The sequence below is a fragment of the Miscanthus floridulus genome, chromosome 2 (assembly GCF_019320115.1).
Source record: "Miscanthus floridulus cultivar M001 chromosome 2, ASM1932011v1, whole genome shotgun sequence".
NCBI classification, from domain to species: Eukaryota; Viridiplantae; Streptophyta; class Magnoliopsida; order Poales; family Poaceae; genus Miscanthus; species Miscanthus floridulus.
Genome location: NC_089581.1, coordinates 9,522,549 through 9,649,618, shown reverse-complemented (window position 1 = coordinate 9,649,618; position 127,070 = coordinate 9,522,549). Strand labels below are relative to the sequence as shown.

Here is a 127,070-nt window from a genome sequence, read left to right as displayed (position 1 = left end):
GTGCTTGTGACGTCGCCATCGATCGGAGCCACCCTGTCTTAACCTACTCAGGCTCGCTCATGTGCCCTCTCCATGACCGCACCGTGCACAGGACCACCGCTACTTCTTTCCTCCTAGCATCAGCGAGCTTCGCCACATAATTCCTTGCTCAAGTGGGTAGCTTAGGAAGTCAGCTAGTCATCTCTTTCCCATCAAGCCCGATAGAGCACTATCAACTGACAATTTGGCATTTTGCTCGCCACCGGTCATGTTCGCCGCTGAGCCGATAGGTCTGGGGGTAAGGCCCATAGGGTTGATAGCAGTTCAATTGCTCATAACCCTAAACTCGCCTTGACTCCCTCTATCCAGGGCTAACGCTATTTTGGCCAGGGGACTCATCGGCGGTGTGGTGATGCGTTGGTGTCCGCCTTAGAGCGTCGCCGCTGGGCTCACGCGTATGTGGCCAGGTCATGTCAACCCTTCTCTGCTTCAACTGTCACCTTAGCATGGACCACGGTGAGCCTCTAAAGCTTCACCGCCGTCTCTACTCTCTGATTAGTGCCCTAGGTCATCAGAACAGTCACGGCGCCGCACGGTTCAGCCCAACATCGAGTATAGACTTCGGTAGTGCATCATCGAATTTCCTTTCGCTTCGCATAGCTTCGCGTTGGCCCATAGGTCCCCATCGGCCGGTTAGATGTGCTGATTAGGCCCTTAGTTGGCCGGCTTAGCCATGCAGTGCCGACCAAAGCCGCGTCGGCGAGCATGGTGGCATCGGGGACCATCCCATTGTGAAGACAGGATAGTTCGGGGGTTAGGTTGCAAAACCGTTGTCAGTAGGAATAGTGCGCATAGTAGTCGTATTAATATCTAAAAGCTCGGGGATTTTTTGCAAAACCGCCGTCGCGCGCAGGCCTCCTGGTTTGGACCATCGTTGGTCCATCGTGCCACGCCCCGCGCTGGGCTGCTGGTCCAGAATGGGTTGCCGCCAGCCCTTTTCCTTTCTATAAGCATTTTCTAATTTAGTTTCTAAAAAAACTTGTAAATTCAATATCAATTTGTGTAGTTGGCCAAAATTTATGAAACTAATTTTGTTAGGTTTTTAAAATCATGATCTAACTATTAATATATCTTGTTCACATAGTTTTATAGTATTTTTAGAAGTGAACTAATTGAATTGAGATGCTTAATATTGTTAAGATATAAATTTGTAGGAATTTTTGTAATAAATTGGTAATATTGTTGGCTCTAAAAATTTCACAGTAAATTCTTAATATTATTAGGTGCTCACTGTAATTTTTGTAGCTACACAATAAGTGGCTTGCTAAGATAGCTAAGGAGCCCTAGTTCGAATATATATATATATATATATTATATTTATATATATATGTATATATATAATCAATGAAATAAAGAGACACCGTGAAAGTCTAAAGCTAAAATACTTGTTGGGAAATAATGCCTTATTCGATAATATGGATATGTGGCCTAGTACATTAGTCATTAGAGCTATCTCGTTAGTGTGAGAGGCGTAAACGTATTTTAAGAGTTACGGCTGCCGTTGATTAATTACATCTCTGTGTTGCATCCACGTATATTATAATAGGAATAGTGATGGATCGTGGAGTCGACTGGAGTAGCAAAAAAGATGGTGCCTTGATGATCATGTCACCACGATGGAGTGCTAACTTTTGGTTATATCTTACTCATATAAGCCCCGGTTCATAACCCTTATTACTCTGCACTTTATTTTATGCTTGTGCATTAAGTTTAAAGGAGTTGAATGAAGTCTATATATATATATATAAGGATCATGTAGATTGCTATGCTATAGGACCTGGTAGAAGCCGAGTGATTACCTGTCACTCACGAGAGATAGGAAAAGATATTATTGTTACTATTATCATACTACCATCACATGGAATATATATATGGACAATAATTTGAAATTGGGCGGGACTGTATGTGGACTTGGTTAGACAACCGAGCGAGGCTCTGGTTGCATTTGTTCTACCTGTATCGGTTAAGGGCCGTCCATTACTGTGGATGGTAGTCAGGTCAAAGACTTATTATCATGAGCACATACTTGCTTATGTGAGCGGAAAGACTCATTGTGCTCTTATCGTGGGTTCCAGCTCTTTCTGGACCGACTGATTGGAGGCGGGGAAAGGTGGAGGTCTAAACACCACACTGAGATCGGGTCTCAAGTGTGGGAGCTTGGAGTCCAAGTTTGGATAGGGACCTAGACTCCTCGATAGGAGTGAAATGGGTTGGTCTTATTTGTGCCTAGGGTACAAGCGAGGTGTGTGTTTCGAGGTACCCAGCTAGGATACATTGATTCGTGAATCTCCGTTTGTGTGATTGGTACCGACTTGGCTATGGCCTAGCACATAGTAAGAACTAAAATATGAGAGATGGTAAAATGGTTCTGATTGCTTACCACATGCTTGAAAGTAGCTTAGGTGCTTACTTAGAATGATTAGCTAATTAACTGAAAATAACTGCTAAAAACTTGGAACATAAGGATGCACCATCAGTAATGCTTCATGCAAATGCAATAAACCAGCAAGCCAAATAAGCCTTGCATATTCTTGGAATCTTTTATTTTCCTCCTGTCGGGTAAGTTTTGCTGAGTACAATCGAGTACTCAGGGTTTTATTCCCCCTATTGAAAGTGATAGGTGGATACTAGAGCTAACTCTTGTGTGTGAAAACCTTCTGGTGGGCTCAGAGAGGATTCCTTTCATGTTGCGATCGTAGTGTTTATTTATAACCCTCACTAAAGGTTTTTATAAGAAAAGATGTAAAATCTGCTAGCATGTCTTGTATAGAAATGTCCACTATGTTAATGCTTCACCATGTCATTAGATTAATCTTTATTTCCACTATAACTCTGATCATATATTTATTTTCCGCTATAAGATAAAACTTGTGAACCTAAATGTATAAACTTGTTGACATGTAAAATGTTTAATTTCCGTAGTTGCATTCAACTTGTTTAAGTACTTTTATGTTGTAATAAAGTGATGTAAGAAATAGCTAGGAATGTTGCAAGCTTTATCCTCTCGTTTATGATCGTGATGAAAATGTGGATTTTTGAGTTCTCCCGTTGGGTGTGCTCGACGGAACAATATGAATTAGTGCGCTCCCTTGGGTTCTTAGTGTCTAATGGTAGATAGGTACTCTTGGGATGACATTAGCTTAGGTAGTTCTACCACAGTCGCTGACTTTAACACAGCGTACCTGAAAGCTCTAGTTTGGTTTTGGTTAATTGATGAAACCCTAAGTGCTAACCTAGTTTATCAAAGTGATCATGAGATAGGTAGCACTACTCCAAGTGATGAAGCAATGACGAAGATCATGACAATGGTGATGGCATGGTTATGATCAAAGGCTTGAACTTGGAAAAGAAGAAAGAGAAAAACAAAAGGCTCAAGGCAAAGGTATAAAATGTAGGAGCCATTTTGTTTTAGTGATCAAGACACTTAATGAGTGTGATCACATTTAGGATAGATAGCCATACTATTAAGAGGAGTGAAACTCGTATCGAAATATGGTTATCAAAGTGCCACTAGATGCTCTAATTCATTGCATATACATTTAGGATCTAGTGGAGTGCTAACACTCTTGGAAATATTTGTGAAAATATGCTAACACATGTGCACAAGGTGATACACTTGGTGGTTGGCACATTTAAGCAAGGGTGAAGGAGATAGAGATGATAGAGGGTCAGTCTTGCTGTTTTACAACTAACCAGACGCTGGTCTCAGGGGGACCGGTGCATCTAGTCAGGCGTGGAAGTGATACCCTAGCATCGGTCATGTGATCAGACGCTGGGCCTCTGACTAACCAGACGCTGAAAGGCAGTGTCCGGTTAGAGCTGACGTAATGTGTTGGCAAGCACGTGAACCTCAGGAGAAAATTGGTTGTCTCTTGTCATTTGTATTCTCCCAGTGATTGGCATAATCTTCATCTTGTGATTGGTTTATTCCTCTATACGGCGGTATAATCACCCTACTCACTCATTTATATTCTTGCAAACTAGTTGAGACAAGCTCTTAAGTGTAATTAGAATTGAGAGCTTGCTTTGTTATTTTAAGTTCATCTAGTGGAGGTCTTTAGAGTAGCAAGTTTGAGAGCTCTTAGTGAGTAGTATCTTTGCGAGTTGGGTGCCTAGTAATTATTGCTACTAGAATTGTTGGATAGGTGGCTTGCAACCCTTGTAGAGCTAGAGCAAGTTTGTATTTCGTCATTTGTCATACTAATCAAATTGCTCTAGTTGATTTGTAGAATTTAAATAGGCTATTCACCCCCTCTAGCCATATTAGGACCTTTCAAGTGATATCAGAGTTGTGGTCATCGTTTGATTGAAGGCTTAACAACCTCGGTGTCAAAGTATGGCTCAAGTTGTGTTCAACCATGTGAGGGGCAAACCACCATTCTTTGATGGCACATGCTATGATTATTTGAAGAGAAAGATGAGGATGTATCTTGGTTCAATCAATGATCAAGTATGGGAGGTGACCGAGAATGACTATGCTATCATCGATCCCAATGATCCCACCAACCAAAATAAGATCAACAAGCAATGCAATACAATGGCTCTCAACACTATATACAATACCATTGATTCTAAGGTGTTTGAGCAAATCAAGGATTGTGAAAGAACAAATGAGATGTGGAAAGGATTGGAAGAAACATATGAGGGCACACCGGTGGTGAAGAGTGCCAAATTGTATATCCTCAAGGACAAGTTGACAAGCTTCAAGATGAAGGATGATGAGAGCATTCCGGAGATGTTCCATTGTTTGCAAGTGATTGTCAATGATTTGAAGGCATTGGGAGAGAAGATCAAGGATGATGATGTCTCTCATCGGTTCTTGATGTACCTACCTCTAAGATTTGAGATGTTGAGATTGCTCATCATAAGAGGAGGATTGAAGGAGATTACCCCCAACCAAGTACTAGGTGATGTCATGACACAAGAGACATACCATGTGGAAAGGGAGAAGGATGACAAGAAGAAAGAAGAGGACAAGAAGAAGAAGAGTATAGCATTCAAGGCTAGCTCATCATCATCCAAGAACAAGGGCAAGTCCAAGAAAGAATCAAGTGATGATGATCTTAGTGACATTGATGATGAAGCCATGGCCCTATTTATGCGCCAGATGGGTAAATTCATGAAGAAGAAAGGCTATGGTGCAAGAAAGAGAAGAGATTACACAAAGAGCAAAGATTATGTGAGAAGATGCTACAATTGCAAGAGCCCTGATCATATTGTAGCAAATTGTCCCTACAATAGTGATAATGATGAAGATGAGAAGAAGAAGCACAAGAAAGATAAAATGAAAAGAAGGAGAAGAGAATGACCTTCTAAAAGAAGAAGAAAGGTGGAGACTATGTAGTCACTTGGGATAGCGATGGTTCCTCAGATGGTGATAGCTCTAGTGATGATGACAAGAAATCTATCAAGAGAGCACTAGCAAGCATCGTCATCAACAAGAAGCTCTCCATCTTCGACACTCCATCGACATGCCTCATGGCAAAGCCTACCAAGGTAAAATATGATGAGAGGGATGATGATGAATGTGAAAGTGACTCTTGTAGGAATGAAAATGATGATGATGATGAAGATGAAGAGTACACCAAGGAGGAGCTCTTGAACATATGTGAGCAAGTGCACACTTGCATTGAGATAAAGAGAAAGGAGTGCAAAGAATTGCGTAAGAAAGTAAAACTTCTTGAGCAGTCCTTTGATGAGCTCAATGCTACTCATGAGAGGCTAATGGAAGCCCATGAGAAGCTTGGCAAAGCTCACTCTAAGCTTGAAAAGGCTCACTCCTCTCTCATTGAGCAAGGCAAAGTGGAGGAAGCCAAGAAGGAGCAAGTGATCATATCATGTGATGTGGGACTAACATGTGATCTTATTAATGAATCTATTTTTGTTGCTCCCACTAACACTTCTTGTAGCACTACCACTTCTACTTCTCCTTTGAGTGATGGTCTCACTTGTGAAACCTCACTAATTGTGGAAAATAAGACCCTCAAGAAGGAGGTAAATGAGCTCACTCGTGCCTTAGGCAATGCCTATGGTGGAGAAGCCCGCTTGCTAAAGTGCTTGGGTAGCCAAAGGTTTTCTCTCAACAAAGAGGGATTAGGCTATACCCCCAAGAAATGCAAGGTGGCCTTTGTCACTCCCAAAGCTAGCTTTGTAAAGGGCAATGGTCAGTTTTACAATAGATGTAAGCAAGTTGGGTATATAGAGCAAAATTACAAAACTAACAAGAAGAAGCTACCTAATGTATCCTCAATCAAATTTGATTCTTGTTACATGCTTTATAAGGGTAGCAACGGTGTGAATGCTAAGTTCATTGGTACACCAATTGTGGGCCTAAAGAAGAAGGTCATTTGGGTACCAAAGACCTTGGTAACTAACCTACAAGGACCCAAGCAAGTTTGGGTACCTAAAAAAAATTAATCTTATTTTATAGGTAAATTATAAAGCTAGAGGAAGGCATTGGATGCTTGATAGTGGGTGCACACAACACATGACTGGTGATCCAAGAATATTCAATTCAATCAATGAAAACAATAGCAATGGGTTTGATAGTATCTCTTTTGGTGACAATGTAAAAGGCAAGGTCAAAGGGCTTGATACACATGGGTCTTCTTTCTTGGTGACAAGAGTGATGTGTTTGTAATATTCAAATCTTTTGTCAAGGGTGTTCACAATGAGTTTGAAATAACAATCAAGAAAGTTAGAAGTGATAATGGAAGTGAGTTTAAGAACATAAGAATTGATGAGTTATGTGATGAATTTGGAATTAGACATCAATTCTCGGCTAAGTATACTCCTTAATCAAATGGGTTAGTTGAAAGAAAGAATATAACCTTAATTGATATGGCAAGATCAATGTTGAGTGAGTACAATGTGAGTCATTCATTTTGGGCTAAAGCAATCAACATGGCTTGCTACTATAGCAACCGACTCTATTGTCACCCCATGATGGAGAAGACACCTTATGAGCTATTGAATGGAAGAAAGCCCAATATAGCATACTTTTGGATATTTGGTTGTAAATGCTATATATTGAAGAAAGGCACTAGATTGAGCAAGTTTGAAAAGAAATGTGATGAAGGTTTCTTGCTTGGTTACTCCACTAATAGCAAGGCTTATAGAGTTTGGAATTTGGCTAGTGGTACTCTTGAGGAGGTTCATGATGTGGAGTTTGATGAAACAAATGGTTTCCAAGAGGAAGATAAAAATCTAGATGATATGAAAGGAACTCAATTGGTCAAGGCAATGAGAAACATGGACATTGGTGAGTTAAGGCCTAGAGAGATGATTGATGTTGAAGATAACAAGAATCAAGTGCTCTCTAACTCAAATGTGCAAACTAGTAGTTCTCATGATCAAATCCAAGCAAGCACTAGTGATGGCAATGTGCAAGATCAACAAGTGGCTAGTTCATCATCTCAACCAAGTGATCAATCAAATGCTAGCAATCAAGTGCAAGTGCTTTAACCAATTAATGTTGCAAGAGATCACCCATTGGAAACTATCATTGGTGATATTTCAAGAGGTGTGCAAATAAGATCAAGATTGGCTTCATTTTGTGAGCATTTATCATTTGTGTCATCCATTGAACCTAAGAAGATAGATGAAGCTTTGAAGAATGTTGATTGGGTCAATGCTATGCATGAAGAGCTAAACAACTTTACAAGAAACCAAGTATGGGAGTTAGTTGAGAGGCCTAAGGATCATAATGTAATTGGAACCAAGTGGGTCTTTCAGAACAAGCAAGATCAGTGGCTCAAGGTTACACTCAAGTTGAAGGTCTTTGACTTTGGAGAAACATATGCCCCAGTTTCAAGATTGGAAGCAATTAGAATCTTGTTAGCCTATGCTTGTGCCCACACCATTAAGTTATACCAAATGGATGTGAAGAGTGCATTTCTCAATGGATACATCAATAAGCTTGTGTATGTTGAGCAACCTCCCAGGTTTGAAGATGAAAAGAAACCCAACCATATTTACAAGTTAAGAAAGGCTTTGTATGGATTAAAACAAGCACCAAGAGCATGGTATGAGAGATTGAGGGATTTTCTATTCTCTAAAGGATTCAAGATGGGAAAGGTTGACACCACTCTCTTCACCAAGAAGCTTGGAAATGACTTGTTTGTAATGCAAATCTATGTTGATGATATTATATTTGGGTCAACAAATCAAGATTTTTGTGAGGAGTTTGGTAAGATGATGGCAAGTGAGTTTGAGATGTCCATGATTGGAGAACTTAGCTACTTCCTTGGTCTTCAAATCAAGCAAATGAAGAATGGCACATTTGTGAATCATGGCAAGTATATCAAGGACATGCTCAAGAAGTTTGGAATGGATGATAGTAAAGCTATTAGTACACCAATGGGGACAAGTGGAAGCTTGGATAGTGATGCAAGTGGCAACATGGTGGATCAAAAGATGTATCGGTCTATGATTGGAAGCCTACTCTATGTGACCGCATCAAGGTCGGATGTGATGTTTAGTGTATGCATGTGTGCTAGATTTCAAGCCTCACCAAAAGAAAGTCATTTGAAGGCAACTAAGAGGATATTGAGATACTTGAAGCATACACAACATGTTGGATTACGGTATCCTAAAGGAGCAAGATTTGAGTTGATTGGATATTCGGACTCCGATTATGCGGGATGCAAAGTTGAGAGAAAGAGCACATCGGGTACATGACAACTATTAAGAAGATCACTTGTATCTTGGTCATCAAAGAAGCAAAATAGTGTAGCACTTTCAACCGCCGAAGCGGAGTACATTTCGGCCGGTAGTTGTTGTGCCCAATTACTTTGGATGAAGGCTACTTTGAGTGATTTTAGAATTAGGATCAAGCAAGTGCCATTGCTATGTGACAATGAGAGTGTCGTCAAACTCACAAACAACCCGGTTCAACACTCAAGAACAAAGCATATAGATGTCCGTCATCACTTCATAAGAGATCACCAACAAAAAGGGGGCATTTGCATAGAGAGTGTGGGCATCGAAGATCAACTTGCCGACATATTCACCAAGCCACTTGATGAGAAGAGGTTTTGTAAGCTAAGGAATGAATTGAACATACTTGACTTCACCAATATGTGTTGATGCACCATCGTTATATGATATGCCTCTCCTTCGAGCAGTACAAGGTATAAATTGATTGGCATGACATTCATCCTTGCCAAGGACATGATTAGTGCATCTAGATATATTTCACATTTGAATAGGCTCATTCATGAAAATCAAATGGATTTTATGCTTGTATGGTACCACTATTGCTTGTATGCTTGAAATGATCTAGTGGTAGCATATGACATGTTTGTGGGCTTGTAAACCTAGTGTTTGATCTATAAAATAAGCTATAAGTGTTTAACTCAACATGGTACAAGATAACCCTTATTTGGAGGTGTGAAGAAGCTTGTCCTTGGATCAAACCGAGTTAAATATCTTTTGCAAGTAATCTAGATTGAACCAAATTGAAAAAGGATCCTCATTTCACATGGTTTCACCCCAACCTATCTATAATTTGAACCTATCTATACTTTAAGCCTTTGTGGTCATTGATGACAAAGGGTGAGAGAAACAAAGATAAGTGATAGGGGGAGAAATAGCGTAGAGAGATAAGATATGACAAAGGAAGGGGATCAATTATAAAATCTTGAGCACACAAGTAGGGGGAGCAAGCTCATGAACGTGTATGGTGCATTTGAATGTGCATCTCATATGTTTGCTTGCCTAGCACAAGTTTTAAATTTCAATATACATGCTTGTGTGGTGTATGCTAGTGTAAGTTTGAATGATGAAATGAAAAACTAGCATACATAGGATATCTAATGATTTCATTTCCAAGTATTTACAAGTGGTATCTAGCTATCAAGTGGTATCTAGCTAAAGTAACTAGACTTATGTTCATCATATGGAAACTAGACCCTTACTTGTAATATTGATCTCATGGGGTGTTCTAGTTTTTATGTATGTCTAAGTTATAAATGGTGCTAAGGATGGTATAATAGTGCACTCCGATTGGTATCACGCTTCAAAGTTCCATCTCTTATACCTTAGCATCATTTGGTAGAAATTGTCTCCTATATTTCCTATCTAAGCATATGTGCAAAGCTACAATCTAAACTCTTAGCACATATGTAGGGGGGGCAATTGCTACCATATGGAGTTCATGAAACTTGTCCATATCCTTTACACATGGTAAATATGCTTGGGCATGCAACATGAATTCAATTGAATCTTATTTCATATCTTTGTGTAAGGGTTGTCATCAATTACCAAAAAGGGAGAGATTAAAAGCTCTAGTTTGGTTTTGGTTAATTGATGAAACCCTAAGTGCTAACCTAGTTTATCAAAGTGATCATGAGATAGGTAGCACTACTCTAAGTGATGAAGCAATGACGAAGATCATGACAATGGTGATGGCATGGTTATGATCAAAGGCTTGAACTTAGAAAAGAAGAAAGAGAAAAACAAAAGGCTCAAGGTAAAGGTATAAAATGTAGGAGCCATTTTGTTTTAAGTGATCAAGACACTTAATGAGTGTGATCACATTTAGGATAGATAGCCATACTATTAAGAGGAGTGAAACTCGTATCGAAATACGGTTATCAAAGTGCCACTAGATGCTCTAATTCATTGCATATGCATTTAGGATCTAGTGGAGTGCTAACACCCTTGGAAATATTTGTGAAAATATGCTAACACATGTGCACAAGGTAATACACTTGGTGGTTGGCACATTTGAGCAAGGGTGAAGGAGATAGAGATGATAGAGGGTTAGTCTTGCTATTTTACAACTGACCGAACGCTGGTCTTAGGGGGACCGACACGTTCCGGTCAGGCATGGAAGTGATACCCTAGCGTCGGTCATGTGACCAGATGCTAGGCCTCTGACTGGCTGGACGCTGAAAGGCAGTGTCCGATCAAAGCTGACATAGCGTGTTGGCAAGCACGTGAACCTCGGGAGAAAATTGGTTGTCTCTTGTCATTTGTATTCTCCCGGTGATTGGCATAACCTTTATCTTGTGATTGGTTCATTTCTCTATACGGCGGTATAATCACCCTACTCACTCATTTATATTCTTGCAAATTAGTTGTGGCAAGCTCTTTAGTGTAGTTAGAATTGAGAGCTTACTTTATTATTTTAAGTTCATCTAGTGGAGCTCTTTAGAGTAGCAAGTTTGAGAGCTCTTAGTGAGTAGTATCTTTGTGAGTTGGGTGCCTAGTAATTATTGCTACTAGAATTGTTGGATAGGTGGCTTGCAACCCTTGTAGAGCTAGAGCAAGTTTACATTTCGCCATTTGTCATACTAATCAAATTGCTCTAGTTGATTTGTAGAATTTAAATAGACTATTCACCCCCATCTAGCCACATTAGGACCTTTCAGTACCACACCATCCTTGGTTGACCTGCTCTTGCCAAGTTCATGGCTGTGCCGCACTATACATACCTAGTGCTGAAGATGCCGACAGAACAGGGGGTCCTCTCCCTACGTGCCAACCTCAACATTGCCTACAACTGTGAGAAGGAAAGCTTCACGCTCGCTGAGGCAACTAACATCTCCATCCATATGTAGGACTGCATCACGACCTTGTAGGTGATCCCTCCGAAGGACCTAGAGATCCCTACCCTAGAGGCTACCCGATGATTCAACCAAGTCTAGGGAGTTCAAGGAAGTGGTCCTCGTCCCCGACTGACCAGTCTAAGACTACTTGGATCGGGGCCAACCTTGATCCTAAATAGGAAGACGCGCTAGTTAGCTTCCTATGGAAGCATGTCGATATGTTCACATGGAAACCTATAGACATGCCTGGTGTGCCAAGGAGCTGATCGAGCACTCCTTAAACGTCTCAGTGACCACTAAGCCCATCAAGCAGAAGCTTCGATGATTCGCGTTGGACAAAAATGAGGCTATTAGGGTAGAGATAACCTGGCTCCTAGCCACTGGTTTCATAAAAGAGGTGTACCATCTGGACTAGCTTGCTAACTTGGTTCTTGTAAGAAAAAAGAATAAAGAATAGAGAATGTGCGTTGATTACACCGATCTCAACAAACACTGCCCTAAAGACCCCTTTGGCTCACCTCGCATCGACGGGGTCCTAGATTCTATAGCCGGTTGTGAGCTCCTGTGCTTTCTAGATTTCTACTTTGGATATCACCAGATCACGCTGAAGGAAGAAGACCAGATCAAGACGTCATTCATTCATGCCCTTCGGTGCCTACTGCTACATGACCATGTCCTTCGAACTCTAAAACGTGGGCGCAATTTATCAAAGAGCCATCCAGCACTGTCTCAAGGACCAAATCGAGAAGAATGTCGAGGCCTATGTTGATGATGTGGTAGTTAAGTTCAGGACTGTCCGACACCCTCATCGCTTGACCTCACTAAAGTTTTTAAAGCATTGAACATGTACCGATGGAAGTTAAATCCCACCAAGTGTATTTTTTGTGTTACGTCTGGTATACTGCTAGGCAACATCATCAATCGCCATGGCATCGAAGCCAACCCATAGAAGATATCGACGATGACCAACATGAAGCCACTAACCTACATCAAAGACATCCAAAAGTTAGTAGGATGCATGGCGGCTTTATGTCATTTCATATCCTGCTTGGGTAAAAAGGGACTCCCCTTCTTCAAGCTACTTAAAGCTCAAGAGAAATTCGTCTAGTCAGAGGACGCTGACAAGGCATTCATCAAGCTTAAGTAGTTCCTCACCACACCTCCGATCATGACCGCCCCCCAAAAGGATGAGACCCTAGTAATCTACATCACATCGACCAACCGGGTAGTCAGCACTGCCATTGTCATCGAGCGCAAAGAGGTCGGCCACGCATACAAAGTCCAGCGCCCAGTCTACTTCATCAGTGAGGTCTTAAATGAGTCTAAGACTCACTACCCACAAGTCCAGAAGCTATTATACGCCATCCATATCACATCCTAGAAGCTTCGCCACTACTTTGATGCCTACCACATAGCGGTAGTCACAGAGTACCTGCTCGGTGACATTCATCGCAATAAGGAAGCCAGCGACCGCATCATCAAATGGGTGGTCGAGTTCGGCACCTATACCATTGATTTTAGGCCTAGCCACATGATCAAGTCACATGTGCTCGCTGATTTCATCGCCGAGTGGATGGACATGTAGACTCATGTCCCAGGTCGACCACCCCAAACACTAGACCATGTACTTCGATGGGTCAGCTCAACCTTGATGGTGCTGGGGCAGGCATATATTTCATTTCGCCATCGAGGGGGATAAGCTTCGCTATGTCCTCCACTTACACTTTTGAGCATCAATAATACCGCTGAATATGAGGTGGCACTTCATGGTCTCCATATAGCTATCGAGCTTAGTGTTAAATTCCTCTAGGTGTACTGGTGACTCCGCACTCATAATCAATTAGCTCAACAAGGATTGGAATTGCACCAACGAGAAGATGGACGCTTACTGCTGATGCGATAAAAAAGTTAGAAGACAAATTCTATGGCATCGAATACCACCACGTGGTCTGAGCCAATAATCAAGTAGCCAATGAGATGTCAAAGATAGGATCAACCTAGGTTGAAGTTCTAGCTAGAAGTGTTCAGTCCAGGACCTTGTGGCCCCTTCCATCAAGCAGGAACAAGAAGGCATTGAAGAAAAACTACCCGCCGAGCAGATAGTCATAGTGGTCCCTAGGCCAAGCAATGATTGGAGGGAACCCTTCATCAAATACCTCACCACCATAGATGTCCTGGCTGACAACATAGAGAGAGAATGCCTTACCCGCTGTAGTAAGTGTTACATCCTAGTCGAAGGGAAGTTGTACAGTAAAAACACAAAAGGGGAGCTACTCCAGAAGTGCGTCTTCATGGAAGAAGGCGAGAAGATACTTAAGGAGATCCATGTAGGCACCTGCGGCAACCACGTGGCCTCTAGAACACTAGTCAAAAAGGCCTTTTGAGCTAGTTTCTATTGGCCCTCAACCGTAGCTAATGCTGAAGCACTTGTTCACCGATGTGAGAACTGCTAGTTTTTCACCAAGCAAATCCACGTCCCAGCTTAGGTGTTGCAAATGATCCCTCCATCTTGGCCCTTTGCATGCTAGGGACTAGATATGATCAGGCCATTCAGGCCAGCGCTGAGAGATTTTCGTTGGGTCTATGTCTGTATTGACAAATTCTCCAACTGGATCGAATACAAACCCCTGGTCCAAGCTACAGCAAAAAAAGCAGCCGAGCTACTCGATGGCATAATCCACTAGTTTGGCCTACCGAATAGCATTATCACCAACCTAGGGTCCACGTCCACTGGTAGTGACTTCTAGGATTTCTGTGATGAAAGATGTATCTCAGTCAAGTATGTCTTTGTCGCACACCCAATGGCCAACGACCAAGTCAAGCGCTCCAACGGCATGATCCTAGACGCATTGAAGAAATGACTCTATGAGAAGGAATAGAAGCACCTGAGAAAATGGCTCAAGGAACTACTGGCTGTGGTATGGGGACTAAAGACCTAGCCTAGTTGTAACACCGATGTCTCCCCGTACTTTATGGTTTTCGACTCTGAGGCCGTACTGCCTACTGACGTCACCTTCCGAGCTCTCTGGGTGGAGAACTACAATGAGGAGATCTCCAACTAGGCTTGGTTCATTGAACTAGACAGCCTAGAAGAGGAATGACTGGTCACCTGTGTTCGGATGACAAAATACCTCGACAGCCTGTGCAGATATTACAACCACAATGTCAACGACCGATTCTTCATGGTCGGAGACTTAGTACTCTGTAGGAAATAGAGGATAGATTGGATGCACAATCTCTCCTCACCTTGGAAGGTCCCTTCATCATCAAGGCAGGTCACCCGACCTGGTTCCTACAGACTATGCAACCTGGATGAGAGAAATGTCCCCAAATTCTTTGGCACATCGACCTGCTTAGACGTTTCTACCCCTAAAGCATTCATTTCAAATATATGTATTCAATAAAGTTTTTTACACTGATGTTTCCACATATTATTTTCTCCACACCTTCCCACTAAGCGGTTCTGATTCTGCACACAATATCTCAAAGATGACACGCCAGCTACGCCTAATACCCGATCAAACATGTTGATGCTCGAACGCCTCCAGAAACAACCCTGTCTCCGACCTCTTCCTGCACGCGCATGAGCGTCCACCCTCTATGTCATGGGTGGTTGGCAGTGGTTCCTTAGTGATGCCCTATTCTTCCCAAACGCACACGGCCCCGATGCCTCGTGTTATGGTTAATAGGCTAGCTAGGGCTAGGGACTCAGCTACACACTACTGATCAGATGGTTTATATCAAATATAAACCTAAAATAACTACAAGTGTTTAGAAAAAATTGCCAAGTACCCAACATGAGTTTTTCCTAATTTATGGAGCACTACTCTCCCCCTTAGCAAATAGCTCGACATCTTTGGCCAACCTCTTTGCTGGTTCCTCTGCATCATCTTCTAGTCTGGTAATCTTCTCTGGGTTCATGCCCTGTGCGTATCTGATCGCCACCCATTGGAGATCCACCAAAGGGTAGTGTGACCTTAGCTGCTCAAGCACATCCATGATGGCCCCATGAGCTGTGCTGTGCATGAACTCCTTGAAGTCTATCCACGCTGTCTGGCAACGATCCATGACCCATCGGTACTAGCCTGTCACCGGGCAGTCCGTCCCCCCTCAGGTTGCTCTAGACTGACTGTTGTCCTAGCATGGGATGGATTCCCACGATCATCATCTCTAGCTTATCATCTTGATTCTTTACCTACTCCATGAGCACATGGAATTGCGCTTGAGACTAATGTCGATACTCTACAAATGACACAACTATATGTTAAACGCATTGCCTAAGGCTACACAAGTTAAAGCTACATGAAAAAACACTCATGGTAAAAGTCTTCAATGGCTTTCTTAGCCCTGTCCTCCGCTTTCTCCCTCAGCCTCCAGAAGCTGGTTGACTGGCTTCCTAGGATAGGCTAGGCTCCATCTCCAATGCTATGCACAACTAGATAGACATGTCACAACACTAAATAACTGGCAAAGCAAAATTCTAAGTGTCAGTGTTTCGAGTAAACACTAATGAGTAAATTTATGTTATTGCACGTCTGGCCCGGATGGTGTGCTAAAAAGATACAAGGTTTATACTGGTTCAGGCAGAATGTCCCAATGTCCATTTTGTGGTTGCTGCTCATGTTATTAGCTCTGAAAAGTTTGTAGTAGGGGTTACAAATGGGTGAGAGAGGGATAGATCCCAAGTCTCTAATGCAAAGGTCAAATCGAGGCTAAGAGCTTAGTTGCTGCTCAGCTATATGTTCAAGGTTTGATGCTAGTGGTTCTACTATGATGTGGTGAAATCGATGCCCTTAGTTGGGTGCCCTGTTTTCCCGTTTATAGGCCAAGAGAGAGTAGGGATTACAGATGGGAGAAAAAAGTAAAATGAGAGGCAAAGGAAGTCTTTCAAGGACGCCGAGTCTTCCTTTTCCTCTATGTGGGTCCCACTGACATGGCAGGCAGTGACAGGGATAGCCCCACATCAGGCACATGCTCGTTGATCCTAACAGGGCCATGTTGGGCGTCTATCCACTGACAATGCCATGTCCTAGCATTGTCAGTGGGTTGTCACGTCCCATCCCGCCTCGGCGGGCGATGCGGCGGACCAGGGAATTGATCAACGACCATACAGGGAGAGGGCAGCATAGTGACTGCACATTCATTAATGTGGGTGATGCGAGTTTCTTTCTAGACCATAGTGGTTGTCGTGAGCTTTTGTAAGGACCCATGCCTGAGGGCAAATGACGGTGCCCACAACACTGTAAGGCAAATATCGGCGCCTACAACACTGTTCGTGCTCTGACATGCATGGAAGGTTGTGAAGCACCCTTCTAGCGTGGCCTGGTAGTACTATTTTGTAGGTGTGTAGGGTATGGTCCTTGGTATTGCATTTGACTTGAGCATCTCGCCTTATTTGCTCCACCTGATTCCTATGTCTGTACTATGGTAATGTCATCATAGACGTCAGGCAAGGTGGAGCCAGCTCTCAGACATTGGGCAACGTGGAGCCACCCCTCATGGGTCAAGTGAGGCAGAGATAGCCCTTAGACGTTGGGCAAGGTGGAGCCAACCCACGGGGGTCGGGTGAGGGCCGAGGCAGAGCTAGCCCTCAGACATCGGGCGAGGTGGAGCTAGCCTTCAGACGTCGGGCAAGGTGAAGCCAAACCTCGGGGGTCGAGCGAGGCAGAGCCAGCTCTCAGGCATTGGGCAAGGTGGAGCCATCCCTTAGGACTTTGGGAGTCAGCCTGAGGTGTTCCCAACCCTACGAGGTCGGACGATCAGATGAAACAGAGCCTGTGGCCTTAGTGGTTTGGACGAGGCAGGGCCCACTGAGAAATGTAGTCATGTTCTTGATCGCTCTAATGAATTGGTGTTGATGGGTATCAACTCCTTCTATTCAGATACCCTAGTATTGGCCCCCAATAATAGCCCTCGTGCCCTAGGTGATTCGAGTAGAATTGTCTAGGGGATCTTTCAACTTGCCAGTGGGTGCGTGCGAGCGCACCCGGTGGGTGTAGCCGCCAAGCCTACGGAGGAGTAGAATACTCCTTCGGAGGGATTTTCGACTTGCCAGTGAGTGCACGTGAGCGTACTCGGTGGGTGTAGCCCTCGAGACTGCGGAGGAGTAGAATACTCCTTCAGAGGTTTTTTTTGAAAGGGAGGACTCTATGGGCCCTGGCTTTCTCTTATTGGCCATGGCATGCCCTGGGGATGGTGATTCCTTTTTTGCCGAGGATGGACCCTTTGCGGTTGTGGTCATGTGTTTTGATGGTTTGTTAGCTGGATAGTTCGATTGGGGTCCTGGTATCCCGTTCGTAGGGATCTAGCCAGGGTCTGCCTGGCTAAGACTCGATCGAGGGCCAAGATTCCTGTGACGCTCGTGCGCCTAAGTACTGGTGGCTTACAGGCCCATCCCTTATCATAAGAGTGCCTTGGGATGCCATCGAACCTGTTGACGGGCTAGCCCTCGAACTCCTAGGCCTAGGCGGGCCATAGAGGCGCTTTTTTGATCTGTATTCCTCTTACTCGCAATGAGTCCTGATACACCCTAGGAGGCAAAACATCCGGTGAGTCTTTCGAAAAAAGGATAGGGATTGCGTGCACATATCCCGCTGGTGTGACATTGTGGTAGATCATGGCAGGAGTGGAGATCTAGGCAGATAGTTTGTTTCTTCGCATCCATCGCCCCTTTAAAACCAAAGGGTTCACCCCTAGGGTTTTATACTTTGCCTCCTTGCCTTCACATCTACAACCTCCGCCGCCAATTGCCTAAGCTCCCCATATCCTACATCTCAGCCTTCATCGAGTTTGCATCCACCCACCCTCATCTTCTAATGGAGCTATGGTGCTACATTGATATCACCCTCCAGCACATGGAGGGCCTTGTCCACCATGGTCTTCTCTGCATGTGGACCACCACCGAGGAGTGGTGGCTGCCCGATGAGGAGGACGTGTTGTCACCGCTCGATGGCTATGTCGTCTATTCATGCACTTCATGAGCAGGGGTTTGCTACCCCTGCTCACAAATTTCTCTGGGGGTTGCTGCACTACTATCAAATCAAGTTGCAAGCACCTCAATACCAATGGAATCCAGCACATGGCGGCGTTCGTCGCCCTATGTGAAAGATTCTATGGTATTAGTCCTGACTTTGATCTATGGTGGTACTTCTTTGTCCGTCACCCTTCAGAAGAAGCGGGAGAAGAAGCAAGAGCTAAGCACGTCGATGGGATGTGCCGGCATCCAACTCTGAAACAACTGGGTCACCGAATACCCACCAATGCATTTGTCAACCTCCAACAAGGTGTGGCATTCGCATTGGTTCTATCTCAAGAACGACATAGCCACCCTCCTACCAGAGTTCATCGGGCATTGAGTCAAAGAGGTCCCTAGACTCATGGAGGACATGGGGTGTCCCTAGAGAAGGACAAGAAGAAGATCTAGGACCACCTCATCGTCATCCAAATCCTAAAGGAGAGGGGCCTAAAGGGGTCGGGCATCATCGGCGCCTACTATGCGAGGAGGGTGGCACCACTGATGAGGCGCGCGCTTCCCTTGTACACGATGGCACCCGGGACATCATTCAATGGGATAGCGCTTGCCGAGGGGGTGCTCTCCCCCTCCAAAGTGGCGCAACACTTCAAGGACAGCGCGTGCGCCCCCCTTGATTTTATGTACCAGATGCCGGGGCATCCCCCGATGCGCTCGGAACCAGGATACATTGTCCTGGTAAGTTTTCCCTTCCTTATGCCTTCTCTTCAATTGAACTCCTAACCCCTTGATACTGACAATGAGATTGAGGGACCTTATCCTCAGGGATCACCTAGCTCTGTTATTGAGGGATCCGTCCATGAGGGCGGTGAACCGTGTCGAGGCCGAGCGGTAGAGGAAGGCAAAGGAGGATGAGAGGAAGAAGAGGCAGTGAAAATTGCTAGCATGGGAGCGAGGGGAGGAAACTGATAGTGATGACAACAGCAACAAGGAAGATGATGATTAGGTAATCGACGACACTGAGCATGATGACCTAGATAGCGAGGATATGCTGATAGGTACCCGCTTATCCTTGTAGAAGTCAAGACCCTTCCTGTTTCATGGAGGGGCAAGCGCATCCGCAAGACCGGCATGAGACAGGTCGGATCATCGACCTGCCCTAAAAACTAGCAGGGGCGGGAGGATCTACCGCTGCGCCCAAGGTGCTAGCGGAGGAGGGTGGCTCTACCATCAGGCCCCAAGAGCCAGCTAGGGTGGGCGGATCTACCGCTGCGCCCGAGGTGCCGATGGAGGAGGGTGGCTCCACTACCACACCCTAAGAGCTAGCTAGGGTAGACGGATCTGCCACTGCACCTAAGGTGCCAATGGAGGAGGGTGGCTCCGCCATCGTGCCCCCAAATGCAAGGGAAGCGAGCCCCTCTGCCTAGGAGTAGGAGGCGGGCTCAAAATGGCCCTGCCCCAATGAGGCGGAGCATGGGTCTAGGGGTTTGCCCCCACACACGTCTGTCATCCAACAGCACCGATGTAAGTCACTGGCTCCTCTGTTTCTCTTTTTTCCTCTATTTTTAGCGTGACTTATGCCTTTTATTTCTTGTAGTGTCTTGAGGCGGCGCAACCTTTTGGCACTAGCACCCAAGAAGAGCATCGCCCTTATGGTGAGACGGCAGCCGTCGGTCGATGTGGCACCTATTTCGAGCAGGAGCGGTGCCGGTGTTACTGCCTCATCGGTCGATCTAGCGCTGCCCATGGTGGCTCCAATGCCCTCGGTGGGACAAACGGGCGCTAGGGCTAAAGGAACACCCTTGGAGGTAGCTGAACAACCGGCGACAGAGGTGAGTCCACTGCCGACGTCGAGGCGGATGGAGCTGCCTCTCGCGCTTGTGGCGCCGACCGCTACGGGCATGACACCGCCAGTTGGGGCCCCATCGACATAGGAGGAGGTGGCAGTGGCTGTGATAGGCGAGACACAGTCGGATGCCACTACGAGGCAGCGGCATGATCCGCGCCACTAGCGGTCCAAGTGACAGCACTCGACATGGGTCAGACAGAGGGGGGCCCAGCCGAGGGGTCCCCGAACATCATGGCAGCGGTAGAGAAAACCGGTAGGGAATCATCCCTGGCCCTGACATCGGTAGGCAGCCATTTGCCCCCTGGGATGAGCCCCGGCTCTGATGGACGGATTCACAAGACCCGACGTCGATACTCTTCGCTCTCGACGATGCCACAGAGAGCATGGAGTAGGAGAGTCTCGACGAGGGGATCAGTGGCCACGCTAAAAGCCTTGGAGCACGCTAGGGGCACCCTGCGCGAAGTCAGTCATTCCCACTGGATGAGTATTCGCTTGACCTTGCCTCTTGCCCTCCTCTTTCTTTCATGTATTTTTGCAGTTCTGACCATCATTTTTTTCTAGTTCCCTCATCGCTCGTAGCCGGGATAAATCCTAGTTCCTTCATGAGTAGAAGGAGAACTAGGATTGCCTCGTCGAAGAGGCCCTAGCTGTGTATCACCTCTTATGTTATGATCTTGCTTAGTACTAAGATTTAGACCTAAGAGGATTTACCGAAATGATTTTTTTGGATTTGAAAATTTAACTTATGTTTGAAAGTGTCATTTGGTGAATTATATTGAACAATGGGTTAATTAGTTCCTAGATGTTTTGTTTCTCTGAGTTAGTATGACGTATGGACTAGTGTATGGAATGCGCAGTGGTTGGAATTAATTAGGTTTAGGCATATTAAAAAAATTGCGGCAAAAGCGCTAAAGGTTGTTAGTTCTGGCCAAGTTATTATTATTTAAGTTGGAAACAATATAGTAGACAATGCCGATTTGACATTCGATTTCCAACAAAAATGGTTAAGCACTGCAGCTATATTCTTGCATGATCGGTTATAGTTAGGAGTATACTAGGACATGGTGCGGGGCATGGTTACGTTAGCGTTACGATGCTCACACAAAAATTGGTCGAGCTTCGCTAGAACGCATTGAACCGTGTCAGTTGGTGCTCTGTTCGTGAACCGGCACCTATAGCGAGTGATCCTAGCCGCTCACCTCAACTACCTCGCCTACTCTGCTTGGTGCTAGTTGCTGCACTGAACGAGTGCATAGTAGGCACCATGTGTGAATGCTCTCTCGTGTTCTTGTTCGAGAGCGTTTTAATGAATGATTTGTTGAGCTGTCTGCCTTCGCATTCCGCTAAGTTTGAGTCTATGCGCTGGTGTGTTCCCCCTATTGTGAATCAATCATTTGAATTATGGCATCATGTTGCGTTGCTCCTGCCAGCCATGACATGCCAGGCCACCTGCCCCTGCCCCACGCCGCATTTATGAGGTTGGTGATGAACTGCATGGCTCCTCGCTCTCTCTTGTGCGCCTGGTTTTCCTTGCCTGCCGCGGCTATCTGCCTCTATGCTGAGCAGGCCGAGTCACCTCTAAGCTGCTGCTGCTGCTCCCACTCTACACCACTGCCCCTCCTTTTTCTTTCCACGGCACCAACCGAGCCATCCAGCGGCACAGGTACCTTCTCCCTCGCCTACTACTACCGCACTCGGTGCCCAAGCATCCGTGCCCCTTGCCTCTGCGTGCCACACCATCACTCTGCTCCCCCACCCTCTATTTTTTCTACTACTATGGTGGATGAGCCCCAGCTCTGCTCGTCCTTGTTCTCCCTCCCCGACTAAGACCTATAGCTCCTCGGCATGCCTGAGCCGCTGCACTCCACTATGCTGCTCTCCCTCCCTGCTGGCCTCATCGGTCGCCATGCCTCGCGGCCACCCCGAGGCACCCATGGTCACGCCACCATTGCTGGCCCCTTTCCCCCCACTCACGATGCATGTGTGTGCCCTCGGCCATGTGCCTAGGCCCATGTTGCCGCACCCTCCTCCACATGTGCCCGTAACACCTTGTTGTCTCTCCCGTGCCATTGCTGTAGCCCCTGTAGCATTGGACCACGATGCTAGATCCGCCCCATGCTAAAGGGGCCTACTCATCACCAGCCATCATGCGTAGGTGTGCCCAGATCCCACGCTGCGTCCCCGCTCTAGACCATTGCTAGGTCACCCTACTACTGGCACCTGCGTTGCCTTGGCCTACTTCCCACGCCCTAGCCATGCCATGCGCCCTAGGCTTGCGCTAGCCTCACGTCGAGCTCCGCACCGCCTCACCTTCATGCCATGTCGCTTGCTGCTAAGGAGCCACTTTGCCTGCGCCACCACAGCCGACTCGCCGACACCATGGCTCGTGTGGGTAGGCTGCTGGGGACCGGCTCAGATCTCGCTGTGGGTAGCCCAAGGCCTTGCGGGTTCCTATGCAACTCCTCGATGGGTGTCCCACCACTGCCATGCCTTCCTCGGCTAAGATTGGTCGCCGACCGGTGCTCCTTTGCCCTGTGCTCTGTTTTTGGAGAGAAAGAGAAGGTGAGGATGTGTAAATAGCAGCTTTTCGGGGGTTCTAGGTGCATTAACGTTACTCACATGAACAATGTAGGTTGGACTGCGGATTAGTTTAAGGTAAACATAGGGTCATTTTTGAAAAATCACCAACACACCCTGGGCTTGCCTAGTTGGGCTGGCTGGTTGGGCCACGCTCGCTGCCCGCTTGGGCCGCTGGCATCCTCTGTGGGCCATGCGCGCCGCGCGCCCTGTCTAGGCCGACCATGTGCCACTAGGCCACGCGTGGTCGGTAGGCCGTGCGCGCGCCTTTGGGCCACATTGGGCCATGCGCATGCCTACGGACCTGTTGGGCCAATCTGGCCACTGACCCTTTTAGTTTCTAAAGCAATTGTTAATTTAGTTTCATAAATGAACTTATAAAATTCATAGTAAATCATAGAAAAATCATAAAAATGCCAACTCAATTTTCTTAGGTTCCTAAAATCATGATCTATCTAATAGTATATTTTGTTTGCATAGGTTCGGTATGTTTTAGGGTTGCTCCAATTATTCTAACATGCTTAATATTGTTAAAAGGTGAACTTGTAGGAATTTCTGTGATAAATCGGTGACTAGTGTTGACTCTGAAAAATTTTACAGTAAATTACTAATATTATTAGCTACTCACTATAATTTTTGTAGCTCCTGAATAATTAGTATGCTAGATAGATAATGATGCCCTATTTCGAATAAGATTAAATTGATAGAATGGAATAACGAAACAACGGGGATTGCATAACTAAAATACTATTTGGGAAATGATGCTTTCTCGACTGATGTTGATACATAGATAAGTACGGTCGTCGTTAGAACTAGCTCATTAACTTTAGAGGCAGTAAATCATATTTTACGAATCACGGTTGCAGTCGATTAATTATGTCTTTGCATTGCATCGCATTGCATATCATAATAGGGACGTCGATGGATCGTGGAAGTCATCAGGAGTTGCTGGAGAAATGGTGCTTCTGGGAGAACATGTCGCCATGATAGAATGCTAACTTCTAATTATATTTTACTCAGGCAAGCCCCGGTGCATAACCCCTACTTTTCTGTACTTTAAATTATATTTGTGTATTAAGTTTTAAGGAGTTGAATGAAACCCACTTGCATATATCTATCTTTATCCTATGAGTCTTACTAGTGTGATAGGATCTTGTAGATTGCTATGCTATAGGACTCCGATAGAAGTCGAGTGATTGCCTATCACTTGTGATATTTAGGAAATATATTACTGTATTATTATCACTTGGAAAATATAAATGGTGGAAGTGATAAATGGTGACTAGGGTTGGGATATGGTTTAAGTATTGGTGGGTGTAAGAGGTTATGTCATGTAGGCCAATAGGACATAGCTTGGTTACACTATTTTTCCCTGTCTGTGTCGGTTAAGGATCGGCCATTACATAAGACGCTAGGCAAGTCATCGACTTATTATCCTAAGCACATACTTGGGTATGGGTGCTTGGAAGACTTGTTACTCTCTTATTCATGGGTTCTGGCTCTATCTGGGCCGACTGTCATGGTGGTTTTTTGGGTTAGGAGGTCCTTGCACCGCACTAAGTCCGGGACTTAGGGGCGGGGGCTTGGAGTCTCAGTTTGGACAGGGGACCTGGACCCCTGTGATAGGAGGGTAGCGGGTTGGTCCTGCTTGTGCCTGGGGTACAAGCGGTGCAGTGTGTTTTTGGGGTGCCCAGCTAGGGGCATTGATTCGTGAATCAGTCGGTGTTCTGGTATGACTTGTCTTAACTCTAGCACCGTAGTAAGAACTAAAAGATGAAGGATGGAAAAAAATCTGATTGCTTACCACCTGCTTTAAAGTAGTACATGTGCTTACATAGAATGGTTAGTTAATGAACTAATGCACTGCTAATAAAAAATCGAATATAAGGCACACCCTTAGTAATGCTTCCTATAGATGCAATAAACCCACAAGCCAGATAGCCTTGCATATACTTGGAGTCTTTTATTTCCTCCTATCGGGTAAGTCTTGCTGAGTACAATTGAGTACTCAGGGTTTTATTTCCTCCTATTGCAGGTGATAGGTGGATGCTAGAGCTGACCCTTGTGTGTGAATTCCTCCTGGTGGGCTCAGAGAGGACTTTCTTTATGCTGTGATCGTAGTTTTTATTTATAACTCTTACTAAATGTTTTTATAAATGAAAGTTTTATAATATGTCGTCCTAGTTTATTTATCAATGCTTCATCATGCCATGAATAGATGTTTATTTCCTGCTGTGACTCTGTTCACATGTTTATATTTTGCTATTCAATTAAATTGTTCATAACTCTGATAATATGATTACATTCCACTGTTATAATAATAAATATTAAACTTTGATGTTGTATTAAAAGTGATGTAAGAAGTGGTTAAGAATGATGTAAGCTTTATTCTCTCATTTGTGATCCTTATGGAAAAATATGGATTTTTGGGTTCTCCCTTGGGGTGTGCCTAACTGGAACTGTATAATTTAGTATTCTCCCCTGAGTGCTTAGTGTCTAATAGGAAGACAAGCACTCCTAGGAGGCATTAGATTAGGCGATTCTACCATAGGCCTGCATGGGGATGTGACCAGCCCAGCTTGCTGCCACCCAATAGAGGGTGCCTGAGCTGACTCCCCTAGCCAAGGAGGCGGACAATCTCCTGACTGCGGGAGGCCGAGGCCCATCGTGCATGAGGAGGAGACCGAGAGGGCGTTCGAGGCCCTATCAGTGAGGGTGCGGCAAGATAAGGAGGAGGCCACCAGAGTCAAGAGGGAGCAGGACCAGCTACTCTAGAGGGACACTAAGACCCGCCAGCGGATCCTCGACCTCCTAGCCAAGGTGAAGAAGGAGCGAGAGCTGAAGCAAGTAGCAGAGGAGAAGCTCACAACCCTAGAGCGGACAACAAGTTAGGATGCCGAGGCAGTCACACAGCTGCGCAAGGAGTGAGATGAGCTGCTCCAAACCACTAGGAGGCTCCACTCAGAGTGTGGCATGGCCCATGAGGAGCGTGACCAGGCCGTATGTGACCGCAATGAGGCACAATAGAGGATCGGCTCCCTCTAGGCCAAGCTCAAAACCGCTACAACCCGGAGGCTAGAGGCTGAGGGCATCTCTGTTGGGCTAGCCATGGAGCTCACTGAGGTGAGAAGGAACCTTTAGGCAGAGAGCGACGAGAATGGTATCCTGAGCACCGTCCTCGGAGTGGTATGTGACGACCTAGAGGTGGTCCGATCAGAGGGGACCAGTTCGCTCATGGCCCATGCCGTCGATATCATGGTGCGGGTGCGCCAACTGAAGAGGGACTCTCTTCGCACTGGGGTCACCCAAGCCTTTGCGATTGCTCGTTTGCATTATGCAGATAGCATCAACTTGGAGATGATGAGCCTCAGTTTCGCACCTGGCTACAAAGCCTCTGAGCTAGACGAGATAGAGACGGCGATGGCTCCTCTTGCGTAGGACCTAGCTAACATAATTAAAGATATAGTTCTCCCCTAGAGGGGGTAGTTTAGTCGAGTAGGTCGGATGATCATTTATTGTAATCAAAGGACAAGTGCCGACCCTTATGTATCATAAAAATAATTTTGTAACTTCATTTTGTTTGATTGAACTTGTTGTCTTCCCTTTTTCTATGCGAAAAAGGGGTTCACGTATTCTGACCCTTCTGTTCGTTATGACCATAGGGCCCGAGGTGTAAGAGGGAAACTTTGATCATGCACGTGACCAAAGAGACCGTAGCCGCTGAGGCGTATGTTTTTTGCAGTCCAACCAGGCAAGCTCAATTATTTGTTTCCCCAAACCTTGCCACTAAACATAACATGAGGAAGAGGTCTGGCACGGCGACTATTTCAAAAAAGGTGTGTATTTATACCCTTATTAGCCCCCAAGTGAGATCTGACCCCTTGCCATTGCTGGGGTCGAATGTCACTGAAGGTCGAGGAGAGGATAGCGAAACTTAGTAGGAGGAAGCATCTCTTGTATTCGCACATACCCCCTCCCTAGGATCTTAGTTATCGTTCTGTGACCGTGCGTTTGGTCCGCTTGCAAGTCCAACCTTCCTCGAGCCCTAGCGCATAGCGGGGATTCGGTCGAGGTTTAGCTCGTTTTTGTGACTGTCACCCCGTCCATGGTTTCCGTAACCGGAGAGGTTGAGTTATTGTCACTTGCCTCGATGGCTCGAGTGACGCGCTTAGTGAGCTCACTAATGGACATGTTCAAACAGAATTGTGTTCCATCGCTTGTGACGGGGTCAGCAAAGCCCTCGCGTGACATTTCGTTGCTCCTTAACCCGCCTTCCAATAGATTCCCCCTCAATGGGGATTCTATGGGCTCAGCTAGAGGTTAGGATCAAACGAGAAGGTTGAGATGACCTTGTCCGCTTCTAGGCGGGATGGGCAAAGGCTTATCTGCATCCCCCCTGGCTTTTGTTCGATGCAACGTGGCCTGGGGCCCTTCGTGAGCCAGCCTTCGAACCTTGGTCTCTCGATCTAGGATCGGGCGGCTCGAGCCCCCGAGCCCCGTGGGGTTCAATAGGGGTCAGCCACATGCATCACCCTATCATCGGTTTCCACAACTAGAGGGGCTAAGCTAACAACACTTGCCTCGATGGCTCGAGTGCCGCACTGGGTGAGCTCGCTAATATGCATGTTCGGGTGGAATCTGGGTCCATCATCCGCTGACAGGGTCGGTAGAGCCCTCATGTGGCATTCCACTACTTCTTAACCTGTCTCCCGACAGATGCCCGAACCATTCAATAGGCTTGGGTGGCCCATTGGCCTCTCCTCGATGGAGATTTTGTGGGCTTGAGTTGAGGTTAGAATTGAATGAGAAACGTCGAGATGCCCCTATCTGCTTCTGAGTGGGGTTAGGCAAGGCCACTGGGGCTCATCTTGTTTTTTCTCCCCTAGCTCTATTTGACACGAGGCGGCCTCAAGACCTTCACGAGCCAACCTTCAAACCTTGGATGATCGCCACTCATATCGAATGAGATGACTACCACTTTCTGATGCGATGCGAAGCATTGTGATGCAGCAATTGTATATGTAATGCTTGGATGTATGAGATGAATGCATGAATGATTGAATGAATGAATGTATGAATGAAAATGGATGAATGAATGATCATATAAAGAAAAAGCAGGGGTCGGTGATGTTACCTCAATGGCACGAGTGACGGTTTCTAAGAGATCTTACCGGATATGTTCGTGCAAGGTCTGCATCCAACGTTCATGATGGGCCTGGTGTAACCTACATAAGCATCCTAGTCTTTCATATCTATCTCTCTATAGCTGCCCAAGTTGTTCGATCAACTTGGGCGACCTGACAGCCTCTCCTCGATTGAAATTCTATAGGTAGGCCCCTCCAAACCCTTCCCAAGAAGGTGGAGGCTATAGCTTGGAGTGTGGAGACAAAGATTCTAATCACGCTGGTGAGCAAAAATGTTGTAGCTGCTGGGGCATAGGGTCCTAGTGGTCCGACTAGGTTTACTCAAAGTTTATGTCCGCTCACTATGACTCTAGTTTTTTAACATAAGGAGGGGATGAGCAAAGAGAATGTCTACTGAATAGACACTCTCGCTATCCCCCAAGCATGTCTAACCCCTTGCCATTGTTGGGGTCGGAGGCTCGGTGGTGAAATTAATGCGTAAAGTAAGGGTGCTTGTCTCTTGGCAATGGTTTTAAGCCGTCCGATTAACCTGGGCATTGGTTTTACCTTGATGGTAAGAGTGATGGGTTGGGGAAGCCTCCATCAGATATGAACGGGATCCTGTCTGCTCCCTACCCATTCCTTGGCCATGGCCAAGCCATCCGGTCGACTTGTGTTACCTACCCAGGCGAGACTTTCTTGTAGAGATAAAGGATGAGGACATCCTGCGCAAGAGTTTAGTTAGGCACATAAGATAGGCAAAAAAAACTTGTAACAAATGGACAAGCTCTTGAATTTTGGTGTAGCAAACGGTCTCTTAGCACTTCTCCCCTTTTTGCATAAAGAGTTAGTGCAGTCCGACCCTTTCTATCGTTATGGTCAAAAAAGCTCAGAGTGCGGTCGAGCCAATTCTGATCACACTGGTGAGCACAAATACCGTAGCCACTGGGGTGTAGGTATCTTGCAGTCCAATTAGTTATGCGCAGAGCTTGTTCCCATAAACCTAGCTCCTATGTCCTAACGTAAAAAGGGGGGTGGGCACTGAAAAGAAAATGTTTACTAGATAGATAAGCTCATATCAGCCCCCGAGTGAGATATGACCCCTTACCATTGCTGGGGTCGGATGTCACTAAAAATCAGGGAGTTTTGGATATCAAAACTAATAAGAGAAAGTGTGCTTTTATTAGGGGTAAAAGCGACATAGCTGCTCGATGTTCCAGGCGTTGGCGAAGACCTCGCCGTCGATGGTCTTCAACTTGTAGGCACTTAGACAGAGCACCTCCACAACTATGTACGGTCATTGCCATGGCGGGGAGAGCTTTGTGGCGGCCTTTTGTTACTCTATATGAGGTGGAGGACTAGGTCTTCGACGTTGAAGGCTCGACCCTACACTCGTTGGCTATGGTACCATCGCAATGCCTGCTGGTACTTGGCCAAGCAGAGGAGGGCAAAGTTGCACGCTTTGTCCAGCTGGTCCATGGTGTCCTCGAGGGATGCCTTGGCTCCCTGTTCATCGTATGCTCTGATCCTTGGCGCTCTATAGTCAAGGTCGGTTGGGAGGATGGCCTCGGAACCGTAGACCATAAAGAAGGGTGTGTAGCCAGTGGCTCAACTGGGGGTTGTCCTCAGGCTCTAGAGTACTAAAGAAAGCTCAACGACCCAGTGTGTGCCAAACTTGTTCAATCGATTGAAGATACTAGGCTTGAGGCCCTATAGGACCATGCCATTTGTGTGCTCGACCTGCCCGCTCATTTAGGGGTCCATGATGGTGACACAATCGACACGAATGTGGTATTCATCGCAGAATCGAAGGAACTTCTTTTTGGTGAATAGCATGCCATTGTCCGTGATGATGGAGTTTGGGACTCCAAAGTGATGGACGATGTCGAGGATGAATAGCACGGCTTGCTCGAACTTGATCGCGAAGATCGGCCGAGCTTCTATCCACTTTGTAAACTTGTCTATGGTGACAAGCAAGTGGGTGTAGCCTCTGGGCGCCCTCTTGAGAGGTATGACCAGTTCAAGCCCCCAAACCATGAATGACCATGTGATAGGGATCATCTAGAGTGCATGGGCTGGTAGGTGAATCCATCGAGCGTAGTACTGACACCCTTCATAGGTGCACATGATCTGCTTGGCGTCGGTTATAGTAGTGGGCTAGTAGAAGCCCTATCGGAACATGTTTCCGACTAGGGTTCTAGGCACTCATGGTGACCATAGACCCCACCGAAGATATCGCTTAGCAAACTCTTCCCCTATTCGATGGGGATGCAGCGCTACAAGATCCCAGTGTGGCTTTGCTTATAGAGTTTGCCCTCCACAATAACAAAGGACTTGGTGCGATGTGTGAGCCATCGAGCCTCCATCGTGTCCGTCGGTACCACATCATAGAGGAGGTAGTCAAGGTAGAGCGTCCTCCAGTCGACTAGAGGGTTAGGCTTTGTCGTTGGGTCCTCTTTGAGCTCCATGACTTTCGGCCTGGATGGAGCCGATGGTTGGTCAGCCCCTAGGCTTGGATTGGATGGACCGTCACTGCCTTGTTCCAACCCATAGTAGCAAATTGAGGGCTTGTGCTAGTCGCTGGCGAAGATTCCCATTGGCACCGACTCTCGGCCGGATGCTGCTTTTGCAAGCGCGTTGGCCGCTCATTGAGGCGCCTCAGGATGTGATTGAGGTTGAGGCCATCGAACTTGTCCTCCAACCAGTGGACTTCATGGCAGTATGTGGCCATCTTGGCATCATGGCAGTTTAACTCCTTCATGACTTGGCCGACGACCAGCTAGGAATCTCCTCGAACATCGAGGCATCGGATGCCCAACTCAATGGCAATGCATAGGCTATTGATGAACGCCTCATATTCAGCAGCATTATTGGAAGAGGGGAAATGGAGATGGACCATGTACCTCATGCGTACCCCAAGGGGCTACACAAAGACCAGCCCTACACTGGCGCCCTTCTTCATTAGCGATCCATCGAAGTACATCATCTAGTACTCTTGATCGACGACCGCTGGTGGCATTTGGACTTCGGTCCATTCTGCGACAAAATCAGCCAACACCTGGGACTTGATGGCCATCTAGGAGGCATACACAATGCCTTGACCCATCAGCTCGAGTGCCCATTTCACGGTTCTTCCCGTGGCATCCTAGTTTTGGACGACCTCATCAAGGGGGAAGGACGTCATGACTGCCACCGGATGTGACTCAAAGTAGTGGCGTAGCTTCCACTTGGTGATGAGGACGGCGTACAAAAGCTTCTGGATTTGGGGGTAGCGGGCCTTAGAGTTGGATAGGACCTCGCTGATGAAGTACATAGGGCATTGTACTTTGAGGGCGTGCCCCTCTTCTTCCTGCTCCACTACCAGGGCGATGCTGACCACTTGCGTGGTGGCTGCAATGTAGAGCAGCAGGGGTTCTCCATCGATAGGAGGAACTAGGATCGGGGCTTTTGTCAGAAGCAGCTTCACCATATCAAGTGCCTCCTAGGCCTCGAATGTCTATTCGAAGTGGTCGGCCTTCTTTAGAAGTCGATAAAGGGGAAGACCACGTTCACCGAGGTGTGAGATGAAGCGACTGAGCATGATGAGGCACCCTGTAACTCGCTGTACTCCCTTCATATTTTGAATCAGACCCATCCTTGTGATGGCTGAGATCTTCTCTGGGTTGGCTTCGATGCCATGCTCGAAGATGATGAAACAAAGCAGCATGCGCCTCAGGACCCCGAAAACACACTTCACATGATTGAGTTTGATGCCGTTTGCTTAGAGTTTTGCAAAGGTCTGCTCAAGATTGGCTACGAGGTGGTTAGCTCATTTAGACTTGACCACAATGTCATCAACGTAGGCCTCAACAGTTTGCCTAATGAGGTCCCCGAAACACTTGAGCATACAATACTGGTATGTAGCCCCAGCGTTCTTCAGACTGAATGGCATGGTGACATAGCAGAATGATCCAAAGGGGTGATAAAAGATGTTGTGAGCTGGTACGACTCTTTCATTTTGATTTGATGGTATCTGGAGTATGCATCAAGGAAGCAGAGGGTTTCACACCCCGAGGTAGAATCAACTATTTAGTCTATGCATGGTAAAGCAAACAGATCCTTTGGGCATGCTTTGTTAAGACTGTGTAGTCAAAACACATCCTCCATTTCCCACTCTTCTTTCATACAAGAATAGGATTGGCTAACCACCATGGGTGGTACACTTCCTTGATGAATCCACCAAAAGCTTTGCAATCTCCTCACCAATGGTCCAGCGTTTCCCCTCGTTGAAGTGATGTAGGTGTTGTTTCACTGGCTTGGAGCCTGGGTGGATTTTCAAGGCATGCTCGGTGACTTCCCTCAGAATGCCTAGCATGTCCAAGGGTTTCCACACAAAGATGTCTCTATTAGCATAGAGGAAGCCGACAAGCGCACTTTCCTATTCGAAGGAAAGCGTGGCGCCAATGCGCACTATTTTGCCCTCGGTGCTCCCAGGGTCTATGTGGACCTCCTTGGAGCCCTCAACTAGCTTGAAAGACCCGATCGACTTCTTGGGGTCAGGTGCTTCTTTGGTGACCTCTTTCTTGACGGTCATGAGCTCTCCGGAGGCAATGATTGTCGCGGTGTGATCGTAGCACTCGACCTTGTACTCGTAGGCGCGCTGGAAGGAGGTGTCGACGGTGGTGACCCCACCGGGCCCCAGCATCTTTAGCTTGCGGTAGGTGTAGTTGGGAACGGCCATGAACTTCGCGTAGAATGGTCGTCCTAGGATGGCATGGTAAGTTCCATGGAACCTAACCACTTCAAAGGTGAGGATCTATGTCCTATAGTTGGATGGACCCCCAAAGGTGATGGGCAGATCGATCTGCTAAAGCGGCATGGCCTGCTTTTTAGGCATGATGCCATGGAAAGGCGCTCCGATTAGTCGGATGCGTGCCTGATCAACGCCCATAGCGTCAAGCGTCTCGACGTACATGATGTTAAGGCTGCTAGCCCCATCCATCAGTACCTTAGTGAGCTGCTTCGTGCCGATGATTGGATCGACCATGAGCGGGTATCTCCCCGACTAAGGGACGCTCTCCAGGTGGTCGGTCCAATCGAAGGTTACAGTTGACTCTGACCACCGAGGAAAGTAGGTGTGGCTAGTTCAGTCGTATAGACCTCACAGCGCGTGACCTTCTGGCGGCGCTTGGAATTGTAGGCTGTCTATCCTTCGAAGATCATGAGGCAGCCATCTAGTGTTGGGAAGCCATCCTCCTTCCCCTCGGTGTCGTCCATGGTAGGGTTGGGGTCCTTCCCGTACTCCCCTTTGTTAGAGCCTCCGAACAAGAACCGATTCATGAGGCCATAGTAGTTGTACAGATGCTTGATGGGGAAGGCATGGTTCGGGCATGGCCCCTCAATTAGGTTTTCAAAGTGGTTCGGAGTGCCCTTCGTGGGCTTCTGACCACCCCTACGGTCAGCGGTGGCCATGAGCGAGCCCTCACGCCATTGCTTTTTCTTCTTCTTGGTGAGACGATTGGAAGCGCCTTCACCGGCATCCTTGTCCCGCCCCACCTTGCCTTTGAGGCGGACAAAGATCGCTCCGACCACTTCTTCGCTTGAGGCGTGGCTGGTAGTGATGTCGAGGAGTTCCTTGGTGGTTCATGGGCCCTTGCGTCCTAGTTTGTGAACCAGGAACTCATAGGTGGTCCTAGATAGAAAGGCTCCTATAACGTTAGCACCAGCGACGCTAGGTAGCTCGTTGCATTGCCGGGAGAAGCATCGGATGTACCCATGGAGGGTTTCTCTAGCCTTCTATCGGTAGTTCTTGAGGTCCCATGGGTTCCTAGGGCGCTTGTATGTGCCCTAGAAGTTTCCCACAAAGATCTCCTTTAGGTCCGCCCAACTTTGGATTCCATTGGACGAAAGGTGTTCCAACCATGCTCGTGCCGAATCGGCGACGAACAATGGCAGGTTGCGGATAATGAAATTATCATTATCCGCACCACTAGCTTGGTAGGCAAGCCAATAATCCTCGAGCCATAGTCTAGGGTTTGTTTCCCAGAGTACTTTGGGATGTTGGTTGGTGGTCGGTACCTTGGCGGGAAGGCAGCATTGAGGATGTGTCAACCGAAGGCCTAAGGCCCTGGTAGGCTAGGGCTTGGGTTTTGGTCCTCACCACTATCGTAGCATCCACCATAGCTTGGGTGATAGCCATGGCTACCTCCCTCTCTTGAGTCATCATGGGTACACCTGTGAGCATCGAGGGTGTCGCGTGCGTCACGGTTGGGGCCAAGACGCTAATGCACCGAGACTATGGTGCATTGCTTGCCGCCTTATGGCGCCTAGTGGACCGACACATCCCTACTGGGGCACTCGGAGAGCATGCGTTGGCTAGCGTCGAGCTTGCATCACCAAGACAACGAGCTCTCGGCCTGCTGCGCCACCGCACGCTCGAGCAGCGTGTGAATCTCGTAGTGGGCCTGATGATCCTTGAGCATCATGACCTCTAGAAGACCATGGAGCAAGGCCACCGTGGCGGTGATGTTTTGGCTCACTCGGACAAAGCGAGGGAGGGTTTCATCATCCACAATGATCCTTTGGTTCACATCGCGGGCCATGGCGCATGCGCGCCCACCGTCTCCATGGCGCTCGATCTCCTGATCGAGCTCCACGCATTCCTGCTTGAGCTGGAGTCATGCTTCCTCGAGCTCTTGGTGTCAGGCTTTCAGCTGCTCCACCCACATGTGTGGTGGGGCTACTGCCTCACCCTCAGCCTCATCATCGAGGTTGTTTGTTGGGGTAGCCTCCTCCTCATGGATGCTTTTGACGTGTCCCTTAGGGGTACGTATCATGAAGCATTTGTGAGTGGGGTGATGACTTTGCCTACTAGAGTTAGAACTAGAGGGTGACTCTGGCTCCTCTATGAGGAGGTCGTGGAAAGATTCCACGATGTGTTCGATCACCCCCATGAATTCATCATTCGTGGGTGGTGGAATCATGCATTGTGCCATAAGGTGGCTAATGGTCTCTGCAGCGTTGCGGAGACCGAATGGGAGCACCATCGAGGTGCTCTGGATGAGGTGTTCTAAAGAGAGGGGTTCCCCTCTGGTGAGCCATGCCATGTCATTGCCATAAGAGAAGGTGAGGTGGTGTAGGTCCTCCTAGGATGGCTAGGGTCCTAGGGAGATGCTGAGCTGGCGCTCAAGCCTCTCGTAGTCGAGGAGCTGGTTGTTTCTGGGGGCATGGGTCCCTCGGTGCATGCAGCTATAGCTCCTCAACCACCTCACCGACTATGTCGAGGCCGATGGAGGGGAGAGGTTGGATGGCAGCGTGAGCCAATGCCAACTCCTCCTCCCACCGTGATGATGAAGTCTAGGTCCCCAAAGCGCACGTGTGCGCCCAGGACCCAGCTGATGTCGTGACTAGCGATCCATGGCCTGATGTTAATGTCGGGACATGCAAAGGCCCCTACCTTACACGCCAATTGTTGGTGTTTCGAGTAAACACCAATGAGTAAATTTGTGTTATTGCGTGTCTGGCCTAGATGGTGTGCTAAAAAGATACAAGGTTTATACTAGTTCAGGTAGAATGTCCCTACATCCAGTTTATGGCTGCTACTCGTGTTATTAGCACTAAAAAGTTGTAGTAGGGGTTACAAATGGGCGAGAGAGGGACATGTCCCAAGTCTCTGATGGAAAGGTCAAATCGGTGCTAAGAGCTTGGTTGCTGCTCAGCTATATGTTCGAGGTTCGATGCTTGTGGTTCTGCTGTGATGTGGTGAAATCAATCCCCTTAATGGGGTGCCCTACTTTTCCTTTTATAGGCCAAGAGAGAGCAGGGATTATAGATGGGAGAAAAAAGTAAAACGAGGGGCAAAGGAAGTCTTTTAAGGACGCTGGGTCTTCCTTTTCCTTTGTGCGGGCCCCGCTGACATGGCAGGCAATGACAGGGCTAGCCCCATGTTAGGCGCATGCCTGTTGATCCTTACAGGGCCATGTTGGGCGTCTGTTCGCTGACAATGCCATGTCCTAGCATTATCAGTGGGTTGTCACGTCCCATCCTGCCCCAGCGGGCAGCACGGTGGACCAACGTACTGACTAGCGACCATACAAGGAGTGTGCAGCATAATGACCGCATGTCCGTTACTGTGGGTGATGCGAGTTTTCTTCTAGACCATAGTGGTTGTCATGAGCTTCCGTAAGAACCCATACCCAAGGGCAAATGACAGCGCCCACAACACTGTAAGGCAAATATCAGCGCCTACAACACTGTTCAGGCTCTAACATGCCTGGATGGTTGCAAAGCACCCTTCTAGCATGGCCTAATAGTACTGTTCTACATGTGCGTAGGGTACGGTCCTCGGTATTACGTTTGACTTGAGCATCTTGCCTTATCTACTCCGCCTGATTCTTGGGTCGATACTATTGTAATATCATCATAGATGTCGGGCGAGGCGGAGCCAGCCCTCAGACGTCAGGCAAGGCGGAGATAGCCCTCAGACATCGGGCGAGGCAGAGCCACCCCTTGGGGGTCAAGCGAGGCGGAGACAACCCTCAGACATCGGGCGAGGTGGAGCCAACCCTTAGGGCTTGGGCGAGGTGGAGCCAACCCTCGAGGGTCAGGCGAGGTAGAGCCAGCTCTCAGACATTGAGCGAGGCGAAGCCATCCCTCAGGAATCAGCCTAAGGCATTCCCAACCCTCAAGGATCGGACAATGGGACAAAACGGAGCCTACGTCCTTGGTTGTTTGGATGAGGTGGGACCCACTGAGAAATGTAGTCGCGTTCTTGATCGCTCTAATGAATTGGCGTTGATGGGTATCAACTCCTCCTCTTTGGGTACCCTAGTATTGGTCCCCGACATCGAGCCAAACCTTTTTCCTGATCGGTGCTACGGCCAAGCCGCTCGGCCATCAACCGACCCTTAGCCTCATCTACTGGCACTCCTTCTCCAACGCCTCAACCTTCACCTCTAGGTCCTCCCTGAGGTGGCGCTCTTAGAGTAGGCGTGCCTAGAGGTCATCCACCGATGCCTGCAACTTCTTGTTCTCCTCCAGCACCAGGGCCATCTCCTCCAGCTGTCACCAGCATTGCTCGGACACCTTCATCATATTCTATAGTGGGCAAACATATTAGTTGATCCCTTCTTTCTAAAAAAATACCTCAAGCTTACTTCGATGCGGGCTAGCATCGAAGTTAGATCGGCCCTCAGCCTTTTTGCCTCTGAGCTCGCCTCCCTCTCCACCCGTACTGCTTGGCACATCCTCGGTAGGCTCCATAGTTGCCCCCGCAAGGCCACTCGACATCGCCACCGCACCCCACATCTGCTCCGCACTAGGATCACCCTCGTTGTGCTGCCCACCGCCAGGCGACGCCAGTCTAGCTATCGAGGGCTCTCCCATAGTACGACTGGTCAGCCCTACAACTATTGATTGTTCCAAGGCAGGGGCAACTGGTTCTGCTCTTGTCTACACTGGGTTAGCAGGGGGAGCCATCAGCTCCCCCGTGCGCCTTTCATCACTAGCAACCGATGGCTGTAGTTCCTCCGTTGACTCCACGCTTCAACAAGAAACAATACGTTAAAGAGGCAAACTACCGCACCGAAGCAACATAGCAAGTAAACAAGGTATTTATAACTGTGACTCCCATTGTGCAACTCAGAACCAGCACCCCCGCCTGCTACCCATTGGCCCACCACCCGAACCGCTTGGTGTCTCCACCACCACCACCAGAGATGTCCACGCGGTCTTAGGGACTGCGGTCTTTGGGAGTTGTCCGCTAGAGGTTTCTCATGGACATCTGATGTCTGCTCTCCTCTGTCTTCATCGTCGTTTTCATCCAAGATGTCCCCACTAGCCTCCGAGCTGGCTCGACGCTGGTGTCTGCTTGGCCGAGCATCAACACCCCTCAGCTAGTCCCTCGATGGCATGGCTGAGAAGTACGCTGCTCGGTCCTACCCACGGATCTTCGAGAGCACGAATGAGTACATCGCAACAAAAAAGGAATTAGGCCAAACTAATACAATGACTCTTACCTCTAGTGGGAGGTTCCCAACACTGAAGGCCCTCTGCTGGTTGTCAACCTTGCAGCTCCCTGTGAGGTTAAACAACACCCCAATCCACCGCTTGACTTCCTCTCGGGTAATCGGCTTTGGCACCTCTCGGGTCCCGTCGATATCCCCTCGGAATTCATATGCAGGGTGTGCCCTCTCCTTGCTGGGCTGGCATCACCGAAAAGTAAAGTTTGTCGCCACTATGACCCCATCTACTCTCCTTTGGTCAATCAACACCAGGAGCTCCCTCACCTACTCCATTACACTAGCACTAGGCCTCTCCAACCACTTGGCGTTGCTCACGGGAATCTGATCAATGTCGCATGCCACGTAATGTTCCCTCTATGGCATGTAGAACCATCATTGTGCCCAATACTTCACGTTTGTGTTCAATGGGGTAGCGATGTACTGCCCAACCATCCCATCATGCAGCTGCAAGCACACACTACCCACAACTCTAGATCCAGACCCCCATGAGATTTCAAATAGAAAAAGTGGCAGAAGAGATCAAAATGTGGGAGAATGCCAAGATAGGCTTCGCAGAAATGGATGAAGATAGAAACGTGAAGGATGGAGTTTGGGCCTAGATTGCAAAGACTAATGGCGTAATACTCAATCAATCCATGGAGGAATGGATGGATTGGAACACCAAATCAACAATAGAAATAATCTTCAAACACGACCAATTCATCACCGCAGGGGGGTAGGAAAGCTCTCACCACGAGTAGGATGCCTTCCTACCATCACCCTATCCGGCAGCACGCCGTCCACCACCAACTGGTTGAGAGCTGCCTCGTTGCTGACAGAGCTCACCCATTCCTCAGCGTGATTGAGCTCACGCAATGCCCTGCTTGAGCTACTGCGGTTTCTCTTGGGCGCCATCTCACAGATCTGAGGAATGGTGGGAGATTACGAGCTTGCGGTTGCTAAGATGGTGGAGCGGTTGCCAGATGATGTGGTGTGGGCGTGAGGAAGAAGACGAAGCGGCGAGACCAAGGTGGGGAATGTGTGCCGGGGCTGCGACACTTTATAACTGTTCGACCCCGACCCTTTGTCTTCTAGGGATTTTGGGAAACCACGCCCGAAACGTCGTATTCCCTCCCAAAACCACTGCATGCCGATGGGCCGCCAAATGCGCAAGGTAGGCCGCGACGTTGAATCACGTTAAATACGAAATGGCGAAATGAATGCCCAGACTCAGCGCTGTGTCAACGAAATTCGTTATGCATCTATGCCAAGATATTTTTCCTTGACCTTGCTATAAGATTTCTTCATCATTTTCCGGCAGGATCGGAGGCTAAGTGTGTACACTTCACCTCGCGGTGAATGTACTGGTTCCCTAATTACTCGATCTTCCGGCAATGATGGGGACCGCATAATTTTCTTTGAGCCTGCTACAAGATTCCTTTATCATCTTACAGCAGGCTCGAGGACTACATTGTGTACAATGCACCTTGCGGTGCATGTACTTTTTCTTCTTCATGGTGTTTTGACTTCGTCAAGTCTCCTCCTATGCTCTGCCCTAATAACCACGTTGTTAGGACCATCGCAATTGGCACTTAAGTGTGTATACTTCACCGACCAAGACTTATTTTTTTTACTTGAGCTCCTTATATCCTTATGGCAAACCATGACTTCGAGTGAGTCCGAGCTTGACGCCCAGTTAAACTTGTTGAACGCCTGTCTCAGCTGCTCGGACACCCACTTTGACAGCTCGGACGCTCATTCGAACTGCTCGGACGCTTGCTTTAACAGCTCAGCCCCTATTCGAACTGGTCGGAAGACTGATCCCGATGAGTTGCCTGGTTTTCACCAAATCATACGCAATACAATCCACAAAGACACAGGACGTAGGGTATTACGTCGTGGTGACGGCCTGGACCTGTCTAAACCGTTGTCTCTTGCGTTCTATGTCACCATCCAGTTCTCTCACGCGTACCTCCACCGATTCATCTACTACCGTGGGCATACTCCTCGGTAGACTGCCGATCAGATTTCGTCGATGGTACCGGAATTGAATCGATAACTATATTTTTTCCTCAAAAATGATTTTAACTCCACAGTGATTTCCCCCCCCCCCCCCCCCCCCCCCCAAAAAATGATTTTAACGTCACGATGATTTAAACAAGGTAGCATCACTAGGTGCGAGTACAGGAACTTGGTTGTCATTTTCAGGAATCATCATCACTCTTCATAATCTAGGCGACGCAGTGAACTGGGGGCGACGGCACAAACTACAAGCATATAACCACATAGACATAGAACACAAAGCGGCTTGAGTAATCATTCATCACGTTTTGGTAACAAAAGAAAATCAACACAGAAGAATTGTTTCATTGGTCAGACTCCTACAATACAATCTTATATTCTTACAGGCACTAAGAACTACACCTATCGAACATGGATGAGCATAATTAAAACATTAGTCTTGGAATGCAGATGCAGGATGGTTCGCTCTCTTCCTGCCGTTGATTCCCAATGGAAGAATAAAGGGGGTAGAAGAAAGCAATCCCACCTACTCTCATGCTTAAATTACATCGCAGATAGGCGATGGGCTGAAGAAGGTTTCATTGCCACTACGTATGAACTAGAAAGGAGGGAAATCAAAAGATGCCATGTTGAGCATGAGGACCCTATTGCTAATTTGGTGAGGTTGCTGCTTTCCGGCAAAAGTTCACGCTCCTAGTCCTAGGTTGCTTCAGCGACCCCGGATTTCTTAGTTGCTGAATGCTAACTTTGCTATGAAGGGAAACATCTGCTCCTATAAAACAATACAAACAGTAAGTAGAACAAACTAACAGTAAGAGCAATAATCAATCAGATACCTTAATGATGCTACGTTATCCATAAAAAAAGGTAAACTAGGGAAAACAAGCATCTATTACCTATTTTACCGAAGCTTAAGTGCGTCTCCAAGACCAAAATTAGCATTACTTTGATGTCCCTTTCTTCCCAGAGGATTATCTCCCTTCTGCATCATTGCAACAAACTCATTGTAGTCGATCCGGCCATCCTGCAAAATATATGATGGATGAATTAGACAGATTGATTTTACCAATCTTAATTGGAATAGTAAATCTGGTCTACTCACATTGTCCTGATCGACGTCCCCAATAATATCCTCAAGTCGGGTATCTCCTATACCAAACTCCTCACATGCCTTTTGGAGCTCATCTTGAGTTATGTAACCACTGCCATCTTTGTCAAAGTATGAGAAAGCAGCAAAGAGCTTATCCTCCTTTTCAACTTTGTTTATATGCAAAGTTGCAGCAATGAACTCCCCATAATCAATTGTGCCACTATTGTCGATATCCGCCTGATATTTTTATGAAATGTACTTCAACTGAGTTGCAGTCCATAAAGTGGAATGATGATCATCATCAGAAAATTAAAGTATCACTACTGTTTCGATAGACTTCCGAAAATAAATCTCATATACTTGGTAACACGGTTAAGCTTTCCTTATAATGTGGTATTTTCTTTGTTCATCAAAACATGAGACAATGTTGAAGCTAATTGCATGCTCAAAAGTATGCAAGGTTAGAAAAAAAAATTAATGATCTTATTATTGAACTTATTATTAACATTCGTTCATGGTTTATTTTGTAAATGAGAATTAGTGAAATAAAGTGGTCTGCCGACTAAAGTTCAAAAAACTGTAATCAATGGGAACCGATGTGGGGGTGATCTGATCATCTTGGAATACTTACTGCTTCCATTAGAGCATTGATTTCTGAGTCCATCAAATTAGCACCAACTCTCTGCAAGCCAGTTTTTAGTTCCTCCATTGTGATATGACCACTGTTGTCAGTGTCAAGCATTTTGAACATTTCTTTTAATCCTGCAATTTCTTCCTCAGATAAACTCTCAGCAATAACCTACAAGCACAAAGAAGATGAACCACGAATAGCATCGGTATAATGCAGAGATAGACCATTGGTATTAGTACTCACCCTAAGGGCCATTTTCTTTAGTTTATTCATTGCAGAAAATTGTTTCAACCGGCTTAGAACAGCGGAATCAAGAGGTTTGTCAGGAGCAACTCCATCAACACAAACCCAAGGGTGACCTATGAAAACCCAGGTCAATCACTATAGCCAATTTGGTTGAGATGAGGCTAAATAAACTAGGAAAGAATTATTTATTGAATTGGTACATGCATTCATGCTACTCACATAAGGCTTCATGGGCAGTCAATCTCTTCTTTGGATCACGAATAAGCATTTTCCTGACCAAATCCTTTGCACTCTCTGAGATGCTAGGCCAGGGCTCTGACGAAAAGTCCAAGTCACCTTTCAAAACTTGTTCAAATATCCCTTGTTCACTTTCTGCCCCAGAAACCAATAGAAAATTCAATTTAATGCCAACTGTCAATGTCATATAAAATTGCAATGCAATATTTCACTGAAATGGCTACATATAACCTCACCATCCCAGAATGGAGGGACTCCACTCAACAGGATATAGATTATGACACCAGCACTCCAGACATCAACCTCACGGCCATAGTATTTTAGCAGAACCTCAGGTGCAACATAGTATGGGCTTCCAACGACATCTGTAAACATCTCGCCTGCACAAACAATTATCTTAGTCCAAATGGCATCAGAAGAATGCTATTTAGGAATTAGGACTGCTTGTGGTAAAAAGGATGCGATAACATTCATACGATTGGTTTCCACCACCTCATATTTCCTTAAAAAGACAGACATAATCTGCTGCTACTTTTATATGTAGGATTTTTGCTGAGCATAGAAGCCTGGTGTTAAATCACCTACTGTAAATCAATGTGTAAATGGGTCTATGCTAACTTTCTAAGCCATGAATGTGGCTGAATGGGATTGAAGATAAGAACACAAGCAAACCTTATTAGGAACTTCATAAGTTTTGGGGTGATGCTCATCAACCGCAAATTGTAGTGATATTATAACGAGATTGAAGAAAATAAAACCAGTACTGACTACTTGCTCAATGTAGTTCAGCAGCATAAGTGATCTCACAGCATGTTGATTGGTAAAAGTGATGTAACCATTGTGTGAAGTGCATACACACACAAAACTATGCATGTATCAGTTGTCAATCTACATTTTGTTATGACCACATGGTGGCCTCTTGCATGCAGGACGACAGCAGTGCTATCCCTACATACGAAAATTCCCCCATTCTGTAACAACTGTTTGGCAATTGGCACCTCAGTTGCTAACTAAGTATTAGCTCCACTGACAGGCTCACATTATACTATACTAAAATAACTTCACAATCAGATAAAACTGCATTGCTAGACAAGGAATCAATGCCATATATACCTGGCTTGAAGAAGATGGACAGGCCAAAATCGATGGCCTTCAGGGGCGAGTCCTCCTTTTGATTGATAAACAAGAAATTCTCCGGCTTAAGATCCCTGTGCATCACGCCGAGCGAGTGGCACGCCTCGACGACGCCGACAATCACCCTGGCCAGCTGCGCGGCCGCCTTCTCGGAATAGTGCCCCCTCTGGATGATCCTGTCGAAAAGTTCGCCACCGGCGCAGAGCTCCATGACAAGCTGCACGGCGACGGCGTCCTCGTAGGCGCCGATGATGGAGACGACATTTGCATGACCCGCGAGGTGGTGCATGATCTGGATCTCGCGGCGCACGTCGTCGACATCCTCCTCCGTGAGCAGCTTCCGTTTGGCAATGGACTTGCAGGCGAACTCCCGGCCGGTGGCCTTCTCGACGCATAGGTAGGTGGTGCCGAATTGACCCTGCCCTAACTTCTTGCCAATTGTATAGAGGTCCTTGAGCCGGGCCGTGTTAACGTCGCGCTTGAGCACGGAGTCCGCGAGGAGGCCCGCGCTCTGGACACGCTTGACCTTGGGCGCGGGCTTCTTCGCCGGAGGGTTGTCCTGCGCCTGCGGCTGGGAGGCGGGGGCCGGTGGTGGCAAGTCCGTGGATCGGGATGAGTGGTGCGAGGAATGCTCGGATTCCGGGATGGTGACGGGATCGGGCGCCTTGTCGGAGGCGGGGGAGGAGGGCGGCGGTAGGGCTGGGGCTGCCGCGGGGTCGTCGACGCGCGGCCGCCACAGGGTGACGTTGGCCAGGAAGCCGTTGCGGCCGGTGGCGCTGGGGCCGACGCAGGTGTTGCCCATCGCCGCGGGGACGCTACGCGGACGGCAGCGGCGGCGGCGACGGCGGTGGCGGTGGCATTGGACGCGGGGGCGGCGAGGAGGCGGTTACCGGTTGGGTGGTTCAGGTTGGATCGATCGTGGAAGCGGGGCGGAAGGGGAGGAACCGATGAATGGAAACGGAGCCGAGGTGGGTCCCGGGCAGCGGGTTCGAGTAGATGACGTGTGGGTCCGCCGCGTATGGGGCCGTTTGTCAGCGTCGTGCTCCGGCGTTTGGAGGCGAGTGACACCGCGGGATGCGGATCGGGGTCTTGGGCTCTTCGCGCCAAATCGGATGGCTAATTGCCGTTTTGCCCACCAAATTCCAAATCGTATTTGGTCACTGGACGGGCCGTTTCATCCTAGAATTTAACTTTCATGTGGCAGAATTACTTAGGTTTCCACTAAACAAATGACTAAAATGTTTACCGGTGTTCTAGTCCAATTACTCCTTTTTCGGTAATGCTCTCCTCAGGTCATCCGACCCTTTGGACACACTCTTTGTAGGCCTGCAGAGCCCGATACTAAGCCTGCTCCTGGCTTCTTAAAAAAAAATTTGGTCACCTTCTTCTCCAACTCAACCACCCACTGCCGGCTGGTCCTGGCAGCGTCGAGCTTGGTGCGGTTCTCCGCCTGGAGCCACGACGTCGGTCCCGAGGAACAACACGATGGCGGCGATCTCCTTGAGGATCTTGTGCTCCAGTAGCTCGGTGTGGAGGCAGGGCGACAGGGCCCGACGACGGCTCAAGCGGCCTTGTCGCATGCACCGATTGCACCTGCGTGGACGACCACGGGAAGTAGCATGAGAATAGCCCCCAACTCCGTGGCATTGAGCTCCGCACGACGAGTCTCCATTCATCCAAGCAGTAAGTAGATGCTACGCTGAAAGCACATGTTGTAAGAGTATGTTTTAAATGTTTCAAATATTTCAGAGGTACATTGCAAGTGTTGTATATTGATGTTGCAAAAGTAGATCGAGATGTTGCAAATGTTGTAATGGCTATACACATATGTTTTAAGTGTATGTTTCAAATATTTTATCTGTTCCAGACATATGTTGCAAGTGTTTTATCTAGATGTTGTATATGCATGCATGTTGCAAGCATATGTTTCAAGTGGTCTAGGTGTTTTCATACGCATGTTTGCAAGTGTTTCATCTAGATGTTGTATATGTTTGTAATGATTTTCAAGTATTTTTCAGACATTTTCCATAAGTGTTTTAGACGCTTATTTCAAGTGTTTCATCTGCCTTCAGACGTATATTGTAAGTGTTACATCTAGATGTTTCAAAAGTAGATCGGATGTTGCATCTCCCTCCTCATTTTTTGCCGCCTCGCATCGATGTTTCCTCCTCCTCCTGGCGCCGGCTGCAGTCGCCCCCTCTCCCTCTTTCTCGATGCTGGTGACGTTCAGGGCGGCTTGGGCTCCGCGTGGACGCACGAAACGACATGAAAAACGACTACAGGTGCGGGCGTCCGGGCGCTAGCATGCCCGTTCTTTTTTCCGCAATAGCATTTATTTTTATAAATTACTTCATCCATTCCAAAAAGAAATGCAATTCTCACTTCCGCATAAGTCAAACAATTTTAAGTTTGAGCAAATTTGTACAAAAAATACTAATATTTATAATATTAAATAAGTATCAATTACATTGGTTATAAAATATATTCTCCTAGTAAACATATATGAAGATATAAATGTTGATTTTTTTATTATTATAAGCTTGGTCAAATTTAGAAAAGTTTGATTTATCCAAAACTTATAATAGTATTTATTTTTTGGGATGAAGGGTTAATTTCTCTTTGCTAACAAAAGCAAGTCTCACACCACTTAATCCATCAGCTCATCTTCCGTAACAAAATCTCTTTTCCCACTCCTTGCACATGGAATGCTCCCAACACACAATTTTCAACGACTTTGCCAACCCCCCCCCCCCCCCCCCCCATCCCCCCACACACACCCCTTGCTATTTCATGAAAAGGTGAATATTTATCCTCAACCTCCCCCACTTTGGGGGATTGCTGATGCATTTCACGTCCATCTAATGTCTAGTCTTGACTTGTTTACTAACATAGCCCCATGTTGGTTGCTCTTCAGCCTTGCCTATGACGAGAGCAATCTTGTCGCCATTGGGCGTGGTCAGCGTAGTGCCGCGGCTACCTTATGGTCCTTGTTAGCAACGCGATTTTGTTGCCAGGGGCGGTTGTAGATTATTTGTAGGGGCGGTTTGCCCAGCCGCCCCTACGCAAGTGTCTCTACAAATCATGTATTTGTAAAGCGGTTCCCAGGCCGCCCCTAAAAATTGATTTGTAGCGGCGGCTGGTGTTTCCAACCGCCCCTACAAATCGATTTGTAGGGACGGATCGTATTACCAGCCGCCCCTACAAATAGATTTGTAGGGGTGGCTCGTATTACCAGCCGCCCCTACAAACAGGTATTTGTAGGGGCGGTTTAATCTAGAACCGTCCCTACAGTACGTTTTCCCGCAAAAGAAAAAATCAAATTTGCAATTCAAAATCGTGTTGCTGAACGTGCCACGACCAACGTTCCGAACAGCGTTCGCGTTGCCGAACGCCCCGCGACCAACATTCCGAACCGCGTTCGCGTTGCTGAACGCCCCGCGACCAGCGTTCCGAACCACGTTCGCGTTCCCGAACGCCCCGCGACCGCGACTACAAGCACAAGAGTATTCTATAAACTATAATTACAAGTCCAATTCACAAGAATATATACAATCCATCATTAAATATATAAATTCCAAACACATTGTTATCAACGTTCTAGAGCTAGTCTTTCAGTCTCATGAAGGTGTTGGTACTGAGGATTTGTACCTAACTCAGACTCTCGGTCATGGTAGGCGCCTCTGACGTGTACAATCTGGTCCAATATGAAGTTGCAAAGGTCACCGACGAGCTCTAAGAGTTGATCATCCTTGTATGGGTCTCTTTTCATTCCTTTCTCTTATCTCCACTACAAGAGAACAAGTTTTGGTTTAATATTTCATACTATTTACGAAGTTTTTATATTACAGGTGAAGAGGTTCAAACTTACCCTTAAGGAGTGTCTCCTATAGGCACCGGTGTTACTCATTATAGAACAAATATAGTATCCACAATGTACACTCCCAGGCTTCTGCTTGGGGCACTGTGTGTTTTGCATATGAAAATGTTAAGTAATGCTTTTGACAACCATGTAATGGAGTACTAAAGAAGTAAGTTACACTTACCGCACATAGTGTTTTTATAGCCAGCTTTTCCTTCCTTGCTGGATTATGCCTTCCATGATGATTAGTGACATAGAACCTAAATGCCCTGTTCGAATTATTTTAGCAAATACAACTTGTTAGTATCCAAAAGTGAATATTACAAGTATGTATACAAACATATAAGCTAATGAGGATTATCGATATATATACGTCTTGAGAATCGATATGAAGTCTTTGTATGTCGCCGGGTCCTTATCTAATGAATCAAAGACCCATGCCATGCTCCTCCCGACATCGATGGCTATACAAATCCAGTGGTTGCTGCATGGATTTAATCATAGAACTAGATAAGCTCTTTTGCATCGAAAAAAATATATGGAACAAAACTTTAAGTATAGAGTTGAGCTTACTCGAAGTTGTATGGTAGCCATATAGTAGAGTGTTGTTGGAGATTTTTGAAAGCCAGGGTAATATATGCCATAACCTTAAGGGACTCGTCCCTTAGTTTCGCTGTACGGATGTGCTCTTTCTCCCGAAGAGTCTTTGCAGCAGCTAGCTCTTTGGCATTAAGTGTCCACCATTTAGGGTAATTGAAATTTGTTTGGGCTATAGCTTGAGGGTCCACATACCCGACTTTTACACTTGGCATTTGTTTGACAATGTGCACTTGCATTCTACAAATCACGGCGTGGGTTAGTTACAACAAAATTCAAAGATTACATTGATATCATATCAAGAGGACAAGGACTTACAGGCACCACGTGCAAATTAGATTCATCTCCATTTCTCCCAGGTGAAAGCATGTTTGCATGTCATTGAAGTCAAAGACAATTTTCCCGGCTGGGCTTCCAAATGTGCCGGTGGGAAAGCATGCCTGTATGATATCAATGCTTGTTGGGAGAACATGCAAGTACCAATCTTGGAACCTTCTCATTCCAAGTGGTAGGCGTTGGATGTCCCAGTTTGGTAGGAAGGGCTTGCCTCTTTCATATGTTTTCGGGCAATCCTTTGACTATTTGATGGCATTAACATTTGGATACTGCTTTGCAATTTGGTGGAGTTTGCTAGTGATGGCCTCCTTAGAACCCCATGATGGGACTTTTTTAACTTGGTTCTCAGGCTTGAACTGGTCATGGGAATACCACTTGGACACCGACGAGACGTCTTTGATCAGAACATAAACTAGCCTTATGGTGATTGGATGCTTCTTTCGAAGTTCCCATTCAGGCACGTACTCATCTTCTTGTGCTGCAGCTTCTTCAGGAGGCACTCGTTGTTCATGTATCGGCTGTGCTTGTTGAGAAGACTGTGGTATCTCATGATGCACTTGCTCGGTATGAGCTAGAGAAGGTTGTGGCATCTTATTAGGCACATGCTCGCTAGGAGGTGGGGAAGAATGTGGCATCTCAGGAATGTGGGGATCATGAGACAGTGAAAATATCTCCCCGACCTCAACAACTCGCTCCAAATTTGGGAGAGGGGGAGGCAGCGAAGAAGCAGTCAATATAATGTCCCATTTGTGCCAGAGGTTGAACTGCCCCATAATGTCTCCGAGTAACACTAGCCCCTTAGGAGTTGCATAGTCTATCCTCCACTGCATGAACTCGGGCTTCACTGTATGCACCTTGACCCTAGTGTAGTCCGGAGTTATCTTATTATTGTGGTGTAAGCCACCGGGAGGATGTGTCACACCTGTTGCCACCTCCATCACAGTGTTCTACCGGCCGCTGAGAAACACCAAGGTGCAACTAGTTGGTTCCCATATGCGATCGACTAGGGTTGTGGCTACAGTGGAACCTTGGCTGCTAGGAACTTTTGGAGGGCTGCCAACTAATGCTAGTTCTCCTAGCGGCGTCTCTAATATCCATGGCTCCGTAGACAATTCTTGCTCCACCAGCACCTTCGCAACTAGAGCCTTCACTTGGAGCTCAAGACTAGTCTCCCGGTCTCGGCCATGTTTCTTGTACATGTGCCTGTCCTCTTTGAATCCTTGCTTCCAGGTCATCCTTTTCCCTAGCCCCTTGGTGCAGCCTGTGTGCTCCTTATTTCCCAAGCCAAGGCTAAGCTTGTCCCTCTCTTTGGAAGGATTGAATGAGCCCTTCTCCTTGTCTTCAGCATATTTCAGTATCCTTGATACTACCTCTTGGGTCTCTGGTTTATCAAACTTAAGATTACTGCCAGATGATTCTATACTCCTCGCATATATCCAGTTCCTTGAGCGTACCTTCAAATTCGTCACATCGATATTCCTAGCAGCTACGGCCTCTTTGTCCATCTTCCTAAACTGTTCTTCCTTGGCATAGTAGCCACCGGGGCCTAGATGATGGTGGTGTTTGTTCCTCTTCGCTAGCTTGGTGTTACGGGCACTGAGCTCCAATGCCTCCGGTGAAGTCTTCTGAGCCACGAGCTCCTCCCTTTGACTAGGAGTTATTTTGCTGAACTCGTTGAAGGGAGTTAACCCCTTTTGGATATACTTCATGTTGAGCTCCGACCTCCAACATCAGAACGACTCTCCCATCATTCTGATAGCATTTTTTTTTACCAATTCATGCTTACCCTCCAGAAATCTAAAATTGACCTTCAACTGCCTATCCCATAGTACATTCTCTGTGTTCTCTGGTACCTCTTTCTAGTTAGGGATTGCTAGGTTCAATTTATCTCTTAGTAGGGCCCCGATCGCATTACTGAATTTTCCTCTTAATTCCTTCGGCTCAAGGATCTCCCCCGCTGACCCGACGTCCGTTATCACATAGCATGCCTTATCTAGATATAAATTTCCTTTTCTATTCCCTCGTTTCCTCTTAGGCTTGGTAGTCGTGGTTGTGTCTTAAGTTTGTGGAGCGGAGGCATCGTGATCTGTCTCTGTGGCTATTGCCTCCGCTCTCCTTTCCTCTACTCCATCTTGTCCAGCGAGATGTCGTGGACGTCGATGTCGTCTTTTTCAAGTTTCAGGAGGGACTTATATATACGATAGGTCAAAGTATTAGTAGAGGTAACACAGCCAAAGCTTTAGCAAAATTTACAAGCTAAGGCTTTTTCTCTACCTCCTCGTTCAGGTCAAAATCCTTGTCCAAATCTTCCTCCATTGGCCTCCTTCTAGCTTCACGTGAGAAAGTATCCTCAAGACTTTCATATCCCTCTTCTGAGTCATCCTCTTCTTCTTCGCCTTCAGCAGACTCTCCTACTCTTCCTTCTGCTCCCCCTTCCTCCTCGTCACACTGCTCCTGAGTAAGCATCACTTCTAGATTCTTTTCTAACTCGTTATCGAACTGCTTCTGAGTTAGCTGGTCCTCTAGTGCTTGCTCCTCATTGGTTGGGTGCTCATCATGCTTGGGGCATCGGGCTGCACTGTCTGGTGTTCACGACATTATTTCACGCTTTGTTCTAATAGATGCAAGAAAATGTGCTTTAGGTACATGAGAATGTATAAGAAATCAAAAAGGGCTATAAACCAAAGTAGTCCTATAAAACAACAATATATCAAAAAAGAGTAGTAGCAGTGGTAGAGGCCTCAGAAACATGTCAATCATCATCTGATCTTGAACTTGGAGCATCAAGGCATCATAACAGAGAAGAGAGGAGAAGGTAATATAGGGGCGGCTACTAATGATGCCAAGTTCCTCATAAGTTCTTGATCATCAGCTCATATTCCATATAATGTATGGACTTGGATAATTTCATCATCGGCAAAACAAAGGAGAGAAGAGGAGAGGGGAGATTTGGCAAAAAAACCAACAGCTGCTTAGCAAACAAAGTGCAGCAGCTGATGGCAAAAGACAGGACAACAAGTCCTAGGCGAGTCCTGGGAGATTTGGCAAAAAAAGCAACAGCAGCCAACAGTTAGTAGCTAGAAGTAGCCACTTAGCACTAGTAAGTAGAAAGTAGTTGAGTAGAGTAAGAGCAGTAGCCACTTAGGAGTAGTAGTAGGATCATCACTGAAAGAAGAGCAGCAGTACAAGTAGCAAGTACAGGGAGGAGTAATAGTAGTAGTAAGAGGAGTAGTAAGAGGAGGAGTAGTAGGAGTAGTAGGAGTAGGAGGAGTGGTAGGAGGAGGAGGAGGAGTAGCAGCAGCAACAGCCACTACACACCAGCAGTATATAAGCAAAAAAAATAGAGAAGGAGTAGTAGTAGGAGCAGGAGGAGTACTAGTAGGAGTAGTGGTAGGAGTAGGAGGAGGAGTAGTAGTAGTAGCAACAGCCACTACACACCAGCAGTATATAAGCAAAAAAAGCAGAGTAGTAGTAGGAGCAGGAGGAGTACTAGTAGGAGTAGTGGTAGGAGTAGTAGTAGTAGTAGTAGTAGTAGTAGTAGTAGTAGTAGTAGTAGTAGTAGTAGTAGTAGTAGTAGTAGTAGCAACAACCACTACACACCAGCAATATATAAGCAAAAAAATAGAGGAGTGGTAGTAGTAGAGTAAGAGCAGCAGCCACATAGGAGTAGCAAGTAGTAGTAGTGAGTAGAAAGTAGTAGAGTAGAGTAAGTGTAGCAGTAGAGTGGTAGTAGTAGAGTAAGAGCAGCAGCCACTTAGCAGTAGAGTGGTAGTAGTAGGTGCTATAATGATAGATTATATATAAAAAAAGAGTAGTAGCAGTGGTAGAGGCCTCAAAAATATGTCAATCATCATCTGATCTTGAACTTGGAGCATCAAGGCATCATAACAGAGAAGAGAGGAGAAGGTAATGTAGGGGCGGCTGCTAATGATGCCAAGTTCCTCACAAGTTCTTGATCATCAGCTCATATTCCATATAATGTATGGACTTGGACAATTTCATCATCGGCAAAACAAAGGAGACGAGAGGAGAGGGGAGATTTGGCAAAAAAAGCAACAGCTGCTTAACAAACATAGAGAGGAAAATGTGTAAAAAAAGCAGCAGCTGCTTCCCAAAAAATAGCTGACTGCTGCCACATGGTTGGAAGACCCCTACTGATCAAAATCTGGTAACTTAGATGTCGTAAATAATGGATTAGAGTAGAGGAGGAGTAATAGTAGATAGAGTAATAGTAGAGGAGTAGAGAAGTGTAGTAGCCAGTAGTTAAGAGTTGCAGCCAGTAACTAGGGAAGAGAGTAGAGTAGATAGAGTAATAGTAGTTCAATAGAGTAGAGTAGTAGTAGTAGTTTAGTATAGTAGTAGTCGTCGTCTTGCCACTTGCACTTAATAATAGCCACAGCACTTGAGAAAGAAAGGAAATACTTTCACTTATTAGATCCCACTTGTGCTACCAGCATCGATGCAAACATTACATCTCTGATCCGATTGTTGGCATCGATGAAACTTGGTAGGGAATCTCTTTGGCACCGACTATGCTGTGGCTAGTCTAAAACTACTACTAATAGCAAATTGATTAAGTGCAAGTGGCAAGACTACTACTACTACAATAGCAAATTGATTCGTGCCAGCCAGCAACAAAGCAATAATATAAGCAAGCATGTTCTAGCTTCACAAAAAAAACATAGTGAGCCTAAGCAAGATCAACAAACTAGAAAGAAAAGCATTTACTAGATTAAATTTGCAGGTGATCACTTAATAGTTTCATAAGCTGAACCTCTACACAACAGGTTTAGTGTATTAACTTAACTCTATGCTAACCATTAAAATATTTGGATGGACATAACAAAGTAAGGATCACTGAAAGCAACAGCCACTTAGGAGTAGTAAGTAGAAAGTAGTTAGTAGCTAGAAGTAGCCACTTAGGAGTAGTAAGTAGAAAGTAGTTGAGTAGAGTAAGTGTAGCAGTAGAGTGGTAGTAGTAGAGTAAGAGCAGCAGCCACTTAGGAGTAGTAGGAGGAGCATCACTGAAAGAAGAGCAGCAGTAGGAGTAGCAAGTACAGGGAGGAGTAATAGGAGTAGTAAGAGGCATAGTAGGAGTAGTAAGAGGAGTAGGAGGAGGAGAAGTAGGAGTAGTAGGAGTGGTAGGAGGAGGAGGAGTAGTAGTAGCAGTAGCAGCAACCACTACACACCGGTAGTATATAAGCAAAAAAACAGAGAAGGAGTAGTAGTAGGAGCAGGAGGAGTATTAGTAGGAGTAGTGGTAGGAGTAGTAGTAGTAGCAACAGCCACTAGACACCAGCAGTATATAAGCAAAAAAATAGAGGAGTAGTAGTAGGAGCAGGAGGAGTACTAGTAGGAGTAGTGGTAGGAGTAGGAGTAGTAGTAGGAGCATCACTGAAAGAAGAGCAATAGTAGGAGTAGCAAGTACAGGGAGGAGTAATAGGAGTAGTAAGAGGAGTAGCAGGAGTAGTAAGAGGAGGAGTAGGAGTAGTAGTAGTAGTAGTAGTAGTAGTAGTAGTAGTAGTAGTAGTAGTAGTAGTAGTAGTAGTAGTAGTAGGAGTGGTAGGAGGAGGAGGAGGAGGAGGAGTAGTAGTAGCAGCAGCAATAGCCACTACACACCAGCAGTATATAAGCAAAAAAACAGAGAAGGAGTAGTAGTAGGAGCAGGAGGAGTACTAGTAGGAGTAGTGGTAGGAGTAGGAGTAGTAGTAGTAGCAACAACCACTACACACCAGCAGTATATAAGAAAAAAACTAAAATGATGCATTGGCCGAGATGCTTTGGTCGGGATGCTTTGGATGCTCTAACACACACACAAAGTTAGGCCCTAAGCCACAAAGTGAAAAACAGAGGACGTCCTAATGTCCTATCCATCGATCTGCTCTGCCTGAACTAAAGATACATGGAACCTAAACAAAGGTATCAGGAGGTCGTGTTGTTTCTCTCGAATGCAGACGAAAAGTTTGATCATATCTGTTGTACATACACACACAGCACATATCAGAGAATTAGGTCAGGGTTTTTTATATATGGAGTCCATGCCTAACTCAATGGCATGTGGAAATGGATGTGCAACAAACAGTAGTAGTGAGCTTTGCTAGTGCATCATGCAGCTGGGTGTCTGTGCCTGCCTTGGCAGTGTCATTGTAGATACACAGACACATACACTAGCTAGTTGGGCAAGATCTGTGTGGCATTCACTATTGTTTGTTCCTGATGCACCAATGCAAGAGGACCGGCAAGAGCAAAGGGACGATGGGAGCAAGAACAAGAGAGGACCTCATCCTTTGCCTATTGATTGTAACCACTGACCTTCTCATTGGGGGTGTCCACTCACTCACTGAAGTGCAAGTGCTATCACTAATTTATAAAGGTTTGCATCACTAAAAGATTTAAAACAAATTTAAATTATACATAAAAAACAGCAGGCTATCACAAATTGTATGCACGCAATAGAGAAGAGGGAGAGAAAGGGTGAGGAAAATGAGCACCTACCATCCTTGTAGACCGAGATGTGGCGAGGACTAGTGGAGGCAGGAGACGAGGTGCCGGTGACGCGCACAGGTTGAAGACGGCCATCAACCACGGACGATGCGTCGTCGGTGTGCGGGGGCGGGACACCGGGGGCCGAGCATGGGGCGTCGGGAGCCTACGTCGTCAGCATGCGGGGGCGGACGACGGGGGCCGAGTGCGGGACCGCTGGAGGCTAAAGGCTCCTCGCTGGCTGACGGCGTCCGCTCCTCTAGAAACCCTAGGGCAGGTGCGCGTGAGGGGGAGCGGGAGGGGGCGAGGGGGGCGCGGGTGCAGGGAGATGCACGGAGATGGGGGCGGGCGCCAGGGGCCGGGTGTAGGACCGCTGGAGGCTTCGCTCGCCGGCGGCGTCGCCGCTCCTCTAGAAACCCTAGGGCGGGTGCGCAGGAGGGGGCGAGGGGGTGCGGGTGTGGGGAGATGCACAGAGATGGGGCGCGTGGGTGCAGGGAAGGGGCACGTGACGGCGTCGGCGGGGAAGGGGCGTGGGCCGGCGTCGGCGAGGCAGCCTGACGGCATCGAAGGAGAAGAGAGCGCCCAAATGAAGATGACACCCGTGCGCCCTCTATTTTATAGACGTGATGATTTGTAGGGGTAGTTCCTGATCCAGCCACCCCTACAAATGCATTTTTAGGGGCGGTTCCTGATCCAGCCGCCCCTACAAATTGTTTCTATTTTTAAATAATAAATTCTATATTTTTTATATCATAAAAACATAAAATAATTTAAAAAAATTTGTGTATATGCACAAATATAATATTTTGTATTATTCTATATATGAAGAAATATATATAAATAATTGTGGTCAAAACAATATAGAAAACAAAAAAACAAAAATTAAAATTTTGAATTTTAAAACTTCGACTACAATTTTATGATATTAAATGAAATAAAATGAAAATATTGTAAACATAAAAGTTGCATAACTCATCAACATGTACAACTTTTATTTTGGTCATCTTGTCATGTGACTTTGTTTGAACGATTCAAATTTTGAAATTCAAACAATTTCAACTTAAAACAATATTTTAAAAGATTAAATGATTTCAGATGAAAAACTCATGAATACCAAAGTTGTAGAACTCATCAATATGTACAACTTTTATTTTGATCATATTTTTATTTGACCAAATTTGAATAGTTGAAATTTTAAATTTTAATAATTGACAACTTCAAACAAGATTTTGAAACCTTAAATGATTTCAACAATAAAAGTCGTGAACATGAAAGTTGTTGAAATCCTCACTATCTATAACTTTTATTTTGGTCACTTCTTCATGTGATAAAGTATTAGTAAACATTGTTCATAAATTTACATATGACTCATAGTTTCATGAACTATACGAGAAACATGTTAATTTGTGAACAATGTTTACTATCACTTTATCAGATGAAGAAATGATCAAAATAAAAGTTGTAGATCTTGATGAGTTATACAACTTTGGTATTCATCACTTTTTCAGCTTAAATCATTTCTTCATTTCATAAAGTGTTAAGTGATTTCATAAAGTTTTAGTAGTAATAGAGTGGTAGTCTCACACACATGCATAAAATGTAGTCCCACACACATACAAAAATATGTAGTCTTAAACACATACATAAATATATAGTCTCACACGTATGCATAAATGAAGTCTTACAAACACACACTTACACAAACACTACACGTTCAACAACTACCTAGCCCGCTGTAACGACTTTCCCCTTGACACCTTTTCGTTCCCATGGTATTATGTCTTTGGGGAGGTTCTTTTCCACAACACTAATCTTTTTAGGAAAGTCTATAAATAGTGGCATCTCATCGTAGTTATTGTAAGCTTCAACATCGTCCACGCCATCAACTCCAATAATGTGCTATTTTTCGGAGGCAACCATGTGTTTTGTCTTCTTCTTGGGGGGAGGTTACTTTGTGGGTCAGACATATAGAAAACTTGTGCTACACGTGAAGCGAGCACCCAAGGGTCATCTTGGTAGCCTAGATTCTCGAGGTCCAGGACTCTCAATCCGATCTCATTTAGTTGGTGTTGTTTGATTCAGCGGCATTGAAACAGGGCCACCGTTATATTCCTTCCATAGTCAAGTTCCCATATCTCTTCAATAATGCCAAAGTATTGGATCTTTCGCCCCAATCCATCGATAGCCTCTATTTGAACGTCGTTGTTTTGGTTCACATATTTACTATCCTTTGCGTGGGTATAGTATGTATACCCATTGATGTCATAAGCATTCCAAGATGTCACTTGTGTCGATGGCTCCTCCGCTAACCTACTGATAGTAATAGAGTCTATGGTTTCTCCAGGTGGTATGTTTTGGTCCTTCAACCATATAGTTAGTCGCTGCTTGTGTTGTTTCATGACCCAATCATCCGAATGGCTATTTCTCTCTGCCATAATGATAGCCAAGTGTTCATCAATGTACGGTTGCATCAGTTGTGTACTCTGCAAGACACTGTAATGCGCCCAACTCACCTATTTGTAATCATGGTCGATAAACACTTTTCTACCACTGGTGCCCTTCCCAGCCAACCTACCCTTGTGATAAGAATCGGGTTTACCAATCCCTTTCTATACTTTTAGGTACTCTTGACAGCACTCGATGACTTCTTTAATACTATAACCCTCTATCATGGAGCCCTCTAGGTATGCTCGATTATGCACGTATCGACTTAGAACCGACACAAACTGCTCGTAGGACCACATTTCATGCAAGTAGCAAGGGTCCAGCGCCTGTATCTGATGAATCATATGAATCATGAGATGTGGCATTATATCAAAAAAAAGCAGGAGGTAAACACATCTCCAGTTGATTTTGTGTCTCCACCCCAAATTCATGTAGGCCACTCAGCTCTTGCTTGCTAATCGTCTTCTATGAGATCTTCGAAAAGAAGTAACACATGCGGGTGATGGCCATTTTCAAGAACTCTGGCTTTATAGCCCTAATTGCAATAGGTAGAAACACTGTCAGCATCACATGGCACTCGTGAGCCTTGCAATGTGTTCTTAACAAGTCCTTCATCGACACTAGCTTCTTCACATTTGCTGAAAACCTAGTCGGGGCTTTGATCCCCCTCAGGAAAGTGCATATAGCTCTCTTCTCGTCTGGTGTTAGGTTGAAGCACGCCACGGGCAGAGTGTATTTTCCATTAGCCTCAGGTACCGAGTGAAGCCGTGGCATCACGTTTAGCTGCACCATGTCTTTCTGTGCTTTCAGACAATCCTTTGACTTGTCTGTGTCCATCAAGGTAGCAATGAGACTCTCAAAGTCATTCTTCCGCACGTGCATAGCATCAATGTCATGGGGGAACTCCAAGTCTGGCCAATAAGGTAGATACTGAAAGAAGATCGATTATTTCCTGAAAGGTACTCCTTCGACAGGAGTTGTGCTTCTATCTCTATTCATCCCATCCGGATTCTTCTTTCCATAGACGACGCGTATGTTTTTCGCCATTCTATACATGTGTTCTCTGTTATGACGTCTCTCTAGAGGGAGTTCAATCTTTGGGGCATTGTCATAAAATCTAAAGAACAATTTGCTACGGTACTTGTGACTTGTCTTTAAGAAGCATCGGTTCCTTAGGTAAACTATCTTCTTGGATGCATCCAGGTACACCCATGTAGTACCATCCAAGCAAACCAAGCATCTCGTCTTCCGTTTGATCTGTCCAGACAAAGCAAACAACATGGGGTAATCATTGGTAGTAACAAATATTATTGCTCTACATATGAAGTCCTTCTTTCAGAACGCATCGTACATCTGCTCCCCATGCCTCCATAGCCTCTCCGTTTCTTGCATCAAAGGCTCGAGGAACACGTGCAGATTTGGAAGCCATCGTAGGAAGCGAGCAAGTGGAGGTCGTCCTTAGAGGCAGCGGGGCTGAGCGTGGCCGGGGCACTGCTCACCGGTGGCGGAGGGAACGAGTGGGGCCAGGGCACCGCTCATCGGTGGTGGCGGGGCCAAGCGTGGGCGGGCCGCCACTCACCGGGGGCGGAGGGGCTGAGCGCGGCCGGGGCGCCACTCGACGGTGGTGGAGGGGCCGAGCGAGACCGAGGCGCCGCTCGTCGATGGCGGCGGGGCCGAGCATGGATGGGGCGTCACTCACCGGTGGTTTGGGGAGGACGGGCTGGAGCAGAGGAGAGAGGCGACGGGAGTAGAGGAGGATGAGGGCGTCGGGTGGGGGCGACAGGAGGAAATAGAACGAAACGGTATTTGTGTAACGAGTGGCAATTGCGGGTAATTACCTCCAACTCCACGAGGACATACGAAATGCTGGTTTGTGGAGTACCCTCTGAGGAGCTCCGCGAAAAACATGGAATTGGACCAAAACTCCAACTTTTTTGGGAGCAGAGTTTGTGGAGTTGGACCTGTTTGGCAGAAAAGTTTAGGAGCAAAGCTACAAAAGGTGGAGCAGAGCAGTCCCAAACAGGCCCTAAATCTAGTTTGGACCTGTTTGGACATGTGACATAGCGTGTGCCTAGCTCATGTACGTGGAACATGTATTTTGAAGTTTAGAAACTTAGGGCTTGTTTAGGAGGTGTTTGGTTCTTTAGTCGCTCCTAAAATTCATGTCATGTCGGTGTTTGGGACTAGGGGGTTCTCAACCAACTAGTAAATTTGTACTGCATGTTCCCAATTCCGGATGGTGATGCAAAGAGCCACAAAGTTTATACTGGTTTGGGTAGTGGGTACCCTACGTTCAGTTCAAAAGATCGATCTTGTATTCTTTGTACTGAAATGCTCGTAGTAGGGGGTTACAAGCAGGGCGAGAGAGGGGGCTTAGTCCTAGGTCTCTTCGTGGTGTGGCGTGGATTGCTTGAGATGTTGATCTCAAGCCATGGGAGAACTCGAGCGTTCGTCCATGCGTTCGTGTGTGAATCAGTCACGTGAGCCTAGGCCTAATCGTGAGTGTCTGATCCCTCGAAACGGCCCTAGTCCCTCCCTTTTATAGTTGAAGAGGGGACAAGGGAGATACATGCGCTAGTTACATGGCGTCGTGCGAATGGAGGCGGCTTGTTTGAGCCCTGTAGCCCATTGCTGTGATAGCATGGTCGACGGAGTGGTCCCGTCCTTGAAGTACTGGGGCGACGCGCCGGTCACATCCGTTCCTGTGCGTCGTGGGGGGCTCCAGTGTTTGCTTGAAGCGGGGCATAGCGGTCAACGCGCCGGTCATCGTGTGCTGACTGCGAAAGAGGCCGAGGCTCAGCGAGTGCCGAGGCCGAGCCATTGTGGGAGGCTCGACAGACGCGAATCTCGAGGTTGTCGAGACCCTGAAGTAGATTGTCGTGGCTCGAAGGGAGCGGTTGGGCTTGCATGCTGATTCCGAGGATGTGGTGACCCGGATTTGACTTCCCATGCTGCGTTGTTCCTGGGGAAAGGATTAGGTGGCACTATGTAGTCCAGGCGCTGATCGTGTGCATAGCACTAGCGCACAGTGGCCGATAACCCCTACCCCGTCCTGCTCTGGCCGGTATGGCGTTGACGTGACCTCCTGTCCCGTCGGCCACTCCACGGTGTCGAGCCATCGTCCGGCTAAGATTACGGGATGGTTGACGCATTAATAGGATGCAGCGCGTTGTCGGGAAGACGGGTCAAGGCGGGGGCGACGGGCCATTGCCGAGCCGGCCTCGAGCGATACGGAGAATCGCTGTCTCGTCCAAGGCCGTACGCGTGGGGCCTCAGGCGAGACGGAGATTGGGTTCCTTGTCGAGGCCTCCCGTGCATGGCCTCGCGCGAGGCGGAGATTCGTCAGGCCGTCGAGACCTCCCGTGCGAGGCCGAAGGCGAGGCGGAGAGCCGATGGGCTCGGACGGGGCCAGTAATTAACCAATGGCTTACCTTCTAGCTTTGTTTTTTATGGGGTTGAAAAGGCTCTTTCGATATACGCTAGGGGTACTCAGTTTTATGGTACCCGACATGTCACATCGAATGTTTAGATACTAATAAAGAGCATTAAATATAGATTAATTACAAAACCAATTACATAGATAGAGGCTAATTTGCGAGATGATTTTTTAAGGCTAAGTAATCTGTCATTAGCACATGTTTACTGTAGTAACACGTCGTCAAATCATGGACTAATTAGGCTTAAAAAATTCATCTCGCAAATTAGTCGCAAGTTGTGTAATTAGTTTCGTAATTAGTCTATATTTAATACTCCATGCATATGTCTAGATATTCGATGTGACAGAAATTTTAGGAGGACCTATAGAAACCAAACACCCCCTTAGTTCCTCCTTCTAAAATTTACTCCCTATCACATCAGGTGTTTGGACACATGCATGGAATATTAAATATAGACTAAAAATAACTAATTACACAGATTGCAACTAATTTACGAGACGAATTTTTTAAGCCTAATTAGTCTATGATTTGACAATGTAGTGCTACAGTAACATGTGCTAATGATTGATTAATTAGGCTTAGTAATTTCGTCTCGTGGATTACTGAGGACTTCTGTAATTTGTTTTGTTATTACTATCTGAACACTTTTATATGGCACCCCAATATAATATCTCTAAACTTTACTCCCTAGATTTAAACACTATCTTAGAGGATACTATATCAAATTTAGGGACCGTTGTTGTACTTTATTAATGTCTTATTATGTCCGGATGCGTTGAAATTGGGCTGTACACATCGAATACAACTCTAAGCCCTTGTTTAGTTTCACCCCAAAATCCAAAAAGTTGCTACAGTACCTGTCACATCGAATGTTTGCGGCCCGTGCATGGAGCATTAAATGTAGACGAAAAGAAAATCTAATTGCACAGTTTGGTGGGAAATTGCGAGACGAACGTTTTAAGTCTAATTAGTCAATGTTTTGACACTATTTGCCAAATAAAAACGAAGGTGCTACAGTAGCTCCAAAATCCTTTCGCGAACTAAACAAGGGCTAAAAGCTTCCGGTGTACACGTTATTTAATGCGGATCCAAATTCAACGGCTTTGAACATGCGATCACATTCCAGGTACAGGTAGTAAGTATGTCGTGGGTGAGCCGGCGTCGACTTGGCCCCTAGGGCTCGTTTAGTTTTTCCAAAAAAATTCCTAAAAAATGCTATAGTAGCCATCATATTAAATATTACGATACGTGTATAGACCATTAAATGTAGACGAAAAAAAAACTAATTACACAGTTTGGTTAGAAATTGCGAGACGAACGTTTTGAGCCTAATTAGTCCATGATTGAACACTAATTATCAAAAAAAAAAGTGCTACAGTAGTCAAATTCCTAAAATTCACGAACTAAACACGCACTTAATCAATGCAATGTAGCCGCGACTCTGAACAGGGTAACGGGGGTTGACGCCTGAGAGATACTACTGCTGGCCGGCTAGCTGAAATAGAACGCAATTTTCTTTCACTAGCTCGGTTGACTTCCCTGTTCAAAACAACTGACGCCCGGCCTAGGTAAACGGTCTTCCAAGTTTACACTACTATTGCTGCTGCTACTGCTCTTCTTGTTCTTCTTCTCCTCCCCCCCCCCCCCCCCCCCCCCACCCACCCATAGAAACCAAACACCCCTTAGTTCCTTCTCCTAAAATTTATTTCCTATCACATCAGGTGTTTGGACACATGCATGGAATATTAAATATAGACTAAAAAATAACTAATTACACAGATTGCAACTAATTTGCGAGACAAATTTTTTAAGCCTAATTAGTCTATGATTTGATAATATAGTGCTACAGTAAACATGTGCTAATGATTGATTAATTAGGCTTAGTAATTTCGTCTCGTGGATTACTGAGGACTTCTGTAATTTGTTTTGTTATTACTATCTAAACACTCCTATATGACACCCCAACATAACATCTCTAAACTTTACTCCTTAGATTTAAACATTATCTTAGATGATACTATATCAAATTTAGAGGCCGTTGTTGTACTTTATTAATGTCTTATTATGTCCGGATGCGTTGAAATTGGGCTGTACACATCGAATACAACTCTAAAAGCTTCCGGTGTACACGTTATTTAATGCGGATCCAAATTCAACGGCTTTGAACATGCGATCACATTCCAGGTACAGGTAGTAAGTATGTCGTGGGTGAGCCGGCGTCGACTTGGCCCCTGGGGCTCGTTTAGTTTCCAAAAAATTTACTAAAAAATGCTATAGTAGCCATCACATCGAATATTATGATACGTGTATGGATCATTAAATGTAGACGAAAAAAAAACTAATTGCACAATTTGGTTGAAAATTGCGAGACGAACGTTTTGAGCCTAATTAGTCCATGATTGAACACTAATTATCAAATAAAAACAAAACGCTACAGTAGCCAAATTTCTAAAATTCGCGAACTAAACACGCACTTAATCAATGCAATGTAGCCGCGACTCTGAACAGGGCAATGGGGGTTGACGCCTGAGAGATACTACTGCTGGCCGGCTAGCTGAAATAGAACGCAATTTTCTTTCACTAGCTCGGTTGACTTCCTTGTTCAAAACAACGACGCCCGGCCTAGGTAAACGGTCTTCCAAGTTTACACTACTATTGCTGCTGCTACTGCTCTTCTTGTTCCCCCCCCCCCCCCCCCCCCCCCCCCCCCCCCCCCCGATCGAGATGCTTAAACAACCCTTGTCGTCTCAAATCCGTAACTTGACGCACAGCAGCGATCCTGAGCTGCAGTGCTGCAGTCGTCCACGGAGACGTACAACAGGATCGGAGGCGCCGACCACTGCGACCATCTTCTACCGGTCAGAAAAGGGAAGACTACTTGTCACTTGCACATTGGGACATCTCAGTTTTCAACCCTATATCCAGCTTCCGTTTCAGCTCGGACGCCCAGAGTTGAATTGTGATGTAAATGAACCTAGTAAAAGTCAGGCGGAAGGACCAGTACTAAAACTAACCAATGGCCGATCCGATCCATATTTTTACTTTTTCTTTCGTTTCCTCGAGAAGATGCATATGCATGAGAATAGTAGTATGTATCAACTTCAAGAATCGAGACAGGATACTTTAATTTAATTATAAGCGCGAACAAATCAGTCACAGTTATTAGGACTTCAAAGTTCAAGTGCATGACCAAGATCATCCAGAACTATTCCACGAAAGTCCACGACGTGACGCCAGATACCACAGTACTTCTTACTATCACCTGTTTGTCGTATCAGCCATTCTTATCAGCTATGACACATTGTTTTTCTCTCACAACAAAACAACATCAGTCGGCTTATAAGCCACAGAAACGATGAAGCGAACAGGGCAATCTCTGTCCATGGAAGAACACAACTATGAGTTGTGCATATTTATGGCTCCAAATTAATTTATTATAAAAATATATTTTAGAATTAATCTAACAAATTTTATTTTATATTATAAATATTTATACTTTTTATTTATAATTGGTATACTAAAATATGATGTTGTTCCAGAATTGGCATTCTTTTAGTGATGGAGGGAGTAATTACTGATGTACTACCAGAGAGAGTCAAAAACAAGAAGCCAGAGTGTTTCGTGAATGAAAAGAAATACTACTACTACTATATGTACAGAGCTAAAACACTCCACGGCTGTGGACGCGCCACGCATGCCCACTACGCGCGCGCCTGCCGAACAGGGAAAAAAACAAGGCATGCAATGCACCGCTGATTAACCAACCACTTCTAACCTACGTCCTTGACCAGAGACACCTTCCGAACGGAACTTCTGACTTTTTCATTCATTCACGAGAGCTGAAGCGCGGTACATGTCAACGGTCACCTGCCGTACTTGACCGGCGACTTTGGACATGTATGCTCATGCACACTGTCACACATCGCACCGCCACTTTCTCGATCGCGGGACACTCGCTTCCATCCTCATCTCTCGGCTCATCTCCGTCTCTGGCTCTCTCTCTATAAAGCAAGCCCCCGCGCGTTGCACTGCACCGCTCCGTGTACTCCGTAGAGCACACGTCGCCAGCTGACCGAGCAAAGCACGCAACGCCAGTTGATCGAGAAGCTTTGAGCAGGTGCAGCTAGCTGCCATGACCATGACGGCGGCCGCCATGCCTTCCTCCGAGGCGTCGTCGTCCCCTTCCAAGCGAGCTGCTGGCGGCCTCCGAGGGCCGCGGCCGCTGCCGCTGAAGGTGTCGTCGTCGTCGTCGTCCCGGGGCTCGTCGCCGCCGACCACGACGTCCAACAAGGCGCCGTCCACCACCACCAAGAAGCAACCGGTGATCGTGTACGAGCACACGCCCAAGGTCATCCACGCCAGGCCGCAGGAGTTCATGACCGTCGTGCAGCGGCTCACCGGCAAGCCCCCCGCCACGTCGTCGTACGTGCCGAGCGGCAGCTTCTCGCCCGCGACGGCCGAGGAGGGCGGCAGCGACCCTCTCCTGCTCACGCTCGGCCAGCGCCAGGCCGCGCCGCCGGCGACAGCAACGACGACGCTGCTGCCGTCCCCCATGGCCGCCGGGATGCGGATGTCCCCGGGCTTCATCTTCTCCCCCAACACCATGCAGGCCATCCAGGAGCTCAGCCCCTTGTTCTAATCACAACCTATTTATTATTATTACTACTACTACAAATAGACGGAGTGTATGTACGAGAATTTTCAGTTTTTTTTTCTTCGCGCTGTTCGTGCAAAATTTCCACATGCACACAGGGTGGGCAAATTTCACACGCACAGTGCATGCCATGATGTCACGCAGCAGCACTTGTAAATTTCTTCTTTCCATGGGAGTTTCTGTGTCCTGAGATGCCAGGTGACTAGTAGATATATAGGAGAAAATGTTACTATAATACAGAAGTTGTTCTGATCCTCAACCTCAATTCATCTGTGTTTGATTTTTTTTCCAAATGCTCATGGTTCAAACAGTTTGATACGACAGGAGAAATGGTGACTTACCTTCTCGAAAAGTCTTTGGTGTAATTGTATAAGCATCGGCATCATTGCATTAATGTCAAATAGACAAGGTACAGTATTTTCAAATGGTTATACATCCCTTCTACATTTATATATGTCTGACTTTTGAAGAACCATTCTACAGTGACACTTAGAAATTCCAGTGGACGAAATGAATCCCAACACAGAGAAAATCAAAACCAATTTGGCTACGAGGTTCAATTAAAAAAGGGTAAAATTCATTTTTCAACCTTCAATGTGTACGTCAGTCTAATTTTCAACTTTGATTTACTAAACTAAATACCGGGAGTCCTACAACCACCAAACTTGATAAGTTTGGTCCTCTGGTTGCAAAGGTGATTTCTATTTGGTAAAAAAACTGATTTAATCTCTAAAAATTTATTACTACTTTATTTTAAATTAGAAAAATATGAAAGTAGTATTTCCTCTATTATAAATTTTAAGATGTTTTAACTTTTCTATATACGTAGTTTTTGCTATAGACTTAGATATATACTATGGCTAGACATACATATTAAAAGCAATGTATATAGAAAAGCTAAAATATCTTATGATTTGGAACAGAGGGAGTACCAATTTATTTTCTAAAAAAATGTTACCTATCTGTTTGTGATATATTTAGAGTTGTTTACATTTTATTTATTTTTCACATTATTTTATTGCTCGTAGTGGTGCTCATTATTTATTTAAAGACAAATAAGATACAAATAACTCTAAACAGAGCACCGACAAAAAAATACTATTTAAAAAAATTATGATCCAAAATAAATTAGATGTAAAGTTTTAGAGACTAAAACAGATTTTTATTATTTTTAAAATATAAAAAACCCACCTTTAAAACCAACCAGAGGACAAATTTGTCTGGTTTTGAACATATGATACCCAATTTTATAGTTTACGATTGAAACTAACGTAGAGGTTGAAGTTGGAAAATTAGACTTTACCCTAAAAAACGGACACAGCGCCGATTTTGTGCAGCAAAGAATTAAGGCCCAGTTTGAATCCCTCCAGCTTTTAGGAATCTAGCTTTTGAAAACTGGGTGCTAAACATGTTAGTTTTTGCCTAGTTTCTTGTGTCAGTTTTTACTAGATTCTTAAAAACTAATAAGCTATTGATACCCATGTTTTGCCAGCTTTTTTACCATGCGAGCAATAAATGAAGCCAAAATTTAAAAACTGGGGATCAAACACCCCACCAGTTTTTGCTCAGAATCCAGATTTTATAAACTAGAGGCAAAAAAACTAATTTTTTAAGAATCTGAAACTCATCCAAAGAGCCCTAAGCAATGAGAAGGGAATACATCTTGTTCAGCGGCAGCGATGACATCAATTTTTGGCGGCAGGGTTCAAATAGTGCTACGATACGAAGAATTCTGGAGCGAGAATAATGCATTAGAGTAAAATGCACCGGATGTCTATTAATTTTCGTTGGAGTATCATATAGGCCTATTAACTTTGAAACTGTATTTTTTGGTGCATGAACTTTTAAAATGATTCACTATACGTCATGCTCGTTTATTTAACCTTAAATCCAACGTACATTTATAGAAAATCCCCTACCGAGTGCGTACAGTGATACCTTTGTTGTGCCATGAAAAGAATTGAAAAGTGGTAAGTACAATTTTTCAAAGAAAAAAAAAGAATTGAAAGGCCCTCACGCCCAGCCTCCTGCACGTAAGCTCCTCCACGTCCAGCACCATCTACCAGCACCATCACGAGGACGGCGAGGACAGCGACACACGGCGGCAACGACTCGGACGGCGCCGGCGAGGACGAGGATGTCGAGGCGCTCGGCGAGGCCACGCAGGCGGAGCAGCTGCTGCCCAGCGGTGACTTCTACCAGGGCGACCTGCGCGGGACCTCCCACACGGCGCGGGCAAGTTCCTGTGGACCGACGACAGCATGTACGAGGGCGCGGGCAAGTTCCTGTGGACCGACGACAGCGTGAGCAGGAGGAGCAGCGCGTTGCTGGACCTGGACATCCTGCAGGTCGCCGCCGAGGGTGGCGAGAGCGAGGAGGCACACGTGGACAGGTCGTGCGTGAGGACGTCGTCGTGCATGCGCACGCCGCCGAGGCCAGGGAAGAAGCAGGGGGGACCATCTCCAAGGGACACAAGAAGTACAACCTCCGAGGCTTGGCTTTGGGAAATGGAGCAGCCGCTCACTGCCCCAGTGGCCTGGCGCTGCTCCAAGTGAGCTCCTACTCTAGTGAAGTGAAGCTAGCAGACAGCCTCGAGCTTGAGCAGAGCATAGCTTGCTCACTCTTCTTGTGCTAGCACACCACAACTGCGAGAACAGAGGTCCAAGAAGAGGAAAAAGGAAGCTCTCTGGTGGTACCGGTGCATGCGTGCTTGCTTGCGGGTGGCAGAGTAGAGCCGGCCATCCATGGACGCCTACGAGGCCACCAAGGTGGTGTTCTCACAGATCCAGGCGCTGGACCCAAACCACGCCACCAAGATCATGGGCTTCCTCCTCATCCAGGACCGCGGCGAGAAGGAGATGATACTATTACATTGATCTCTAATCCTAACCGGACCTAGCGGTCCAGTTGGGCCTTTGATTCACGTCCTGATCGGGGGCGCCCAGCCCACCATGGCTGGAGAGCCCATGTCACACTACACTATAAAAAGAGGTGGAGGCCGGTGGCTCTTATCACGAGGTTGACATGAGCTCCCCACCGACAAACCCTAATCCGATCTAAAGGGCACGCAGCCAGTGACGGGAAGCCACCATCTGTGCCGCCACCAGACTCCACTGCCTTCACCACCGGTCGCCACCGCGCATCACCGGCGCCGTCTTCACCGACTGTCGCTGCCCTAGCGTAGACATCGACTCCATGGCGGACATGAGCGGATCTTCCTCCACTACGGTGTCAGGTTTGACACATCCATCTTCTACCTCTCCCTTTCTCTCATTCTACCTACTGTTACTGCTCTAGTAGACGTTCTATGATTCATGATACTATTCAATAGCAAGTACCCAGCTAGATCTATGCTCCTACTAGTCCTATAACTTCTACAATGGTATGAGAGTCGGTCCCTTAGGTGTAGATCTCGGCAGAGGTGTTAGAAAAGAAAGGAAGGTCAGATCCGGTTCGGATCTAAGACGACAAAGGGTTCGGTTGAACCCTAACCCTAACTGGGTTAAGGAAAGGAGAAGAAGAAGAAGAGGGTTTCGGCCTTAAGAATGTAAGAGCCAAACCCTAAACCCGTGAAGACTTCACGGGGAAGATAAACAGTGAAACCTGAACAAGAAAAGAAACCCTAACCCTAGATCTCCAATCGGTTGAATCCAAGAAGAACAAAAGAAAGAAGCATATCAGAGGAGGATGTTGGGGGAAGGGGAGGCCTACCTCACCGCTGCATAGCGTTGCTGCCTCACCAGTGCACGGGGAGAAGAAGGCCGAGACGAGGGTGCTGCTCGCCGGGCTCTAGCCAAAGAGGCGCCGCGGCTAGGCCGCTCGACGGCGACACGCTCACCCGCTGGGGAGCGCACATGCCGGCGAGGGGGCCGGCGATGACGCCAGGGCTCTCTGCTCACTCTCGTCGTCGTTTGCTCTTTGCTCGGTGAAATGTCCTAATGGCTAGAGGGGGGTGAATAGCCTATTAAGAAATTTCTACAACAACACTTAATAAACCGGTTAGACAATTATGAGGCAAAGCGAGTGTTGCGCTAGCCTACTAAAAATGCAAGCCACCTACCACAATTCTAGTTTATGTAGTTTATATCCACACAATAACTATGTCACTATACTGAGTTAGCGTGCTCTCAAAGGCTAACTAAAGAGTCACACTAACCAAACTAACAAGCCCTCACAACTAGCTACACTAAAGAGCTTAACAACTAGTTTATGGTAATGTAAAGAGAGTGAGCAATTTGTTTATACCGCCGTGTAGATGAAGAAGCCAATCAATCACAAGGATGAATAACAATGAAGACCAACCACCTCGGAATCAATGATGAACACAATGATTTTTTACCGATGTTCACTTGCTTGTCGGCAAGCTAGTCCTCGTTGTGGCGATTCACTCACTTGGAGGTTCATGCGCTAATTGGCTTCACACGCCAAATCCTCAATAGGGTACCGCACAACAAACACAAGATGAGGATCACACAAGCCACGAGCAATCTACTAGTGTACCTTTTGGCTCTCCACCAGGGAAAGGTCAAGAACCCCTCACAATCACCATGATCTAAGCCAGAGACAATCACCACCCTTCGCTCGACGATCCTCACTGCTCCAAGCCATCTAGGTGGCGGCAACCACCAAGAGTAACAAGCGAATCCCACAGCGAAACACGAACACTAAGTGCCTTAGATGCAAACACTCAAGCAATGCACTTGAATTCTCTCTTAATCTCACAAAAATGATGAATCAATAATGGAGATGAGTGGGAGGGCTTTGGCTAATCTCACAAGGTTGCTATGTCAATGCAAATGGCTAAGAGAGTGAGCTTGAGCCAGCCATGTGGCTTAAATAGAAGCCTCCATGAAATAGAGCCGTTGTACCCCTTCACTGGGCACAACACGGGGTGACCAGGCGCTCCGGTCAGTTCAACTGGACGTAGGACCTCAGCGTTCGGTCGCCTGATGCTCACCACGTGTCCCCTCTCTTCAAATGTTGATCGCCCGATCTCAACAATCAAGTGATTACCGGACACTGAACCCCAGCGTCCGGTCGTTTTCAGTAAGCATCTAGAGACGACTTTTCACGACCAAACGCGTCTGGTCATGCTTGACCGGACACAGCCAGCGTTCGGTCAGTCACCCTCAACACTGTGTGTTGCCACGTCAGTAGGACCAGACGTAGCCTTTCAGCGTCCGGTCAGTTTGTGACCCAGCGTCCGGTCAAAGACTGACGCTGCGTGCCCTCTGCTGCCACTGACCAGACGTGCTGGTCCAACTAAGACCAGTGTTCGATCACTTATAGTGACCTCCATCTTTTCTGTCTAGGGTGCCAATGAAGTATCTTAACCCTTGCTCAAATGTGCCAACCACCAAGTATATCACCTTGTGCACATGTGTTAGCATATTTTGACAAACATTTTCAAGGGTGTTAGCACTCCACTAGATCCTAAATGCATATGCAATGAGTTAGAGCATCTAGTGGCACTATGATAACCGCATTTCGATACGAGTTTCACCTCTCTTAATAGTACGGCTATTGAACCTAAATGTGATCACACTCTCTAAGTGTCTTGATCACCAAAACAAAATGGCTCCTACCATTAATACCTTTACCTTGAGCCTTTTGTTCTCCTCTTTCTTCTTTTCAATTCTAAGCACTTGATCATCACCATGGCATCGCCATCTTCATGTCATGATCTTCATTTGCTTCACCACTTGGAATGTGCTACCTATCTTATGATCACTTAATAAACTAGGTTAGCACTTAGGGTTTCATCAATTTACCAAAACCAAACTAGAGCTTTCACTCGGCTGCTCGATGTTGCTGTGCGGAGGAGAGACAAGGAGAGCGGCGAAGAGAGAGAGCAAAGAAAAGAATGGGCTTGGGTTTTAGGGGCGACCGCGGGGGGGGGGGGGGGGTTATCCTACGAAATCGACACTCGGCTGTCGCATGAAAGCGAATGCCTCATATTCACTGGACCGTAGGCCGGCCTAGGTAGGCGCATGTGGCCACAGGGCTTTATCGGCCCAGGCCCAGGTTGTGGCTTGGGTGCGGGCACAACTTTATGTTCTCACTCTATATGAATTGTGTTTTCAGGCAGATACAACTTGATGGGTTGTATCAAAGAGATCCCCACTCTCAAAGGTGATAACTACACGGAGTGAAAGAAAAAGATTGACCTGGCCTTCATCTTGGCTGAGGTGGACTGGGTAGTCACCTTACCATGTTCCACTAAGCCTGTGGCATTGGTGAGGTAGACAAACGAGGTTGATGACGCTTGGGCAACCAAAGAGAGGGATTTTGCATCCCAAAGAATATCCTATGACCTTGAGCATAGGAAGTGGGTCACTAACAATAAGAAATGTTTGGCTATGATAAAGAACACGATTGAGCCTGTAATTGTGGGCTCAATCCTAGATTGTGACACCGTCATCGAGTACCTCGAAAGAATAAAGAGTCAGTTCACTGGCTCTTCAAAGACATATGCTACCCAGCTGATAAAGCAGTTGGTGATAGAGAGGTACTCAGGAAATGGTGGCATAAGAGAGCACATACTAAGGATGAGCAATTTGGCATCAAAGCTAAAACCAATGGATCTAGCTCTCAAGAAAGAGTTCCTTATCCATCTGATTTTTGCTTCCTTACCAAAAGAGTTTGACACTTTTGTTGCCAACTACAACATATAGCCTGAGAAATGGGACATGGAGAGGCTCATGGCTATGTGTGTGCAAGAGGAGGAGAGAATGAAAGCCACCAATGGTGGCACTATCAATTATGTGAAAGACAACAAGAAAAAGAATAATAATGCTAACTCCTCAAAGTCAAAGGGAAAGGGTCCCATGCTGTATCAGCCTTAGCAGAATAAGTTCACAGTAGAGAAAGACCAGTGTCTCTATTGCAAGAAGACAGGACATTATAAGAAAGATTGTCCCGATTACTTAAAGATGATCATGGCAAAGAAAGGTGAGAATATTATTACATTCATAAATGAATCCCTATATGTACAGTATTCGAAATCTACTTGGTGGATTGACTCAGGTGCAACTGTTCATGTTGCTAATTTCTTATAGGATTCCGTTCGACGAGGAATACGCCAAGAAGAGAAAGACACGTTAAAGTTGCAAATGTAGTCCGAGCAGATGTTGAAGCCGTTAGCGATCTTTCTCTAGAGCTTGCTGATGGCTTCACACTTTTACTTAGAGATGTACTTTATGTTCCCTCTTTACAGAGAAACTTGATTAGTGTTTCATGCTTGGACAATGATGGATATGATTGTTATTTTGGAAATGGCAAATGTAAGATAACATTTAATAATACATGTATTGGTCTTGCTATCTTACAAAATGAGCTTTATTTGTTATCACTACATGATGATGTGAATGTTGTATGCGATCATAAGAACGTTGCGTGCGACAATGAGAATGTATCCTCGTCTGCGGATGTAAACATAAAACGAAAGAGTGCTCATGATGCGTCGTTGAAATTATGGCACTATCGTTTAGGCCATATTTCGAGGGGGAGAATAGAAAAACTAGTTAAGAATGATATTCTTCCTCCATTAGAGTTATTAGATTTAGAACAATGCAGAGAATGCATAAACAAAAAGTATATAAAGAAAATTAAGAAAGATGCTAAATGAAGCTCAGGAATTATACAGATTATTCACACAGACATTTGTGGTCCGTTTTCGGTAAAGAGTGTGAATGGTTATGATTCATTCATAACATTCACAGATGATTACTCCTATTATGGCTACATTTATCCAATCAAAGAAAGAACATAAGCATTGGATAAATTTAAGATATTTAAGGCAGAAGTTGAAAACCAACACAATTTAAAGATTAAAATAGTCATGTCCGACCGTGAGGGGGAGTACTACAGTCGGCATACCCCATATGGCCAAGTTCCTAGACCTTTTGCAAGGTTCTTACAGGAAAATAGCTTAGTAGCCTAGTATTCTACACCGGGCGAACATCAACAGAATGGAGTAGCTGAAAGGCGCAATCGTACCCTGATGGATATGGTGCGCTGTATGATAAGTTACTCCACCTTACCGTAGAGCCTGTGGATGGAGGCATTAAAAACCGCCATTCATATTCTCAATTTAGTACCAAGTAAGTCGGTGCCCAAAATACCGTATGAGTTGTGGATAGGAAGAGTACCCTTACTAAACCACTTACGTGTGTGGGGGAGTCCTGCTGAGGCTAAAGTATTTAACCCAAACATTAGGAAACTAGATCCCAAAACAGTAAGTTGCCATTTCTTTGGCTACCCAAAAAAGTCAAAAGGTTTTTGTTTCTACTATCTAGACAGACATACAAAGTTTGTGGAAACGAGACACACTGTCTTCCTAGATGATGAAATGATGAGGGGGAGCATGGTAGCTCGAGAAATTGACTTTGAAGAGAAGCGGGTGTATGAGCCCACTCCGATGATTCATGAGCCATTTTTCTCACTACCTGTTGTTGCTACACTGATAGTGCAAGATACTGTGGTGCCAGCACCTGTTGTTATTCCGCCTATGGCAACAATGAATGATGATGAGGAACCTGTTCTTTAGGATCCTGTAGAACCTATTGCCACAAATGAGGGGGAGCAACAACAACCTCAAACAGAAGATGTGCCAAATGTGGAGGCCCCTAGAAGGTCTCAAAGAGTTAGAAAATCAACTATTCCTGTTGATTATGAAGTAAATAACACTGAGGAATTTCAAATGGAGGATGATCCCACCTCATTTAAAGAAGCCATGAGAAGTGATCATTCATCAAAGTGGCTTAAGGCCATGGAAGATGAAATAAAATCTATGAATGCCAATAAAGTTTGAGACTTAAAAATAATTCCTAAAAGAGCCAAAATAGTAGGCTATAAATGGGTCTACAAAACAAAACTTGACTCTCAAGGGAATATAGAGAGATATAAAGCATGACTTATGGCAAAAGGCTTTACGTAAAGAGAATGGATTGATTACAATGAGACCTTTTCTCCAGTCTCATGTAAGGATTCCTTCATAATTATAATGGCATTAGTGGCATATTACGATTAAGAATTACATTAGATGGATGTAAAGACGATATTTCTCAATGGTGACTTGGAGGAAAATGTTTACATGGAACAACCAAAAGGTTTTGTCATGGAAGGAAAAGAACGAATGAGATGCCGCCTAAAGAAATCTATTTATGGATTAAAACAAGCTTCAAGACAGTGGTACTTGAAGTTTGATCAGACAATAAGGAATTTTGGGTTTAAAGAGAATGTTGAGAACAATTGTGTTTATGCAAAGTTTAAAAATGGGAAGTTTATCTTCCTTGTCCTGTATGTGGACAATATCTTACTTGCTTGTAGTGATGTCAGTCTACTATTGGAGACAAAGAAATTTTTGTCCTCAAAATTTGATATGAAAGATTTTGGTGAAGCTTCGTTCGTTCTAAGGATGGAGATTCATCGAGATAGAAGTAAAGGGGTATTAGGACTATCACAAAAGGCATACATAGAAAAAATCTTAAAGAAATTCAGTATACACAAATGTAGTCCCTCACTTGCTCCTATAGTCAAGGGCGATAGATATGGGGATTTTCAATGCCCTAAGAACCAATATGAGATCGATCAAATGAAAATGATTCCATATGCTTCAGCTGTCGGAAGCTTGCAATATGCTCAAATATGTACGTGCCCTGACTTGGCATTTGTTACTGGGTTACTTGGTAGATTCCAGAGTAATCCTGGAATAGAATACTGGAAATTAGTAAAGAAAGTCTTGCATTATTTACAAGGAACGAAAGGCCTCATGATGACGTATAGAAAATCTAATTCACTCCATATAGTGAGATATTCAGATTCTGATTATGCGAGAGATGATAGAAAATCCACGTCTGGATATGTATTCACTCTCGCAGGGGGAGCTATTTCATGGAAAAGTTCAAAGCAAACTGTCACTACATCGTCCATAATGTATGCCAAGTTTATAGCGTGTTATGAGGCAACGGGACAGGTGAACTGGCTAAAGAAGTTTATACCCGGTTTGAAGATGGTTGACGACATCTATAGACCACTTAAGTTATACTGTGATAATAATCCGGCAGTACAGTATGCTCACAACAATAAGTCAAGTGGTGCTGCCAAACACATTGACATAAAGTATTATGTTGTAAAAGGTAAAGTCTGGGATCATGTCATAAGTCTTGAGCACATAAGTACTGAAAAGATGCTCGCGGATCCGCTTACAAAAGGCTTACCACCCAACGTGTTCAGAGAACATGTAGCCGGCATAGGTTTAAGGGAAAGTCTATAATTTCTGGACAAAAGAATGCTCAAAGATAAGTATCTATTTCAGAACAGAGTGGTGTGTTGTAGCTATTAAATCTATCGGCAATGGACCGTGACGATGAGACATGCTCTATGCGCTAATCTGTAATAGAATGAACAAATGTAAATGATATGAAAATAAAAGATGGAAGGAGATCAAGGGGGAGATTGTTAGATTGATCTCTAATCCTAACTAGACCCAACGACTCAGTTGGGCCTTTGATTCGCGCCCTGATCGGGGGCGCCCAGCCCACCATGGCTGGAGGGCTCCTGTCACACTACGCTATAAAAAGATGTGGGGGCCGGCGGATGTCGATGAAATATGGTCGATAGTCCACCAAGGGGGATGCCTGTGGTGGTAGATTATCGGTAGACGGTGCGTGTAATCAGGAACCAGATGGTGACACAAGGCGCAGAGACAGCGATTTAGACAAGTTCGGGCCGTCTAATCGACGTAATACCCTACATCCTATGTCTTTGGTGTATTGTATTGAGATGTATACAGATTAACCTGTCCTCTAGGGGACCCTTGTCTCTTCTTATATACCCCAAAGAGACAAGGTTACAAGTAAAGTATCCAATTTGGTACTATTACAATATCTAGTATAACTTGTAATCTTGATGAACACGCCTTGATCTTACGGGCCGGGCCACCTCGGATGGTGTGGCCCATGTGCCATCTTGTAGTACCCGGGGGTATATCCCCCACAGCTAGTCCCCGAGCGCCATGTATTCTGATACGACACGCCATTTCAACCTTCTCCGAACAGTGAGGCTTGAGTTCTTGACATCTCTGACCACCGTTGTCGCCGGAGAAGTAGGTTGTCCGAAGAATGTATGGTGCTCTTCAGAAGAAAGAAAAAGATTTTGTCCTGGGAAGTGTGCCCATTTGTATTTCTGAAAAGAAATGTAAGTACGTCTTGAAGCGTAGCGTCCTTGATCATGAGAGGCATAGTGGTCGAAAAACAAGCACATTCACCGCAAGGTGAAGTGTGCTCACTTAGTCCCCGAGCCTGGTAGTAGGTGACGTAGGCACGTGGTGCCAGGGTCTAAAAAGAATTCCCAGTTAAGTTGAGAATCCAATCGCCGTTCACACGATACGAGATGCACCGGCAGGTGCATCGTATCGATGTAGTCCCCGAGCTTGCTGGAAGGCGAGGTATGAGCCTTGTAGCAAGGTCTAAGTGAGAAAAAAAATCCCAACTATATGCGAGTTGCCAGTCACATGTAGTTGAGACGCAAAGTCCCCGAGCCGTGGTCGGAGAGTGGTCGAGGCAGTCCCCGACCACAGGTCGAGGAGCGAGCGACGAAGTCCCCAAACCATGGTTGGAGAGTGGTCGAGGCAGTCCCCGAGCACAGGTCGAGGAGCGAGCGACGAAGTCCCCGAACCGTGGTCGGAGAGTGGTCGAGGCAGTCCCTGAGCACAGGTCGAGGAGCGAGCGACGAAGTCCCCGAGTTGTGGTCGGAGAGTGATCGAGGCAGTCCCCGAGCACAGGTCGAGGAGCGAGCGACAAAGTCCCCGAGCCATGGTCGGAGAGTGATCGAGGCAATCCCCGAGCACAGGTCGAGGAGCGAGCGATGAAGTCCCCGAGCCATGGTCGGAGAGTGATCGAGGCAGTCCCCGAGCATAGGTCGAGGAGCGAGCGACAATGTCCCCGAGCCGTGGTCGGAGAGTGATCGAGGCAATCCCCAAGCACAGGTCGAGGAGCGAGCGACGAAGTCCCTGAGCCGTGGTCGGAGAGTGATCGAGGCAGTCCCCGAGCGTAGGTCAAGAAGCGAGCGACGAAGTCCCCGAGCATAGCTCGAAATTACTGCAATATAAATACATAAAACGGTAGTACATGATGTACAAAATAATAAATTATGGAGAAAAATCAGCGGTGAAGAAATAGCGTATGACGCTCAGCAGTCATTTGCAAATAAGCATGATGTGATAAAGTAGTTTGTGCTTTGTAAACATTAGTGCTAATGTGAAGTTTGTGTTTATACTTAATATAAATCGTCCGACCAGTTAGTATGTAGCTGAGTCTCCAGCCCTAGCTAGCCCATTAACCATAACGCGGGGCGTGGAGCCCGTGCACGTATAGGAAGAACAAAGCGTCGCTAAGGAGCCGCTGCCGACCACCCATAACGCAGAGGGCAGACGCTCGTGCATGTGTAGGGAGGAGCCGGAGACAGGGCCTTTTCTGGAGACATCGAGCGTCAACATGACTGGTCGAGTATTTGCATTAAGTATAGCTGTATGTTATATTTAAGATGGTATACATGGACAAACGTTATTTGAAGAATAATCATGACAAGGATGTTGTGGAGAAACATCGTAATGAAAATTATATTAAATATAAATATTATAAGTGTACTTATCTTTGGATAGAAATCTGGTCGATGGTGATAAAGTTGTCCGATCCTCGTACTTTTCGGCCTGTTGTGACGGTGGTCGCGGTTGTCATAGCGCCGTTCTTCGTGGCGATCATCATTGCGACGTGGTCTGGTGGTCGGAGCTCGGCGGAGCCGCTCGGGACGTGGTCTGGTGGTCCGGTCGACGTGGTCGGAACTCGGCGTGGCTCGCTCAGCGGCTCGCTCCGCGGCTCGGCGTGGCTCGCTTGATGGCTCGGACAGCTCCATGTATTCGGACTTTGACGTATTTCATTGTACATGTTGCATTGTATGGATGCGTCCGATTGGTTGGAGTTCCAGGTTAATGATGGCTGCTCGGTTCCTGCCAAAATAATCACGCATATGTGGGAGATATCTGGACACATACTATCTCATGGGATATAAATTAGAAAATAAATACAAGTATTGACTTAGCTTTGGACGTCGCCCGTCAGCTGTTTGTACATGTATATGCACACACGCATGTAGGCTAATTTATCAGCACGTGCATGCTTTGTAGATAGTCCAGTCCTCGTTTGCTTGCTTGTCGATAGGAAGTCGCAGATAGCAGAGCGTCGTTGTGGTGTTCAGAATCCTTGTCCGCCCCGTTGGTGCATGTGTATACGCCTATATGCGCAACTTTTGGCTAGCTTGCTTGCGTAGTCTTCATGTGCTATGGACAAGCCCACGACTGGTCAGAGCTTTCGGCTTCATGACAGACGGATTTGTTTATTGAGCTAGAGACATGACCATGCATATGCACGTCCATAATGAACTGCATGGTCTCATGAATTGGATCGTCTACGGCCTTGGCTTGATTGGATCTTCATGTTATCTTGTTGGTCAGCCTGACGTCACCAGGCTTCAGTCCCAATTGATTTGGCTGATCCGTCGAGACTTGTCGCTGAAAGAGACGCCGAATAGCCGATGCACAGAACCAAAAGCTCTGAGTAGTAGATTGATCCGTAGGGACACGACATTGATCGAGTCTCATCAGGTTGTTGGACGTCGCCGTAGCAGATCGAGTTGCCGCGAACAACGTTGATGAAGAAAATCGCCATCTGATTCGTTGGAAGATCAGCACACACAGCCCCTAAAAGGGGACCCCTACCTGGCGCGCCACTGTCGACGAAATATGGTCAGCAGTCCACCGAGGGGGATGCCCGTGGTGGTAGACTATCGGTAGACGGTGCGTGTAATTAGGAACCAGATGGTGACACAAGGCGCAGAGACAGCGATTTAGACAGGTTTGGGCCGTCTGATCAACGTAATACCCTACGTCCTGTGTCTTTGGTGTATTGTATTGAGATGTATACAGATTAACCTGTCCTCTAGGGGACCCTTGTCTCTCCTTATATACCCCGAAGAGACAAGGTTACAAGTAAAGTATCTAATTTGGTACTATTACAATATCTAGTACAACTTATAATCTTGATGTGCACGCCTTGATCTTATGGCCCGAGCCACCTCGAATGGTGTGGCCCATGTGCCATCTTGTGGTACCCGGGGGTATATCCCCCACAGCGGCTTTTATCACAAGGTTGACCTGAGCCGAGCTCCCCACCGACAAACCCTAATCCGATCTAGAGGGCACGCAGCCAGTGACGGAAAGCCACCAGACGCGCCGCCATCGGACTCCACTGCCTTCACCGCCGGTCGCCACCGCGCATCACCTACGTCGTCTTCACCGACCGTCGCTGCCCTAGCGAGACATCGACTCCATGCGGACGCAAGCGGATCTTCCTCCACTACGGTGTCAGGTTTGACACGTCCATCTTCTACCTCTCTCTTTCTCTCATTCTACCTACTGTTACTGCTCTAGTAGACGTTCTAGGATTTATGATACTATTCAACAGCAAGTACCTGGCTAGATCTATGCTCCTAGTGGTCCTATAAGTTCTACAGATACGACTCACCTTTGGCCTCGAGGTGCTGCTCCACACCGTCATGGCCAAGGCGCGTAAGGACCTCGGCCTGCTCCCGACACCGGGCTCCTGCCCGGGCACGCCCACCTCTGCCGCGCACTCGCCGTTCCTCCTCTCGCGCCAGAACTCCAACCGCAACGGCGGTGGTGGCACCGGCACCGCGCCGTCGTCGCTCTCGGTGTCGTCGCCCTCGTCGTGGGCACCGCCGCCCATGTTCTCTAGGAGCAACAGCGTCGTCAGCAATGGCGCGACGGCGGAGGAGGCATTGGCCGCTGTCGGGAGGACCTCATGAGCCCGGCCGCAGGCGAGAACGCCCCGCCGTCGCCCTTCTTTGCCATCGGGGACCCGCTCCTCGACGAGCTCTAGTTGTAGGAGCAACTCGCGTTCCTCATCGACGCTGGCGGCGGCCACCAGCTGCCCCTGTTAGACTCCACCAGCGAGTGCCGGAGCCCTAGGTCTAGCGATGCCGCCGGGTTCTTCCCGTACGGCAGCCTTGGTTGGGCCAACGGCGGCGGCCCAGGGCACTGCCAGAGCTCGTCGGTCAGCGAGCTCTGCCTCGGCACCGCCGGAGCTCGTCGGTCAACGAGCTCTGCCACGGTAGGGCCGACGGACTTGGCTGGAAGCCCTACCTGTACTACGCCCGCGGGTACTGCAAGAACAGCATGCTTGCCGGTTCGTGCACGGCGGCCTCCCCGACGACGCCACCGCTCTCGCCGGTGCTAAGATGGACACCGCCACCTTGGAGCAGCAGTGCCAGGACATCCTACTGCGCTCCAAGTCCCAGTGCCTTGCCGCTGCCGCCTTCCCCTACTCCCCGACCGGCTCGCTCCCTAGCTCCCCGTCCGCGGCTACCAAGTGCCTCAGCTTGCTCCAGGAGTCTAGCGTCGAAGAAGTCGGCCACGCGCGTGTCGGGGTCCCCCGCCCGCGCCCGCAGCGCCGCCTCCAGCCTCGCGAGCGCAGCCACCGCCAGCAGCGCGTCGCCGAGGCCCGGCCCGCACCCGTCGATCGCCAGCACCCGCACCCTGCCCCTGTCCTCAGTGTTGCCCAGGCTCGGCGTCGGAACAGCCCACCCCGGTGTGCCCGGCACGGAGCCCACGCCCGGCGCGCCGCCGAAGAGGAACTTGCTCTCCAGCAGGGAGAAGATCTCGTAGCTGAGCTTGCCCAGGTCCACGTCGGGCGGAGGTGACGCCACAGCTGCAGCAGATGGGAGAGATGGACGGAAGATGGGTGGGGTGAGCAGGAGTGTGGCGAGCTGTTGGTGGTGATGGCTCGATGGCTCAGCGAGCGCTCGCGGCCTGCTTATAGATGGCCGCACTGCAGCCAGCCACCACACCAGTGAGCGTTTCTGCTCTACTGCGCGCCTGCGCCAGTAGGAGGTTGGTTCTGAAGATAAAGAAAGATAGGGGTTTTTCTGCAAATGTATGTTGAATTTAAGGTTAAATAAATGACATGGACCTGCATTGAACCATTTTAAAAGTTCATGACCCAAAAATGTAGTGTCAAAGTTGATGGACCTATAGAACACTCCAACGAAAGTTAATGGATCTTCCGTGCATTTTACTCAATACACTATACACTGGCATCAAACCAGTAACCACCACCACCACCACTCAAAACAACATCGAGTTCCACAACTTACTATGATGTACACTCTATACAGAGCATGTCAGTTAGCCCCAAATTACAAGCTATTCAAGCCTAGTAGTCTGAATAACACACTATACGGCAACTCAAAGCTTCAGAACCAAAACGTACAGCTCCAATACTGTACGTGGCAAAAAGTTAAAGAAACATTAAAGAACCAATACACATGCACAATAAAGCTCAATTGTTCAAATCTCTAGATTGACGAGCATTTGGCTGTTGGTATGGAGAAGGCCGTAGTCATCTTTGTGGCCTTGGCTGACGTCGCCAGGGACTCAACAATGTGGATCTGTCGAGAAGCAGCAGGAGGCCAAGGAACGTAGTCGACAAACCAAAGGTATACCTACGAAATATCCACGGCACCAGTTCAGTTTCGCTTCAGAGTGGAAAGGGCCATAATAGGTGATGCACGATAAAGCCATCATAGATAACCTACTTGACTGTAGAGCTTCTGTTTCTCCAAAATAGTATTGAGAGCACCCACTGCAGAAAAGATATCGAAAATAGTTGTTAGTTTTCTCAAGGACGAACCTTTGCGATGTAATGGCCATGGATATTCAGACTACAAGTATCAAATACAACTTCGTATGTTCACAAATTGGAACTGTGATAGCACAAAACACAGTTTTATTGTACTATATTTGCAGTGTCATTGTATCGATTTTCAGTACTCAATGCTGTATGCCTTGACATGTTGAAGAAAATCTAACATGAACAAATGGTTGACTGAAAATAAGCTCAAATGTCCCAACAGTTTACTCGGCATATTCGGGAACAGTGGAAATGAGCTGCTCTCAGTCCACAAAGTTTCTGTCAGGTCTAATGACCATCAGCCTATTCGTTTCGGCTGGATTGGCTTATAAGCCATCGGCTGAAAGTACTGCTGGCTGGTTTGGTATGAGAGGAAAACACTGTTGGCTGGCTGATAAGCCAAGCCAGATACAAGTAGTTACAGGCTGCCGAACAGGCTGCATAACGTTTTGGGAGAACAATTTTGTCTAGTAATTCCATTATGGCCTGCATTAATGGATATTTACTGAATTGCATTGCACATAATGCATCTGAGGTAGAACAATATAAATACTTGTTTATGACATCCACACAACTCGAGCATCATTTTGTAAACATCAATGTGGGCATGTATTAAATTTAACAAAAAATACATAAATATGATTATGTGCAAACAACCAACTGTTACTCATATACCGACAATGGATATGGATACTTACAAGGAGAATATTAAATATCACATGAGCAAGTGTCTAGTAATCAACTGCAGCAATGGATCTTAACTTAATTGCACAACACACGTATGGGGTACAATAATATGATAATTAATAACTTCTTTATGCCCCAAACAACTAAAGCAAAAGTTTGTAAATTTAATGCTGATGCTTTAATAAATCTGACCAAAAAAGTACAAATGAAGATGATGATCAATATGGCAACTCTTCCAAGATGCTAATATCACATAATTGAATATAAAGAGCAACATATTTCTGCCATGAGAACTACTTCTATACTTCTCCAAGAACCAAAACCACATAAAACTTAAATATTAAATTTCCTCTCAATATTTTGAATTTTGAAGTACTTTGAGTTTTACAGAAGCACTCCATTTTGCAAGTTCACCCTACAAGTATAACCAAGAATGACAACACACTAAAATGAAATCAAAAGGTGGACCATGTAGTCCTCTCCCTCATCACTGAACCTAAGAAAAAACGCTAGAACCCTAATTTTGTGCAATCAGGCCACTCTATGGTATAACACTTCAGTTCACCTGACCCTAAAAGACAATTTCCTCTAAGCCACATCAAGAGATCACCGAATTATATGGCTACTTCCCAACACTGAAATGTCAAGGATCTAATTACTTCTCCCGTCCAGAAAAAAAACTTGCCAACATTCTATTCTATCAAAGACAGCAGGAAAAACTTTCTACCAAGTTAATCCCTGCAATGTGACTGAATCACTCCAAATGTGCCCAACTTAGCACCTTTAACTAACAAAACTGATGTTACTTAGACAGAACACGGGTCGATAACAATGACCAATATGGTTAGCAAATGTATACCTTGCAAATCCTGATCACTGAGAAACTGCTCGCAGGGACTACTGCTTTCTTCACAATGGCCCTCTGCTGAGCAACCATCTCCCAGCAGAGCTGCCGCGCCATCTCCCTGGCCATCACCAGCTGTGCCCTCTCCGCCCGCAGCGCGGAGATCTCCCTCCGCAGCGCCACCCTGTCTGCCTCCAGCGCCTCGACCCTTGCATACAACCCCCCCGAGTTCCCGTCGCCCACATACTCTGCCACCACAGACGTAGCTGGTTTCGTTGTGCTCGCGCAGGTAACATCCACCGTGTACTCGAATTCCTTCTCCACGGGGGACGACGGCTCCTCCTCCTCCTCCTCCTCTTCCTCCCCATCGCGGTCGTTGCCGACGACCATGGCTTTCACCTCCATGGCACTGCTCGAGTCGCGGGCGTTCCGCTCCACCCGCATCGCGCCCATGTTGATCTGCTCCACGTCTTCGGCGCCCACCTCCTCGTACGATTCCTCATCCTCGTCGTCCGTGAAGGAGTCCGGGTCGATGCCGTGGGACTGGAGGCGGGAGTGGTAGGAGGCGGCGAGGTCGGAGAGCGAGGCGAGCTCCTCCTGGACCTCGCGCTCCCTGTCCTCGCGGCCCTCGGCGTAGCGCTTAAACTGGCGGGCCTCCATCTGCGCGGCGGCCTTCTCCCGCTGCAGGCGCTCGATCATGAGCATGGCCTCGCTGGCCGCCGTCTCCGCGGACGCCCGCTCCGCGTCGAGGTCCTGCCGCAGGCCCTGCGCGGCCTCCTCCGCGGCCTCCTTCTCCCCGCGCAGCCGCTCCGCCGCTGCCTCCAGCTCCTCCACCCTCCGGATCAGCTCCTCCGCCGCCGCTTCCCCTGTTCCCAGACCCGCCTTGGGCGACAGCTCCGGTGACCGCGCCGGCGGCCGCCGCTTCAGGGACCGCCGCGACGGCGACGGGTCCGCGACCGGATCCATGGAGGCATGAAGTAAGCACCCGGGTGCTCGCGCCTCCCAAGTCGCAAGCCCCGATCCAGCCGCCGCCGCCGTCGGGAGCTATCGGTTGGAGGGCGCGCGGCACGGCGGCGCCGTGACGGAGCGCCGCGTCTTCGTGCTGTGACACTGAGGCGAGTCCGGGGTGGCTGGTGGCTGGTGGCGGTGGCGGTGGCGTCTGTTGGAAGCGACGTGAGCTAGGCCGGAGCAGCTGGTTTTTTTTTTCCTCTGGAGCAGCTGGATTAGGAGGAAGCAAGAGCAGCATTGAATTGAATAACTCAGTCGAGATGTGATTGGGTAGAGGATAGGAGGGCCATTGTTGCATTATTATGATACGGGTGAGCTTTCCACGTCGCCGTACGCCAAACAAACCGTTTCCTTTCCGTCGCCGTGGAAGCAAGGCGAGGGCGCGAGCGCGAGGCGGGTGCGGGGCGGGCAATCAGGGGAGGTCAGAGGAGGACATCAGTTCTGGAGGGAAGCAGAGCAAAAGGCGAAACGAAAGGGTAAGGCACGGCGGCGGAGCTGGTGCGGGTTATGATTCGGCGTCACGCTCCCACTATGTGGAAGGCCACTAACCGCGTAAAGTAGCGCGGGGAAAGAATTCGGTGCGAATTTCACGTCGCCGGCGGCAGGAAACAGTAGCTGGTCACGGGGAGTCTCATGTGATTTTTCTCGGCCACTTGCGAGTGGAATACGAGTCGCGCTCGACGTGCTCGTACGCCGAGTACCTGGTGAGTAGTAGTTCGTACATGAAATGGTGGTGGAAACCAGCGCTAGGTTTCCCGGTTCGGCTACGGAAATGGCGCAGCCGGCTGGCGGAAACTGCTGGGTTTCGTCATTTCGTGGGGCTGCTTCTTCTCCTCCCTACGGGTCAATGATTCATCGGGAACAGGTCTGGGGTAAAGATGGCAACGGGCGTGGTGCCCGTGGATACTACCTTCTTACGCCCGCGTCCGCCAGCTAAATCTTTCGTTCGCGCCCGCGCCCGCGATCAGCCACGGGCAACAAACCACGCCCGCGCCCTCGATCCGCGGGCATGAAATGCCCGCGGGCATGCCCGTGTGCCCGTCAGGTTGAGCATATACATAAATCATAGTGCATTACAAGAGATACGAAGATACATATTCATAACAAATCGTGTATATACATATATTTGCTTGTAGGTCCCACATGTCAGACCTGTGGAGCGGGTCTGGTGGATAAGCGAGTGAGGACAGCAAATTTCTTTGCCCGTGAAGAACTATCCTCTGGGTTCAGAATAGTGCCCGCGCCCGTGCCCGTATCCTTGCCCATCAGGTTCCATGCCCGCGGGCATGCGGGCATTCTGTGTCCGTTGCCATCTTTAGTCTGGGGGACGAAGATGAGCGAGGGTAAGGGCCTGTTTGGCATGTTCTGGCTTATCTGAAAATGGCTCCGGCTCTGGCTTGTCTGAAGGAGCAGCTCTTTTGGAGGAGCTGAAGCCGTTCTGGAAAAACGTTTGGCAAAACGGCTCCTTCCCACTAGATGACGTGAACCCACAGCAAAGGAGCCGCGCGAAGCTTGTTTTTTTAGGCTTCTCCTGCGTAGGCAAAAAAATGGCTCCGGCTCTTGACCGACTTCTCATGCAGAGCCCTTTCTAAAACAGATGTTTGGCACTGCAGGAGCCTGCCAAAGAGGCTCTAAGCGTCGCGTTGACGACGGTTGTACCCGTTAATTAATAGATTAATCGGCGAGATTATTTTTCGCGAACATGCCTTAGCTGCTTAGCATGTACAATGCAATAGATTAATCGGCGAAATCGGCGGTGACATTATGAAATGAAACTTTCCTGGCTGTTCATATCTGATTTCGGAATTGATAAAAGCTGGATGGAAGATAGCCCTAAAGCCGACGGATCGAAATCGAATAATGCTGGTGACGGACTGATGGTGGAGCCATACCTAACATGGCTTGTCGCCATTGGCGGACGTACGGGGGGCTGGGGGGGGGGGGGGGCTGCAGCCCCCCTCGTGGGCTGCAAAAAAAAATTAACAGGTTTTTTTAGCCTAGCCCAAAACTCACGGCCAGGCCAGCAGAGCAGACGGCCTCACGGGCGAGCAGAGCAGACGTATCGCTGCAGCGCCGCTTCTAGCTTCTTGCGCGTCGCGCAGGCGCAGCGTCGCGCCCCGCCGCCGCCCGCCGCGCCTCCTCCCGGGCTCGCGGCTCGCCTGCTCGCGCGTCGCGCCTCCCCCTCGCTCCTCGCCCCCTCGCGGCCTCGCCCCCCTCCCGCCCCCTCTGCTCCGCGCCTCCGCGCATTGGCCAGCGCCCAGCGAGGACGGACACCGCCGCGCCGGACGGCCGGAGCCAGCAGCGTGCAGCCGACAGCCTGTAGCCAGGGAGGATGGGCGTCGGGCGGCCCGCGGCGGCGTGGCCGGTCAGCCCCAACCGGCCAACCCCAGGTTGAAGCGCTGACCGCTGGGGACTGATCCAACCGCCCGACCGGCCGCCCCAACCGCTGACACTGACAAGTTGAGAACGGATCCCCTCTGTGCGGCTCTGCCCTCTTTAATTCCTCTTTTTATTTTTTTTCAGTCAGTGATCCGATTGGTTTTACTTTATAGTCCACTGGTTGTAGAATGGAAAAAATTTTTGCTAAGAAAGATGCTTCTACTTCTACTCAAGAGAGTCGGGTTGTGCAAAAAAGACCCCGCATTGAGCTTGATATGAATGATATAGTTGTCGATCCAGGTCTTAGAAAGCCAATTGATGAATTCCACCATGATATTAGGGATGATGCTAGGAGAGCATATTTACAGATGAGTCCATATCAACCAAATTGTGAGTATGAAAGAACAGCGGGTAAAACTCAAACTAGAGGTTTTGTTAAATCATGGTTTACTCAATTTGATTGGTTAGAGTACAGTCCTGCCAAGGATGCAGCCTATTGCTTTTATTGCTACCTCTTTAAGCCACCACCAGCAAGCAATTTTGATGATACTGAGGCATTCACCAGAGTAGGGTTCAAAAATTGGAAAAAGGGAAAGGCTTCTTTGCTGAAGCATGCTCAATCAATTGATGGCTACCATAGTGCAGCAAGAAAACGAGCAAATGATTTCAAAAATCAAAGGCAAAGTGTAGAACATGTGTGGGCAGTAACAACTACAGCAGAAGAGGAGGCATATAAAGCTCGTTTAACTATAATGTTAGGCATTGCTAGATTTCTTCTTTTGCAAGCTCTGGCATTTCGTGGGCATGATGAGTCTAAAACATCTAAAAATAAAGGGAACTTTTTGGAGATGCTTGATTGGTATAGAAAGAAGGATCCTAAGGCTGCACTTGTGATAGCTGAGAATGCTCCAGGGAATAATCAAATGAATTGTCCCACAATTCAAAAAGATTTGGTAAGGGCTTGTGCAGAGCAGACAAGTGAATTAATTAAGAGTGAAATTGGAGATCGTTGGTTTACGGTGCTTGTTGATGAGGCTCGTGATGCATCAATTAAGGAACAAATGGCCGTGGTTGTGAGGTATATATCATCTATTCGTGTATTTTCATTTCTTTTGTTTTGTGGCTTCCAATTAACACTATGTTTCCTTTTGTTTTATAGGTTTGTCAATGATAAAGGAAGTGTGATTGAGAGGTTCCTTGGCCTACAACATGTTTCTGACACCACATCTTCTTCACTGAAGGAAGCATTGGTTTCTATGCTTGCAAGATACGGGTTATCTATAGCCAAGGTTAGAGGACAGGGATACGATGGAGCTTCAAACATGAGAGGGCAGTTTCATGGGTTACAAAGGCTAGTATTGAATGAAAACCCTTTTGCTTTTTACATCCACTGTTTTGCTCATCAATTGCAGCTTGTGGTAGTTGCTGTAGCCAGATGTTGTGCTTCAACTGATGATTTCTTCAATTATGTCACTTCAGTTGTCAATACTGTTAGTGCTTCTTGCAAGAGAAAAGATCAACTTCTCCAAAAACACTGATACTCTTGTTCAACAATTAGATAGTGGTGAAATATCTCCTGGTAGAGGGAAAAACCAAGAAACTAGTCTTGCTAGGCCTGGTGATACACGATGGGGTACACATCACAAAACATTAGTACGTCTTATGCTCATGTGGGAACCTGTGCTTGAGGTGTTAAAGAATATTAGTGATGATGGTACTGATGGGGAAAAAACTATAGCATCTGGATTGATAGAAAAAATGGAGTCATTTCAATTTATGTTCATATTGCATCTGATGATTAGAGTATTGGGGATAACTCAAGACCTATCACAATGTTTGCAAAAGAAAAATCAAAACATTGTTCGTGCAATAGGATTGATTGGTTCTGTGATGAGAAATATAAATGCCATGAGGGAAAATAGTTGGGATGATCTTTTAGAGAAGACAAAAGCCTTTGCTGCCAAACACAATATAGACATTCCTAATATGGAAGATATGATACCAATGAGAGGTCGTTCAAAATGTCGTGGAGCCAAATATGTGACCTACTACCATCATATTCATCATGGGATTTTCAATGTTGTCCTTGATCAAATAATTTGTGAGTTGAACAATCGATTTCCAGAAAGATCAACTCAACTATTGAGATGTGTTGCTTGTCTTGATCCGACAAATGAGTTTGCCAACTTTGAGATAGAGAAATTAGTTGAGCTTGCTAAGATTTATTATGCTGACTTTAGTGATTATGAATGTGAAAAGCTAAGAACTGAGCTTGAAAATTTCATGGATGAAGTCAAACATGATGAAGAATTTTGCTCGTGTATTGATCTTGGTGGCCTTGCTGAGAAGATGGTTAAAACTGATAGACATACATATTTTCCTTTGGTGTATCGCCTCATTGAGCTTGCATTGATATTGCCCGTGGCAACAACAACAGTTGAGAGAGCCTTCTCTGCTATGAATATTATCAAGACCGACAGGAGGAATAAAATGAATGATGATTGGATGAATAATAGCATGATATGCTATATTGAGCGGGATTTGTTTGCATCCATTGATGATGATAAAATTTTAAAGTGCTTTCAAGGCTTAAGAAACCGTAAGATAAACTTGCCACCTAAGGTCCCAAGGTGCGTATTGTTTTAGAGCTTTTCTTTGTATTTGTTATCTTGGTTACTGAAGAAGTGTTTGACATTTAAAAATTATGTAGCATTGAGCGTGGTGGTTCAAGTGGTGTGAATTCTTGAAGATGGAAGACTCCTTGTATTTGGTACTTTTCTATGCTTATTATCATAATTCTATGTATCTTTGACTTTGAGCACTTTGAATCAATTATCAAATTATATGCTTATTAGTGTACTGTGTCCAGCGAGCAAAATTTTTTTGGCGTATGTTGTTTAGCCCCCCCTTGGTCCGTTTCTGGATCCGTCACTGCTTGTCACTGATCGAATACGAATAGTGGTGAATCCTTCATCAAGTTCGAAAGCAGGTGGATTTTCTTGCAGGATGCTTCGGATTTTGCCGCTTCAATTTCTAGTGCCGAAGCCAGCTTGGTGCTCGTGCGTTTAGGCGTAGTTTAATTCCCAAAAATTTTCACCCTAAACTATTACATCGAATCTTGCGGCACATGTATGGAGTATTAAATATAGACGAAAAAAAGCTAATTGCACAGTTTGTTTGAAAATCGTGAGACAAATGTTTTAAGACTAATTAGTCCATGATTAGCCAAAAGTGCTACAGTAACTACCATGCGCTAGTGATGGATTAATTAGGCTTAATAAACTAGTCTCGTAGTTTTCAGACGAGCTATGTAATTAGTTTTTTTATTAGTATCCGAAAATCTCTTCCGACATCCCCGAAACATCCGATGTGATATCTAAAAAATTTTCATTTCGCGAACTAAACACGCCCTTAGTTCGCAAAATGAAAATTTTTGGATATCACATCGGATGTTTTGGGATGTCGGAAGGGGTTTTCGGATACTAATAAAAAAACTAATTACATAGCTCGCATGGAAACTGCGATACGAATTTATTAAGCCTAATTAATTCATCATTAGCACATGTTACTACTGTAGCACTTATGGCTAATCATGGACTAATTAGTCTTAAAACATTCGTCTCGCGATTTCCAACCAAACTGTAAAATTAGTTTTTTTTCGTCTATATTTAATACTCTATGCATGTGCCGCAAGCTTTAATGTGATAGTTTGGGGTGAAAAATTTTAAACCAGGCCTAAACACAGCCTTAGGCCAATTCACACATCTCGACTCGCTAAGCCGTGGTTCCACGGCGCGTGGCATGTCCCCATGCATCCACGCATGTATCAATGACCATTTTATCCGGTGAACACAAAACATTCACTACAACCATGACACGAGTGCTCGTGCTAAACAACAAAGGTCATGATGTCACGTGGGGACAGGCTCAGGTAGTCAAGTCCAAGCACCCAAAGTGCCAAACTTGGTGTTTGGTCGTTGTCCATGTTTGGATAAATACATAAAGTGTTAAATATAGACTAATTACGGAATTAATTATATAGTTTACGATTAATTTAAGAGACGAATCTTTTAAGTCTAATTAGTCCATGATTTGATAATGTGGTACTGCAGTAAATATGTGCTAATGATGGATTGATTAGGCTTAAAAAATTCATCTCGTGGAGTACTGACGAATTATATAATTTATTTTTTTATTAGTACCCGAACACCCTATACAACATCCTTGTGACACGTCTCCTGAATTTTAGTCGCCGCATCAAACAGGTCAGTTGGAGTTGCCATACACGAACCGCTTGACGAGTCGGACCACCTCGCTGCCGGCGTGGCCGGCCGGCTCCACGGCGAAGAACCCGTGGTGCTGACCCTCGAACTCGACGTGCTCCACGGGCTGTCCCATCGCCTTGAGCCGCGCGACGTAGTGCGCCTGGCGGTCGCGCAGCAGGTCCCGCTCCGCGGCCACGACGAGCGTCGGCGGGAGCGCGACGCCGCCCAGGCCCAGGCCCAGCGCGGGGCTCTCCGGACCGAACGGGTTCGCGAACGGGTGGTCCCTCGTGGCTCCCAGGGGCAGCGCCAGCCGCCACGCCTGGTCGTACCATGGCAGCGTCAGGAACGGGCCGGGCGGGAACTCCGCCTCGGACGCCGTCCTCTCCGCCCCGCCGAAGAACGGGCAGAGCATGACGTGCCCGGCGACGCGCACCGGGTCGAGCCCGGGGAGCTCGCCCGAGCCGAGGCGGACGGCGGTGTGGTGGACGATGTTCCCGCCCGCCGAGTCACCGGCGATGAACACCCGGCCCAGGTCAGCCGACTCGGCGAGCCAGGGGTCTCCTCCCGCCGCGACGGCCTGAGCGCGCACCCAGCACATGACGGCCGCCGCGTCGTCGAGGGCCGCGGGGAGGCGGTGCTCCGGTGCGAGGCGGTAGTCGGCGGAGAGGACGACGGCCGGGAGCTCGCCGGCCAGGCGGAGGCAGCAGGCGTGGAAGTTGGGCAGCGCGAAGGTGCCGAGGACGTACCCGCCGCCGTGGAAGTAGACGAGCACTGGCAGCTTCTTACCGCAGGAGGCCGGCGGCGGTCTGTACACGCGCAGCTTGAGGCCGTGGCCGTGGGTGGCGTCGTACACGACGTCCTTCCACTGGACGGGCAGCGCGGGAGGCACGGACGGGGGAGGGAGCGTGTCGTAGTCGGCGAACCGGACCACCGTGCCGTCGCTGAGAAGCTGGAGGACATGGGGCATGTCCTCGACGACGTGTGGCGGCGAGGAGGATGGCATCGCGGGTGCTGGTGAGAGCTTGAGAAGCACAGAACGGTGAGCAACGGCCAGCAAGGCAGCAGCTGCGTTTATATAGATGCTGACAAGGCGTTCCCAAATATCAGCGGCAATGCAAATCGGCCTCGTCTTCTCATCAATGGCGCCTTTGTTTGTTTTCGCTTGCTTGTTTCCCAAGCACGTATCATCAGTCAACCGATGATGCCTCCAAGATTGACCATGAGAATGCGACTTCTATTCTAGGGGAAGAAATTTCTGCAGACGTGTTGGAAACGGAGTCCCGCACACGCTCATAAAACTAGCATGGCGTTCCCGGTAGCGCTGGTTGTCTGCAGCATTGTTCCATTTACTCGCTTTATATGACTTACATAAAAATGACTCTTAATTGCCTTGCGGCGAAGCGCAGTTTAAGCGCTTCAAGTTTGTATTCAACGGCTATCTGGTGAATGTTGGAGGCCACAATATTTTATTCCTCAGTCTAAAAAACATATATTGGAGTAGTTGTTAGAAAGCAAAAGATGAAACAAATCCATTACTTAGAGGCTGTTGGTATCATGTTTTCAATCCATCATCGATTCACAACGGGCATGATTGGTTGCTTCGGGGCAGGGTATCCGGGATGGAGGACTGGTCCTAGGTGGTGTGATGCATGGTGAAATCATTCATCTAGATGTGTTTGGTTGCAATTTTAGAATTTGTACCGGATGACAATTAGTTTGTTTGGTTGCCAGCTTACACCAATTTGAGGAATGAGCTGGTACTGCTAGTTGTGTTTGGTTTGGCGCATTGCAAAAGGTGTGAGCACCCATGTATCATTTTGGTGAGGTTACCACCATTTTTATCAGAACAAGCATGGGAACACAAACATTGCCTCAGATCAATTTGTATCATCATCAACTATGACCTTGGAGCATAAGAGATATTACAAAAAAAAATCCGATAACAATGGTAAGAGGCAGTGGTTAACATATTGGCCTCAGATAACAGTTCTTCATCGGTTGACCTTGAGCTTGGAGCATAAGAAACACAGAAGGCAACACACAGCAATGGTAACAAACAAACATGAAAACCAAATAGAATAAGACCAGAGTTCCAGTGCCTCACAAGCTCAAGGTCATCAGGTATTTGTAATCCAGTACACATGGCGGTTTAGTTATCATCATAGGCAAATCATGAACAACAAAAGTCACAGTTCCTCACAAGGTATTTTAGGGCTTCATTGGTTGCCCGAAGCACTGCAAGGAGGCATTTTAGGGCATACACCCTAGGCTTCTTTCCTCGATAGGCAACATACCAAGCCATGGCATTTTGAGCATCACAGACAGTTGTAGCAACGAGCAAGAACGAACCACAGGAGCACCAGCAACACAAAACACTGCACCACAGCCACAACAAATAACACCGGTTTGTTGCTGAGCACCTTTGGTGGAGGATTGACAAAAACTTTATCATCTTCACAATCCATGAACTCTAAGTACGATGCTTCTGCCTCTTCTTTATTAGGGAAGCTCTTGTAGCTGTTGTTTTTAAAACTAGTTACCTAGGCATTGCATCTAGCCCAGGTTGAATATGCCCCAGGTACTCTTCCACGGTACACAACATACCAAGCCATTTGCCCCTTAAAAACACATAAAAGCAAGTATAAGATGTTGACAAAATGAAGGGTAGTTCAATCAATTTGTCTCAGATTTAATTGCCTTTTCATTTGACCTTGAACTTGGAGCTTAAGAAACATAGACAACAGCAAACCTCAAACAGATTGTAGAAAACCAAGATTATGACATGAATGAAACCATGAGAGGCATCTAGCCCAGCCATCAGATCATCAGAATTGTTCAGTTGTTGCTTGGGCATGGATGCCTCACATGGTTTGATTACAGCCATGAGAAGCATAAGCAGAAGATAGAAGAAACAATGCTCCAGTACCTCACAAGTCCAAAGTCAACAATGTGCATAATCCATTACTCAAATTGGCACTGTTATCTTTATAGGCAAGAAAAGGATCTCATAATTGTATCAGCCTCAGTAAAAAACTGCAATCATCCTAGATGGCAAATAAGAACACAAATTGCTAAGGCAAGTTCATGACTTCCATGGAACCGTGGGACACGTCCATCCCAGCCATCTGGTAGGCATGCCTACAACAGTTGCTTGGGAATAGATGTATCTCACGGTTTGATGAAAGACATAAGAAAACACAAGTAGACAATAAAGCAACAACATGAATAATACCCACAGCCACCTTAGATTGCTATAGTTTGCATCATCGGCCAAATGGAAACTCCTACAAGAACAATAACAGCATCTGAAATGTATTAGGTGAACTGACAATCAAAGGTATTTTAGGGCTCAGATCAACTAAGTGACAATCCATCACCCTTTATTAATGTCTACACCACATAGATCAACAAAGCCTCACATCCATCACCATGGCTCCTATGCTATTCCAGACTAGGTGCAACCTTGGTTAGGCGGCAAATGGTTCTTTGTAGCATCAGTTGAGGTAAGTGCTACACATCAAAATACTTTCTATAGCATAAGACAGTTAGCATGGCTATATGCAAAAGTGGAGAGGCCAGCTAGTATGCATCTAAGCAAAGTAGGTTGTGCTCAGGTAGGTCCTAAGCCATAGGATCCTATGAGCCTCTATCATCTGAACAAAGCAAAGTCCCTCAGCCTTGTTCTTCAGCAGGTAAACCAAGGCAAACATGAGTGCCTTCTGTGAGTACCTAGGGCAGTCCATAACATAGCCATAAAGATCCTAATGCACCTCATTGTGCTATGGAGTCTTGAGGGCATCTCCTATAGACTCCATAGCCTTGATCATTCCATTCATGAGGTCTATTTCCTCTGGGGCAAGCTTCCTTCTCTTGCCACCCCTTTCCTCCTGGCCCTTGGCATCAGAACCCTTAGAGCCTTCCATACCATAAGGAATTCCCTTTCCAAACTTAGCCTTTGTGCCACCTAAGTCAGTGTTGTCCTCAACGGTATCAATATCACCTTGGCCAATGTCGGTTGGAGTACCCAGAGGCTCATTTGAGCCCATTGCATACCTGCCTATTGCCTGGTTACCACCAAAGATGGCCTCCATCTGAACATAGTTCTCTATTGGTGTGTTCAAGAACTTAGCATCAGTAGGATGGTCCTAGTTAGTGAAATAGATGTAACTATTAGACATAGGGGAGCAAAACAAAAGAGAAGGGATAGCTGAGGTGTTATCCAAACAGTTTCTAACCTTGGTGTGGCCTAGCAGGTGTTCATCATCAAGTACTATCATATGGTGGTCCTCATCCCACAGAGCACCACTCAAATCCTTGAGCCTAACAACCTTAATCCACCTTTGCCTCCACTTTCTCAAGTGATTGTAAATCTACTGGGTGGTCACATTGACCCTAGCAAACTCAGAGACCATGAGTGCAACCTGCCTAACATGTACCTCCTTGAACTCTTTCTCAGTTTTGACCCCCTGCCCCACCAAATCATGGAACCTCCTAAGCATGAACCCAGACTGGACATGACTCCAGTGCATAGGGCCATTGGGCTGAGGGGCTGCTTGGTTGCCATCATCAGCAGCAACTACCCCACTCTGTTCCATCACATTGTCCTCACCACCAATGTTAACAACCTGGTCAGGCACATTGTTCATTTCCTATCCACAACCAGTACGTAAGGAAAACAAATTGCATGGTATGAAATACAAGTTGAACAGATCAAATAGGTAGAAAAGGAATAGGTACTACATCATTGCAAAGTGCCATAGGCCTTAGTAAAAATACAAGTTTCTCCAATGCTACTAAATAGTACACACACCATGCCACTACACCCCTAGAATTCCCCCTGTTTTGCCACATCTGTGTAGCCCATGTCTCCCTCTGTTGTGCTCAGGTACCATTGTTAGAGACATGATCTGGTTGTGAGGCATTATCATTGATGTTAGGTGTCCATGTGGATTCAGCAGGCACATGCTCATCCTGCCCATGCCTGAGGATCCAATTGTGAAGAATACAACAGGCTAGAACAAGCTCAACTTGGGTCTTGTATGGGTGGAAAGGTTTATTGTCCAATATCCTGAATCTATTCTTTAGAGCCCCAAAAGCCCTCTCAACTGTTACTCTAAGAGACGAATGCCTTAGATTAAAAAGCTCTCTTTGATTTTGAGGTGGTTTAAACCAAACTCCCTCAAATGGTACCTTGTGGCATGAAATGGTGGCAAGAAACCAGGCCTCACTGCATAGCCAGCATCGACAAGATAGAATTTGCCTAAAAATTAGCAGATAGGAACATGTTTTAGTAGTTTTATTTAGGATTAAGCAAAGTGTCAAAAAAATTTTGGTTTGGATGATACCTGGTGGCACTCTAAGGCCATCTTCTCTTTCAAGAGAATCAGATAAGATAAGAGCATCATGTGCAGATCCCTCCCAACCAGCAAGCACATAGGTGAATCTGAGGTCAAAGTCCACGGCTGCCAACACATTTTGTGTGATGGTGTGCTTCCTGCCTCTAAAGGCAGCTTGCATCTTCATAGGCACTCTAGCTAATACATGAGTACCATCAATTGCTCCTATGCAGTCCTAATTGAAAAAAATATAAGTGCAAGTGAACATTGACACTAAACTGATAATGCATGAGACCTATGTATGACAAGTTATGGATACCAACCTTAAAATAGGGGTACCACCTTCTGCTACCAAGGATCCTAGGATGGACATTGGTAGCAGGAGGGACAATCAATTCATTCCTCAGCTCTCCTACCACATATAACATCTTCTGGAAGAACCTACTAATTATCTCTGCGGACCTCCTGAAGGTAAGGTCAACCACCCTAAACCTCTCATTGTGACCAACAACATGCAAGAACATGGCTACTTGTTCTTCAATAGATGCATGTATGCTGTCAATGACAAGATCTCTACTACGGAAAAAGTCACAAAGTTGGAAAAAGGGGCCCTCCTCATTCTAAGAAGGTTGACACAGTGCACATCATCAGATTCATAGATGTATCTAAGGTTGTTCATTCTCTGTATGTCCCTCTTAGCCAAGGGACCATAGGTGACTGAGCGCGAATCTTCAACTCTCCTCCTAAACCACATGAAAAACCAAGCTACCACTACAACAACCATAGCAGCGGCAGCCCTTCGCCTAGCTTCAAATGCCATGTCTACCACAACAAGATGGAGGGCAACATTAGAAAGCGAGCATGCAACATGGGTATGTACTGCTTAGCAAGCAAAAAATCAGACAAAATGAACAATGAAAGACGTGGCTGCCACACCAAAGGGTGCTCCTCCAATGTATACTGTTAACCAGTCAACATCATTGACCTCTAGGCACTTTGCTCAGTATGTACAACAAAATAGGCATCAGCATGCACAAGATCTACACAAAACATGAGGTATAAACCAAAAACGAAGCATCATGTACAGATCTGAGCTAGGAATAGGTAAATCAGGTATAGCATCGTACAGATCTGAGGATGTCAAACCAAGAACCCTAATTTCTTGGCATTTTAAGCAAAATCCACTAACAAATCAACAAAAATGATAGTGAAGAAGAGGAGGGGAAGAGCGCAGGTGGCATATATACCGTCCAAGTGCTGGAAGACCGAGAGAAATCCACCGGCGAGGGTTGCCTCGGTAGGGCTATCGAGGTCAAAGGGAAGCAAGACGGGAGTTCGCACCGGAGCAATGGTAGAAGGAGAGGCAAAAAGTGAGGGTGGTAACCCTAGCCGAGACCCACACATGCTTTATGGCCCGGACGGCCTCATCTCCCGCGCTCGATGCGAAGGTTCCCACCAAGCACCGAGCGAGCCTGCACCAAGAGGGAAGTAGGGATCAAGAAGACGGTGGCATCCGAGATGGAGGAGCGAATCTACATGGGAGGAAGCAGGGGAAACATGCGAGTAGGGCAACCAAACACAGCCAAATGCACCAAAGGATATGGGATGGGCCAAATGACGGCCCGGTTCGGGCAACCAATCATGCCCAACATGAATGAGTTAGATTGCTTTGTGCTTGGATGGCCCAGTGGTAATAGATTGTATTGTGAACAAATGCACCCTAGCTAGTACAACTCTACTATCCCTCCCCTCCTAAAGGGATCCACTAAAATAAGCGTCACCCCTATCCTCATGCGAGCTCATGTGCTCCACCCCACCTTTCTCACGCCCGCGCCCATGATCTCCTCCAAACCAACCATCGCGCCAACCACCCTCACCACCTTGGCTCCCAGTGGTGCCTACTAAGCTAAGGCCAAGGACCCATCGGTGGCTCCCACTGTTGAGGCACTAGTGGCCACATCCCATCGTCTGTACCAAAGATGTCTGCCATAGTGTTGGCACCAGGGACTGAGCCCATGAAAGCTTTAGTTTGGTTTTGGTGAATTGATAAAACCCTAAGTGCTAACCTAGTTTATCAAAGTGATCATGAGATTGGTAGCACATTCCAAGTGGTGAAGCAAATGGTGAAGATCATGATGATGGTGTGGACATGATGATCAAGTGCTTAGACTTAAAAAAGAAGAAAGAGAGAAAAAAGGCTCGAGGCAAAGGTGAAACTTAATAAAAGCTTTTTGGTTTGGTGATTGGGACAATTAGCGAGTGTGATCATATTTAGGATAGATGGTCATACTATTAAGAGGGGAGCTCTTATCGGACAACTCGATCATCTAGTGCCACTAGGTGTTGGAACACTCGCATATGCATTTTAGGCCTAGTGTACATTTGATGAGAAAGTGATTAACCTTTGAAAAATGATTGTGAAAATGCTAACACACTGCACGTGATGGTGAAACACTTGGAGTGTTAGCACATTTGCAAAGATGGTGAAAAAGGTGAAGAAAAGGAGGTGTTGTTGGGCTCAGGGTACTGCCATGGGGGCACCGCCACCCCTGTGGTGGTGACTGGCAGAGGAGGCCAAGAGTGGAGTGCACTAGTGGGGCACCGCTACCCCTAGGGCGGTGCCCACCTGGACCCAGCAGAGAAGAGGAAGAGTGAGGCGGCCACCGGAGCGACCGGTGTGCACCGCCCCTGGCACCACCATAAAAATCCAAAGAGCGGGGGAAAATAAGGAGGTCACCACCACGGGCACCACCGCCCTGAGGGCGGTGCACCACCTCTTTTCTCTAGAGACTTGGTCTCTCAGGTAGATTGATTGGGTGGTCACCGCCACCTTAGGGGTGGTGCCACCACCACCCTGTCGATGCCCCAATGGCTAGTTTTTAGCCGTTGAAAAGTGATCGTTGGGAGGGGCACCATCGTGTCTGGTGCCCTCATAGAAAGCTGCTCTAAAGGGGTAACGACTCTATTTGCTTGTTGGCTTATAAATAGAGCTAGTGGCCGGCCTTGGCCACTCTCTTGGCACTTCTAACAGCTGCATACACCCTTTGAGAGCTAAGCACACCACTCCACTCACTTGCACACTTGATTTCATCATCTTGAGTGAGATTGGAGAGCCTCTAGTGCATTGCTTAGTGTTCTAGTATCTCGTGGCACTAGTTGGGCGATTTGGGCTGTTGGAGATCTTGTTACTCTTGGTGTTTGCCAACACCTAGATGTTCTGGTGATTGGTGGATCGTTGAGCGGATATTGGTGATTGTTGCTGGCTCCGATCATCAACATTGTGAGGGGTTTTTATGCCTTCCCCGACGGAGCACCAAAGGCAACTCTAGTGGATTGCGTGTGGCTTGTGGATTCTCATCATGTGTTGGTTGTGCAACACTCTATTGAGGGTTTGGCGTGTGATGCCAATTAGCGCGTGAACCTCCAAGTGAGTGAATCGTCACAATGAGGACTAGCTTATCGGCAAGCAAGTGAACCTCAGAGGAAAAATCATTGTGTCTTGATTGTCTTCTTGGTATTCATTGGTATTTATTGGTATTCATTGATTGATCACTTGCCACAGCGGTATAGCTCTTTACCACTCTCTTGTATTACATTGTGCCTTTACTTGTGTAGAGCTTGTGGTAGTTGAAACTAGTTAGTGTAGCTCTTGTAACACCTTTGGTGTTTTAACCTAGCACTAAAACTTGACATGTCATCATGTGCATTGCATTCACTAAATAAGCTTTATTTCATAAGTTGTTGTTTTATGTGATGTGATTTAAAACTTTAAATAAAGATCATGACCACAAGGGTCAAATTTCATGTGATCATGTGAGGCCATGTGTCATTTGACTCAAATAACCCTAAAGGGCCATGTCACTGGTCAAAAATCAAAGTTAAAGTAAAAAGGTAAACAAATCAAATTTGAATTCAAATTCAAATCATAAAAGTCCTTTTTGCCCCTTTTGTCTAATTCAAAATCCATTTGGAATTTGGGGTTGTGAAAGAAAGCAAAGTTGAAGCTTATTTTATAAGGATCAACTTTGGTATTCAAAGTTTTTCAAGTTTACATACAAAATTTGGAGTAATTTTGAAATGATTCAAATGCTCAAATGCACCCCAAATTCAAATTTCAAAATGGAGGTAGAATTTGAAAATGTTCCTTGAAGCAAAGTTGTAGAGTTTGAAAAGTTGAGCAACTTTCATTTTTGGAGATTTTCAACTTCTTTAGAAAATTTGTGAGTAATTTGCAAAATAAACGTAGTGGCAATTCTGTAAATACTTCAAAAATCAAAACCAAGCCGAGCGCCACCTCCCTGCTTGCCGCCGGCGCCACGCAGCTGCCGTCGCCGATCAATTTTCGCCGCTTTCTCACGCGGTGACACGCAGCAAGCTCCGTGGTGAGCTCGTGCGTGAGCTGTCTACGCCGGGCGCGTTCTTCCCGGCTATAAATAGGAGCACCGCCGCCGTTGTCCTCCGTTTTTTCCCTCTGCTCTGCTCCGCCACCAATTAGCTCCGCCGCTCGTTGTAGTCACCGTCGAACCGCGTTTGTCATGCCCAGCTACACCAGCGTGATCGCCTCAACCTTACGCTCCTCTTCGGCTTGCTCGCGTCGCTTGGGTTGGCCGGAATCGCCCGGCGCAACACGTTCTTCCCCGTGACCGGCCAAAGCTCCGCCACCATCGACCTCACCATGGCCACATCGTTCTAGCCTGTCTCCGTCTTCACCAAGCACACCGGCGTGATCATGGTGAGCTCCTGAGCGTGATGCTCGCTTCGCTTTAGCCTCTACTGCATCGTGCCGAGGTTACGCCGTGCGCCGTCGTGCCCGTGCCGCCATGGCCGGCGTGGAGCTCCCTCCGGTGCGCCTGCTGCCGTTCTGAGGGTTGGGATGGATTCGCGGGGTGGCATAGGTTGTGCTGGTGCAGTCCATCTCGTCGGAACCTCACCGCCGGCGCGTTTTGCTGGCCGGACCTGACAGCGCCGCCGTATGCTCTGTGTTGAGTCACTGACAAGCGGGACCGGCTGTCAGTGAGAGAGAGGGAGAGAACAGTAAGGTTTTGATATTTTCTGAATTATGAATAGTGCAGCAACTTTGAAAATTTATAGGAAATTAATTACAGCTCTAAAAATTCTGAAAATTTGTGTGTAGCTTCTGTACATGTTCTAGTATGGTTTAAAAATATGAAAATTGAAATTTGAATGAATTTTTAATGTTCAAAAATTCAGTCCATTAATTGATAAATGCAATTTCCATGATTTTTGTAGGCCACTGTATAATTTCAAAAATTATAAAATTTGTTTTGGTACACTAATGTGTCATGAGGAAGCTTACATAAAATTTTGAGGTCATTTGGAACAAGTTCATTTTTGAGCTTATTTCCAAATTAATTCAAAAATAAATAAAAGCAAACCCTAAGTGTTAGATTAGTATTTGATCTTGTTTTGGTCATGTTTTGTGACCAGTAGGGTTTCAAGATCAGTTTGGTCAAGTCACATGTGTGGTCCTTGATGGTAGAATTGTAAGTTGGTTTTGTTGGCTTGCAGCTGTACCGTGAAGGACAATCGTATACGAGGTGTTGTTATATTTTATACACCATGAAAGCATCTTGTTTACATTATCATCATATTAAAGCATATGTTATCATTTTGTGTAGAATCCGAGAGTGAACCGATCCTAGTTGAGCAAGTTGTTGAAGGATCCCCGGTTGCCTCAGGATTTGATATTTGTGGTACTGATCCGGAACCTGAGATCGTCAACGAAGGCAAGCCCCGGTTTATGCATTAAACCATTACCTTGCTTACTTTGAAAAGTTTATCACCTATGTTACTTATTGCATTAAGTTGATTTATTCAAATGTTACCTACTTGATGCATTGCCTACCTTGTTAATTATTTACCATCCTTGAAGATGATTTTATTTACAAAGGCGTAGAATGCTTAGTATGCTTTATGGTAGGCTTTCAAAGTAAAAGTTTTGATACAATCAAAGATGGCATACTGGCCAAAGAAAGAAAGATGATAGAATAAACTAGAGACTAGTCGGGTGACTTATCTTGAATGTTGGGTAATGTTGCCGACTATGTCGCTTAAAGGCCACTCATTATGGATCTTCTGAACGAGACACTTTGTAGTACTGGTCACATACTCCGGTAAGCCTACTTTGGCTAATCCGATACTAAGACAAATGCCCACGCACTGGGAGTGGAGAGATGGTGGGAGTAGCGTGTACCCTTGTGGCTGGAATGTGGCTGGATTTGAGGTGTGCTGTGCTCTCGGGTGGCGTGGAGACGGCTTAGTATAGGAGGATCCGGTAGCGAGGTTGATATATGCAAGATTAAGTTCTACATATGTCGTGTGATAAGGAATCCCCAGTTGGGACTTGAATCAATTCGAATTGCTAGTGCTCCATGGATATGGAGACTCGATTCATTACAAAAGCAATGCAGGACTGGTGAATTACTAAAACACGAGAAAAGAATGGAATGAGAAGGATGGAAATATGGGAAATGTGCATTTAGTTTGAGATAATGAACTAAAAGGACTTAGGGGTAAAACGTGAAAATAGGATGAAGAATAGTAAGCTTTTGGCAAAGAACTTTTGAATCTTGCTACATCCTTACCTTGCCCCAACATCTGCATCTTTAAAGTCTTTCACCCCCGTTACATCGGGTTAGTCTTGTTGAGTACTTTTGTACTCAGGGTTTGTTAACCCTTGTTGTAGGAGAGTCGCATGCGCAGGCTTGTTTTGGTCCCTGCTGCATGTCTGTGTTTGAAGTCAATGACGATGAGAAGTGATGAATGGCCTTTGGACAAGGCACTAGTTTGTATGATAAATAAAGTTAATGTAATATTATCCCGCTACTATGGTTGTATGACACTTATGGTATTGTAAGTTTGAAAACAACTGGTTTGTAAACTATATTATCTTAAGACTTCTGCTATCTTTTACTCTGATGTATATATTTGAATAAACTATTATAATCTGCAATGTCTATGATTGGGATCCTGTTCGAAAAAGAATCATGGATGATTTGGGTTTACCAAGGACACCCGATAGACCTATTAAGTTGTTGGGAACTCGTGTACGCTATCAAAGGTCTGTTGAGACAACGATAGATGCACGTGGGCCTGATTTCTTAGGAGGTTCTGCCACAGCTCTTAGTTATAGTTCTCTTGCTAGCTTACTCACCTAGGTGTAAATTAGTGACTTAGCCTTGTTGTGATATACTAGAGATCATAGATTTTAGAATTGGGTAGGTGGTTTACAACACAAGTGTAGTGCCAGCGCAAAAATCGCTTTGACATCTTATTTACTAATCACTTGCTTTAGTGTTATTGTAGATTTTTTTAATAGGCTATTCATCCTCCTTTAGCCATTAGGACCTTTCAGCCTAGCCAAGTCCCTGCCCTCCCTAATAAGAAGGAGAAGTCACCCTCTTCCTCCAAGGACAAGAAGAAGAACATGTTGCACTCACACTACGAACCAACCAATAGTTCCTCTATAATAGCTAGCATCGACAATTGATTGCATTACCGTTTCTACCCATGGCTAAACCAAACAACACCTTGATACTAAGAATCTATCTTAAAAATGGTAGGCTCAATATTAATGCTGGTTATCTGAAAACTTTAGAGAGTTTTACATGTCATATTTATCGTCTTTGGATATTTTGGCTTAATTTTACCTGAATATATAGCGAATACCTAAAGAAGCACCAGGTAAAACACCGAGAGGAGGCCAAATTACAACACACAAACAGTAGCAAACAAGATAAACCCTCGTTTTGGAGTTATTTTGGTTGTCAACAAATTTTGAGTGCACGTGCCAACCACGTAGAGTTATTTTGGTGTCAACAAGATAAACCCACCTCTCGGAGGAATTAGGACGCAGTCCGGCCTTGGGCTGTCATGAAATGACAATACCACCAATACCAAACTAGAATTTTATTGGGCTGGTACGGCATGACAAAAGTAGCAAATGAATAAAGGAAAAGGTTCACATTAGCTCATCAATTTTCGCGAAAGTTCGTTTTTCCTCTCTGAACTCCAAAATTGGGCAAAACACCTCCTCAACTTTTAAAATCATTCATCTTACCTCCCTGGTCCGGTTATAAGCGGTTTTGAAGGTGGTTTTGTCTTTTTCTTTTTTATTTATTTCGGCTGAATCTTTGAAAAATCATAGTAAATCACAGAAAAAATCATAAAATAGAAAATCTAATTTTGTTGGACTCCACATGAGTAGATCTATACAGTGAGCATATAATATGGTATGCTTTAGTATGAAGTTTTTGTTGCAGCTTTAGATCTATGTTTTTCTGTAATTAAATGGAATAATTCATAGCTGCACTTTCTATGGTCCAATTGTGGTGAAAATTTTATGCTGGGCTAATTATTGTATGTTTAAACTATAGTAAAAATCTCATACTCATTGGATCATGTATAACTTAGTTATAGATTTTTATTTAGGTTTATGCTTGATCTCCTCCAAACCAACCATCGCGCTAACCACCCTCGCCACCCTGACTCTTGCAAACAGTGCCGACCAAGCATAAGGCCAAGCGCCCCGCAATGACTCCCACCGCTAAGGCACGAGTGGTCGCGCCCCAAATGTTTGTGCCATAGATGGCGCCAGGGACTGAGCCTACAAGTCCCAGCCTCCACGCTAACAACGAGGAGAAGCCATCCTCTTCCTCCAAGGACAAGAAGAAGAACATGTAGCACTCACACTGGGAACCAAACAAATAGGGTTTTTAGTTCCCCTATAATAGCTAGTGTTGGTAATTGATTGCATTACCGTGGCTAAACAAAACAATACCTTAATACCAAGAAATTGTTTTTAAAACGATAGGCTCAATATTTAATGCTGGTTATTAAAAAACTTGAGCGTGCTAAGGTGTTTTACATGTCATATTTATCATCTTTGGATATTTTGGCTTTAATTTTACCTTGATAGCGAATACATAAAGAAGCACCTGCTACAACACCGAGACGAGGCCAAATCACAACACCCAAACAGTAGCAAACAACAAAGGCAAACCCTCATTTTTGAGTTATTTTGGTTGTCAACAAAGTAGAGTTATTAGCAGTGTTCGGCTGCACTTTAAGCCGGCTTGTTCGGCTTATTTTTTCAGCCAGAGTAGTGTTTTTCTCTCACAACATTCTAACATGAACATTATTTTCCAGCATAAATAGTGTTTTTAATCCCTGTCGAACACTCCAATTTTGGTTGCCAACAAGATAAACCCTCATCTTGGAGGAAGTAGTACACAGGCTGGAATTTTATTAGGCCCGTACAACATGACAAAAGTAGCGTAAATGATGCCACGAAGGCACAGAGGGCCAGTCCGGTCCAGCCCAAGTCCCACATCTGGTGGTGCAGAAGACGCTGATAATTTAGCGGAAATTCAGCACCATGGCGGCGCACCACACATCACTCCACGTCCATCGCCAGCTGGGCCAGATACGAAGAAAAGGTGCGCGATACCCTCCACAAAATCCCGCATTCAATTCTAAAAAAAACAATCCCGCATTCTCACATCGGTAGCCGGCTGGCCGTGTTAGATTGATCTCTAATCCTAAACTGGGCCCAACGGCCCAGTTGGACCTTTGATCCACGCACTGATCAGGGGCGCCTAGTCCACTATGGCTAGAGGGCCCTGTCACACTGCGTAATATAGAGGTGGGAGCCGACGGCTCTGAGTACGAGGTTCGCTTGAGCTAAGCTCCCCACCAAAAATTAAACCCTAATCTCGATCAGAGAGGGGCGTAGCCAGTGATGGGACGCCACCAGCCGCGCCGCGCCGCTCCACCGACGTCGATGACTTCATTGACCTCTTCCTCGAACGTCACTGCCCGTGCGCAGACTTCACCAACGAACGAGATGGTGGCTTCTGGACCATCTCTCTCTATGGTGTCAGGATCGACACGTTCTTCTTCTATTCCTCTATGTCCCTCTACTCTCGATATCGCATTCACAGTAAAGAGAATCCACTAGACCTAACCCTAGATGATCTTTTCGATCTCAATAATGGTACCAGAGCTAAGGTCTTCTAGGGTGCAGATATAGGTTGGGGTAGAAAACTGAAAAGAAATAGGAGAGAAAGAGGAATAGAGGGTTCGATCCGTTTCGGATTGAAACCCTAACCCTAATCGGGAAAGAAACCAAGATGTAGAGAGTTCAACCGAACCCTAACCCATCGGGGAAGAAGAATAGTGACTCTACCTGTACCCTAACCCATCGGGGAAGAAGAACAGTGACTCTACCCGTACCCTAACCCATCGGGGAAGATGAATAGTAACCCTAACCCCAAATCGGTTCAACTTCGAGAAGAAAAGAAAGAAGATCCAAAAGAGAAGGGGAAAGGGGAAGAGCTAGCAAGGCGGCTTACCTAACGAAACCCTAACCCTAACTCATGACAAGAAAGGGGAAGAGAGTGAACGGACAAGGGTTAGGAGCTCCTACTTGGGGTCTGTCCGCTCTGTCTCCACCGTCGGCCATCGCATGGACACCGTGCGGAAAGTTAACCTCTGCCGTCGAGACGGGAGAAGCGCCGCTGCATGATCTCCGCCTTGGGCTCAGGCCAAAGGGCACCACTGTGGTGCCGCTCGATGGTGTCACGCGCGGCTCTGGCCGCACACGTGCGCTAGCAAGGGGTGCCACGGTGGAGCCACCATCCCCGCGTCGCTTCCGCTTTGAGCTCTCGGCTGCGCTCTGTCGCTTGTGGGACTGAGAGAGAGAAAGGGCGAAGAGAAGTGAGCTAGGGTTTTGGGTGCCAGTGCCGTGTCGCTGTTTTGATCTACCGAGATGCGTGCGTGGTCGTCCGATCTGCATCAACGACGTAGATCAACTGGGCCAGATTAAGCCCAGGCGGGAGCGCGCTGCGGGCCACTTTGCTGACCTAGGCCCAGGTTGCGGCCTGGGAGGCGCCGCGGGCGTGCGCGGAGGTAGTTGGGCCGAGCCGTTTTGCCGGCTAGGCTGAAGAACAGTGTTCAGTTTGAATCAATTTTTGTTTTTCTTTTTCCATTAAAGTTTTATTTCCTGGAAAATGGATAAATGGCTCAAAGAAAATAGAAAAGAGATTTTTCCTGTGGGCAAAATTCATTAAATTGAATTATTTTTTCCGCTGCTAAAGAAATAGTTTATTCTCCAGTTATTTTGAACCAACGTGATATTATTTGGAGAAAAAGAGATTTTGACATGATTATGATGTTGTTATTTTCTAACCAACGTTGTTAATATCAATATCGTAATTTTAATGATTTTATGTATTATTTTTATTTCTGCCCGACGGTGATGTAGATTTAATGTATAAACAGTTGTATGATTTAATTTTGACCAACGTTGGAATCAAGGCATGCAATTGTTGTTATTATTTATGTTCTCACTCTATATGAATTGTGGTGTTAGGCGGATACAACTTGATGGGTTGTATCAAAGAGATCCCCACTCTCAAAGGTGACAACTACACGGAGTGGAAGAAAAAGATTGACCTAGCCTTCATCTTGGCTGAGGTGGACTGGGTAGTCACCTCACCGTATCCCATTGAGCCTGTGGCACCGGTGAGAGAGACAAATGAGGCTAATGCCGCTTGGGCAACTAGAGAGAGGGATTTTGAATCCCAAAAGATGTCCTATGACCTTGAGCATAGGAAGTGAGTCACTGCCAACAAAAAATATTTGGTTATAATAAAGAACACGATTGAGTCTGCAATTATGGGCTCAATCCTAGAGTGTGACATAGTCACGGAGTACATCGATAGAATAAAGAGTTAGTTCACTGGCTCTTCAAAGACATATGCTACCCAGCTGATAAAGCAGCTGGTGACAGAGAGGTACTCAGAAAATGGTGGCATAAGAGAGCACATACTAAGGATGAGCAATTTGGCATCTAAGCTAAAACCAATGGATCTAGCTCTCAAGGAAGAGTTCCTTATCCATCTGATTTTTGCTTCCTTGCCAAAGGAATTTGACACTTTTGTTGTCGACTACAATATACAGCCTGAGAAGTGGGACTTAGAGAGGCTCATGGCTATGTGTGTGCAAGAGGAGGAGAGAATAAAAGCTGTCAATGGTGGCACTATCAATTATATGAAAGACAACAAGAAAAAGAATAATAATGCTAACTCCTCCTCAAAGTCAAAGGGAAAGGGTCCCATGCTGTATCAGCCTCAGTAGAACAAGTTCATAGAAGAGAAAGACCAGTATCTCTATTGTAAGAAGATGAGCCATTATAAGAAAGATTATCCTGTTTACTTAAAGATGATCATGGCAAAGAAAGGTGAGAACATTATTATATTTATAAATGAATCCTTGTATGTACAGTATTCGAAATCTACTTGGTGGATTGACTCAGGTGCAACTATTCATGTTGCTAATTCCTTACAGGATTCCGTTCGATGAGGAATACGCAAAGAAGAGAAAGACACGTTAAAGTTGCAAATGGAGTCCGAGCAGATGTTGAAGCCGTTGGCGATCTTTCTCTAGAGCTTGCTGATGGCTTCACACTTTTACTTAGAGATGTACTTTATGTTCCCTCTTTACAGAGAAACTTCATTAGTGTTTCATGCTTGGACAATGATGGATATGATTGCCATTTTGGAAATGGCAAATGTAAGATAATATTTAATAATGCATGTGTTGGTCTTGTTATCTTATAAAATGAGCTTTATTTATTATCAATACGTGATGATGTGAATGTTGTATGTGATCATAAGAACGTTGCGTGTGACAATAAAAATATATCCTCGTCTACAGATGTAAACATAAAACGAAAGAGTGCTCATGATGCGTCGTCGAAATTATGGCACTGTCGTTTAGGCCATATTTCGAGGGGGAGAATAGAAAACTAGTTAAGAATGATATTCTTCCTCCATTAGAGTTCTTTGATTTAGAACAATGCAGAGAATGCATAAATGGAAAGTATGTAAAGAAAATTAAGAAAGATGCTAAACGAAGCTCAGGAATTTTACAGATTATTCACATAGACATTTGTGGTCCATTTCTTGTAAAGAGTGTGGATGGTATGATTCGTTCATAACATTCACAAATGATTACTCCCATTATGGCTACATTTATCCAATCAAAGAAAGACCAGAAGCATTAGATAAATTTAAGATATTTAAGGCAGAAGTTGAAAACCAACACAATTTAAAGATTAAGATAGTCAGGTCCGGCCGTAGGGGGGAAAGTACTACAGTCGGCATACCCCATATGGCCAAGTTTTTGGACCTTTTGCAAGGTTCTTACAGGAGAATGGCATAGTAGCCTAGTATTCTACACTGGACGAACCTTAGCAGAATGGAGTAGCTAAAAGACGCAATTGTACCCTAATGGATATGGTGCACAGTATGATAAGTTACTCCACCTTACCGTTAAAAACCGCCATTCATATTCTCAATAGAGTACCAAGTAAGTCGGTGCCTAAAACACCATATGAGTTGTGGACAAGAAGAGTACCCTCACTAAACCACTTACATGTGTGGGGGAGTCCTGCTGAGGCTAAAGTATTTAACCCAAACATTGGGAAGCTAGATTCCAAAACAGTAAGTTGTCATTTCATTGGCTACCCAGAAAAGTCAAAAGGTTTTCGTTTCTACTGTCCAAACAGACATACAAAGTTTATGGAAACAAGACACGCTGTCTTCCTAGAGGATAAAATGATGAGGGGGAGAATGGTAGCTCGAGAAATTGACCTTGAAGAGAAGCGGATGTATGCGCCCACTCCGATGATTCATGAGTCATTTTTCTCACTACCTACTATTGTTGCACCGACTGTGCAAGATACTATGGTGCCAGCACCTGTTGTTATTCCACCTGTGACAACAATGAATGACGATGAGGAACCTGTTCTTCAGGATCCTATAGAACCTCTTGCCGCACTTGAGGGGGAGTAACAACATCCTCAAACAGAACATGTGCCAAATATGGGGCCTCTAGAAGGTCTCAAAGAGTTAGAAAATCAGTTATTCCTGCTGACTATGAAGTATACAACACTAAGGAATTTCAAATGGAGGATGATCCCACCTCATTTGAAGAAGCCATGAGAAGTGATCATTCATCAAAGTGGCTTGAGGCCATAGAAGATGAAATGAAATCTATGAATGCCAATAAAGTTTGAGACTTCGAAATAATTCTTAAAGGAGCCAAAATAGTAGGCTATAAATGGGTCTACAAAACAAAACTTGACTCTCAAGGGAATATAGAGAGATATAAAGCGTGACTTGTGGCAAAATTCTTTACGCAAAGAGAAGAGATTGATTACAATGAGACCTTTTCTCTAGTCTCGTGTAAGGATTCCTTTAGAATCATAATGGCATTAGTGGCACATTATGATTTAGAATTACATCAGATGGATGTAAAGACGACATTTCTCAATGGGGACTTGGAGGAAAATGTTTACATGGCACAACCGAAAGGTTTCGTCATGGAAGGAAAAGAACAAATGGGATGCCGCCTAAAGAAATCCATTTATGGATTAAAACAAGCTTCAAGACAGTGGTACTTGAAGTTTGATCAGACAATAAGGAATTTTGGATTTAAAGAGAATATATAGGACAATTGTGTCTATGCAAAGTTTAAGAATGAGAAGTTTATCTTCCTTGTCCTATATGTGGATGATATCTTACTTGCTAGTAGTGATGTCAGTCTACTACTGGAGACAAAGAAGTTTTTGTCCTCAAAATTTGATATGAAAGATCTTGGTGAAGCTTCGTTCGTTCTAGGGATCAAGATTCACCGAGATAGAAGTAAAGGGGTATTAGGACTGTCACAAAAGGCATACATAGAAAAGATCTTAAAGAAATTCAATATGCACAAATGTAGTTCCTCACCTGCTCCTATAGTCAAGGGCGACGGATATGGGAATTTTCAATGCCCCAGGAATCAGTATGAGATCGATCAAATGAAAATGGTTCCATATGCTTCAGCTATCGGAAGCTTGCAATATGCTCAAGTATGTACGCGCCCTGACTTGGTATTTGTTACCGGATTACTTGGCAGATCCAGGGCAATCCTAGAATAGAACATTGGAAATTAGTAAAGAAAGTCTTGCATTATTTGTAAGGAACGAAAAGCCTCATGATGACATATAGAAGATCAGATTCACTCTATATAGTGGGATATTCAGATTCTGATTATGCGGGGGATGATAGAAAATCCACGTCTAGATATGTATTCACTCTCGCAGGGGAGCTATTTCATGAAAAAGCTCAAAGCAAACCATCACTACATCATCCATAATGTATGTCGAGTTTGTAGCGTGTTATGAGGCAACAGGACAGGTGAACTGGCTAAAGAAGTTTATACTCGATTTGAAGGTGGTTGACGACATCTATAGACCACTTAAGTTATACTGTGATAATAATCTAGCAGTATAGTATGCTCACAATAATAAGTCAAGTGGTGCTACCAAACATATTGACATAAAGTATTATGTTGTAAAAGATAAAGTCCGGGATCATGTCATAAGTCTTGAGCATATAAGTACCAAAAAGATGCTCGTGGATCCGCTTACAAAAGGCTTACCACCCAACGTGTTCAGAGAACATGTAGCCGACATGGGTTTAAGGGAAAGCCTATAATTCCTAGAGAAAAGAAGGCCCAAAGTTAAGTATCTATTTCAGAATAGAGTGGTGTGTTGTAGTTGTTAAATCTATCGGCAATTGACCATGACGATGAAACATGCTGTATACGCTAATCTGTAATGGAATGAACAAAAGTAAATGATATGACTTTAAAAGATGGTAGGAGATCAAGGGTGAGATTGTTAGATTGATCTCTAATCCCAAACTGGACCCAACAGCCCAGTTGGGCCTTTGATCCGCGCCCTGATCGGGGGCGCCCAGTCCACTAGGGCTGAAGGGCCCCTGTCACACTGCGTAATATATAGAGGTGGGAGCTAGCGGCTCTGAGTACAAGGTTCGCCTGAGCCGAGCTCCCCACCGAAACCTAAACCCTAATCTCGATCAGAGAGGGGTGCAGCTAGTGACGGGAAGCCACCAGCCGCGCCGCCCCGCTCCACCGATGTCGACGACTTCATCGACCTCTTCCCCGAACGTCGCTGCCCGTGCGTAGACTTCACCGACGAACGAGATGGCGACTTCTAGACCATCTCCCTCTGTGGTGTCAGGTTCGACACGTTCTTCTTCTATTCCTCTCTGTCCCTCTACTCTCGATATCGTATTCACAGTAAAGAGAACCCGTTAGACCTAACCCTAGATGATCTTTTTTATTTCAACAGGCCGGTGATGCACCGCTCGACCTTGACGCCATGACGCTAAAACTTACCACAGCCCGCCCAACCCAGCCAATCCCGTGCGGGCACCTGAACAGATCGAAGTCCTAAGTACCGAGACCCAGACCGCAATCGCTTCAAGACTTCAAGTCAACCGATGAAGTGCAGTGGCAACGGAAAAGCTCCATCCATGACCGGGGTCTGGGCGTAAAGCTACGTACGGCGGCACGCACTGAAGCACGTAGGGAAGCATTTGGCTGCGCCACCAACCCCCCTCACCATTCCACATGCTCATTCGCTCGCCGCCGTAAAGCAGGCCGGAACTGGCGCGTATGGGCAGCTAGTTCCTATACTGCGTGTGGCCGAGGAATGCCGCACTTTGTCCTCGCCCGCTTGCCCCACGGCTCCATCTGGCTCGTCGTCGCCTTCGGGCTGTTGCTCCTCGTCTCGCTGCTCGTCCTCCACCGCCACCCTAGGAGGCCCCATGTGGCAGCCGCTGCCGGCGCGCGCAGCGGAGAAGGGAGCCGTCGTCGTGCTCATCGCCGGCAACGCGGACGGAGGCGTTGAGAGAGGAGTCATTCTTCTCGGTGGCCTTGGCGATCCACTCACCCCCGGGTGGGCCGCCACTAGTGGTGTGGAGCGTTTGGGGTTTGACGACAAGGCAGTCAAGCGGCGGTTTCTGACTATCCCCTCCATGCCGGTGTTGGCCAAGACGACAGCAACGATCATTCAAAGCCTGGGCGGTCCAGCCATGCTGGCTAAATGGAAGAACGGCCTCGGGGTGGATGTCGGTGGCGTTGGACCTGGCCCCACGCTAGTCAACTTCACCTATCAGGTATACCTTGCTATCTTATTTCTATATGATTATTAAGTGACAACAACACAACATCTATACGGACAAACTGGATGGACGACGACGACGACGATGACAATAAAGTTTTAACAAGTTAGCTGGGGTAGGCTAGAGTTGAAATCCAGCAGAAGCAATCAAGGTTCAGGCACGTGAATAACTGTTTTTAAGTACTACTATCTAAGGATAAGTCTTTAGGTATATTCTATCATTTCAAATCTCCTTTTATTGCCTCTACCCAAGTCAACTTCGATCTTCCTCTGCCTCTCTTCATGTTACTATCCTGGCTTAGGATTCCACTATGCATCGGTGCCTCTAGAGGTCTCCGTTGGACATGTCTAAATCATCTTAACCGGTGTTGGACAAGCTTTTCTTCAATTGGTGCTACCTCTAATCTATCACGTATATTATCGTTCTGAACTCAACCCCTTCTTGTATGACCGCAAATCCAACGCAACATACACATTTCCGCGACACTTATCTATTAAATATGTCGCCTTTTTGTAGGCCAATATTCTGCGCCATACAACATAGCAGGTCTAATCGCCGTCCTATAAAACTTGCCTTTTAGCTTCTGTGGTACCCTTTTGTCACGTAGGACACCAGATGCTTTGATTCTATGGCTAACATCTTCATGAATATCCCCGTTTCTCTGTAGCATTGATCCTAAATATCGAAAGGCATCCTTCCTAGGCACTACTTGATCTTCCAAACTAATATCTTCCTCCTCCCGAGTAGTAGTGCCGAAGTCACATCTCATATACTTAGTTTTAGTTCTACCGAGTCTAAAACCTTTGGACTCCAAAGTCTCCCGCCATAACTTTATTTTATGATTCACTCCTGTCCGGCTTTCATCAACTAGCACTACATCATCCGCGAAAAGCATACAACAAGGGATGCCATATCAACTAACACTACAAACTGGATGGACAGCTAGATCCAAAAGCCTATGTGGATTTGCTTTGCTGTTGTAACTGACACCCTTTCCCTAGACCCTACACAGAGCGGGAGCTCTCTGCACTGGGTACGCTCTTTTGTGAAGTCATATGGCATACTATTTGTGGTGTCTCCCCATTTGTGAACGGGATGTAGGCAGTGAATTGACGCTAGCTTTATATGGTATTGCTTGCTTCTTCTGTTATATCTTGCTGGATTGTCTGTCTATATTTGTGTGCTTCCATCTATAGAATGTCCACGGATGCCTGTTGCTTAAAGTGAAATTCATTAACTGATTTCCTTATCAACTTAAAACATTTCATTTGTATATGGAACTTAAAAGGGTGTTTGGTCTGAGGATTATTAGCTCGTGGGGATGAGGTGGCGATGGATCAACCAATTCCATTCCACGAACTAAACAAAAAAGGTGTGAAGTGCGTAGTGAGTGGTGAGCTTGGTTTGATATAATTAGCAAATTATTAGGATACCATAACAATTAAACTATTTACAGTCGAGGCAGTAATGAAAGGCCAATAAAGGCCCTGTTCGCTTTGCTGAAAAGCCATGGCTGAAAGTACTGTTCGCTGATTTGTTGTGAGAGAAAAACTCTGTTTGTTCGCTAAAATAGTACGGCTCATAAGCCATAAAGGAATGCTGGTGCTTGCTTGTTGTCATGGCAGTGGTGGACCTTGAAGACGAATGGAGTGTGAGTGCGTGTTGGATTTTTTTTTGTGTGTTTTGGGGAGGGGGCATGTTTGATCTAGGAAATGGGTTGGTTATAGAGTTATCAGATCCTAATCTCTGAATTAATCTTCTTGTTTAGTTTGTAAAATGTATGAATTATTGAATCAGCATGCTGATCTACATGATTACAATGCTAGTAGCATATGAGGAATAGTGCATGCTATTAAATGAGTCGGATTTACCAATACTGGACCAACCGCTTACTATTATGAAGCCCTTTCCTTAACCAAATTTAGAGCTATGAATGAACAAGCGTTTAAATGACATAGGTTTGCAAGTAGTTGTTTTTTATATCTTTGTTATGTTGTTATATACATTTATGCATTTGTGTTGTGCTTACTCTGTACTATGCCTTGACCACCATGTGCTTAACCAGGTGACCTTTTAAATGCATTACTCTCCATAACCATAAGTCCATGTCTTATACGGTTTTTGCTCTTGTGAAGTATAATTTGTTCATCCCAACCGTATTTTAGAAATTAGAATTCAAGTTTTCATCATGATTACTTATGGTATGGCATGTGCATGAATATGTGCTTTAGACTTTCATATTGCTGCAAGTTCTGTGTAAATACTTCTGTACCTGTACTTTCTAGATGGATACACCATGATTGCTATTATCTCTTTGTTTAAGGAGGACAGGAAGTTTCGTAAGATACGAGACATTTTTGGTATCATAAAAGGGCACGAAGAACCTGATCGTTACGTGATGCTCGGTAACCACAGAGGTGCATGGACCTATGGAGCAGTTGATCCTAACAGTGGTTCAGCTGCACTTCTAGACATTGCCCGGCGTCTTGGAATGATGCTGTAATCAGGATGGATACTACAGAGGTCCATCATTCTTTGTAGTTGGGACGCTGAAGAATTTGGGATGGTAAGTAGACATGGAAGAAAGATGATAAGATGCTACTGTATAAACATGAGGTATAACTGCAAACGGACCAAGAGATGCTCATAACATTTTTGTCATTTTATTGTTTAAATCACAAATAACACAACTACCAAAAAAAATTGGGATAGGTCGACTTTTGACTCATGACAATACACAGGTGATGCTGAATAGCAGTGTCGCAGTTTAATTGTCCTTGCAATTCAATATATCAGCATAAGGTGTTTTTTGGATAATTTTCTGCATTCAGTTCCTCTATACTATGAAATGCCCTTTTTTGCTGTTAGATCAGGTCAAGTTTGTATGTGCTGTCAAATTGTCAGCACATTTACTTCTTGTTACTTTTATTTTGTCTATAATTTGAAGGCTCTTTCCCCCCCCAGATTGGATCAACTGAATGGGTTGAAGAGAACCTCGAAGATCTGCATTCCAAAGCTGTAGCTTACTTCAATGTTGATTGTGCTGTGCAAGGTGTGGGATTTTTTGCTGGCTCTACTCCCCAGTTGGATAAACTCTTGGTTGATGTTACAAGACAGATAAAAGCATTTTTTAATTGCGCTGTTGTATTTTTCTGGTTTTTATCTAGAAGCTAGCTAAGTATTGAAACCATGTTGAAGCATAATTATTTGGGCTTATTACCAGACAAATTTAACATCATCAAACCTCTTGCTTAATGTTAATACCATTGTCTGCTGTAGTGCTGTATGGCTAAGCCAGACTACCAGAATGAATACATGGCATGGATTCTAATTGAAACTTTTGTTTCCCAGGTGAAGGATCCTGATGTCACGGGAAAGATGGTTCATGATACATGGAATGAAATGAGTGGTGGCATCAAAGTAAGAATTAAGAAGTTTGAAAATTTGTTCTGCATATGTAGAGATTGTTCACACTATTATGTAGCATTTTCACGTAGTTCTAGTTATGAAATGGTTATTCAGTTACACCACAGCTGAGCCACATCGAGCATAGTTTGTTAATTACAGTTTTTGTACTGCTTTGTCCAACCTTGTGTATTGTGATGGTAGTAGAACAGGAATGTACTGTCTTATGTGAGGTGCCTCATGTAAATCCCACTTGGAGGAGGGCATATGCTCCCATCATTCCTTTTGATCTTGCCATGTCCCGCCCCCACCCCACCACCACCACCAAAGAAGAAGAAAGAACATACTTGGTTCCTGCATGTGACTACCCTATTCCCTTGCTTTATGACGGTTTTGTCCTTAATTCATGACCTGCTTTAGACTAAATAGGGCAAAACAATTTGGTTCTGCACGCTCTCTAAATCTGACTTGGCCTATAACTCCCTTTTACTTTCTCCTAGGTTTCTCGCCACTTCCTTACTGCTTGGCTTAATGTCTTCACAGAAAGAGCTAGATCATTTTGAATGACTGATTATTTCTTGCATTATATTTGTTTGTCCTATTTCTAAAGAATGTCAAATCTGCAGATAGAAAGGCTTGCCAGAACTGATTCCGATTTTGCTCCATTTCTACATCATGCTGGAATTCCCTCTGTAGACTTGTACTATGGAGAAGGCATGTCAAAACAGAATAGGTTCTTTCCTTAAGAGAATAATGTATTCTAATGTCTATTTATTCTGCTGGAGCTTCACTTGAGGATCATTACAACCTAACCATTTTGAAGTCTTGTCTGAGTTGTAAGTGCAATTTTGAGGCTATGTGCGCCTATAGTTATTTCTTAATATTTTTCATCGAATCACCTCGAAGTTAACACCTACAATCTCTCCTACTCTATTTTGTTCTATAATGCATCACAAATTCTTCTAACATGGTTTGTGATCATCATTACTAACCAATGCAGTGCTAATGCAGAATTTCCTGGTTACCATACTGCTCTTGACACTTATAATTGGATGGAAAAGCATGGCGATCCATTGTTTCTTCATCATTTGGCTAGTAAGTAAAAACATAGTTTGCGAAGTAACTTGTTTTGAAAAGCAGAAGGTTGCAGCGCTTGTGATATTGATCAAAATTATGATTAACTGACTGCACTGATACGAAAGGGTCAACAAGAAGAATGAATTGTTGCCTTTAAAGCTAGCTACTACATACTCAACAATTTTCGAAATTTTGGTGCGTCAATATAATATATTTCTAGCATTTCTTGTGGTAATCCTAGGAGTGCTTATGTAGTTTTCCTGCTTCATCAGTCACAGAAATTTGGGGACTATTAGCTCTTCGATTGGCCAATGATCCCGTGTTACCTTTTGATTATCAAGCTTACAGTTCACAGTTACAGGTACGTTGACTTTCATATGCACACTTGATTTCTACATTGCAAAGGTGTATGGATTGGAGAATACCACCTAACACGAGTGATGTGAGTGCCATTGGTTGAATCTGTAACTTCACAGTGATTGTTTTTTTTAGCATGGAGATATCCATTCAGTAAATCTCTACAGGAACTCACACATATTGCATAACCACCACCAATTTGCTTTCAGTCATTATTATAGTGTATCTTACAATATATATTCAATATATGATTGAAACTTATAATGTCACAGGAGCATATAAAAGCATTTTCTGCCCTGACGAGTAATAGCCAAGCAGTAAATTTGATGGATGGATTCATCAATGATCTTTCTGCAGCAGCTATGGATGTTTTGAAGGAGATGAAGGTATCGATTTATACTGTGCTTCTGTTTTCATGTATTTGGGTAGTGTCGTTCAATATTTTCACAATCTGATCATCAATGGAATAGTTTCTTTTCCAATTTGGAGCTGGTGTTTGAAACTGGCTGATGATGTGCTCCTTTGTTGGTTCGCATTCATCAAAATCCAGAAGCTACAACAGCTGGATTTATACGATGAGCACGCTAGGATGAGGAGGTGATTGTTGAACGATCGCCTCCTACTTGCCGAAAGAAGCTTCCTGCAACCTGAAGGGCTCCAAGGAAGAGGGTGGTTTAAGCATCTGGTGAGAAACGCATTTCAGCGCACTTGTACATTATTTTTCTTTCGAAACTAAAACTTGCGTTTCTTTCCCTAGTTGTACTCGCCTCCGGAGGATTACCGAAGCAAGTTTTCGTTCTTCCCTGGGATCGCGGATGCCATCTCACGGTCGGCCAATCTGAGTGACAAGGAACGGGAGGGAGCAATGCAGCATGAAGTGTGGAAAGTCTGCCGGGCAATTCAAAGGGCCGCAAGCATTCTTGGAGGTGAATTCAGTGAGCAAAAACCGACGAATTTTAGTTCTTTGGTGATTCCATGAGATATGTCTGTGTAAATAAATGATAAATAATAGGCGTTTAGTATCTGCACGAAATGGAAGTGTGATGAGAATGTGCTGCTTTTGGGCGTACCCAGTAACGAGATCCTCTAACATACTCTGCTTTAGGTCAGTGGGACATGAACGTTTGTGTGTCGTAGTCGGACATCCCACGGTAAGAAGCAGCCAACGCCAAAACAGAGAGCACCCGTCGGCCCTGGTGCAGCGACGCGGCGCAGACCAATGGAAGCGAGGGGGGAACAGCGGGAAGACTAGGAAAAGGGCGCGAGAAAATAGAACCGCCGTGTAGCTGACGGAAACAGGCGCGTTAGGCGGCGAAGGAATAGGAATGTATTGCCGGAGCGGACGAGAGCACACTAGTTGCTCAGCTCGTTGGCCTCACCCGCATGAATGGCTCGCTACGACTGTGTTTGGTCGTTGCATCACTGGATATCCATGTCTTCTAATCTTGTCATTAGTAAATTATTTAAGGATTATTAGTATGTTATATTGTTACTTAATAATTAGGATGGTATGATTAGTTTTGATAAGTGCTAATATGTTGATTAGTGCATGTTTCATGTGCTAATTAGGATATTAGTGGCACTAATTAACATATTTTATTTTAAATTAGTGATTATCATGACAAAAATAGTATTAGTGCAAATTATTAGTGTCTAATTAATTGTTATTATTTTTAAATAATAGATATAATTAGTTAACTATTCTCATCCCATCCACTTTCATCTATCTAACCAAATAGAAAAATGGTCCATCTCATCTATCTAACCAAACGTGCATCATGGATATATTTATCCTAATATCCATGGATCGTCATGTCCCGTGCAACTTCGTCCTCGAACCAAAAGTACCTACATGATTGATCTAACTTCCATCAGGTTGGGGAACGCTCTCATTTTTCTTTTCATGCAAGGTTCAACAGGTTGGGGAAGCAGCAAGTAATGATGATGCGCATGCACAAGTAGCAGAAGATATGACTGTACTTCAAAGTCAGGGAGAAAGAATCTGGAGAATATAAGACCCTGGGTGGATTCAGTCAACTTTTGATGGTAATGTTGTTTATATATTATTAAGTATAAGCAACTATTAGTGGAAATTTTACAAAAACAAATATTAGGTATTATTTTGCTTTGCAGAGACCAATTACAGATGACATTCTTGATGCTGAACTATTTTAGAGGTTGATGTTCTGGTGAGGTACGTTTGTTTTTGGGCAATCCTAGACACGGCGAAGGACTGTATGCAATTCTGTGTTCAAGGTTCAGCATGGAGAATTCTGATTTTGTTTAACCTCAGACATGGAGAGATGAAAATCACGCAGAATACTCTAGTTCTATTTAAGTTTCTTTTGCTATTTTACATATGAGCATTCTGGTAGCATGCCACTTATCCACATATGCTGGCAATATGCAGTAGCTGAAGTGCAAAAGGATAGCACTTCTGAATTTTCACATGAAATTGATTTTGTTTTACCACATTCAAGTCTCAATCTCTTTTGCCATATTAAATTAACATCAGTAAATAGAGCCAATTACAATCTTGACATTTTCGAATTCACACAACAAATTAACAATACATTGTCTACATCCACTATCTCAATTCAGTAACAACCTTATCACCAAAAAAAAAATCAGTAACGACCTTCAGTTACTATGAAACAAACATTCAGTCCACAAAACCACGATCTCAATTCAGTAACAACCTTCAGTTACTCTGAAACAAACATTCAGTCCAAAAGACCTTGTGCCGTGGTGCGGACTTGCCAGAAACATTGGACGGCAGCTTTGTCAGAACAAAGTGAAGACGCTGGTGTTCACGCAAGTGCTGTTGAAAGCCGCCGGCGGTGGTGCAGACGTCGACTTCCATGTCAGCAGCAGCATGGTTCCTGCTAGGGGGGAAGAACGCGAGGAAGGAGGGAATCAAGGAAGCGACGACGTGCGAATTGCGATGGTGGAGGAGGCTAGCTCGGGAACCTGCTCCACCCCTTCTGCGCCCCATGCCGACGGAACTCGTTCTACCTGCGAGCAGCTTTCGCCACCGAGCCGCAGCCGCCGCCCGCCGGGGACCTGCGAGGAAACAACAAGGCAGCGTTGGGGCAGCAGCAATTCTCCATTTCTCCTTTCTTGCTTTCCATGCATGGTAGATGGAGAGCCGTTGTCACTTCCCATATTTCTTCTCTTTCCCGGCATGGAATTTAGCCGTTGAAGACTTCCATATACGCTCACCCCATGCTATACATAAAACGCAACATCTTTCACAGCTCCCAGTGTATCTTTGCAAGATCCTCAAAATCTCCCACCAAATCTTCTCTCCCTCTCTCTGCAAAATCTTGCAAAAATCTTCTCTCCCTCTCTTCGCAAAATCTTGCGCTAGATCATGTCGACGAGCGCAAACACAGAAGCCGCCGAAAGCAGCAGCCCGGGCAAGCGGTGCGCCGCGTGTAAGAACCAGCGCAGGAAGTGCGCCCAGGACTGCGTCCTCGCTCCTTACTTCCCGGCAACGGATCCCCAGAGATACGCCTGCGTGCAGAGGGTCTTCGGCGCCAGCAATGTCGCAAGAATGCTCCAGGTAGATAAATGGATCATCATGCACCATCACTTCATCTTACGTACTTACACCGTAATGCATGCCATGCGTAGACTTTTTTTTCTTCCTTTTTTTAATTCCTTGCCACTGGCTAACCAGGATACTTTAGCGTCCAGCATTAGCACGTAGTAAGTACATATTTAAGCATAATAACACAATTGTTCTTCTTTTTGCTGAACACATTGTGAACCATCTTCCACTGGCATCGAGCATGGTGACGTCGTAAAGATATAAAGCTAGTAGTACATGGAAGTAAATTGCTGTGCTATTTCTTTTCTGTCGTACGTGTGTAGAACCTCCCTGTCCACGAACGAGCCAGAGCAGCGGACACGATGGCGATGGAGGCGCGCCGGCGGGTGCAAGACCCGGTGTACGGCTGCGCCGGGATCGTGGGCCGCCTCCAGGGAGAGATCAGAGCGGCGCAGTGCGAGCTGGCCAGGACGCAGGCCCAGATCGCTGTGCACGCCGCGGCAGCCGCAGCTCGCGCACACCCGGCGCCGGTGGTGGACGCGCAGGCGGCACAGCACGCGTCGGCGGCCCCTCTGCAGCAGCAAGACGACGACGATGATGCGCGGGAGCTGTTCCAAGGATTGGATGCGCTGCTCGTCGATGATTATCGCTGGGATGCTTTAACTCGTTTGCTCTGATGGTGACACGAGTCCGTCTTTTGGCTAATTTATCCACTGAAATAATCCGATAACCACTTGATTTTACCCTCATACACGAAATAGCAAGAAAGAAGTTATTATTACTGGTGTCTTGTCTTGGCGGCACTGTGTGCCGTTGTGTATTGGATGCACTTTAATTATCTCTACATGATTTACCAGTGGGTGAATTACTATCTTCGGTAATGGAATGGCTTTTAGCACGTCAAAGCAAATTTAAGTCCCCATTTTTCTCTTTATAAAATGCCTTCTAATTTGTCCTATGTTTAAGCACACGAGAAGACCTACTAAGTGAATTCACCCATTCTAGTAGCAAGAGTCTTATCAAATGGGACCTTAGCTATATCGGCACGGCTAACGCCCAGACGTCCGCCCCAGGCCTGCGTCTGAACGTAGCTTTGACGTCTGCAACCGCTTCACATCGGACGCCCACCGTGCTCGTATCAGATCCCACGCCAGCGAATCGCGTCCAGCCGCCCACGATCGATCTCGTGCTAGTGATCGTGTCAGACCATCCGTGACTCGATCCCCATCTTAGTTGCACCCCCTTGCGTCAAGCCCACCGCGCTCCTTCCGTTGCCACGCCGCGCGTTGCGCTCCCCCCCCTCGCCGCGGCGCCAACCCCGCCACGGCCCCATCCTCGGCCATGCTCTATCTCGGCCGCGCCCCTTCCCCTCTCCTAACGTCTCATCTCCTCTGCAACATCCGTCCGACTGTTAGAACATATGCAGTACACTATTGAAACATACCTGTGTAGTCATTGCAACATCTAGATGAAACATATGAAACATGCGTCTGAAACAACTAAAATATTTAGAACATACATTTGCAACATACATCTAAAATAGATAAAACATGTGGAACATACATTTGAAACATATATGTGTAGCCATTGCAACATATGCAACATCAGATCCTTTTGCAACTGAAAGGATCAAGATGCCCAAGAGGGGGTGAATTGGGTTAATTCTAAATTTCTTTCAATAATTAAGCCCTACACTTAGTCCATTTTACCCCCTTGTGCCTAAAAATATTTCTATTGTTCTATCGCACAAAGGGTTTTGCACCCTAGATTGCAATTCTACTCTAGCATGACAATTCTAAGAATATAAAGACATAAATTAAATTGCTCAAATGTAAATGCTCAAAGTAAAGAGAGGGAAAGGAACACGTTGATGTTTTTCCGAGGTATCGAAGAGTCGCCACTCCCCACTAGTCCACGTTGGAGCACCCGCGCAAGGGTGTAGCTCTCCCTTGATCCGCGCAAGGATCAAGTGCTCTCTACGGGCTGATTCTTTGACACTCCGTCGCGGTGAATCGTCCACAACCGCACACACCATGACTTGGGTCATCCACAAGCTCCGCCGGATGATCACCAAGTTTTCAATCACCATCAAGCAGTTTAGGTGATGGCGATCACCAAGAGTAACAAGCACAAACTCTCACTTAACCAAGACAAGCCTAATGAGAAAGGTGGATGCACACTTGCTACTCTATGTACTAATGAGGTCCTTAATCTTGGATTAACAAATCTCAATCACCCCACCAGGCTCTTGCTCTCCCTTGCACTCCAAAGGTGTTTCTTAGCTGAACAAATGGACAAGAGACCTAAGTTGGACGAGTGGGGAAAGTATTTATACTCCCTACTTCAAAACATACCCGTTGGGGTCCAACTCAGCACATTTTGGGGTGACCAGACGCTCAGGTCAAAGTGACCAGACATGTCCGGTCAGTTGCCAACGGCTACATGACGCTAGCACAGTCATCAGAGATCGGACTCTGACCAACGTCCGATCACCACTCATCTGACATGTCTGGTCAGCAATTTCTTTCTCTAGATACTTACTATTGTTGATCGGACGAGGCCTCTAGTGTGTCAGGTCACAGCATCCGGTCCTTCGTGAGTGTTGCTCGCTCTACAGTTGCGCACACTTGCGCGTCCAATCCTGACTAGGAGCTAGCGTCTGGTCGATGAGCAAGCCCTAGCTACGCGAGCTAACGCTGACCAGACACGGCACCTGTGCGTCCGGTTCAGCGTCCGGTCATCATCCAAGTCTCCATTAACCTCAAATTCTACCAACTTTGTGAATGACATCGACTTCAACTGATCTATGGGCTATCCTTGAGCTATCTAGTGCTAAGTTTGACAAGTGTGTACCACACCTAAACCATTAGACTCACCTAGGTCAAGTTACTAGTTCATACCCCCCTTAATAGTATGGCCAAAGAAAAAACAAAGTCCTAAACTACTCTAAGTGTCTCTCTAAAGTCAAACGACACTTAGAACTAGTCCGTCCTTAACCTTGTCCATCCTTTGAAAACCGAAACAATTTCCATCGACAGGGGCATGAAAACCATAATTGCCCAATCAATCACCATTACCATGACTTAACTCAAGTTGCCTCTACAAAACACATATTAGTCGCAGTAATCTTGTGTCGTCATTAATCACCGAAACCAAACTAGAGGCCTAGATGCTTTCAATCTCTCCATTTTTGGTGATTGACGACAACACAACCTCTTGTATATACAAAAGATGAGTGAGGTTTTCAATATGCTTGGCTCATATAAGTAATTGACAATAAGAACAAAGGAGGGTTAGGCATTCTTATATGATCCAAGCTAACACAATGTACTCACAAGGTATGAAATAAGCATAAGTACACAAAGTAAAACTCATTTGTATCGGAGTGAAATGTGAAAGCAAAGCAAATGAGCATAATCAAGTGACATGACATATGTATCAAGGTAGAGAGCACACGTCACATAAGTCTCACAATCACACATATTTTACATATAACATAATGCATGAGAGTAAACGTGAATGCATGAAGTATTACACACAAAAGAACAAGTCCATCTCACGCACTCCCTAATGGGTACAGGGGGTCCCGATCTTCCATCAGGTAGAGGTAACTATCATTGTGGCGGAGAATGACACACCGATCCGGCTTCAGATCGAAAGATCGAACCCTACAATCTTAGCACCACAACTTCTCTGGTTATCAACCAAGACATGGATCCAATTAACCTCACCAAGAAGGCTAATCCATGCCTATGCAACGAAGAACACAAGCAAGAACAAGAAAGAAAGCAACCAAATTGCAGATGATTGATTAATCTCACGAAGTTGGGGTCTCACAAACCGATGAACGGTGAAACTATTCTTGATAGATTAATCTAAGCAAAACTCAAAACCTAATGATGGTGGCGGCGTATAATTATAAAGGTCTTAGGGTTGTCGCCTACCCTGGACACGCCCCCTAATGGGCCCAAACACGATACACGGTCCAACGGACCAAAAGACGGTGTTGCAGCACCCTGGCAGATTCTGGACACTGACTTATTTTGATGATTCCCATTGATTCTGAAGGCCTTTTGATGTGAGACTACCTGGATTGGCTTCCTTACCAAATTAGCTTTCCAACCATATGTAGATCGTCGAAAACGGAGTCCGTATGTGTCTTGGGTGACCAGTTTAAGGCAGACTAGTCCTGGAGGCCGAGGCAGACTCAAACTTGAGTTGCTTTGGACCTCCACCTCGGGGACTCGAACCGAATTAGCCTCGGGCCTCCTTCTTGACTTGGACACCCTTGCTGGCCTCCTACCCCTCCATACCATGCGCCAAACATGGTCATATGCATGGGTGTCATGTCCTCATCATCACACGCCCTAAATTTAATATACTCGCTCCCTCTCCCCCTTTGGTGTCAAGCACCAAAACCTAAGGGTCGGACGGTGGGGTAGCAGCAGACGTGTTGGGCTGAGGTGCGGTGAGAGATCTAAAACTAAGCTACATCATCCTTAGACACTGAACTCATAGTGATCAGACCCTCTATCACTGGAAGTGGAGGTGAAATGGTCTAGGTCTGCTCAGTGGACTCGATAGCTGGGGCGGCCTATGGTAACATTGAATCTATGGTAGTAGCCTGACCCTATGGCTCAGAAGGTGTCACTAGAGGAAGTGGAGCCACAACTACCGCTGGCGCTGTCGCTAAAACCTTAGGGGTGGGAGTGACTATCAGAGGTGGCTCGAACAAAGCAATAGAGGATAGGATCATCTTAGTAGTCCATATGACCGGAGCGGCTAAGGTAGAGCAAGAACTCATAACTCAGGTGGTGTAGGCTGTCCTGTGAGCTCACTAAAAGTAGCACCCAGACTCCTAGAGACAAGGGTGTTTGTCATAAGCACTAACATGGACTAAGTAGGAGTGAAGCCCGTGACTATAGGAGTGAAGTGCTGAGCCTGCTCTGTCCCTGGTGAAACAAACCACTGAGACACCTGCTCAGTGGGTGTGGCAAACTATGAAGCTGGCTATCCCTGACTCTAAAGCCCACTAGGCTATATAGCTAGAGTCATTGGGGTAGTAGTAGCAGGTT

General features: G+C 46.0%; 6 protein-coding genes and 2 pseudogenes across 7 annotated transcripts; 4 read left to right on the top strand and 4 right to left on the bottom strand.

Moving 5' to 3' along the window:
- Positions 1-40,409: 40,409 nt before the first annotated feature.
- LOC136537874 (calcium-dependent protein kinase 11) lies at positions 40,410-44,391 on the bottom strand. Of its 2 annotated transcripts, none has more exons than XM_066529848.1 (8): positions 43,430-44,391; positions 42,553-42,696; positions 42,299-42,451; positions 42,077-42,192; positions 41,834-42,001; positions 41,215-41,439; positions 41,009-41,136; positions 40,410-40,884 (listed from the first exon to the last, which is right to left on the bottom strand). In XM_066529848.1, exons 1-7 carry the CDS (start codon positions 44,250-44,252, stop codon positions 41,014-41,016), a joined length of 1,752 nt encoding a protein of 583 aa, XP_066385945.1. In that variant the 5' UTR covers positions 44,253-44,391; the 3' UTR covers positions 40,410-40,884; positions 41,009-41,013. The 2 variants fall into 2 exon arrangements, with proteins under 2 accessions (XP_066385945.1, XP_066385946.1); XM_066529849.1 differs by having other exon boundaries at positions 40,410-40,878.
- Positions 44,392-64,739: 20,348 nt separating this feature from the next.
- LOC136536071 (VQ motif-containing protein 8, chloroplastic-like) lies at positions 64,740-65,246 on the top strand. The gene has a single exon (XM_066528483.1). It carries the CDS (start codon positions 64,740-64,742, stop codon positions 65,244-65,246), a length of 507 nt encoding a protein of 168 aa, XP_066384580.1.
- A 16,136-nt stretch (positions 65,247-81,382) lies between these two features.
- On the bottom strand, positions 81,383-84,966 carry LOC136516608 (myosin-binding protein 7-like). The gene is made up of 3 exons (XM_066510053.1): positions 83,574-84,966; positions 81,933-81,979; positions 81,383-81,839 (listed from the first exon to the last, which is right to left on the bottom strand). Exons 1-3 carry the CDS (start codon positions 84,522-84,524, stop codon positions 81,737-81,739), a joined length of 1,101 nt encoding a protein of 366 aa, XP_066366150.1. The 5' UTR covers positions 84,525-84,966; the 3' UTR covers positions 81,383-81,736.
- Positions 84,967-87,133: 2,167 nt separating this feature from the next.
- LOC136536070 (uncharacterized) lies at positions 87,134-89,692 on the top strand. Its single transcript, XM_066528482.1, has 5 exons — positions 87,134-88,023; positions 88,105-88,234; positions 88,358-88,363; positions 88,425-89,575; positions 89,656-89,692. Exons 1-5 carry the CDS (start codon positions 87,134-87,136, stop codon positions 89,690-89,692), a joined length of 2,214 nt encoding a protein of 737 aa, XP_066384579.1.
- A 1,420-nt stretch (positions 89,693-91,112) lies between these two features.
- Positions 91,113-92,327, bottom strand: LOC136516618 (carboxylesterase 15-like). Its single transcript, XM_066510064.1, has one exon. The coding sequence runs from the start codon at positions 92,211-92,213 to the stop codon at positions 91,212-91,214; it is 1,002 nt and encodes a 333-aa protein (XP_066366161.1). The 5' UTR covers positions 92,214-92,327; the 3' UTR covers positions 91,113-91,211.
- A 2,662-nt stretch (positions 92,328-94,989) lies between these two features.
- On the bottom strand, positions 94,990-97,366 carry LOC136536069 (uncharacterized; annotated as a pseudogene).
- A 15,880-nt stretch (positions 97,367-113,246) lies between these two features.
- Positions 113,247-119,421, top strand: LOC136536068 (probable glutamate carboxypeptidase VP8; annotated as a pseudogene).
- A 2,394-nt stretch (positions 119,422-121,815) lies between these two features.
- LOC136536067 (LOB domain-containing protein 24-like) lies at positions 121,816-122,672 on the top strand. The gene is made up of 2 exons (XM_066528481.1): positions 121,816-122,007; positions 122,319-122,672. The coding sequence occupies exons 1-2, from the start codon at positions 121,816-121,818 to the stop codon at positions 122,670-122,672; spliced, it is 546 nt and encodes a 181-aa protein (XP_066384578.1).
- Positions 122,673-127,070: the final 4,398 nt, after the last annotated feature.

What these genes read in the sequence shown, in the direction of transcription:
- LOC136537874 (XM_066529848.1), bottom strand. Translation starts at nt 44,252, where the DNA reads ATGGGCAACACCTGCGTCGGCCCCAGCGCCACCGGCCGCAACGGCTTC. An exon ending in GACTGCCCATGAAGCCTTAT is followed by an intron (nt 42,193 to 42,298) that starts GTGAGTAGCATG and finishes GGGTTTTCATAG; the next exon opens with GTCACCCTTGGGTTTGTGTT. An exon ending in TAAAGAAAATGGCCCTTAGG is followed by an intron (nt 42,002 to 42,076) that starts GTGAGTACTAAT and finishes TTGTGCTTGTAG; the next exon opens with GTTATTGCTGAGAGTTTATC.
- LOC136536071 (XM_066528483.1), top strand. Translation starts at nt 64,740, where the DNA reads ATGACCATGACGGCGGCCGCCATGCCTTCCTCCGAGGCGTCGTCGTCC.
- LOC136516608 (XM_066510053.1), bottom strand. Translation starts at nt 84,524, where the DNA reads ATGGATCCGGTCGCGGACCCGTCGCCGTCGCGGCGGTCCCTGAAGCGG. An exon ending in CAGTGATCAGGATTTGCAAG is followed by an intron (nt 81,980 to 83,573) that starts GTATACATTTGC and finishes TCTTTTCTGCAG; the next exon opens with TGGGTGCTCTCAATACTATT. An exon ending in AACAGAAGCTCTACAGTCAA is followed by an intron (nt 81,840 to 81,932) that starts GTAGGTTATCTA and finishes GATATTTCGTAG; the next exon opens with GTATACCTTTGGTTTGTCGA.
- LOC136536070 (XM_066528482.1), top strand. Translation starts at nt 87,134, where the DNA reads ATGGAAAAAATTTTTGCTAAGAAAGATGCTTCTACTTCTACTCAAGAG. An exon ending in CAAATGGCCGTGGTTGTGAG is followed by an intron (nt 88,024 to 88,104) that starts GTATATATCATC and finishes TTTGTTTTATAG; the next exon opens with GTTTGTCAATGATAAAGGAA. An exon ending in TTGCCACCTAAGGTCCCAAG is followed by an intron (nt 89,576 to 89,655) that starts GTGCGTATTGTT and finishes AAAATTATGTAG; the next exon opens with CATTGAGCGTGGTGGTTCAA.
- LOC136516618 (XM_066510064.1), bottom strand. Translation starts at nt 92,213, where the DNA reads ATGCCATCCTCCTCGCCGCCACACGTCGTCGAGGACATGCCCCATGTC.
- LOC136536067 (XM_066528481.1), top strand. Translation starts at nt 121,816, where the DNA reads ATGTCGACGAGCGCAAACACAGAAGCCGCCGAAAGCAGCAGCCCGGGC. An exon ending in ATGTCGCAAGAATGCTCCAG is followed by an intron (nt 122,008 to 122,318) that starts GTAGATAAATGG and finishes GTACGTGTGTAG; the next exon opens with AACCTCCCTGTCCACGAACG.